Below are 144,179 nucleotides of genomic sequence, written 5' to 3'. Positions count from 1 at the left end.
GCACTTATAATTGGCTAATTTGTGACAAATTAATTATATGAGTGGGTGACTCATGGAGGTAGATGGTGGCTAAGGTTTGAAGGTAGAGATATAGTTTCTAACTTAGATCTACTTCTAGAAAAAATAGAAGGCTGCAATTGAAAGTAATGCAAGGTAAAGAAACTTAACTTAACTTCACTTAATATTCATTCAAGGCATTCATGCCCTAAATTAGAGCTGCACTTCACATATTTATAGAGACTAGTCCTAAATTGACTCAAACTAGAATTTACTTTAAGAGCTTATATTAAAGATAAATATAGCCTAGAAATAAACATAACTTAGCTAAATCAACATTCATTATTCTTTTTGAAATGTTTCTTCGTTTTGTCATAGATAGAGTCTAAATCTGGAGAAACCTAAATACAAAAGTTGTAGATCATAATATCGTCGATCTTCTCCAAGTGGTTTCATAATATTCGGACAACTACTAAATCTATAGAATATTTTCTTGAAACTACACCGAAGTTAACTGAACTAAACTTAGTTAATTAAATAAACTCTAACATATTTAGACTCTAACTAAACTACATAAGCAGAATAAATAAGATAACTAGACTCAATCTATCATGCTCAATATCTTTATAATGTGATCATATTTGATCTGGATCACATCATAATTTCATTTTAGTCTAAAAATAATAGACCAATATACCTTTCCACCCATACTAATTTCTCCTCCCCTCATCTTCATTCTCCCATTCTCTCCCTCATTTCTTCCCTCTCCATTCTCTCCCTCCCTGACGACACTACTGCCTATGACGACGATGGTGCATAAGCAAGAGGGGCTCTATTCATTGGCGGCATGCCCTTTGTGTCCACGCCGCTACGGATTAACTTGGAGAAAACAAGATATATAGTATCTGGACAACTGAATTTATATGTGGTTTAAAACCCACTAGTCTCTAAGCTTTCAAATGTTTTATAGAACTGTGATCAGTTTTATTCAAATAATGTCTATAGCATCCAAATAGACACAGGACAATAGTTCAAATAGCAACAAACACACATTGCTCACTTGCAGACAATAATAATATGAGGACATACTTGAGCCTAAAGGTCTAACACCAATATTACAACTATTAATCTCATCAACATCCCTTATTCAGCCATTAACCACTAATATGAAGGTCACCAAAGAGAATGCAGCCATAGATGCCTTTTGATTGATACTTCATTGGAAAAAAAAAGGAACAGTATTAGATTCAGGAATAGAGATGAAAGGATTTCTTTGATACTAGACAATCCAATTTGTCTCATTTATTAAATGCTACAAGTATATGGCTTCAAACTCCAAATTAGACAACATAAGAATCATACGACGTGACTCCAAACAGGAAAGTGATCAAACCACTCAGTCTCGGCCTATAGGATGGCTGCATCCATGCCGCCGTGGTTTGGCATGTGGACGTCCTCCACGAGCTTGGCCATTGCATCTAGGATGGCTATAGCTTGAGGTGATGGTTATGGCATGTGGCGCAACATCGCCTAGGGCCATCACTGCCCTCTGTGTTTGCGTCGTTGGGGTCGAGCACCTGGACGCTCTCCGCGGGCTTAGGAACGTGGATTCTCTCCTTGAGATCGGTCACTGCCTCCAGGACGTCTATGGCATGTGGCGCAACGTCACCGAGGACCGCCGCCTCCTCGTCCACGCCAATGGTGGAGTGGTTCAAGTTAAGAGGAGGAAGGAGGAGAGGGAGGCATAGTTCTCGATGATAGGATGGTTGGGTTTGCTGAAGGAGGAGAGTGGGGCTTAAAAAACTATAGGTTCACTAAGGGTATTTAAGTAATTTTATATTTTGTTTATTTTGTTGGCTAAATTGATGAGCTATTTAACTTATTAGGGGTATAATTGTTATTTGGCATTTTTCGCCTCAGTCGTTAGCAGTTTCATTTGCCCTAAAGTTTAGAGGGGGGACATTGTAACCAAAAAAACTTAGGGGGTCCTCATGAAAAGCGAGTATATTTGAGGCGGTGTAGACATAATTAACTCTAGATTTTATTGTAAAGATGAAAAGCATAGCTTGGATCTAAAAGAAGTTTTCTCCTATTTGAACACGATCATTTGTTCGAAAGGATTCTTCCTACGAAGTTTGATTTCCATAAGTGTTGAAAATTCGTTCAAAACGGTTTTATGGAAGGCTTTTCAATTTGACGTGATATGCACGACTTGATGATATGTATCAGTAAATAGCAAGAGGCCACTGATAAGCTCTGATATCAAATTGATGGGTTTTTGAACCAAAAGGTCGGCTACGGAACAATTCCTTTAAGATCTGTATTTATTGCAGAAAATAATCTGCGCAACCGTAGGAAAATATTCATCAAATATTCTCTTATAGTCAGAAAATTACAAAACTAAGTGTATTAGATTCATAACTTCCTAATCTACAACTTTTATATTTATTCCCTTTGTAGATTAGAACTACAACTGAGACAAAAATACTAAATAATGCGGGTGATAGTAGTGATGACTGGTGGAGTGGATGTTAGGATTATGGATGGGTATGGAGGTGAAGGTGGATGGTGGATATGATTAAGGGATTGATACGATCTCCCCTTAGGCTAAGGTTCGATCCCTTCCAATTATCTGATCTGGACTCAAGTTTCATGCGAATTGGATGTGGGGATCTCGAGATATCGTCCGATAAGTGGACAAACGTTAAAGTGGTCTGATCAGGATCCATGGATGGAGGCACGAGATCCTAGATGATGGTGGTTGGAGGCGGACCGGCGTTAGTGAGGTGGCATTGGTGAAAAGTGGTGGTGGAAGGGTTATGGTTGATGGAAGGGTTAGGGCAACTGTTGGATAGACTGGAAGAAGGGGAGGAGAGGGCCCGGCCCCTAAGGGTCTAGGGTGATTAGCCGGTCGAAGGAGGTTAGAAGTGGTGTCGCCGGGGATTGAGAGAACGAGAGCGAAGAAGACGAAGGAGGCAAGACAAAACTCAATTCTTCAATAATGACTCTCTAGTTGCCATCCACATCCCTTTAGAGGCTAACCAAATAATTCAAAATTAACCTTAAATAATACAATTTCGTCGACCGCGTTCGAACGCGCCTGTTTCCTACTTCTCTGGATTTGCAAACACGATGCAGGCGTTCACAGTGCATTCGAACGCGGTGTTAGAACGCATAATGCACACTCTCACAACCACGTTCACAATCGCGTTCGAATGCACTCCACCCACGTTCGAACGGGACTTACAGAAAACTTATTTTCTTGGAAATTAAACATTAAAGCAAGAAATAAAGACGCTCATAAAGTGTATCCATACTCGAGACGATATCGGTGAAGTCTGAATCGTATCAGGGATATGGATGAAGAGAACGAAGTGGTTGAGATCCCAAAGAAGAGGGGTGGCTTGATAGACGAGGGAGATTAGAAGTTAGGAGAAACCTTACTAATGGTAGAGGTAGAAGGATGGTGAAGAGGGGGGAGGAAGAGAGTCTAGAGAGAAGATAGGAGGCAAGAAATCAATAATCTAATAATATAATGAATTTAGCTGCCATCCATATATTTATAGAGGCTAGCTAATAAGTCCTAAAACAATAAGTAACCCTAATTCTAGAAAATTTCCGTCGATCACGTTTAAACGCGCTCGATCACGTTCGAATGTAGAAAAGACGTTCTCTGTATGTGCGATCGCGATGCAAGGCGTTTGCAAGGGCGTTTGAATGCGACCCCACCTACGTTCGAACGCGACTTACAAGAATTTTATTTTAATAAAAATAAATAACTAATACAATAAGAAAAGATCTTAACTAAATGTATTAGCAATCTAATGTGGGAAAGATGTTCAAACGAGATTTTCTAGAAATCCCACCATGTCCAACATGGGATAAGCATTTAGATGAGACTTTTCGTAAAGCCCATTGTGTCCAACACGGGATAGAAGTTTGAACAAGATTTACCGGAGAGTTCAATGTGGCCTACGTATAAAAGGCATTTAAATAGATGGCTAAAGTGTTCAAACATTGGAAATCCATTCGAATGAGTTTTTGGACTATAATGTGGAACTACAACCCATTCAAACAATTTTCTTAAGTTTACTCTTATTGGTTCAAATTAAGTTTTTCTAGAGGCTATATTTCTAGCGATATAAAAGGGCAACTTGGAAAGGTAGGAGCACTTCTAATGATTACATTGAGGTACACTAGGAGAAGAGAGAGATGCTAGAAATTTGAAGATATTGGAGTCATGTCATGCTCATTTAGTCCACGAATGAAGAAGATACTTGCGATTGCCTCAAAGATCGTTAAGTCTAAGCAACGATCTTTAGGGTCAACAAGGTTGAAGACCAAGCACAAGAAACAATATATTGAAGGGAGACTAGAAATGTACTATTGTGACAATTACGGGTAATAGCAATCGATTTATAGGTGCTCTTGTAATTACTAAATCCATATTGCTTGGTTTTACGTCATCTTTTTTCACCATTGTATTAAAATAGTTTTTTTTTCATATTTAATTTGTGTTGTTTGTGAGTGTTTCATTCTAATCTTTTAATTCGTAAATGGTCTCATTAGTAGTATTTTTCGCGTAGTAAATATTTAGTCTTTTCAATATAAGCAATGGAAGTAGATGAAACATATAAATTAGAGTTTGTTCTTCTTGTCTAAACAAAAATTAAAATTAATATGGTTAAAATGGTACATTACGGGTGGATATACTACATAGAAGAAATTGCCAGTATGGGTTTTCAAATTCCTTAACAAAACACAAACATGTAGACATTGAATAAGTGGACAAACAATTATTAGAGTGAGAATAGGTTGTTACATTGTAAGTTTTATGGTAGAGTTCTAGAAAATTAATAACACCGTAAGGTCCCACTAATTTATAGAAGAAGACTATAAACAACGTAGTTGCGCTGGGGGATGAGCGGTACCAAACGGCGATAACGACGATGATGAAAAGAGGAAGCAAAGATGATGAAGAAAGGTGAAAAAAAAATAAATCCCTAGACACACGTATGTATCTAATCTCTAGGCAATGATATTTCTCGTTCGCTTAAGTAAAAGTCGGAAGAAATATTAAAAATGAAAGTAGAGATGAACGCCAAGATTTTAACGTGGAAAAACCCAATACGGGAAAAAAACCACGGATCTAAACTCGGATCAAAACCAATCACTATAATAGTAACAGTTACAAGACTAACTCACAAAACACCCCGTCGATCCAAACGACTTTGTTTCTCTCAGTCTTGATCGCTAGAACTTACGATTCACTGCTTCTTGTGATTGAAGTCCAATCTCAGTAGCCCTCGAGATTGATCTTTCGTCTAGATCACCCTTAAGACGAAAGATTAAATTATTGTAGATGAGTGGAACCTTGTTGGTAGAAGAACCGATGTAGCTTCAAGAAGTCTCCTTCAATAATATTTCTTCCACCACCCTAGAGTTAGGGTTTCATAATCCTTATATATGATATTCAAGATAGAGCCAAATCCGAGTCTTATCCGTACTCATGATCTTCAAGATAGAGCCAACTCCGAGTCTTATTCGTACTCATGTTCTTCAAAATAGAGCCAAATCCGAATCTTATCCGTACTCATGATCTTCAAGATAGAGCCAAATCTGAATCTTATCCGTACTTATGATCTTCAAGATAGAGCCAAATCTGAATCTTATCCGTACTCATGAAAGTCCAATAATTTTAAACTTTGTTGGTGCGTTCGAACGGGCTCGAGTGCGTTCGAACGCGACAGCTTGAATTCTTCAAGTTGCGTTCGAATGCGTTTGTGAACACGACTCTCTGTCTGTGTGAACGCAGTGCCCGCGTTCGAACGCGTTTGTGAACGCAGCTCTCTGTCTGTGTGAACGCAGATTTCACGTTCGAACTCGTTTGTGAACGCACCGCGTTCGAACTCGTTTGTGAACGCATCGCGTTCGAACTCGTTTGTGAACGCAGCTCTCTGTCTGTGTGAACGCAGTGCCCGCGTTCGAACGCGTTTGTGAACGCGGCTCTCTGTCTGTGTGAACGCAGATTTCGCGTTCGAACTCGTTTGTGAACGCACCGCGTTCGAACGCGTTTGTGAACGCGGTGTGAACTCAACAGCTTTTCTCCAATAACCTTACAATTCTTTAGACCAGAGATATTCTAGACTTATGTAAAGCTCATATACATGTAAAAAATACACTTAGAATATTTTGTACACAATTGCCAACAAATAAAAACCTAACAATCTCCCCCTTTGGCAATTTATGACAAAACACCTAGGTTACAAGATATTACAAAGACTTCAAATTGAGCAATCAACAAGTCTAGATTATTTTGCACATCAAGCCCTGCAAATAAACATATACCAATCCAAGATCAAGTGAAAATAACTTGAAATGAATAAACAATCTAAACACAAGTTATCAATGTAGCATAAATTCAAAAGTACTTAAGCAGTTCACAGTTACTTCAAGCAAAGTTCAAAAGTACTTAAGACTCTCATAAACTCCCCCTATGCTCATACTCCCCCTACACACCTAGACACCTAGACACTAACTTAGACACTAAGACACTCTCCCTCTTTTTGACACAAATGCCAAAGACTAGGAACTCGGAGGAAACTGATGATGAAGAATCGTCAACACAGAGTCGAGGTAGGTGAAGAAGGCGGCCTTGGTTTCTTGGTAACTGTAGCTTTTTTAGGCATTCTAGAGAAGGAAAAAAGTCGCAAGATTCAACATATGCCCAAAGAATACAAAAAAAATCCAAAAATTCTAGAAACCATGAAGACCCTAAGTGAAATCCATCTTCCACTTAAAAATGCAAGTTATCACGTTCAATCGCACAAAAAACATCAAGATATTAACTTTAACATGATCAAAACTTGAAACTACACGAAATCAATCAAGATCAATAGACTTTGGAGATGCACTTCTAGAAATTCAAAATACATTCAAGACATAGAATATGACAATAAAATGAAATAAATCATACACAGATCAATCAAGTCATCAAAAGCATATTATAATCAATTCTAATGCATCACTCAAAATTAAATTAATCTTGATTGATCATAACGATACGGATATGCAAGATGAGCATAGATAACATGAGCCAATCTTCTTAAATAAACTTTCCTATATAAACAATGATGCAACACAGTAGTCAAACCGACTTAGTATTGAAATTTTGCACTTTTCGACTTATTCTCCATAACATAACAGGAATTTTTCCTGTATTTTTTTTAAAAAAAAAAAATAGGTGCAATGATGGCTTTCACACATGAGTAGGTAGCCCTTTTCTTGCAGTACAAATCAAATAAAGTGCAAGAAGAAATTCACATCTATCATTTTTTTTTGAATTTGCATATAATGTACTGAGTCAAACTGGACTCGAAATAAGACGGCTTTCACACTAACTCATTGTAGCCCTTTTCATTGATCTTTTATAAAAATATATTTGATAACTAAGTATGAGGTCAAATTGTGCAAATCAAAGTTAATAGTGAGCTATTTAAAAAAATATTCATGATATCATGCTCACACAAGAATATATACGTTATGAGGCATTAAAAATTTATTATTATAGAAGTCGAGGGAGTGACAAAATCAAAATTGATACAATATACTACAAGATGACAAGATTGACTATAATAACTCATAATCAAGAGAAAAGTCATATTTTTATGTCAAGAGTATATTATTGAATCTAGGAGTGCATCAATTTTTTTTTTATAACAAAAACTCTCGACAAATCTAAAACTGAAACCAAAGAAAATTTCAGAATAAAATAAAACCTAAAAAAAATGAAACAAAATAATAAGAAACTCGCAAACTAAAACACAAATCAATCCAAAGCACAAATCCCTAAATAAGTGCGAAGATACTGAAATCTCTGTAAATCAAAAGGTTTTGTAACAAATCACCCAACTGTTTCTCCATCTCAACATGTTCTATTGCTATTGTTTTGTCTTGTTACATTTCAGATTATGTGAAGTTCTAACAATATAGCAATTATTAGATGTTCTAGATCCAAAACATATAACATTACCATCATGATCTAGAATAGTACAATCATTTTTAGAGAATTCTACCTCATAGCCTTCATCACAAAATTGAATGATGCTTAATAAATTTGCTTTCAAGCCATTAACATAAAGAACATTTTCGAGACTAGGAATCCCTGGAGTACTTACCTTTCCTTTACCTATTACCTTGGATGAGTTACCATCTCCGAATGTCACAACTCCCCCTTCATGTTTTTCGAGATTAGAAAATAAAGACTTGTCACCCGACATATGTCTTGAACAGCTACTATCTAAATACCACAATTCAGAATTTAAGGCTTTCAAGGCAGTATGCACAACATAACATTTCAAATCAGATTTCTTGATCCATATGGCCTTTGTTTTCATCCCATAAATAAAAGCACTTCTAGGTTTTTGTAAAAATTTGCAATGTGGTCGAATATGCCCTAGAATGCCGCAATGATAGCATGTCGGAACAAACCTTTTTCTACTCACCTTATGTCGAGGAGAGTGATTAGAGTTTACCTCTGGTACCGTCGAAGATTCACCAGTTTGTATATTCAAGTTCTGTTTAGAAGGGTTCATCCACGATTGCTTTGTAAATGCGGTTGATGGCTTCAGGTATTCTTCCTTTTGTATACCTGCAGAAACAAATACAGTTTTATCATTATTTGAATTACCAGTGTATCCAACACCATACCTGTCTTTTGTAGAGATCTGAGCTTTTAGAATTTCGTCAAGTTTGTTCTTCCCTTTCAGAAATGTAACTTCCTTATGCAATCGCTCTAGTTCAATTTCATCAGCCTTCATTTTATTTTTTGCATTGTCAAGTTGTTCACAAAGGTCTTTGACACGTTCAAGCTCCAATTTGTACTTCTCCTCAAATTGAATTCTTTCTGGTTCAATTTCCTTGAGTCGTTGAAGTAGTCTAAGATTGCTTTTCTTGAGTTTAAACGACTCTAGGTATAAGTCATTATATGCCTTTTGGATTTCAGATTCATCTTCCTCAACAGGTAACATATCCTGATCATCTGTACTATCAGTATCAATAATAGAGTCAGTATAAAATAGAGAAGAGGTAAAAGCTACAAAGTTTTCTTCGTCCTTTTCAGAATCATCAATATATTCATCCGAGTCATCCCAAGTAACTTTCATAACTTTGCCCTTCCTCTTAAGACGATTAGGACATTCTTGTGCGATGTGTCCAAAACCAGAACATTCAAAACATTGAACTTTATTCTCAAAATTCTTATTTTTCTGTTTGACATTGTTGTTGGTACCACCTGTATTTGAACTCATAGTATTCTTCCTTTTTACAAAGGCTTTGCTTTTCTCAAGTTTTTCAGCATTTAACTTGTTTGGCTTCCGAAAGAATTTATTGAACTTTTTGACAAACATAGTCAACATCTCAACATCTAAATCACCTTCATCATCCGATTCCTCTAAATTTTGTTCAACTGTAGATAGGGCCATCCCTTTGGATTTCCTCGGTTTTGAAAGACTGGACTCAAATGTTTGTAGATTTCCTACCAATTGTTCAACTTTCATTGAATCGATATCCTTACTTTCCTCAATAGCTGTAACTTTTGCCTGAAACCTTTCCTGAAAACATCTGTTTTCAGGAAGTTTCTCTCCTAAGTTGAAACTAGAGTTGACTATATCACTCAGCTTTGCATAGAACTCATCAAATGTCTCATTCTCCTCCATACGTAGGGTTTCAAAACTAGTAGTCAACCTCTGAAGTTTCGAAAGTTTTACAGCCATGGTTCCTTCATGAGTTGTTTCTAAAATCATCCAGGCTTGTTTTGCTATTTCACAAGTAGATATTCTTCTAAATTCTTCCGAGGAAACACAACTAAAAATTGTATTTATTGCTTTGCTATTCCAGCCAACTTTTTCATAATCTGTTTTATCCCATGACTCAATCGGTTTCTCAACTAACTCATCATTCACCATGTACATTGGAGGACTCCAACCGTTCATAATGGCCATCCAAACTCTCTCATCTATAGATTTCAAATAAGCTCTCATCCTAGCTTTCCAATATCCATAATTTGATCCATTTAGAATAGGAGGTCTAATAGATGATTGTCCATCTCTATGAAAATCCATGCCTATCTGATCTCTCTCAAAGAGTGAGAGAACCTGCTCTGATACCAATTGAAAAAAAAATAAATCCCTAGACACACGTATGTATCTAATCTCTAGGCAATGATATTTTTCGTTCGCTTAAATAAAAGTCGGAAGAAATATTAAAAACGAAAGTAGAGATGAACGCCAAGATTTTAACGTGGAAAAACCCAAAACGGGAAAAAAACCACGGATCCAAACTCGGATCAAAACCAATCACTATAATAGTAGCAGTTACAAGACTAACTCACAAAACACCCCGTCGATCCAAACGACTTTGTTTCTCTCAGTCTTGATCGCTAGAACTCACGATTCACTGCTTCTTGTGATTGAAGTCCAATCTCAGTAGCCTTCGAGATTGATCTTTCGTCTAGATCACCCTTAAGACGAAAGATTAAATTATTGTAGATGAGTGGAACCTTGTTGGTAGAAGAACCGATGTAGCTTCAAGAAGTCTCCTTCAATAATATTTCTTCCACCACCCTAGAGTTAGGGTTTCATAATCCTTATATATGATATTCAAGATAGAGCCAAATCCGAGTCTTATCCGTACTCATGATCTTCAAGATAGAGCCAACTCCGAGTCTTATCCGTACTCATGTTCTTCAAGATAGAGCCAAATCCGAATCTTATCCGTACTCATGATCTTCAAGATAGAGCCAAATCTGAATCTTATCCGTACTTATGATCTTCAAGATAGAGCCAAATCTGAATCTTATCCGTACTCATGAAAGTCCAATATTTTTAAACTTTGTTGGTGCGTTCGAACGGGCTCGAGTGCGTTCGAACGCGACAGCTTGAATTCTTCAGGTTGCGTTCGAATGCGTTTGTGAACACGGCTCTCTGTCTGTGTGAACGCAGTGCCCGCGTTCGAACGCGTTTGTGAACGCGGCTCTCTGTCTGTGTGAACGCAGATTTCGCGTTCGAACTCGTTTGTGAACGCACCGTGTTTGAACTCGTTTGTGAACGCAGCTCTCTATCTGTGTGAACGCAGTGCCCACGTTCGAACGCGTTTGTGAACGTGGCTCTCTGTCTGTGTGAATGCAGATTTCGCGTTCAAACTCGTTTGTGAACGCACCGCGTTCGAACGCGTTTGTGAACGCGGTGTGAACTCAACAGCTTTTCTCCAATAACCTTACAATTCTTTAGACCAGAGATATTCTAGACTTGTGTAAAGCTCATATACATGTAAAAAATACATTTAGAATATTTTGTACACAATTGCCAACAAATAAAAACCTAACAAAAGGCAACGACGGGAGGAGGAGGTGGTGAAAGGACGAAGCAACAACGACAGGGAGAGGTGGCGATGACGAGAGAGGGAGACGCTGGCTATGGAAGAAGGCAATAGGGACGCACACTGGTAATGAAAAGGCTCTGTGAGATTTGGGAACGATAAAGGCATGTAGGCTTTTTTGTTTGGGGCGCACACAGGGCACTTTATATTAAAGTGCACTCCCTTTTTCTAGTTAAAGAATGTTTATCTAAAAACTTAAAAAATATTTTTATCAAATAAAGGATTTGATCACCGAATAAGATTTAAGTAGATAAATTGGACTTTGATTGGTTGATATTCTCATCCAAATTTTATTTTATTTTCGTAAAAATGCATTGTCTCTTACTTAAAGGGTGTATACTTAAATAACTTAAAAAGGGCACATATATAGGAATAGGAAATGAGATATTTAATAGGTATGACCTTATTTGATTTTAGTGGGTTAATATTCTAACCAAATATTTATAAATGTACACTCACTCCACTACTTAAAGGTTGCATTTAATTAAATTAAATGAGTATATATATCAACGCTAAGAAAAGAGTAGAAACAATCAATGAGGATTTCATGCGCTGTTTTAGTTTTGGTGGGTTAATATTCTCACCATTTTTCATAAATTTACATTTTTTTTAATTAAATGATGTATAATTAAATAATTTAAAAGAGTATATATATCAAATATAATTGCTATTATGTAAGAACAAATAGTGACATTTATAAATCATCACTAAAAATATATAATTGCTGCAATATAAGAACAAATAATAACATTTGTAAATTATTACTAAAAAATATAAAAATTTGTTACTAAAATAAATGTAATAGCAATATTTCCTTATACGTCCCTATTTTATTTACTTATGAAGACTATTATGTGTAAATATAGTAGTAGAGTAAAAAAGAGCTACAAACTTAAAATTTGCTATTGTATAATTTTTACACTAGTAAATATTTTAATTTGCTACTAAAAATTTGTTGCTAAATATAATAATTATTGTAGAGATACAAAATATAATAGTTTAAAGAGATAAAATTCCTAAATTGATTAGGTTTAGAGATATGGAAGGTTAAATCCCAAATCAAACTAAAATTAAAAGTCAAAGTAAGAAAATTAAATAGCACTGAGATGGCATATGCAGGATAGTAAATAAAAGTTCTAATTAAAAAAAGTATTTGAGGATTCCTTTCGCGGCTTGTCCTCCAATGAATCAAGGATATTCTTAACCTCTATTTAAAGAGATGAAAACTAGAGATTAGATTACCAATTAAAAAAGAAGACACAAGAAATTCTACTCTCATCTTAGATGAGTTCTCTAGCTTCCACATAGAGTTTATATTCCATCTTTGAGTGATGAGACTTTTACAATTCTCCAATTGATTTGGCTATAGCTAAGGATGTTTTAGTAGCACTAGAAGGAACTAAAATGTTCATCGACATCAAACACATTGACACACACACACACTTTAGAAGATTGATTCGTCACTTGAGTGCTAACTAGAGGCAATCTTTTCGCAAGAGTAGTTAATTAGATAAATCATATTCAAGTGGTTACTTAAGAACTAGGGCATTGGAGTACGGAGAATGTTTTTTGGATGCATTATCGTGAGTTGTCGATATGAGCATATTTTATGGATGCATTATTGTGATAATGCATGACATATATATAACATGTTGCTAATACATTTAGTTAGGATCTTTTCTTATTGTATTAATTGTTTATTTTTATTAAAATAAATTTTTTATAAATCACATTCGAATGGAGGTAGAGTCGAGTTCGAATGCCCTTGCGAACGCCTGCATTAGGTTCGCAAATACAGATAATGCGTAATGCGCGTTCGAACGCCTACATCGTGTTTGCACATACAGAGAACGTCTTTTGTGCGTTCGAATGCGATTGGGCGCATTCGAACGCGATCGGCAGGAATCCTCTAAAATTAGGGTTACTTATTATTTTAGGACTTGTTGGCTAGCCTCTATAAATATGTGGATGGCAGCCAACTTCTTTATGTTATTGGATTATTGATTTCTTGCCTCCTATCTTCTCTCTACACTCTCTGCCTCCTCCTTTTTCACAATCCTTCCACCTCTACTGTTGACAAGGTTTCTCCTAACTTCTAATCTCCCTCGACTGTCGAGCCACCCCTTTTCTTTGGGATCTCAACCACTTCGTTCCCTTCGTCTATATCCCTTATTCACATCTACTATCCATCTTCATCTCTATACCCATCCATAACCCTAACATCCACTCCACCCGTCACCACCACCTTCATCAATGATATTCCATATTTTCGTTCCAGTTGCAGTTTGAATCTATGAAGGGCGTAAATACGAAAGTTGTAGATCAGAAATTTTCTGACTATAATCCACTTAGTTTTGTAATTTTCTGACTATAGGGGATATCTGACTATAGGGGATATCTGACGAATATTTTTTCACGGTTGCGCGGACTACTTTCTCCTATAAATTCAGATTTTAAAGTAATTGTTTCGTAGCCGACCTTTTGGTAAAGAACCCATCAGTTGCATTCTTTTTTACACTACTTTTAGTATAGTTATTAGATAGGAATGGATATTGACCTAGCCTGAGGTTGGATTACTAGGTTATTGGTTTAATCAGTGGTTCACCCCATCGGATTGCTTATTTTTTAAAAAATATTTAAATAATATATAGATAGATTGAAATAATTCTAAAATTAATAAAAGATATCTAGAAATGTAGTATTATTGTATGTATATCCCTCAAAATATATGTTATTTTTATAGATATTCTTATTGTTATTTTCAAAATATAAAAATACTAACTAAGAGAAATACTTGAAAAATAAAAATAAGGATATTTTTATCTTTTTAAATTTTAAATTATTCAAATTTTAATGGTAATTTACTCCAAGCGGTGTTCAAGCAAAAAATAAAGATTTAAAAAAAAAGATTTGCTTCCAAATTTTTATATTTCAAGAGATATACATGTAAATATAAACTTTAGATATGCATACAAGCAAATAAGGAACTTTTTAAGAGTATATCTACAAGAAATTAAATATTTTCAAAATTTAAGGACTAAAAATACCATTATGATATAGAAAACAAAAATTAAATATTAAAAATAATTATGTAAGTTTGCAAAAATAGTTGACCAGTTTGCCATAAATTAGTCAGGTTGCGTGGGTCACTAGTTTAACCACCAGGTTAATCGGTTTTTACCGAATCTATTGCTTATCCGGCCTAATAATAATACCAAACCGATTTAGTGGTCGGCTCGTTGGTTCACTAGTCCAACCACCCGGTTCTATTTGATTCCAATAATTATGGCTTTCAAACAATAGAGATGAAAACTTGTAGGGCTTTATACTCGCTACCTTTTGGTTGAAATATTTTTAGGTTAGCAGATGATCTCGATTTGGTGAAGGAGTTGGCATGGATTACTTTTACTTCTTTTATTTATCTTATTATTATAAAATAAATTAAATAAATTGTAGCCCCTACGTGGGCATATGTATCTAAGGTGTAATTTCGGATTCTTTTTGCTTATATTATTTCTAAAAATGTTATATTTTTCTCTTATATATTGTGTTATAATATTAACTAATAGTTAATGTGGAAACTATGTGGATTTTATCAACATTAGGGGTTATTTAGTAGCGGTTGTTCCATCATTAATAAAAAAATGTTAAAATACAAAAATGCCCTCTTGAATACAGCATATAAAGGATATAATAATATTTCTCTTTCTTTATACCCTAAAAAAATAAGGGTATAAAATTTCATGATAGCTGATAAATGGAAAATGTGATGACAAACTAATGAAAGAGAACTTTGAGAGATCTCTAAATAGTTTAGAAGGTTTATATTCCCAAAAAAGAAAAGCACAGGTCGCTATTCAATAGTTTACATGGTCAAAGTTGAATATATATATTTTTTTTTCGTGAAGCAAAAGAAGGTACCACGTAAACGTTTTCGTTATGCTGTTGTACACAACTGCGCGTACAGCATTGAAGACATTAGATGTCTTGCTTTTGCAAGTATATATAACGACAGTGATATTATGTATGTATTTGTTGTTTAATATATGAAAATAACCGCGTTTTGCTTAATTTGCTAATTCTTTTAAGATCTATGTGGCAACGTTTTCTAATCATATATGACCGGGTGGCTGGTGCTACTTCATATAGCTAGGCTTGGTGACGTAGGTGTGGACCGAGTGGATGTAAATCTAACTGAAAGAGGGAGTTTCTTGGGAATGGATTAGAAGGAATTAAACGGGATTGAAATTTTAGCGTATTTAATATTTCAAAGCCTGAGTAATTTATTTCATTGCAAGCATCTTTACGTATAAATTGCTGCCCTGCTACATAGAAGACCGGGCTATATATTGGCTGACAGAATGCATATCGCAAATTAAATATTGATCAAGTCTATCCTCCAAGCACTATATAAACGCACCTTATCCTAACGAGTTCAATATCGCCAAAAAAGAAATAATCCTTCTACTCTTAATACAGTTGGAGCATCGATCATGGCTTCTTGGCTTTATTTCTTTTCTCTTTTCCTTGTTATTTGCACGTTATTTGCAGGTCCAGTAGTCTCCGGTGGCAGCTATGACGAAGCCATGAAAGCGAGGCATGAGCAATGGATGGCTCAATATAAGCGAGTCTACACCAATGCGGAGGAGAAGCAACGTCGTTTCCAGGTGTTTAAGAGGAACGTTGAATACATAGAGTCCTCAAATAATAAACCTGGACAGAGCTACAATCTTACTGTAAACCAGTTTGCGGACTTAACCAATGAGGAATTCATGGTCACTCATGGCGGACTAAAGGTCACAAATGCTTCCAGGCAATCGACGCCGTTTATGTACGCAAACTTTTCTGCACCACCTAGGGTAGATTGGAGGCTCAGAGGTGCAGTGACAGAAGTTAAGGACCAAGGATCATGTGGTAAGGCAAGTTGCCGAATAATTTCTTTTCTTTTATTTTTTTCCCCCAGTACTTCAGAGCTAGCAAACTGATTTATATATAGCATTGGTTTCCCCTTTTAATATGTACTGCTGGTTTCTTATGTGCTGATCCTTACTCATTACAAATTCTTTGTTCCTTTCTTGTTTCAGAAATGTTCCTCAATTCATCTTTTTCTTCGTTTTTATTTGAGAAATATCATTAATTGTTATTCTTTTCCTTCAACGTACGTGCACTAGTTACTCAGTGCATTTCCTCCTCTTAGTTAAAAACTATATATACAGTAGTCTCAGATATATTTGTTATAATATATATCACGTTTTAACTTTGTTGACCTTCTTGTAAATTAAATCATGCATGCCATAGAAGAAAGTTTATTGGTTAATTAGTATTTGATTCTATATCTCGTGCTAATGCTAAATGTTGCTTTTCTATAAAATATATATAGGATCTTCTTGGGCATTTTCTGCAGTAGCAGCGATTGAAGGAATATTTAAAATCAGGAGAGGAAATCTAATCTCTTTGTCAGAGAAAGAACTATTGGATTGCGACTTCTTTGATTTTGGATGTAATGGTGGCTTAATGAACAATGCATTCAAGTTCGTCATACTAAACAGAGGTATCGATTCTGAAACAAACTATCCATATCAAGGATATCAAAGCAATTGCAACGTGAGGAACCTATTGCTGAATCACGTAGCGACCATTAGACGCTATGAAGAGGTGCCTCGCAATAGTGAACCGGCACTCATGAGAGCTGTTGCAAGACAACCAGTGTCAGTTGGAATAGATGTCGGTGGTTATGATTTCCAATTCTACCATTCTGGTGTCTTCAGAGGTAGTTGTGGGACTAGAGTAAATCATGGAGTTACAGTTGTTGGTTATGGGATAGATAGCAAACGAACAAAGTACTGGATAGTGAAGAACACTTGGGGCAAAAGATGGGGCGACAATGGCTACATTTTGATGCAAAAGGACATAGCTGCACCTGAAGGGTTGTGTGGAATTGCAATGCTGGCTTCATATCCCACGTTGTGAGAAGAATATGTGTACCAAATACTTGATCCCCATATGTGGTGTGCGAGTTCAACTGGTGTGATCTTGAAGAGTGAAAGTGTGAAAAATAAATTATGCGAGGGTGAGTGATTTGGAATATATTATATATGTCAATAATGGTTCTTGAAAGGAATAGCTCTGCAAGCACTATAATATCAAATGAATAAAGAAATTATGATTTGTTTGTTTTATTTGTTGAAATTGATATAACACTTATGGATATACTGAAAAAATCCCAGACACACGTATGTATCTAAACAGTAGGCAATAATATCGCTCGTTCGCTTAAGTAAAAGATCGAAGAAATATTAAGAACGAAAGCAGAGATGAACGCCAAGATTTTAACGTGGAAAAACCCAAAACGGGAAAAAAACCACGGATCCAAACTCGAATCAAAACAAATCACTATGATAGTAGCAGTTACAAAACTGACTCACAAAACAACTCGTCGATCCAAACGACTTTGTTCTCTCAGTCTTGATCGCTAGAACCCACGATTCACTACTTCTTGTGATTGAAGTCCAATCTCAGTAGCCCTCGAGATTGATCTTTCGTCTAGATAGCCCTTAAGACGAAAGATAAAGATTTGTAGATGCGAAGGACCTTGTTTTGTTGAAAAAATGATGTAGTCTCCAAAAAGTCTTCTTGAATAATCTTCTTCAACCACCCTAGAGTTAGGGTTTCACAATCCTTATATATGATCTTCAAGATAGAGCCAAATCTGAGTCTTATCCGTACTCACGAAAATCCAATAAATTACAAACTTCATAGGTGCGTTCAAACGCGGCCCGAGTGCATTCGAACGACCTGACTTAATCTCAGGTGCGTTCGAACGGGCCCAGGTGCGTTCGAACGCAACAGCTTGAATTCTTCAGGTTGCATTCGAACGCGTTTGTGAACGCTGCTCTCGGTCTGTGTGAACGCAGTACCCATGTTCGAACGCGTTTGTGAACGCGGCTCTCTGTCTGTGTGAACGTAGTGCCCGCGTTCGAACGCGCTTGTGAACGCGGCTCTCTGTCTATATGAACGCAGTGCCCGCGTTCGAACGCGCTTCTAAATGCGGTTCTCTGTCTATGTGAACGCAGTGCCCGCGTTCGAACGCGCTTGTAAACGCGACTCTATGTCTGTGTGAACGCAGTTTTCGCGTTCGAACGCGTTTGTGAACGCGGTGTGAATGCGACGGCTTTTCTCCAATGATCTTGCAATTCTTCACACCAGAGATATTCTAGACTTGTGAAAAACTCATATACATGAAAAAATACACTTAGAATATTTTGTACATAATTACCAACAAATAAAAACCTAACGATCTCCCCCTTTGGCAATTTGTGATAAAACACCTAGGTTACAAGTTATTACAAAGACTTCAAACTGAGCAATCAGCAAGTCTAGAATATTTTGCACATCAATCCCTGCAAAGAAACATATACCAATCCAAGATCAAGTGAAAATAACTTGAAATAAAAAAAATCAAAACACAAGTTATCACAAGAGCAAAAATTTAAACAGACAAAAATTAAACACACGTTATCACAATTACTTCAAGTTAAGTTTAAATGCCAACGACACTAAGACAAAGCAAGGTTTCAAACATTAAGTAAACTCCACTAAACTCCCCCTATGCCCATACTCCCCCTACACACCTAGACACCTAAACACTAAGACACTCTCCCCCTTTTTGGCACAAATGCCAAAGACTAAGAACTCGGAGGAAACTGACGATGAAGAATCGTCAACACGGAATCAAGTACAGTTCCCTGACGGACTTACTGAGTACGTAAATCATTCACCGCTGAATGGAGATCCTACACTTGAATACTAAGCTGATCGAAACGGTTCGAGTACTGTGGTAACCCCCCCTCAGTGGGAGATGAGTCATCGGTAGAGCTATCATCAGAACTGTCGAGGTGCGATGACCGACCAGCGACGGAAGAGGATGGTTTGAGAGGAGACGACTAGTCGTGAGCTTGACTCCGCTTCAGAGTTATCCGATCCAATGGTTTCTGCGAAGTAAGAGAAGGTTCTGAAGCATCTACTCGCACCCCACTCTGAGTGCACAAATTTGTAAGAAAAATGCCAAAAGGTAATCCCTCACGAGGTGCTTCTTTCTGTGCAGCTGAGAGAATCGAATCATAGATCACTGCAGCTAAGTCAATAGAGACTCTCGATAACATGGCATGAAGAAGGAACGCACGATCTAGACTAATGCTGGAATGTCGAGTCTTGGGGATAACATTGTACAGACAAAAGAGGTGAAGCATGCGAGCCACAGATGTCAGCTTTGCATGCGGCATCATGTTACCTTTCCAACGTTCCCCTTTGATCAGGACAGTACCGGCATATTCATTGACATCAGGAAGTGGAGCAGACATTGGATACTGGAACTCACCATCAGGAAGACGAAGTTCAGCACGAATAACATCGGAATCCAGGTATATAGATACACCACGAACAATAGAACGTATACAGTGATCGAAAATCTTGGCATTACTAAAGAATTCCCGAACAACTTCCACATAAGCAGTCCCGCTCATCCGACACACTGATAACCACCCTCGTTCAGTAAAGATCTGTTCAATCCCCAATTCAGAAAAATCAGATATAACCATGGGTCTTTCACAAATAACAAGACGGGTGCCAAAATTATGTTTGTAGCGACCCACAACCGTTGTTGAAGAAAACTTGGGAGCCGAGGATGGCGACGAAGGCGGCCTTGGTTTCTTGGTCACTATCGTTTTTTTAGGCATTCTTGAAAAGAAAACACGTTTCAATATTCAATACATGCCGAAAGCAACCAAAAAATAGCAAGAATTCCAAAAAAAAATGGTAGAAACCATGAAGCCCCAAAAGGAAAAACATCTTTCACTTAAAAAAGGCTAAGATATCACGTTCAATCTCACAAGAACCATCAAGAGTTTAACATTAACGTGATCAAAAGTTGAGAACGCACAAAATCACTCAAGATCAAGCATGTTTATTGAATAAAAAATTAGGAAAATAATGGATGATCATACCTTGCAAATGTGAGGAGAAACTCAAAAATTTGGTTGAAGGACACTAGATCCGGAGGAGATCTACCCAGAAAAAGGATTTGTAGTGAAAAATTCGATTAAAAACACCAAGATCTTGAGGATTTAAGAAGGGGAAAATGAAGGGTTTTTAGGGTTTTGAAAATGGAAGATGAAACCCTTAGGTTCGGACGCAATATTTAAAGAACCCACGAGTGCGTTCGAACGCACCAATCCGCGCGTTCGAACGCGCCGCATTCGAACTCAAGAATCCGCGTTCGAACGCCCTTTTTTTATTTTTTTTATTTTTTTATTTTTTAAAAACTAAAACAAATCAAAAATCTTTTTGGAGATGCACTTCTAGAATTTCAAAATATATTAAAAATATAGAATATGACAATCAAAAGAAATAAGTCATACACAGATCAATCAAATCATCAAAAGCATATTATAATCGATTCGAATACATCACTCAAAATTAAATTAATCTTGATTGATCATAACGATATGCATATGCAAGATGAGCATAGATAACATGAACCAATCTTCTTAAACAAACTTTCCTATATAAACAATGATGCAACATAGTAGTCAAACCGACTTAGTATTGAAATTTTGCATTTTTCGACTTATTCTCCATAACATGACAGGAATTTTTCCTGTAATTTTTTTTTTTACTGAAAGATATAGGTGCAATGATGGCTTTCATACATGAGTAGGTAGCCCTTTTCTTATAGTACAAATCAAACAATGTGCAAAAAGAAATTCACATATGGCATTTTTTTTTAAAATTTGCAAATAATGTACTGAGTCAAACTGGACTCTAAACAAGACGGCTTTCACACTAACTCATTGTAGCCCTTTTCATTGATCTTTTATGAACAAATTTTTGATGACTAAGCATGAGGTCAAACTGTGCAAATCAAAGTTAATAGTGAGCTATTTAAAAAAATAATTTATGATATCATGCTCACTCAAGAATACACATACGTTATGAGTGCATTAAATTTGGTTTCATTAGAATAGAAGTCGAGGGAGTGACAAAATCAAAATTGATACAATATACTACAAGATGACAAGATTGACTATAATAACTCATAATCAAGAGAAAAATCATATTTTTATGTCAAGAGTATATTATTGAATCTAGGAGTGCATCAATTTTATTTTATGACAAAAACTCTCGACAAATCTGAAACTAAAACCAAAGAAAATTTCAGAGTAAAAGAAAACCTAAAAAAAACGAAACGAAAGAAACTCGCAAACTAAAAAGAACTCAAATCCCAATAAAATCAGTCCTAAGCACAAATCCCTAAAGAAGTACGAAGATACTCAAATCTCTGTAAATCCAAAGGTTTTGTAAACAAATCACATAATTGTTTCTCTGTCTCAACATGTTCTAGTGCTATTGTTTTGTCTTCAACTAACTCGCGTATAAAATGATGTCGGATATCAATATATTTTGTATGCGAGTGTTGAACAGGATTTTTCGATATATTAATAGCACTTATGTTGTCACAATAAAGCACCATAGTATCTTGTTCAATGCCATAATCCTTGATCATCTGTTTCATCCATAGTAACTGAGAACAACAACTCTCTGCTGCAATATACTCGGCCTCCGCAGTAGATAAAGATATCGAGTTTTGTTTCTTGCTGTGCCAAGCAACCAGATTGTTTCCAACATAAAAACATCCAGCTGAAATACTTTTTCTATCATCACATGAACCTGCCCAATCAAAATCCGTGTATCCCGATATGATAGCGCCCGAGTCATAAGTAAACTAGATACCTAAATTAACTGTGTCACTGACATATTTTATGATACGTTTCACAGCAAACAAATGTGACTCCTTAGGTTCAGACTGAAACCTAGCACACACACCGACACTAAATGCAATGTCAGGTCTACTAGCAGTTAAGTACAAAAGGCTACCAATCATGCTCCTATACACTATCTGATCAACACTTTTTCCTGACATATCCTTACTTAGTTTGGTAGTTGTACTCATAGGAGTTCTAGCATGTTTTGCATTTTCTAAACCAAATTTAGTCACAAGATCCTTAGCATACTTGTTTTGAGCGATAAAAATCCCTCTCTCTAATTGAGTAATTTGAAGCCCTAAAAAGAACTTCAACTCACCCATCATGCTCGTCTCAAAATGACTGTGTATGAGATCTGCAAACTCCTTAGCTGATAATTGACTCGTCGCCCCGAAAACAATGTCATCCACATATATTTGTGCCACAACTAAACTCTTGTTTTCACGTCTAATGAACAATGTCTTGTCCACTCCTCCTCGAGTGAACCCCGCATCCACTAAAAAGATGGTCAACTTCTCATACCAAGCTCTCGGAGCTTGTTTTAGCCCGTAAAGAGCCTTTTTCAATTTAAAAACATGAGAAGGAAATTTTTGATCTTCGAAACCCTTAGGTTGTTCCACATAAACATCTTCATTCAGGATACCATTCAAGAAAGCACTTTTAACATTCATTTGAAACAATTTAAATTTTAAATGACAAGCAATGGCAAGCAGTATACGAATAGACTCTAATCTAGCAACAGGAGCAAATGTCTCATCAAAATCTATACCCTTAACCTGAGTGTATCCCTGTGCTACTAGTCTGGCTTTATTTCGAACTATATTGCCATGTTCATCACTTTTATTCTTGTAAATCCATTTTGTTCCAATGATGTTCACATTCTTAGGTCTAGGAACTAAATACCAAACATCATTCCTAGAAAATTGCTCTAATTCCTCATGCATAGCATTAACCCAAGAATCATCTAACAATGCTTCCTTCACATTTTTAGGTTCAAAAGAAGATGTATAACAAGTAAATGACCTCACTTTAGATTTGTCGTCTTGTCTTAATTGGTTCATTCACGTCTCCGATCACTTGTGACAGTGGATGATTTGATTTCACTCTAGCAGATGGTTCCAGTACGTTGCAATCATTTTTGTTCATTTCAACTTTGTCCTCGTCCTGATTCTCAATTTCCAGATCAAGCTCCTTTCCTATTTCTTCGTAATATGTATCTGCAGAAACAAAAATAGAAGTAGCTTTAGTTAAGTCAGTCGAGGATTCATCTATCATAACATTAGCAGATTCCATAACAGTAGAAGTGTCAAGATTAAATACTCTGTAGGCTCTACTATTATTCGAGTACCCCAAGAAGATGCCTTCGCTACTTCTAGTGTCAAATTTAGTCAAATATTCTCGATCACGCAAGATATAACATTTACTACCAAAAACTCGAAAATACTTAACACTAGGTTTCTTACCTTTCCAGATTTCATAAGCAGTCATATTTGTACTTGGTCTTAGATAAACACGATTTATCACATGTACCACTGTATTGACCGCCTCTGCCCAAAACCTTTGAGTAACCTTTTTAGCGTGAAGCATAAACCTAGCCATTTCCTGCACAACTCGGTTTTTTCTTTCAACAATTCCATTCTGTTGTGGAGTTATAGGAGCTGAAAACTCATGTTGAATACCAAGAGAATCGCAAAATATAGAAAAATTTTTATTTTCAAATTCTCTACCATGATCAAAACGAATCCTAACAAGGGTTGTAGATTTTTCATTCTGCAATTTTAAGCATAGTGATTTAAAAACATCAAAGGTTTCAGACTTCTCACGTAGAAAGGCAACCCAGGTATATCTGGAATAATCATCGACCATTAAGAATATATAGCATTTACCTCCAAGACTTTCCGTTTTTGTTGGACCCATCAAGTCCATGTGAACTAATTATAGCACACGGTCAGTAGTAGCTGCATTTACCTTCTTGTGTGAGATACGAATTTGTTTTCCAATTTGACACGAACCGCACACTCTTTTTGACATTTCTTTCATCTTAGGTATTCCTCTTACCACTTCATGTTTGGACAGAGTAAATAATTCCTTGTGATTCACATGTCCAAGACGTTGATGCCAAAGATCTGCAATGTCGAAAGAGGCAGTGTTACATTTCAGTTTATGTGAAGTTTTAACGACATAGCAATTATCAGATGTTCTAGATCCATAACATATAATATTACCATCATGATCTAGAATAGTACAATCATTTTTGGAGAATTTTACCTCAAAATCTTCATCACAAAATTGACTGATACTCAGTAGATTTGCTTTCAAGCCCTTAACATAAAGAATATTTTTGAGACTAGGAATCCTTGGAGTACTTACCTTTCTTTTACCTATTACCTTTGATGAATTACCATCTCCAAATGTCACAACTCCCCCTTCATGTTTTTTAAGATTAGAAAATAACGACTTGTCACCCGACATATGTCTTGAATAGCCACTGTCTAAATACCACAAATCAGAATTTAAAGCTTTTAAGGCTGTATGCACAACATAACATTTCAAATCACTTTTCTTGACCCATATGGCCTTTGTTTCATCCCATAAATGAAAGCAGTTCTAGGTTTTTGCAAAAATTTGCAATGAGGTCGAATATGCCCTAAAATGCCGCAATGATAGCATGTCGAAACAAACCCTTTTCTACTCACCTTTTGTCGAGGAGTGTGACTAAAGTTTACCTTTGGTGTCGTTAAAGATTCACCAGTTTGTAGATTCAACTTCAATTTTGAAGGATTCATCCAGGATTGCCTTGAAAATGCGATTGATGGCTTCAGGTATTCTTCCTTTTGTATACCTACAAAAACAAAATTAATTTTATTATTATTTGAATTACCAGTATATCCAACACCATACTTGTCTTTTCCAGATATCTGAGCTTATAGAATCTCGTCCAGTTTGTTCTTCTCTTTTAGAAATGTAACTTCCTTATGCAATCGCTCTAGTTCAATTTCATCAGCCTTCATTTTATTTTTCGCATTGTCAAGTTGTTCAGAAAGGTCTTTGACACGTTCAAGCTCCAATTTGTACTTCTCCTCAAATTGAATTCTTTCTGGTTCAATTTCCTTGAGTCGTTGAAGTAGTCTAAGATTGCTTTTCTTGAGTTTAAACGACTCCAGGTACAAGTCATTATATGCATTTTGAATTTCAGATTCATCTTCCTCAGCTGGTAGCATATCAAGATCATCTGTACTATCAGTATCATCAACAGAGTCAGTATTAAGTAGAGAAGAGGCAAAGGCTACAAAGTTTTCTTCGTCTTTTTCAGAATTTTCATTAGATTCATCTGAATCATCCCAAGTAACTTTCATAGCTTTACCCTTTCTCTTAAGACGATTAGGGCATTCTTGTGCGATGTGTCCAAAACCAGAACATTCATAACATTGAACTTTATTCTCAAAATTCTTATTTTTCTGTTTGACATTATTGTTGCTACCACCTGTATTCGAACTCACAGTATTCTTCTTCTTCACAAAAGTTTTGCTTTTTTCAAATTTTTCAGCATTCAACTTGTTTGGCTTCCGAAAGAATTTATTGAACTTTTTGACAAACATAGCCAACATCTCAACATCTAAATCACCTTCATCTTCAGACTCCTCTAAATTTTGTTCAACAGTGGATAGAGCCATCCCTTTGAACTTCCTTGGTTTTGAAAGATTGGACTCAAATGTTTGTAGATTTCCTACCAATTGTTCAACTTTCATAGAGTCGATGTCCTTACTTTCCTCAATAGTTGTAACTTTCGCCTGAAACCTTTCTGGAAGAGACCTAAGGATCTTACGGACAATTCTGTTTTCAGGTATTTTCTCTCCTAGATTAAAACTGGAGTTGACTATATCACTCAGCTTTGCATAGAACTCATCAAATGTCTCATTCTCCTCCATACGTAGGGTTTCAAAACTAGTAGTCAACCTCTGAAGTTTCGAAAGTTTTACAGCCACAGTTCCTTCATGAGTTATTTCTAAGATCGTCCAGGCTTCCTTTGTTATTTCACAAGTAGAAATTCTTCTAAATTCTTCCGAGGAAACACAACTAAAAATTGCATTTATTGCTTTACTATTCCAGCCAACTTTTTCATAATCTGTCTTATCCCATGACTCAATTGGTTTCTCAACAAACTCATCATTCACCATGTACATTGGTGGACTCCAATTTTTCACAATGGCCATCCATACTCGCTCATCTATAGACTTCAAATAAGCTCTCATCCTAGCTTTCCAATATCCATAATTTGATCCATCTAGAATAGGAGGTCTAATAGATGATGGTCCATCTCTATGAAAATCCATGCCTATCTGATCTCTCTCAAAGGGTGAGGGAACCTGCTCTGATACCAATTGAAAAAATCCCAGACACACGTATGTATCTAAACACTAGGCAATAATATCGCTCGTTCGCTTAACTAAAAGATCGAATAAATATTAAGAATGAAAGCAGAGATGAACACCAAGATTTTAACGTGGAAAAACCCAAAACGGAAAAAAAACCACGGATCCAAACTCGGATCAAAACCAATCACTATGATAGTAGCAGTTACAAGACTGACTCACAAAACAACTCGTCGATCCAAACGACTTTGTTCTCTCAGTCTTGATCGCTAGAACCCACGATTCACTACTTCTTATGATTGAAGTCCAATCTCAGTAGCCCTCAAGATTGATCTTTCGTCTAGATAGTCCTTAAGACGAAAGATAAAGATTTATAGATGCGAAGGACCTTGTTTTGTTGAAGAAACGATGTAGCCTCCAAAAAGTCTTCTTGAATAATCTTCTTTAACCACCCTAGAGTTAGGGTTTCACAATCCTTATATATGATCTTCAAGATAGAGCCAAATCTGAGTCTTATCCGTACTCACGAAAATCCAATAAATTGCAAACTTCATAGGTGCGTTCGAACGCAGCCCGGGTGCGTTCAAACGGCCTGACTTAATCTCAAGTGCGTTCAAACGGGCCCAAGTGCGTTCGAACACGACAGCTTGAATTCTTCAGGTTGCGTTCGAACGCATTTGTGAACGCTGCTCTCGGTCTGTGTGAATGCAGTACCCGCGTTCGAACGCGTTTGTAAACGCGGCTCTTTGTCTATGTGAACGCAGTGCCCACGTTCGAACGTGCTTGTGAACGCGGCTCTTTATCTGTGTGAACGCAGTGCCTGCGTTCGAACGTGCCTGTGAACACGACTCTCTGTCTGTGTGAACGCAGTTTTCGCGTTCGAACGCGTTTGTGAACGCGACGACTTTTCTCCAATGATCTTGCAAACTAGATAGATTTTATTGTAAAAACCAAAAGCATAGCTTGGATTTAAAAGATGCTCTTCTAGTCGAATGGGATCATTCTGTTTGAATGGATTCTTCCTGCGAAGTCTAATTTTCACGAGTGTTCTTAGCAATAGCAAACCATTCAAATGAATTCGTCCTGCAAAGTCTAATTTTCACAAGTGTTCTTAGAAACAGCAAACTTTTGCTTCGCGTGATTCTTTCCAAACCAACAAGAAATGTGCAACATTTAATCCAAAGAAAAAGTCCAAATGAAAAGTATGAAATCCAAAAGGAACAAACCAATCTTGAGGAAATAAAAATCATTCTTTAAATCTTGATTAAATTAGGGTTACTCGAGGAATCCAAAAGATTCAAGGGCACGAGATGGTGGAGAGCAAAGAGGAGAGATGGTGGAGAGCAAAGAGGAGAAGATAAAAGAAAAAGGGAATGAGAAAGAGGGAATGAGAGAAATGAACCATTTCAAACAGTTTTGAAATCCTCACCCATAAGTTGTTCAAAAGAGATCTAGCCTTTTGGAATGGCTTAAGTGAAACTAATGGGAGGGAGGAAGAAAGAAATCTCGTTCGTACAGCTAGAGTTCGTTGGAGTGGACTATGGCCGTTCAAACAAAATTATCAGTGGCACATCTATCCATTTGAACAACAATAACCCATTCAAATGGAAATTTTGACAAAACACAATTTTTAGCACAGTTTTCATCATTTAAGGAATCACATAAAGTAAATCTTCTTCTAATTTCATACACAAAACTGAAACATGACAAATTTGATCAAAGATATGCAACAAGAAATTCAAAGAAACTTCCATTCAAACCAAAGATAGGAAGTTTTCACCGATGTGAATTTTATCTCTAGACCTAATCGAGTTAAGAATTTTGTCTCTCCTACAAATTTTTATACTGCATATGTAGATAATTTCTAGCAATTTTGTCATGCCAAAGTCCTTTAATTTCTTTAAAGACACGAATAGATGTTTGAAATTGATAACATCATAAAATCTCACCTGTTTATAGCGCTCCATCTTTAACCAATATTTAGCACTGATCTTTAGCTTCTTGTCTTTATTATCCAATGTCTGACCTAGATCTTGTTTGCATAAAGATGGCACAAACCTTCACTTACCACAAAATAAAATTATTTTTCATGAGACCATCCACTCTTCTCATAAGCTCTATTTTTTAATGCACTAATTGCCTACTACTAGAATTCCACTCAAGCGCAAACACAGTCCTATCTATATTTCTAACTCTTCCTAGAATTCATTCACTTACCAAAAATGATCCCATGTATTTTCTGAACCAAGTTTAAGTCAACTTCAAGAGTGGAGTTGCAATTGCAAAATATGATGTTTTCTTTTTATTAAAATCTACTTCAACAGAACCAACACTTAATTAATGAGATTTTGAAAAAGGTTTGTTGTTTAATTCCCTTCACAAATTTTGAAATATCATAACTTTGTATTATTATTTAAAATACTTTTATAATATGAAAATTGATTTTGAAATTATTGAGCTCTTTTAAAATGTTTCTTACATTTGATATTAAAGGAATATTCATGAACTTTCTTATGGATAGTTTCTTAAGGTTAAGTTATTGATACGAATCGGATCACATCAAAGAGAGATTAGGCTCAATAGATTGAGTTTAATTATCTTATTTGGTTATTTGGTATCAAAGTTTATCAATTTGATATCAGAGCTCAATCAATAGCTCGAGTGACGATCGATGCTTGACCAAGGACCATCGAGGTATACATCACCATCAAAGGAGACCTTGTTGCCCACACCGACAGCTAGGAATCCCAAAACGGTTGTCAGCCATCACCAATCACCACCCCAACCATTGATTGAGGGCATTGAAGCTTTGAAAAATATCGAGGATCCGATACCTCGATGACCCGATCCTATGGTCATGGCTGCCCATCAAGTTTCTTACCAATCTAAAGGACAACCTCCTCAGCCCATAAGCAATGTGCCAAAGCTTAAACAGATCAGCCCTTGCGTGAGGCCTAGACTAGACTTGAGCCTATATTGGATTGTGGGTAAGTTAAATCTTAGCCTTTGACTAATTGGTCGAGCACAAATCAACGCGCTACATTGTGTTACACTTGGTCGAGCCATGGCCTCCTCCACAAGTCTTGTGCTCTTGGACTCAGCTCGGATGTTGGTGGGAACGATTCAGCAAATACGAAAGGTTTGAAATTCACCATGGACACCTTGAGGACAAGGTGATCGGAAGCGTGGTGGATTGATATGAACCGGATCACATCAAAGGGAGATTAGGCTCAATGGATTGAGTCTAATTATCTTATTTGGTTATTTGGTATCAAAGCTTATCAATTACATATCTAGGCCACTAAAACACATTTTCCTCACAAAGTTAGAATGCCAAATATGTTAATGACTTCATAAAAACTATTAAGGTTGAAATTTAAAAACCCTATGAAAATAAGTCTCTCACGTCTATCACAAAATAATTTTGTGAAAAAATAAGTATAAAACACAATCACATGACACATAAATTTTCGTGTAGAAAACCTCTAGCAACCAAGCATTAAACTCACAAGTCCTCTCCATGTATCAAAATTAATGCACTTTAATCATAAGTACAAGATGTACTGACAATCTGTCTCTCATTGTTCGACACCATGGTTAATGATTGGAGTTCTTCCTCCTTAGATTGCGCGATAAAGTTCTTCTCTAGTTCGTCGACTCTATTAAAATCCATAGGGTTTAAATGCTCACATCTTAGTACTCCCTCGAGATACTAATGTAGATGAATAGATATAAAACCTTCAAATTTTCATGTAACGCCCCAATTTAGATTTAAAAAGAAAAAAAAATCCCGTGACATACCTACCCCACCTCTATTAATCCCCTTCCCCCCCCCCCCCCCCCCCCCCCCCCCCCCGCACCACTTCTCCACCTCACTACCCCTCTCTCTTAGGTTGTCAACGCCGGAGCCGACGAAGCCTCAGACTGAGAGCCGTCGAGCCTGCCTCCGACCAACCCCCCCTCCCCCCCCCCCCCCTTCGGTAAGCCTCCTACCCCCCGCCATTAATTTCGGTAGCTAATTTTCCCCTCCTACTCGTGATCAACCTCGGCGGCCGACGACCCTGCGTCCGGCCGCCAGTCCAAGGGCTCCGGTGGACGGAGAGATACCCCCTAGGATGGCTTTGGGCCCTTGGTGAAGGGACGGAGGATGGACTCCCCATGGCCACCGGCCATGGAGCGCAGTCGTCACCGTCGGGTCCTCCTCCTCCTATTTTTTCCCTTTTCCCCTTTCACTTACCCGTCAGTCTCGTGGCTGTGCCGCCGGCCTTGTGCTGCGCCGCCGGCCTCGTGCTGCGCCGCCCGCAGCCCCGCAACCCCATGGACCTCCTCTCTCCGCCTCAATCTCCTTCCCTCGGGAGAAGATGGTATGGGAGGGTGTGGGGTTAAACAAACCCCCACCCATCCCCGTCTACAGCCCACTAAGCTAGTTTTGGTGGGCTACAGATCGCAGCCCACCGGCTCAATTTTGGTGGGCTACAGACCACAGCCCCCAGCTCGATTGTGGTGGGCTGCAGTTGGACTGCAGCCCATAGCAAGCCTTGGTAGGCTATGGTTGGACCCCAGCCCACCTCTTGCAACCTTGCACCAAGGCCCTCTTGCCTATTTGGTTGGGTTTGAGCCTAACCCATTACTTCTAGCCTAGCCCATTTGGGGCCATTTGGACTCTATAACTCTGTTTATCTTTTTCCACTTGATTTAATTAGCCTGACCCCCTATAATGATAATTTAGTATCATGTGAATTTTAGAATAACATAAGACTCGTCCTAGGAGACCCCCGATTCATGTTTATGCCTAAACATAAATTCTCTAATAAAGATAATTAATTTTATTAGTTCGCTAATCTTACATATGGTGTTACTTTCGTGAATTGATAGGATTTACATCGCGTGAGGAGAATTTTGAGATTCCGGAGGAGCAAGCTAGCTGACGAGATTTAGTATACTGTGGAGATCCCTCAGGCGAGTAGAGTTATAGAAAATCTAGAATAATGTAGTTACAGTCATTATACCTGTCATGACACTGTAGGAAGTGTCGATATTAATATATGCATTTAGTATACCATGTTATGTCTTTACATATGTAGTTATTGATAATTTGCTCATCATGATATTATGAGAATGTTAATGTAGCATAAACATTAGTGTGATGATGCCCTAGATGTATATCTGTTGTGAATATAGAATATAACGATCATGATGACTATGACATGCTTTATACACTCATAGACACTGCACCACTTCCACATATCATTAGTAGTCGGATTTTGATTAGGTAGTACCCTTACTCACTCAGTCCAGAGTTAAGGATAGAGTGTATTTTATATGACTATACTATTAGCGGCCTACACATAAGGTCGGGAGCCTGTGTGGCATTCAGAAAGTTATACTGCATAGTCAGAACTAGATTATGATGATAGAAGAACATGATTGTAAGGCGGGAATATAATTTTAGCGGTACCCAACGACGCAGGGTTAGGGCGTATGTTAATGAGCCGAGGGCTCCCGATTCTGCGGTGATGATTTAGAGAGTAAGAAATGGGCTTACGACCGGGGTCCTTAATCTGATGGCCACAAACAACTGGTCACTTGTAGTGTCGCCATACACGTGTAGGTGGCATTACCGCTAGATGTGTATATATCCCCCTCGATGTATGAGATGATGGATGGTTATGTGATGGATGATTGTTTCTTGAGAGTATTAATCCTGTGTGGTGAATAGCTCGATGAGCGATAATAAGTATGATTAATGCTTTGGTAGGCATAAGATGACTAAATTACTCTTTTATTGCTATACATAACATGTAAACACTATGATTGAGATGTGTACGAATAAGAGATTGTATCAAGCTTTATATCTGTGTGGACTTATCTTGATACGTTAGGAACTAGTATGTTCCAGGATAGTGACTGATAATCTTTATCGATTGTATTGATGTGATAACTCATGTTAAGCCATCTCAACAAGTATATTATTATTGCTAGCATGTATAGGCATACAATGTATATACACATGCGATGTCATTATTTTAGATGGTATAGATCCTACTCGTTGGGTTGTAAGCTCACCACCTCTTGATGGCATTATTTCAGAGCTAGGGGACGTAAGTGCGGGTAGCGAGGAGTAGTTGCCTTTCTTTTCAGTATGTCTTTTAGTTGTATTAAGCCCCTACGAGGGCGTTATGATTGATGATGTATTTTGGACTTTAGCATTGTATTTTGGATGTATATTTGGAAGGCTTGTTGTGGCCTATGGAACTTGTATTCGGACTCTTATGGTTGAGTTTAATTATGGTAAATTTGTGCTATTGTGTGCCTTGTGAAATCATTGTATTGACAGATCATGTGATGCACCGCGTAGAGGGATTTACCCATGCGGTTTACATGTGTATTTGGAGGTTTAGGTGTTTCATTTCATGATATAGTTCCAAAAATGAAGTAGATATTGGACCACCGCCACCCCAACACCCATCCTCCCAAAACTCTCAGGGTTTATATGGAAGACATCTTCAAAACTATTTGAAAAATCTAGGCAAATCCTAATATGAACTACACGACCTCTTAGGTGAAGACTTAATAGTAAATAATTATTGGTAAATAGTAAATAACACAAACACACGAGATTTACATAGAAAATCCCCAAATAGGATAAAAACTATAAATCTTTTTCCCTAGGATCAAATCAACCGCTAATAAAATTGTAAATACAAGAACTACTTATATCTTACTCAATGAATCCAACAACTATATATGAAGATCTCTTGTTTGCTCAATCTTGTGATGAATTGCTTCACCTAGTTGATTGGACTGATCTCTTTGACCCTTGAAATCGAATGAGCTTGTCTTAGTAACCCTCGAGACGATAAATTATATCAACGAACTATGATGAAAGGATAAAGAAGTATCCTTAAGCACTCAAATATTTTATCTTCTTTGATCAATAAAGAACTCTCAACAAAAATTTAGCTAGGGCTTGAGTTTTCATTCTTCAATCAAGTCACCCTCTTCTAGGGTTTAAGAATTTATATAGGTCTACAAATGGATGGGAAAACCAATTTAACTCAATTTCATACGTGCTTTTTGTAGGGTCGCTCGAACGCCTTTTGGGCATTCAAGCAACCTTTAATAATTTTGGCTCTCCAGACCAAGCCATTCAAGCACCTACAAGGGATGTTCAAACATTTTTAAGTCTTCTGCACTTGGGCATACACGTACAGACACTAAAGCCCATGACTGTTATAGAGCAGATGAGTCTGAATGCCCTTGGGGCTAGTTCGAACGCCTAAGAAGATCGACTATTCTTGGGCTCACATGTTCGAATGCCCATGGGGCCATTTGAATGCCTAAGATGCAAATGTTCTCAATTATATGCATACGTTTGAAATTCCAATGGGACCATTCGAATGGCTTAAGTAGGATTTTGTCCTTGTGTAGGTGCGTTTGAATGCCTCCATGGCTGTTCAAACGCCAGCTTGAAACCTTGATTAAAATCAACTCTATATCATGCTCATTATACAATCTATTAACACAATTAACATATGGTTTTGTTCACTTAATTGCTGACAAAATAATGTTACAATCTCTCCCCTTTGGTAATTGAGCAATGAAAACCTATAATCTTAATATAAGTGTCTAAATTACAACCATCTATAGAGCATGATATAAAATATTTAAAAATATTTTAATAAACCTACACCTATCACATCAAAAACTCGATACCACATGAAGCATATGTGGGTAAAAGAAAAAAATCAGAAAATAATGGAAGCGATGTGTTGGTAGGAGATCACGGTAGCAGATCTACTCCTAGAACAGATGGATATTGGTGGATGGTGCAAAAGGTAGAACTGGCAACCTCCAATGCTTCGCTCCTCACTGGTTGAGAGTTGATAAAAAAAGATCACCTTAGTTGCCTTTTGTTGCTTGATCGGAGAGATGAGAAAGGTATGCTCTTGCAAAGAGAGTGTATGCGTAGGGTACTCATAGTGCTTCGTTGGAGAAGAGATGTGTGGAGGATGAGAGAGCTTGGCATTGGACTTGTTGAAGCAAGCCATGGTTGAAGGAAGCCATTGCTGCCTTTGGAGAGAAGATAGAGAGGAAAGAGAGAGAAAGAGGGAAAGTACAACTCAAAAAGGGTATGATGTGCAGTCATCTCAAGGATAAAATGGTAATCTTGGTTATCAATAAATAATTTTTAAAAAGTTGTATGGAATAAGATGAAAGAGAATGTTGAATTAGTATAATAAAATAAGATAAGATATTGTTAATTACTATACTAGAATAAGGAGGCTAATTCTAGAATAAGGAGGCTTATTCTAGAATAAGCCAATTCCTATTCCACAAGTGAATGGGGGCTTAGGATTCAAGGACTTATAGGTCTGCAAAATAGATGAAAAAACTAATTTAATACTGTCTCGCACTTATGTTTTTCGTAGGGTCATACGAACGCCTTTAATAACTTGGGCTTTTAGGACTAGGTAGTTCAAACAACTTAGAAAGTCTTTTGTGCTTGGGCATATATGTTGGAATGTCCATGTGGGCCGTTCGAATGCCTAGAGCCCACAACTGCTCTCTGGTTGATGCATTTGAATGCCTTTGGGGGTCGTTCAAATGCCTAAGAAGGCCAACTGTTCTCAGGCTCATATGTTTGAACACCTGTGGAGCCATTCAAACTCCTAATATGCACAACTGCTCTTGGTCATATGCGTTCGAACATCTATAGGGTCATTCGAATGTCTTATGTAGGCTTCTGTCCTCGTGTTGGTGCATTCGAACACCCCCAAGGCCATTTAAACACTAGCTTGAAATTTTGATTGAAATCAATTTTATATCATGCTCTTAACACAATCTATTAATTTAATTAATACAAGATTTTGTTCACTTAATTGCCAATAAAATAATGATACAATATTTTACGATTTCATTCAAGTTTCTAGATTTCTCAATCAATTTTCAAAAGATAACCTATGATTAGATCTAAAGCCCCTTAAATACCTCTGCCATAAAAAGTCAAAACTTCTCTAAAACAATTCTCAAAATAATATATATATATATTAGTGTCCTCATGTTCGAATGCCCCATGAGTTTGAATGCACTATACAAAATAGGCCTTTCTCTCAAATGGTTCTAACACCATCTTTACACTTTTTTTACTTGACAAACACATTCTCAGTGGTAACAATCCTTTGTCTTGCACTTCTCTTTTTGCCAAAGGTATTCTTAGTAGCTAGAAAACCGTTTCTACACTTTTTTCCGCGGAAGAATTTGACCATCCCCAATCCACTTGTGCTATTGCTCAAACAAGTAACTACATAACCAAATTTATTTTCGTCATTGCCGATTACAAAAACCTTAGAAAGATATGTACTTGGATAGTAATTTAGTTTAAAATGATTTTGTCACAACTCGATTAATATTTAAGTATTGGTAGTTTATCGAATTGGAATGACAACTGAAAGAGACCAGATCGTGATTTCAATACAATTGTGATATCATTAACAAATAGGAGATCCAATGGTAGATTGATTTCTGTATTTCCTAATATTTAATAACAACGCTCGTTTTATTTCTTGTCCAGTAGTATATCCACTTGTATCCACAACTCACTGGTAAGACTTTTTGACCAAATTAGTCCTTTCTCAAACTATTTCTTTTATCGAAATGGGCCACTCCATATATTTAATACCAAAATGATCTCCTCACCTATAGCTGTTTAACGCTAACGGTTTCCTTATATAAAATACTATATTTATCTTTTATCTACTAAACTGCTGATAAATTAAACAAGATCCGCTTTAAAACCATGACTAGATCAGTGTATTATATGTAAGAAGAAAATGATGAACTTATTATTAATATTTAGCGACTTGGGTGATATATTTCGGTTAAAAAAAATTGAAAAAATAATATTTAGTAAAAAAAAGTCTATAATTCATCATAGATGCAAATCATGGCTAAAAGGAACTCTGGTAGAGCTGTGGCAGCTAAATCAAACGTCTATTACAATTTAATCATATAAATCAAACTGTGAAATGAAAACGACAGAAACACTATACAAATAATAAATGAATGTCTAGTTATATATATATATAGGAGCGTGCACAACACACTTAGTTTAATGAAAAAGAAAGACGATAGATACTGACATTATGATGATGCACCAAATGAAGTTAGTGTTCGTCCAATATTTTCATAATAATTTTTGGATGGCAAAAAGTAGTAGAGCCATAAAGATGACGAAAGTAGTTGCTGATGCTGAGGTCTGCATTCTACCAAATCTTTTGGATTCTTAGTAGTAAAACATTTTTCTGTTGTTATTTTATTCTCATTTTTACTAAGTGATCTTTGGAGCTAATTAATATAGTTACATTTTTGGAACCGATATATCCAGATCAAAAGCGAACTGTGTAACTATGAAGAGCAATCACAACAACTCTTTGTTAATAAAAGAGTTTTTAATTTTTATTTATTTGTTTTTTGGCATGTATAACTTTGATTTTTCTTTTCTTTTTTTTGTCCATCTGAATGTCTTATTTGCATGCATGTAATTTATAATACTTTCTAGAAATTTCGAGAAAGCTAAAGCAGTTAGAATTTCAACAATTAATTATTTAACTAACAGAAAGATCACTGCCCTTAGCTGAGAGGTACATATGCCGCTAAGATGTATTTTTATTTATTTAAGAAATAACTGGCGATGCTCAGTGATGAGATTAAAGAGGACAATATGTAAAGAAGTAAGGTAGAAATTACAGAATGAGAAAAAGAAATAAATAATTATAGGCATAGCTTCATAAGACTAGCCAGCTTAAGGAGAAAGCCATAGTAACTATGGGCATAACTTCATAAGAGGCAAAAGTTTTGAGGGGTATTCGTAAAAGTTGACCCAAGATATATTAAACTTATGTTCTTAGTTATAGATCTCACGCAATATCATTTTCAAACGCTGAAATAGACTCACATGTTATATTTTGATGTCCATTTTAATTAAGTAGATGTTAAAATACATTGTTGCCTCTCTTAACGAAAAGAAGAAAAAAAATATGTATCTTAATTTATTTTAATTAACTTTATTTTAATTATCTTGAAATATATGAATCGAATAATCCCCGTATATATTTCGTTGGTAGGTATTTATAGCCAATACGGTAAAGTTGACCCAAGATATCACTCCCATTGCTTTATGCATCATGTTAATAAGATAAGGATTGGCCTTCTCCCATATATATATATTGCAAACCTTCTCTCATATATTGTACCCAGATTAATATTGTTTCCTTCTCATGATATATAAAGATCTACAACACCCTATATGATGAGGTTTGAGGTACATTATCGGTGTAGGAATTAATATTTTCTTACATTATTATACAGGTAACACCTCATCCAGTGTTGTGACCCTTGCTAATTATAAAAATGAATAGATTAATTGATAGCTTAACACAAAGTCTACGCATGACCTCCTTGGCCAAGCAAAGTACCATCACCGAGTACCACCTATCTCAGTGGGACAGAGATTAGATGTGATTTACTGGATATATACCTACCTTTTTTTTTTATCGTTTCTTGCCTGTATAATGGCACTTAGTTTTGAGACTCCAGTTAGAATCAAGATGTCCTTATAATGACTCACCCAATCTTTGTAACTTGAGAATTTGCACCGAGTAACTTGGTGTACTTTTCGTAATACTTGTGGCAATTTTATATCGGATTGAAGTAACTATCTTAGCAAACTTTTATGACAATTTCATAGTGTTTGTGTGCTGCACACTATGCAAATATAGGGGTTTTGACTTTAATAACCCTATCAGAACGGATGTTGATCGTATCATATAGCTTATGTAATGATTTTCATTAGTTTATATCTTTAAGATAGTGTATCATCTCACAGCCATCTATTTCAAATTGAAAATGACATCGTAAATATATATGTGTGTAAATTTTAAATTACTTTCTATGGTTATACTAGACTACCATCTAACCTTTCATTTGAATCAGTTTACTCCAATATTGCCTAAATTAATATAAAACTATATTATATTTTTCATTCAAACATGACAGAAAAATGAACCAATTGAAAGAAAATTCTTGGAGAGATTTTCCAACAGGAATGGATATGAAAATGTTATAATTACCTTTCTCCTTCCATTAAGTTTACTCACCACTCTTTCACCCTATGACTCCCCCTCAAATGCATAGAATTAAATATCTCAATCATCTTAAAATTATGGGTAGAAAATTTATAGTTCCTCAAATAATGAGATAATTAGTATCACTCGAGTACTAATGATAGTACTAATGATAATTTTATGGCTTTATTAGTGATTGTTTACTTTTTTTACATCAGTTTATACTAAGGGAACCATGTAATATTATCACATGGACTTAATTTATAATTAGTTTCCAAACTGCTAATAATTTTGGGAGGTGCAACTGATTTTATGCATTATCACATGGAGTTAATTTATAATTAGTTTCCAAACTCCTAATAATTTTGGGAGGTACAATTAATGTCAAGTTTATATATAGGAGACGAGTGGACTATTTCGTTTGTTTATTCTTATATTATTAGCTTCCAAACTCCTAGTTAATAATGTGAAGAAAAAAAAAAAGAAAATGCTCCTCATTCTTCTATCTTTAATTAACTTAAAAAAAAAAAGAAGATCACAAGATCAACAGCGTTCACACTCAACCTCTCTCCCTAAAGAAACTAAGATAAGATCAACATTCGCTCTTCTTATTGCTATAAATGGACCCTCTTGGCGTGTGGCTTCCACACTTCCCTAGCCCTTCTCTCTCCCTTCTAAATACTCCCCACAGATAGCAGCCATGTCCTTCCGCCTCACCTCTCAAATCCACGTATCAAACTCTCCGTCTCCAACCCAACCCCACCAAGTCCAAATCACCATCCCACGCGACCATGAACAACCCAAAGAAGCTGACATCCAAGAGATCGACTACTCCGGCCGAGCCCAGTGGCTGCGCGCCGCCGTTCTCGGCGCGAACGACGGACTCGTCTCCGTCTCTTCACTCATGATCGGCATCGGCGCCGTCAACCAATCCGCGAAGGCGATGCTCGTGTCCGGCCTGGCCGGCCTTGTGGCGGGCGCCTGCAGCATGGCCATCGGAGAGTTCGTCTCCGTCTACGCGCAGTACGACATCGAGGTGGCGCAGATGAAGCGAGAGAAAGAGAGGGAAGTTGGGGAAGGGAACGAGACGAGTGAGGAGGAGAGAGAAAGGCTCCCGAGTCCGGCGCAAGCGGCAGGTGCGTCGGCCCTGGCGTTCGCGGTAGGGGCAATTCTGCCTCTCCTGGCCGGCGGATTTATTAGGCCGTGGGGGGTCAGAGTCGGGGTGGTCTGCGCGGTGACAAGCTTGGCGTTGGCTGGTTTCGGAGCGACCGGTGCGGTGCTCGGCGGGGCGAAGATCTGCCGGTCAATGATTAGGGTTTTGCTGGGGGGTTGGGCTGCCATGGCCATAAGTTATGGAGTGCTGAGGTTGTTTGACCTAGCTTTTGGATATCAGGCAGCTATATAGCTAATTACAAGTCTTAATATATATATATGCTTTATATGCGTAGATTCTACTAGAGAATCTGAAAGTACTGTTTGCGATGGCTAAAGCCATCTCTTAAGCGATCTATATATTACGTAAAAGTGTGCCTTTTGGAAACCACTGATCCATTTGATGGATTGGACCGAGCTGAGTTGTTTATATATATATATATATATATCCTTGCAGAGCTAGCTTCTATATGGAAATACAAAGAAGTCTCTGCAACTCTGAATAAAAAAAATAATACAAATTTGCGAACTTAATTGCACCCTTGTATCCTTTGTGCTACACGTTAAACTCAGGATAATAATAACTAGGCGTTGAACTTTAATATAAATTTTGTAAGTTTTCCATGATAATGAGGAAGCATTTAGTAATTGCCTAGTTTGTTAATTTCCAGTATATGAATACATTTATTTTGAGAGTTTGCTAAGGGTAGCTTACAGAATTAAGAATTTGAAAAATTAATACAGATCAATTTGGCTCCTCCTCTTTAGATTGATTTTGTTAAACTCTAGCGCCATTGTATTAAAAGACAAAAAGAATACTAAATTCATCTATGTGAGTTGCATTCTACTAGTAAGACTTTGAGGTAGTTTCATATTGCTAGAGAGAGATCCATGTAACTAGCAATTTCGGTAAAACTCTTTTTGGTTCCATCTTAGCAAAAAGATCTCTAGGTTTGAGTTGTTTTAACTTCCAACTGTTCTAACTTTACCATAGAAATTACTTCTTTGACTTGATCAAAATTAATCATAGTGAGCAACTCGTTTGTCATAATAGTAGGCATATCTCAGAAGATTATAGATATATCAACTATCACTATCAAAAAGATAGGTAAAAGTACATTAAAATGAGGTTGATTTCGATTCAAGATCCAAAAGGGTAAAGATGGTTTATCAGTGAATTCCCCACGCTACTAGTATGAAGAAGTCGCTTAGTCTAAACTCTTTTATTTAATATTGCTATGAACACATAATCAGAAAGCCAATAAACCAACAGATTAGTCTTCAAAAATATTTAACAACTGAATAGAGGTTCTTCACAAGGTAGGCATTTGAAGAGGCACCTCTCAATTATGACTTTCTTTGATCTGGCCACACTCCAGTGACTCTCTTTCTAGTTATTTTATATGATGATTGACCACTTCAAAGTCATGTCCTCATCTTCCTGCTTCAATTCCAAAGTCCAGAATCAAGTTTGACCAAATTGGATATGTAGAATTGTTATCGTAATGTTTTAATAAAGTTTTATTTGTTTGACAGTCCCAAAGTCTTATTTATTTATATACCGTTCTGAAGTTGATATTTAGATGTGTACTATTTAAAACATATATTATTTACATAGATAGCAATCAATTACTTTTCAAATTATGTCTCAATAATTTAGTAGAAAAATATAAACATATTTTAAACTAAGAAAATTTATGAAACTATTACAATCACCCTCGGGGTGGTTGTAATCGCAACAAAGGACCAGTTCAAGGAGATCTAAAATAGAAAATTTGGAGGGCAAGTCCGACCAATCTAACCTTCCAAAAAGCATAACTCTGGTAGTTTGTTTGTTTGGAAGTCAGAAATCCAACACAATTGGAATCAAGATGATGGGAAGTGTAGATTAGACGTTATAATGAAAATATTGACCAAGAGTCAGCAGGTGGCGAGATGGATGTGGAAGGTGAAATAATGGCTAGGGTTAGTTTTGAAAGTGGATATGGTAAGCGGTAGCAGGGATAAATCATAAAACTAGACGAAGATGAGAAGTGGACCTACTCTTAAAAACGAGATTAACTTAATACAATGACTAAATTGCAAAAGCAAATATTTCTAATTAGACTAAGGGGTTTCGACCCCAATCAAGATAGCTCAAGACAACAGCCTGAGTTATGTTAGAAAACTACATAGAATAAAAATAGTTTTATTTTCTTTTGTCTAAATTTATAAAATTTTAACAATTAGCTAACTCTAAGGGCTATCCATATTTTTAAAATAAAAGTTTTAAAGCGTATACATGTAAAAGTTATGTGTTTTCTAAAAGGTATTCATGTAAATATCAAATTTAGAGGGGCATATAAATAAATATGAGAGTTTTAAAGGTTATGCATGCAAAATAAATAAATAAAAAAATAAAAAAACCATTTAGTTAGAAGATGGAAGAGCAAGGATTTTCTAGTTGGCCAGATTGTGCTAGGAAGGAGCAAAATTTGCCTAACATATTAACATTCTTTAAACTTAATTACAGTTTGAGCCGACTGGACTGGGACTAAAGTATCATATCATACCAATAAGAAACTAAGTTTTTTGGAAAATACTTGGGTTCTTTTGTTTATAGAAAACGTGATCCTCTCAATGTGATATAAAAGCTCCTCAAGAAAGTATCCCACCCAAGTCAATCAACAACTTAATTGGCTTCTCTATAAACATAAGTAACTTCACATATTTAAAAGCATGAAGTAAGTATATGGATAGAATCAGATTCTTAGCTGACGGTCAATATTCCAAATTAGCTATAGACATCATTGTAGATGTCAAGTTTTGCATCAAGTTTATAGAATTGTTTTATAAACGTGTATTGCCACGAAATTGCCATGGAAAAATTGCTATTTTTTATGATTGTTAGATTGCAAATTTGTAAACAAAAACACATGTAATTGAGTTGTCGAAATCATCGATTTCATGTTCATATTACAAGGTACATATAACTTAAGGATGATATTTAAAGCAAACTTCATTCCAGGTGCAGCCTAGAACTATAATCGAAAGCAATTTGAACGGACCAAAGACCATACAAACGCCAACACGAAAGCTTGGTATTCACTGGAGGTTGTGAGCAATGGAACCTCCGGTGACTTAACTCACTGTTTCACAGTGGATAACCTCCAGCTGATCTAAAAGAACCCTTGAAAATACTTCTTTTTGGAGGACATCAACTGAGGTTAATCTATTGCAAGAGTAAAGTTAATTGTTGGGGCCGCTAGTGAGCAAGGACGTCTTGAACGAATAGCCGTGTTTTTTTTTTTTTTTTTTCTCCTTGCAGCAAAAGAGGGTTTTCCATATAAAAATTACCGTGTTAGCGTGTGTTTTGAGTATGATGATATATAATGATCTAGTTTCTTTTTTTCTTTTTTGCTTTAGATCATGATTTGTGATAGATCTATAGGTATGCTTGCTTACCAAGTGTTAGATATACTTCTACATTGTGATAAATATCATATTTGAAAAAAAATTTAGACAAGTATATATATATATATATATATATATATATATATAAACCCTAAGTAATGATTCTAACCCTTTTACTTAAATAAATATGCAAAATAAATATCAAAGTGTAAAATACGGATCTAAACTCGAATCAAAATCAACCACTAAATTTGTAGTAGTTACAAGATTGATTTACAAAATAACCCATCGATCTCCTCGACTTTATTTCACTCAATTTTGTTCATTAGAACTCATAATTAACCGTTTCCCATAATTGATTTATAATTCTTTGTGCATCTATATTGACACCTCTTAAATTATTGCCCATTTTAATGAACACCCTTAATGGTTTCATTATGTACCATTCAATCGGTTAGACAAGATGCTTCTAGTATTCAATCATATAGTATATATACTATATACTAAAGTACCCTTTTGTGAACGGAAATAAAGTTAGTTCAACTTTGCCCATCCCACGTGATCATGAACAAACCAAAAAAGGAGCAATGATGGGAAGGAAGGAGTCATAGGTGTGGTCGGAGGAGTAAGAATCGTGGCACGACGGGTTTGGTAAGATAGTGTCATTATATTATAAGAAAAAAAATGCTAAATTAATATGTGAGTTGCAATATACTAGAATGACTTTCAGGTTTTGGTGACCCAAGCTTGTCAGCACCCGTCTAGGACTAGACCCAAGATGAAATAAGGACGGCTCCGGATGCATTTGGGCTAGGCGCGCATGACTTGAGCTCTCAATTGTTTGGCCCTTCAAGGGTTAATAGGACTTAGTCCAAGGATTGGTGAATACCAAATGATAAAAGAGATAACCTCGCGAAGTGTTGGAGCTAGATTTAGCTTAGGTATGGATGGAGATAGGGCTCTGACACAAGGCTGCTGTATGATGAAGATAGGATGTGCTCGAACACGCTCGGACACTAGATTGCTCTAGTGGTGGAGCTAGGATGTGCTTGGTTGTTGGTGGCTAGGGATGGTTTAGGTGTAACTATAACTATGAATAAGATCTAGTAAGTTCGAACGTGCAATTTGTGTTCTCTATATGTGCGAACATATGTAGATATTCAAACGAGACCTCCCTGCGTTTGAATGCAATAGCCAAAATTCTTATGTTTTGAAGAAAACTAAAAAAGTAAAACAAAAAATAGGTCCATAGGTCGTATCCATGTATGAGATGACTCAGTATGGTCCGATCACATCAAAAACTCAACAATAATAACCTGCATACTTATAACATCATAATTTGCCAAGTAATGAGAGTACAAATAATAAAGTTATGATATGCTTAAGCCCAATCATGCGAAATTTTCCAATCTCAATAAATATCATATTTCTCATTCTGAGATTATGCTTGTGGATTCACATCAACTAAAAGTTACCTCGAGATAGTGTTAGAGGTTTCTTTTCTCATAGATGATCTTGTTACAGTTATTATGAGCTATGTGATAAACACACCATCTTTTGCTTTAACCATTGAAAGATGTCAGTCATATTAAAAAGATTTTTAGTATATTCTAGGACGTTCCTTAACCTCACCAGAGACACCTAAATAGAATATCATATGATTAGGAATAGATCTGTATTCTAAACTTTAAGGTAGACTTGAGTCATCATAGGAAGATGTATGAAGAATATCTAGTCCGAGACTATTCTCAAAATCTTACCTATTCATATCTTAGGTTCTGTTTGATGCACAAAGTATCAAGTTACATGAAGTACCACAATGCATGAAGTATAACATTGCTTGAGCTATAAAACTGCTCAAAGAATAATATAGCATGAGAATTTATATTATACAAAGATAACATTATAGCATAATAATATGTACATCTTCTCGACAAATACTAGATGAATAAGAAAACATGAGCAAATCCAACTACCTAAGGTCCAAATGGAATAATAGCTCAATTCAATAATCCAAATACTAGTAAAATTTCACTAGGGTGTTTCTAGGTGGGCTCTGCTCGCTAAGGCGATACTTCGATGATTAGATCCGAAAATGCACAGTCTGACAAGGGGAAAAGAAGAAGAAACTAAGGAAGGCGAAGAGGATGATGGTGGCAAGAGAAGGGGAGTAAGGCTAGGATTTTATAGAGAAATAATTTCTAAAGTTACCAAAGACATAGCAAAATATCAATGAGCTTCATCGCAATCGTGGAGCAAGATGGTTGAGGAAAGAAGAGAAGAGGAAGGGGAAGGCACACTCACGAGCTTAATTAATTTTTTTCTAAATCTGATTTTTACATTGAAAGTTGTCTGCTCAAAGAAGGGAGAGGGGACGGAGGACAAGAGAGAGAGAGAGAAAAAAAAAGGACCTGAGATTCTCGAGATAGGAGATTGGTGGAGCATGTTGGGTCAACTAGAAGCATCTCTTTGAAAACCATGGGTTTCATGCAATCACATGTTATGTTTGCCTCTCCCTGTCCTTAGTAGTGACTATTGATAGTTCCTTCCGCCATAAAAGTCAGTAGTGGCTGTTGATAGTTCCTTCCGCTATAAAAGCTAGAATCTGTAAGATTATGCTGAGCAGAAGAAGATGAAAACAAAGCTCTTCTCTCTCAAAGATCTTTTGTTTCTTCTTTTTCGTTTTTGAAGGGCATAAAATGCCCTATTAAGTAGGTTGAGGAAGGGACTAAACGCAGGAGGGAAGGACAAGGAAAGACCACCTAAAAGAATACTTAAGTTGGCTGGCTGCCTTTTGTAGCGCGTGTACTCTGATTCTCTTCTGCGGATCTACAACTCTCTTTACTGAGCAAGACTCCATCTATATCCCTAAAAGTAATTTCTTTTTTCTATTATATTCTTATCGATGTTGATTACCAGGTGTCCGCATCGGTGGTCTTCGCTGCAGCAGTCTCTGCATGTCATGTAATCCATTGTGGTCAAAGCTTTTGGACGCCTAATCCTTTGCATCTATGGCACCATCTGGATTGTGTTGTATCATTCTCTTTGAAGTTGTTACAATGTACTCTTTTTGTTGAGCTGTTGATGTTTACAGAGTTGGGCTTATTCATGGGTCATTGTCGAATCTCTCCATGTCTGTATCAAACTTTTAAGGTACGAGCTATCCCTACCAACAACAAAAATAAGAAGATAGAATCTTTCCAGACAGCCCACATTGATGAACTATTTGTTATGTAAATGCCTAACTTTTCTTTGTATTCTATTCTCCTAGACTCCCACGATATTCCCAGCAATCTGTTCCAATGATTCTCCAATCAAGTATTCTTTAATAATTCTCCTTTTCAAATGAACATTGTTATGTTAAGAAAAGGAAAGAAAAGAACTGAGAACGAATGCTCCCCCGTCAACAGAACAAGAAATCAAAAACAGAGAATCTCTAAAAAATTCAATGCAACTTTCCCCAACAAATCCAAAGCAGAGAAACCTTTTTTTCCGGACAAGCCTAGTAATAAATCGAACTATTATATGTAAACCACATCTAAACAGTAAGCCAAGAAGCTAATTATAATGTGCCAGACAGGTTTAACGATGGTACAAAGGTATCCATTGACAAAACAAGACTCTAAACATCCCAATCTAGCTATTTTCTTTGCACTACATCTCATTAACCTAACAATTAACAAAGACAACATACCACCTACGAACACTTCGACATCGACAGGAAACCAAAAGAACATCTAGAAGCACTTTCTGTGAACTATGGATGGCCCAGATTCATCATATTCTGCTTTCGATATCCACATCTGGATGCAACACAGATGAATTAGGAGCCAAATATTAAAGTGCATATAGGCATACAAGTACAAGAATTAAGTACGAAATTAATTCAACAGGCTTTTGTCAGAAAAAAAAAGAATTAAGTAATACCTGCTGGAATGTGCTCAGAGAAGCAAGGATAGATCCTCCAATCCAGACACTGTACTTCCTCTCAGGCGGGGCCACCACCTTAATTTTCATGCTGCTTGGTGCAAGGGCGGTGATTTCCTTGCTCATGCGATCCGCAATCCCAGGAAACATTGTGGACCCACCACTTAGCACAATGTTGCCATATAAGTCTCTCCTAATGTCTACGTCACACTTCATGATAGAGTTGTAGGTTGTCTCATGGATACCAGCAGCTTCCATCCCAATGAGAGAAGGTTGGAAGAGAACCTCCGGACATCTAAAGCGCTCGGCACCTATTGTAATAACTTGTCCATCAGGTAGCTCGTAGCTCTTCTCCACTGCTGAGTTACTCTTTGCAGTCTCAAGCTCTTGCTCAAAGTCAAGGGCCACATAAGCAAGTTTTTCCTTTATGTCACGAACAATTTCTCGTTCGGCTGTAGTGGTAAAAGAGTATCCCCTCTCGGTCAAGATCTTCATGAGACAATCAGTCAAATCTCGGCCAGCAAGGTCAAGACGTAAGATAGCATGTGGAAGCGCATAACCTTCATAAATTGGGACTGTATGGCTAACTCCATCACCAGAATCCAACACAATACCTGAAAGAATGTTTGAGTTGAGTAAATTGGCATCCCAAACAAAAAGAAGTTGACTCTTCCTTTCAAACAAAAGTGAACCATTGTCCTTCAAGAATTCACATCACAATAAACTAAAGGTGCTACAAATAATAGCGGAGACAATAAAATATGACGAAACTAATCACATATATGCGCAAAGTAGAAGGAAAAGAAAAAGTAAAGGAAGACATTACTTATTCATCAGGTCTAAAAATATTCCAATTGCTAAGGGGCTGTTTGGGTAAGGAATATTTTCTATAGGAAGTTTGATATGGTTCGATTACGCTGAGCTTATTTGGAGGCTTAGAAGACATTGGGGTCAGAGCCCGAGGCATAAACTAGGAATTCCAATTAAAACCCTAGCTTTTCTACTTTTCTTTTGCTTAAATAAACTATAATTCATATTAGACCTTGGAGTCTAACTAATTGCTACTTGGCCCTATTAGTCTAATATGTCATTGGATTCAAACTCAGTCAAGCAAGGCCGACATTTCCTTTGTGGGTTGCCACCTATAAATTATATAGTGTGCACCTGTGTCTAAGCATTAGATCCTCATTTCAACATCAGATCTCTCACACTAGCTATGGTCACTTTTTCATCATATCTGGCATTCGACTATTGTTAAGTCGATATCTTAAGATCCAACAGACCAAATCTTATAATCTTGGATTCATTGGAAAGAACTCTTTCATAACGACAACATATCCAAAGCTCAAGAAGTTCCAACATATAGATCCCCCAGAATCGTTCTTACAAGGTTCGCCCTAGAATCTTCCAATGACCGTCGTGGATTAGACAAACCGTTTCCCCCATCGGATAGATCAGAGTGCCTATCAAAGTTCTAAATGCAGGAATTAAAAGTTGAAATTAAAGGACCCTATCTAAAAATTTTCTTTGGATTGATTTATTTTATCTTGTTTGGATAGTTTAAAAAATTTTGGAGGAAAACATTAGATAGAGAAAGATAAGAGGAAAAAGAGGAGGTAGAGGTGGTGGAGGGAGGAGAAAGAGGGTCTAGTAGTGGTGGTGGTGGGTTGAGTAGGTGAAGAATGCAGTAGTGAGTAGAGGAGGAGGCGAAGGTGGTAGTGGTAGGGTGGGTCGAAGAGGTGGTGGTGATGGAAGGAGAAAGAAGTGGAGGTGCAGAAGATGGTGGTCATGGAATGGGTCGAGGAGAGGAGGCAATGATGATGGTGGGAGGAGAAGAGTGGTGATAGGGAGGGACAAGTAAGAGAGAGAGTGAGAGAGAGAATATGAAAAAAAAAGAGATGAAAATTGATTTTTCTTTCCTTAGGAAAGGGTGTTTCCTAAGGAAAATATTCCTTCAAAATTTTCATCCAAACACCCACTTAGGAAAATCTTCCTATCCTTCTAAAATTCCCTAAGGAAAGCTAAATTAGGCTATCCCAACAGGCCCTAAGTTTTTTCTTTAACAAACCACATGTAGATCTTACACTATAGTGAAGATTGACAGTTCCTCTGCTACTATCTCTACAGAAAAGGAAAGCAGAATCAATGCTCAAGGATATCTAGAACAGAAACATTTCCCTATAAATTTTATAACTATTGGATATAAAAGATAGAGATTGCCAGTAAGACTGGTCTACAACAGTGTATAGAAATGATCGCAGCTAGTTGTATTACCTATCAGAGTACTTAAAAGAATAGCAATAGACTCTAATCTAATTCATAGTATAAGTTAGAACTACAGACATTGTTATATTCTTAAAAGAGAAGTGCAAATACCTGTGGTACGTCCACTGGCATAAAGAGAAAGGACAGCTTGAATTGCAACATACATAGCAGGGACATTGAAAGTCTCAAACATAATCTGTGTCATCTTTTCCCTGTTAGCCTTCGGGTTTAGAGGGGCTTCAGTGAGAAGAACTGGGTGTTCCTCGGGAGCAACACGGAGCTCATTGTAGAAGGTGTGATGCCAGATCTTCTCCATGTCATCCCAATTACTAACAATGCCATGCTCAATAGGATATTTCAAAGTAAGAATACCTCTTTTGGATTGTGCCTCATCACCAACATAGGCATCTTTCTGGCCCATACCAACCATGACACCAGTATGACGTGGCCGACCAACAATACTTGGAAATACAGCTCTTGGTGCATCATCCCCAGCAAACCCAGCCTATTTTAGAGCATTCAAGATTTAATGGTTAGATTTAAGAAGTGAAGAATTATCTGATTAGTTGTATATAATCTCTCACCTTCACCATCCCTGTACCATTATCACAGACAAGGGGCTGAATGTCATCAATGTCCGCCATTCTTTATCCTGAAGATTTTAGAATAGAACTATTGGAACAAAGCAAACAACCCTTGAGAAAAAAAAAAAAACAAGTTCCATGAGGATGGGGATGCCCCAAAATACTAGCAAGCAACACTATCAACAACAAAGAAATTAAGAATTGAAAATTACTAACAAAACCTGGAAATATCTGTTCTTTTCTTTTGATTTACTAGAATAATTATTCCCATTTTTCATTCAGGTGATTTAAGCGGCCACTTGGTGTGAAAATAACTGTGGGTTTTCCTCACCATCTCATATCACCAAATGGCCTAGCCTTTTAACGGGGATACAGCAGAAATCCTATACAATTGAGCCTTGCTAGGATTTCCTGTTACTCTATTTCCACTATATCTATTAGCATGGGTTAATGTATCCCTTAGGTAATGCAACTTACCCCTCCACTGTAACAACTTCCCAACAATTCATCAAAAAACAAATTCCCAAAAAGACAAATTAAATGAATTAATTTACATCAAACTAATTCTCAAAATAAAAATTTCCACTTACTCGTCTAGTTTGACAACCATACGTAAACTTTTCTGCTATAGAGCATTTTTCACCAAATGGTCTAATATTTGTTTAGGAGGACGATCTGATCATCCTTCCAAGTGAATATAATGATAATCTCATTCATTTCCACTCTATTCTATATCCTGGCTATTCAAATCGCTTTGCAGATCCATTTTCCTACTCCATTTAGATATCATAAGATTACTTAAACATATCCTCAAACTAAACAGCTCCTAAAACACTAGTAAAGAGTAAATTTTCCGATTCGGTAATTCATCAAACAAAAATTTTGCGCTTGAATACACGCCCGAGGCCTCCTGCTGGACTCGGTTAAACACCGGAACAACATCACCAACAGTCCGAACCCTAATTTAGCACATCAAATATGACGCTCCCTATCACGTATGCAGCATATCATATGCTATCTATGCATCAAAAAGAGAAGCATCTTCATCTAGATTTCGGAGTTGTGATCAAAAAGCAAGATGCAATGATGAAAGCAATCAGATCCGCCAACAAAGGGCACGAGATAGACAGAGAGAGAGACTTGTAGAAGTGTGAGAGAAGACAACCTTTCTGCTTCGGAGATGGCGATCGCGGAGAAGACGAGGGAATGTTGCGTTTCGGAGAGAGGAACGAGGAATGTATTGGGGTTATAAGTAGCAGGCAGTGGGGAAGTGCAAGGAAAAGGACGGCGGCCCCAGGGTCGGCGGAAATTTAAGCCAGAATGGAGGTTTGAGTAACGCACATGAGCTGTCAGAACTCTTCTTTGTTTTTTTATTTAGAGAAGTAATGTTTGAATAGGTGGATGTCGTCGATAATATGAATTATTTTTTATAAAAAAATTGGAAAATTTTATTTCGCCCATTCGTTTTTACCTTACTTTTACTTCGACCGTTATTATTTTTACTGTCCAAATTGACCTGCTTTTTCTTATAATTTCAGTTTCAGTTAAACCCGACAGATTATTAGCACATTTTTAATATTATTGGGATTATAAGTAGCAGAAAAAAGAAATAACCCTGTACTACTCTTCATCATTTTTTTACATCGTCTTCATCTTGTACTTCATATACTACTCATATTCATTATTATTCTTCTATTTTTTTTTTGTTGCTCCTTTTTTTTTCTATCTTTTTATTATTCTTTTGTTTTTCATAAACAAGTCTTTATAATTAATTTTTAATTAATAAAATAAAAGATTAATTAGAGATAATTGTGAGATAATTAAGATTAGTTAAATAATAAAAATATGACTCTATATGATTATTATTTATTTCTATATAAAGTATAATGGTAAAATATTACAAACCGGCTTGATCTAATCCGTAACGGTTCTGAACTAGATTGAGGATATGACTTTCGAAGAAAGCTACAGATGATCTAGCCGTTGGATCTTCCTGAATCTTAAATATGTTGTAGCTCTTGAAAAGAACTTTCCAATGAATCTAAAATCTTAAAATTTGGATAACTAGATCAAGAGATATTAATCGAACAGTGGCCGAAGGTCGAGTGAACTCTAACTTAATAGCCCTTCAATGGTTAGATAAGTGATAGGTTAATTCCTCGGAGTGAAGGGGGAGAAGTTGTTGTAGAAGAGAAGGATTAGGAGTTAGAAGAAGCCGACTAAAGACTTGGGTGGTGAAAGGAAAGAGATGGAAGAGGGCACCAATAGCTAGAGCAAGAAGAGAAAGAGATAAATACATAATGCCAATTTCAACTATCGGATAAACTCCAATTAGAGTATCCTCCACATATTTATAGGGGCTCATATTAGGAACCCGTCAACTAAGTTAAAAACCCTAACAACCCAACAATTTTCATCGTAGTGCATTCGAATGGGGAATTACTCTCTGTCGTTGTGAACGTGTGCAAGCGTTCGAACAACCGCATTTGAATGACCCGATTCCGTTCAAACGCACAGTTTGCGTTCTCTATTTTTGTGAACGCATGCAGGCGTTTGCATGGCCCGTTCGAACACGATCCTTGCATTTGAACACCCCACGACAAAAAAAAATTTATTTCTTCAATAAATAGGCTCATCCCAATAAACCCAACATCGTGAGTGGGAGCCATTATACACCAAATTGTATTATAAAATATGTAAATTTTGAAGTGTATAGAAAGTGTATAGAAAGTATATAGAAAGTGTATAGAAAGTGTATAGAAAAAACAAAAGAAGTTGTTAAAAATAAGAAAGTTTATTATATTTAGGAAAGTAGTTAATATATTTTCTTTTTTTTCTTTTTCTTCTGTTTCTTCTTCTTCTTAATCTACCACTTTCTTTTTCTACTTCTATCCCTTAATTATTCTCTCTTTTTTCTATATAAGTCTATCTAATCACTTTTTAATCAATAAAATAAAAAGTTAATTAGAGATAGTGATGATATAATTATGATAAAGTAAGAACTAATCCTAATTATCTTACTAGTACCTTTTATTAATCTCTCACGTTATTAATTTAAAAAGTGATTATAAAGACTTATATAAAATAAAAACAAGAGAATAATTAAGTCATAGAAAAAAAAGAAGCAATAATATAAAAGAAATTAATCAGAGATAGTGATGAGACACTTTATTCTTAATTTTTTCTATACAAATCTCTATAATTATTCTTTAATAAATTAAGAGATTTTTTAGAGATGGTGATGAGATAATTAGTGTTAGTTAAATAACAAAAAACATGACTCTACATGATTATTATAATAGTGAAGTATGTAAATTCTGCAATATAAAAAAAAGCAAGTGTTGTTAAAAATCATTGAAAGTTGTTATTATATTTACAAAAGTTGTTAATATATTTTTTCTTTTTTTCTTTTTTTCTTTCTACTTATTATTATTATTATTATTATTATTATTATTATTATTATTATTATTATTATTATTATTATTATTATTATATCCCTTAATCATTCTCACCAATATTTCTGAATTAGTGTCTTACTCTATTAATTAAGAAGCAATTAGAAAGACATGTATAGAGAAAAATATAATGATTAAGAGATAAAAAAGAAAAGGCAACAATAAAGGAGAAGAAGAAAAGGGCACACATCATACAGTTTTTGTACTTAAACTATAAAATTCCAGTTTAGCACAATTTCAAAAAATATATTTAGAAGATAATCATCTAATATTCAAATATTATAAAACCAATAGGATAAAATCAATGACATCACAATGTAGAACTTTTTCATTCAAACTTTCTTAGTATTAGAAATCTATCTACAGCGAAACGAATAATTTCTAGTTTAAGTACGAAATTTTAATTATAATTCATAATTTTATTTAAGTAGATATCTTAATTTATTTATAATATAGATTAAATTCTAAAGAAACTATGAACACAAAAGTAGTAGATCATAATGTCACCATTTTTATCCATTTAGATTAATAATTTTTGGACATCAAATAATTATCTTCTAAATATTTTTCCAAAACTAAGCTAAGTTGAAATTTTATAGTTTAAGTATGAAAACTATGTGACCGTACCCTTTTCTAGATGTTACATTTGGAAAGCCTAGAGTTGCATTGACTTAAGGGCGGGCACGTGTGGGGCATGTGCGCCCCTTCCCATTTTTCTTCCCTCTCTGCCTTTCTTTCTTCTATTCTTTCCTTCTTTCTTTTTCTTTCTTCCTTCTCTCTGCTAGCTCACTCTCCCTCTTTCTTCTTTCTGCCACATCGAAGTGCCGCTGGAGCCGTCGACCCCATGGATTGAATTACCGAAGCTGCGTCTCTTATCACGTAAATTTAATTTTAAAATATGTTAGCGTTTGAGTTTTTCTCCTTCAAAACTTTCTCCTCTTGGAATCCGGCCAGTCAGTAGCTTCATGTCTTGCTATGTCGGTCCAGTGAGCTCCCCTTCTTTGTGAGGATGTCCTCGATGGCAGTGGTCCGAGTGTATCTGTATTAATTGCTCCTATCGGAGAATTAATACATATAAATGTAGGAAAATGATATTAAGCAAGTTGCATTTTTTTATGAAGCTTATTAATTAAATATTGTCTATGCGATCTTCCGTAAATTTGATAATAGTGAATTGGACGATAATTTGAGGAGAATATTTTTATTACGTTTAATAACGCGTTAGGCATTGGTACAGTTGTGCTAGCTCTACCTGATTAATAAAGGTAGGAATTATGAGATGGACCTACCCAAATCTATAGTGCACATCAATAAAATTATTTAACTAATTAGTGATAAGAATACTGTTCTCATGCTTTTCATTTACTTTTTTTATCGAGATGGACTCCAGACTCTATGAGGATGATGTCATGGCGTACTTACAGCTAGTATTAGGAAACCAGTTTAGACAAGTGAAACTTTTATAATTTAGGAGAAGTGTAGAGAAGGAAATATCGTACTTTATAAAATAATCACATTCATATTATACATATGTATACGTTTTCCTTACCATTATTATTGTACGTCATGCATGGTAATTAGTTTTTGGGATTCGGTATGACTTCACATATCATGATGTCTACGCATATTTATTGGGCATGATCATGTGTTTAGCATGCAAAACATGATAATGATGGGTGTTACGTTATGCTTGCTGTGTTGGATTATATCATGCTATTTGCACACATGGACAACTATAAAGAGAGCAACTACTGCATCGCAACGGTACCCGACACCTCCCCAGCCAAAGTTAGGGGCGAGGGATATTCTTATACTTATATATATTAAGGCACACATCTGAGGTCTTAGTCTATTGATCACAAATAATAATACAATCGTTTCGTCGAGCGATGGACGATTTACTATTGATCGATGAGAGTCATATCCTTTTAAGATATTTAGAAAGAGAAAGAGAAGGATAGAATGACATAGACCTAGTAGTATCTGATGACGAAGGGTGAAGGCGTCCATGAGCAATGGCTCATGATTTTCATACGATGGTGCAATGATGTGGAGTTGAGAGCTCAGGTGATAGTATCGATGTGCTATACTAATCTGGGTGATAGGCTTATGACTAAAGTCCTTAGTTTGCGGTAGCGAAGAATCGGTCATGTTGTTCGTTGGGTGATGGGCAGGCGACTCTACTATTAGAGTCTAATTCTTATTCTTATTCTTAGTTTATTCATGTAAATTAAGCTAAATGGTTTGTAGCTCCTGTGTGAGTTTTATCTTATTTTGGTTATGGATATGTATTTTGAGATTGTTGTGGCATTGGTGTTATGAGCTTTTTGTCTGTATTATTTGTAGAAATGTGGGCTTTTCGCTTATATATTGTGTTGAAACACTAACTAGTAAGTCACGTGATAATCATATGGTTTCTACCCACGTAAGGGGCACATATTTGGTGGCAGGTGTTACAGCAAGGCTAGAGCTAACTAGATTTTGGATGGTGATAAAAACACAATTTTTTCAAACTACTACTTTGATTAAGTACAAGAATAATCGCATTATTTCCTTGATTGACAATAATGGTGTTATGATTAATTTGTGGAATGATTTTGCGGGGTGTTTTTTGGGAATATTTGGACCATTGGTACCATAGGGGGGCCTAACAGGACCTAGCATCATTTGCTTTCTCTTAAGCCGAATCGCAATGATGATCTCACCAAACCTTTTACCTTGGAAGAAACTAGGATTACTTTGTGGTCTGTGGTTGGGAATAAGGCCTAGTTAGACAGTTACCATGTTGAGTTTTATCGCAATTACTAGAATATTGTCAAGGTATATGAGGCTTTCCTCCACTTCTAGAGCAATGCTCAACTAAGCTCGAAATAGGGAAGCACCCATATTGCCCATATTCCTAAGGCTCCTAATCTTGTTACTATTAATGACTCCAAACCTTTATCCTTGTGTAAAGTCTTGTATAGACTATTGGCTAAACTCATGGTTAACCATATGAAACCTCTCCTTTCCAACTTGGTGAGCCTTGAGCAATCAGCCTTTGTGGCGAGTAGATCCACTACTAATAATACTATTTTGGCTCAAGAGATTGCACACTCTATTTAGAGGGGTAAGATAGAGGACCCCTTTATGATTATTAAGATTGGTACGAAAAAAGCCTATGATAGGCTTAGCCGGGAAGCTATCCTAGAGGTTATGTCGATTATGGGTTTTTCGCAAAATTGGATTCACCTTATTAAAGCTTGTATTGAGTCCCTGACTTGTGGTTTTCTAATAAATGGAGTTGTTACCCCCTTGGATTACAGGTAATTGTGGAATTCGACAAGGGGACCCTCTTTCCCTTTACCTCTTCATCTTATGTGCTCAAGTTCTTACTAGATTACTTAATGGTGTTATGAATTCTGATATGCTTGATGGTTTTTTGTATCTCACAATACTAAAATTTGCCATTTAATATTTGATGATGATATTCTCATTGTAACTATAGCTAATACTATAAACTGTGATGTAATTAATAGCATTTTTTATAAGTATTATTTGCTAGCCAATCGGAAAGCTAATAGGAGGAAATCTGCTTTCTATCTCCCTTCGTGGGCTAATGCTAATCTTGGGCAATCCTTGGATAAGTCTCTTAATATGCATCTTGGGTCCTACCCCTTTAATTATCTTGGGATTTGATTCAACCTACTAAGCCTAGAATTAGAAATTTTGTTAGCTTAGTGGCTAGAGCTAAAACTAAGTTGGCTGGCTAAAAGCTTGCTACTTTGTCATAAGCTGGTAGACTTACCCTTCTCAAGTCATATGGGCTAGTTAGTACAGATATCCCAATCTTTATTTTGGATAAGATTGATAAAATTTCCAAGTCTTTTCTTTGGGGCAAGGGCACTTCTAATAAAGGGTTACACCTTATTGGGTAGAATAAGATCAGGCGCCCCTCTTTGAAGGTGACCTTGGGGTTTGTGACCTCCGTTAATTACGTATTAGCTTTTAGGCCCTAAAGCCTAAGAGCTTTTCGAGCATGTGGATAAAAGTTAGGTTTAGCTCATGGTGTACAAGTATAATAATTGTAAACCGTGGTATAAAATTCGTGCTAAAGGTAAGAAGTCCTCTATCTTTAGGTGCCTTGCTGAGTCCATTAACACTATTAAGAAGGGCCTCCTAAAATCAATTGGCGATGGTCAGACTACTAGTGTGATGCAAGATCCGTGGGTGTCTAGTATCCCCTTTGCTCACAAGCCTAAGTTTGTCAATATGGCCATCTCCTTGAAGAGGAAAAAAGTGACTTGGCTAGTTGCTAGCAATAGATAGAATAATGAGCGAGTTATGAGATGTTTTGGGCTTATTCTAGGTAGCGCTATTTGTGCTATTCACCTTCCTCATTTTGCTGCCAAGGATACTTAGCTTTGGTCCCCCCATCTGAGGGGCCATGCTACTTCTACCTCTATTGCTAAATTCCTAAAGGACGAGAGTACTATGCCTATGGCTACTTAGGATGGCTTGCCTATACTTTGGGGGCTACCAGTTCCTCCTAAAATCAAGATTTTCCTTTGAAAGGTTACATGGAACCAACTGCCCACTAATGTCAGACTCCACAACCTTAGCTTTGCCCCTATGAATAAGTGCCCTATATACTTAGACCATGAGGAAACCGTTGAGCACCTCTTAGTTAAGTGTAAAGGTGTTGTTGAACTATGGGGTGTCATGGAACAACAACTTGATGCTAAATTCTTTTACAGAAATAGCTAGTGTACTGGTGACTAGATAAAGGAGAGAGGGGGTCAGACTAAAGATGAACTCACCCTCATTAGATGCATCATTGCACATGGGCTTTGGTTCCTATGGAAGAGATGCAACAATTTGGTTTTCCAATCAAAACCCCCACCAAATAAGTTCTTTATCAAGTCGTTGCAATGGCAATTGAGTCCTTCCAAGTTTAAACTAAACTTGGGAAAGACCTTACTATTAGAAGGTGTGCAATGAAATGGATCCCTGATAACAAGGTGATCAAACTGAATGTTGACGGGGCTTTTTGTCCCAATGATGGCTCATCTAGGTACAGCTTCACTTTTAGGGATCAGATGAGAACCTACTAGCTGGTGCTATGATAGGATCCTCAACTGAGCCATTCCTTGCTGGGATTCAAACTCTTCAGGCTGCGTTGGTTCAAGCAAAGCAGCATAGCATAGCCTCTTTCTCCATTGAATCTAATTCTCAAATGAAGATTAATATCCTACAAAATAGAACTCTATACCCATGAAAATGACGTCCTATATTCTTAGACATTTTCTCGGCAATCAAATATTTTAATATTTCTTTTTTCTCCCACTGGTATAGGGAGGCTAATCTTGTTGCACATGAATTAGCTACCCTTGGAAGAACTCAAATATTTTCTTCAATTTGGGTCGATACGACCCCGATACTCTAGGTTTGGCTAGTGTATTTGCTAGGGATGCTCTAGGTATTACTATGAATACCTAAAGCGTTTTTGTGTCCTTTTTGAGGTAATGAAGTTACTTATTTTAACAAAAAAAAGACTTGTATAGAAAAAAAAAAGAAGATCAATATATAGAAGAAAAATAGCAGGAAGAGGAGAAACAACAACAAAAGATAGGAAGACGAAGAAGAAGAACTAGTAGCAGCATAAAAAGAAAAGGAAGAAGAAGATGAAGAAGAAGAATTTGGTACAAATCATTTTCCTCTTATATTATCCCATTAGCATTTAATAAGTACTAAATAACAGAAGCGCAAACTTAGAAGAAATAAAGGAAAAAAAAGTCTTATCTACAATGGAAACTTAACATAGTCTTAATTTACCAAAATGATAACCAAGTGGTTTTTTAATGCAAAAAAACTCAAGATTAAATAAGAAATAATCGCAAAAATAAGTTAACATCTTAATATCATTAATGATCACTCAAACTACAACTGAAGCAACAAAAAGAAGAAGAAGAAGAAAAGGGGCCTAACAAATAAGCAACAAATATCACATGAAAAAGAGAAAAGAAATGCATGGGAATAAACTCAAACTACTTCTTATCCACAACTCTAAGTCTTTAGGGTTATTTTCACTGAAAACCAACTTGGTTTTCAATTTGGCAGCCTAGGATCATTTTCTGTTTTCTTTGCACTTGATGTTTTTTTCTTACTTTTCTTCCAACTTTACCCTTTTGGTCATTTAGTACCTCATTAAATATTGATGGGACACTATAAGAGAGAGAGAATGACCCGTACTCATCTTCTACTTCATATGCTGCTGATAATTATTATTATTTTTCTTCCTCTTCTTATTTTTCTTCTTCTTCTTCTTGTTATTATATTTGCGAAAGTTGTTATCATATTTATAAAAATTATTATTCTATTTATGAAAATTGTTATTATATTTGCAAAAGTTGTCAATGTAAGTTATTATTATATTTGTAAAAGTTGTTATTTAATTTGTGAAAGTTGTTATTATATTTGAGAAAGTTGTCAATGTAAGTTATTATTATATTTGTAAAAGTTGTTATTATATTTGTAAAAGTTGTTATTATATTTGCAAAAGTTGTTATCATATTTGCAAAAGTTTTTATTATATTTACGAAAGTTGTTATTATATTTATAAAAGTTGTTAATATGTTTTTTTTTCTTCTTATTTTCTGTTATTGCTTCTTCTTCTTAATCTACTTACCATTAAAGTTATTAAAAGACAACAAAATATGTATAGAAGAAAAAAAGAAAATTGTTAAAAGACAACGAAATATAAATTTTCACTACTATTGCTGATTAATTTCTTACTTTATTAATTAAAGAGCGACTAGAGAGATTTATATAGAAAAGAAAAAAATAATTAAGGCATAGATAAAAAAGAAGAAGAAAGAATAAGAAGACTTATATAGAAAAGAAAAAAATAATTAAGGCATAGATAAAAAAGAAGAAGAAAGAATAAGAAGACTTATATAGAAAGTGTATAGAAAAAATAATGAAAGTTGTTATTATATTTGCGAAAGTTGTTATTACATTTACGAAAGTTGTTAATATGTTTGTGAAAATTGTTATTACATTTATGAAAGTTGTTAATATGTTTCTTCTTCTTCTTCTTATTTTCTATTGTTGCTCTTTCTTTTTAATTTATTTCATTACTGAAGTTAAAAGACAACAAAATATGTATAGAAAAAAAATATGAAAGAAATATAAATTCTCACTACTATCTCTTACTTTATTAATTAACCAAAAGCATAAATTCTCACCACTATCTCTAATTAATAAAGTAAGAGATTAATTAGAGATAATGGTAACAATTTATATTTCATTGTCTTTTAACAACTTTCATTTTTTTTTTCTATACACATTTCATTATCTTTTAACTTCAGTAATGAAATAGATTAAAAAGAAAGAGCAACAATAGAAAATAATAAGAAGAAAAAACATATTAATAACTTTTGTAAATGTAATAACTAATTTTGCAGATATAATAACAACTTTCATTATTTTCTTCTATACGCTTTCTATACAAGTCTTTCTTCTTCTTTCTTCTTCTTCTTCTATGCCTTAATTATTATTATTTTTTCTATACAAGTCTCTCTAATTGCTCTTTACTTAATAAAGTAAGAGATTAATCAAAGATAGTGGTGAAAATTTGTATTTCGTTGTCTTTTAACAACTTTCATTTCTTTTCTTCTATACACATTTCGTCGTCTTTTAACAACTTCAACGATAAAATAGATTAAAAAAAAGCAATAACAAAATAATAATAATAATAAGAAATATATTAATAACTTCGTAAATATAATAACAACTCTTGCCAATATAATAACAACTTTTGCAAATATAATAGTAACTTTCGTTGTTTTTTCTATACATGTTTTTATTAATTATTCTTTTTTCTATACATGTCTCTATAATCACTTTTTAATTAATAAAGTAAGAGATTAATTAGACATAGTAGTGAGAATTTATATTTTATTATCTTTTAACAAATCTTTTTTTTTTCTATACACATTTTATTGTCTTTTAACAATTTTAGTAGTAAAGTAGATTAAGAAGTTGCAATAACAAAAAATAAAAAGAAGAAGAAACATATTAACAACTTTCATAAATATAATAACAATTTTTGCAAATATAATAACAACTTTCATAAATATAATAACAATTTTTGCAAATATAATAACAACTTTCATTGTATTTTATATACGCTTTCTATACAAGTCTCTATTAATCATTATCTTTTTTTTTCTATACAAGTCTCTATAATCGCTCTTTAATTAATAAAATAAGAGATTAATTAGAGATAGTGATGTAAATTTACATTTCATTGTCTTTTAACAACTTTTATTTTTTTAATATACATTTTGTTGTCTTTTAACAACTTCAATGGTGAAGTAAAAAGAGCGAATAAAGACTTGTATAAGAAGAAGATTAAAGATTAGAGAGCAATGAGAGATTTGTATAAAAAAAAAGAATTAAGGGATAAAAAATGAGCAGTAGAAGAAGAAGATGATGATAAATAATAATAATAATAATAATAATTACCAGCAACATATGAAGTAGAAGATGCAGAAGATAAGAAATAGATGAGTATGGATCATTTCTCTCTCTCTTATAGTGTCCTGTCAATATTTAATGAGGTATAAATAATAGAAAAGGCAAAGTTAGAGAAAAAAGTAAGAAAAAAGTCTCAAATATAAGAGAAACCTAAAATGACCTTGTTTTGCCAAATCGAAAACCAAATAAATTTTCGGTGCAAATAACCCAAGTCTTCGTTCACTTGTGAAATTGAGTTTTCTTAAAACAAGTCTCCTTTTACTAGTATAATAACTAAATAATTACTTAGACTTATAGTAATTCTTGTCTCTCTTTCCTCCCACTTTATTCCCCCAAATTATTTTAGTTTAATAATATACATCCAATCACCTCTCTAATGAAATCAAATTGGCATCAAAATCCATCATTGTGAAGCTTCTCGAAACAATACTCTCTTCTCTCTCTCTCTTCCCTCAAAAGTCAGCCAAGTATGTGAAATCTCCCACCACCAATCTCTCTCCTCCTTCAACCAAATCTCACCACACTTCTCCTCTGACAAGACTTGGTGTTGTTACTACGACGTGAGACTTGTGTTGAACTAGAATATTAGGAACTTGGAATGATGTAATCTTTTGAACCTACTTTGTATTAGTTAGAATGTTAAGAGCTTTACTTTTGTTGTAACAAACTCATTAGCATATTAATGTCAGCTAGTAAATAAATTTTCTCAGATTTGTGCATTATTCTTGTGGAACTTTGTTATTCCCTACAAACAATTAAGATTCGTGTTATTATTGTAAGAAATTTCTAGTAAGAATGTTAAGAATGGTTGACATCTATAAAAATATGTTCTCCAGCAAAGTAGTTGTTAAGATATGCAAGGAAACATATCCACACTATAAGGAAACATGCCATAGGAAAATACGTTTGCACTACAGGGAAATATATCCACATTAAACGAAAATATATCTACACTGTGGGAAATATATCCACATTAAACGAAAATATATCTACACTGTGGGAAATATTGCCGACACTATGAGAAAATATATATGTAATACAATGTTATGAACTAGTTTAGTTCGATTCAAAACAGTTCTAGACTCGATTATGCTCGTAACTTTCACAGGGATTAGCGAACAATCGAATTGATGGATCTTTCTAAATTTTGGATATGTTGTCGCTCTTGAAAAAAGCTTTCTAATGAATTCAAGATTATAAGATTTGGATGGTTAGATCTTGAAATATCAACCGTACAATGATCAAAAGTCAATTAAACTCTAGCTTGATAGCCCTTCAATGGCTAGATAGATGCTAAGTTAAATTCCTAGTGTGAAGGAGGAGAAGTTGTTATAAAAGAGGAGGATTAGGAGTTAGAGGAAGCCGACCAAAGACTTGGGCGGTGGAAGGGAGGAGGTGAGAGAGGGCGACAATGGCTAAAGATAATTGAGAAGGAGATAAAGACACAATGCCAATTTTAATTATTAGATAAACTCCAATTAGGATTTTCTCCACATATTTATAAAGGCTTACCCTAGGGACCCATCAACTAAGTTAAAAAATCCTAACAAACCAGCAACTTTCGTCGTGGTGCATTCGAACGCGGAATTACAATTCTCTGTCATTGTGAACGTGTGCGGGCGTTTGAATGATCGCGTTCGAACGGCCCAATTCCATTCGAAGGCACAATTTACGTTTTCTATTTTTTGGACACATGCAGGCATTCGCATACCTATTCGAACGCCGTCCCTACATTCGAATGCCCCCCCGGCAAAAAATCTTTTTGTCTTCTAATAAAACTCAACTAGATAAATAGGCTCATCCTAATAAACCCAATGTCGCTAGTGGAGCCAATATGGACCGAGTCGTATCACTCCACCATGCTTTCGTTCACCTTGTCCTCAAGGTGTCAGCTCGGGATAGCAGTTCATGAAGTTGGCTTCAGGCATCCAAGTTGCCTTGGCCACTATGCGTCCTCGCCACTCCACCAAAATCTCAGTCACCTACTCATCCTAGACTCGAGTGCATCGTTTGGCTAGGATCCAAACTAGAATAAGAGTATTCGGTTCTGCTTTTGACTCGTCAGCTTCAGCCATTGTTGGCTCAGGTGGAATAGCTCCAATCGGCTCAGTTGGGGGAACTCGAGTCTTAAGACTTGAGACGTGAAAAACTATGTGTATCCACACCACCTCAGGTAAGTCTAGGCGGTACGCCACTAGCCCAATCCTCTCTATCACCTGGTACAGTCCATAAAACTTTGGAGCTAATTTTTTATTAGGAAATGGGTCTAATTGAGCTTTACTGATATGGTTGGAGCTTGATGTAGACCTAGTCCCCAATTAAGAAGGACCTCTTGGTGCCGCTGGTCATAGACTTGCTTTATCTGGTTTTGAGTAGCCACTAGGTCCATCTTGAGTCTCCTCAACACCTCATCATGATCTCGCAAAATTGCATATATCTCAGTTTGTATAGCTCGGGTCGATGGCAAGTATGTATGCAAGGTCGGACGTGGCTAACCATAGATGACCTCGAACGGGATCATGCCAATGGCCGAGTGAAAGGCCGTGTTGTATGACCACTCAACCCATGGCAAATAAGATAGCCACTACTGCGGTCGCTCATCGATAAAGCACCGCAAGTACCACTCTAAGCAATGGTTTAGCATTTCAAATTGGCCATCCATTTGAGGATGATAGGTTGAATTCATATGAAAGATAGTCAATTGGAGAGCAAAGAATTCCTGCCAAAATTCATTCATAAATATAGGATCATATCTGAAACAATTGATTTTGACATAACATGCATTTTGGCCACGTCGGACATAAACGTCCGTGACCTTCTTTGCTATCTAAGAATGCGCCAAGGTTAAAAAATGTGCATACTTGCTAAGGCGATCTACCATCACCAAGATCACAAAATGTCCTCTAGCCTTGGGTAGACCATTAATGAAATCCATGGCGATATCCTACCAAACCTTCATTGGAATCAAGAGTGGTTGTAGCAATCTAGCAGGTTTTGCCGACTCCATCTTCGCCCTTTGACACACCTTATAAGCCTTGACGTAGGCTTGTACATCCTTCTTCATTCTAGCCTATGTGCAACTCTAACTCAGCTGTTTATAGGTGCGTAACACCCCTTCATGCCTAGCCATGGGGGAGTTATGGAAGTGGCGCATCAGCTCCAAGCACAAGTGGTGGTCAGCTGGAACAATGATCTTGCCTTTGTCCACCAAGAGCCCGTCCTTCACCACTACTCCTTGCACACAGCTGGGATCTGTAGCAAGGTCATCCAACATTCTTATGGTATTTAGATCGTTTTTGTAGGCCTCCCGTAGCTGCTAGAAAAAAAGGAAAAATCGGCACCGAAATCGTCACCAACTCGGCTAGATTTGGGCACCTAGATAAGGTATTGGCGGAATTATAGTTCTTTGTCGTTGCGAACATGTGCAGATGTTCGAACGGCCTGATTCCATTTGAATGCACAATTTGTGTTCTCTGTTTTTGTGAACACATGCATGCGTTCACATACCTGTTCGAACGCGGTCCCTATGTTCGAACGCCCCCCGCCAAAAAATCATTTTATTTCTTCTAACAAAACTCGACTAGATAAATATGCTCATCCCAATAAACCAAATATCGTGAGTAGAGACAATATGGATCGAGTCGTATCATATAGGAAATATTGTCCGAAATATAAGGAAATTTTTGCACTGCTTATGTAAGTATGTAATACAATTAGCCTGCTTTTATAAGTTTATTGTAAATTAATGTTAAACATTCTTTACTACACAAAATCATTGTGTATTGTTGCTAGAAAAGGATTTTACTAACGTAATGAGGGAAATATATATTATGTATGTAGTCTGCAATTTTATTAATAAAAATTACCATAAGTACATATTTATTCAATATTACTACTTCTTTGGTATTTTGATCTTTTGATTTAATAAGGTAGTTCGGTTCTTTGATTTAAAATCTCTCCGATTCTTAATACAATTTTACTATTTTTTATTATTTTAATATTAATTTTATACTATATCATTATAATTATTAGTCCTTATGCTAGTATACAACTAAACTCTAGAATAGCTTATACTAGTATTACCTATCTTCTAATATTAGCCTTATTTCACAAGTGAAGAGATCATAAAAGAAGAAACCCAGATTACAAAACCTATTATCCAATAGAAGAAAGAAAACAAAATAGAACATTTTGGTTAGAAATAATCGAACCAAGATCCTAGAGTTCGATAAACAGCAAAATGGAAGGCAACAATAGCAAAGCTCATAAAGTAAATGGAAGAATTTTCCATTAAAGAGAAGATAACCCTCACAATGCAGGACTACGAACATTGACATCGCCCACTACGAACAAGAGCCTCGATAACTGAGGTTAGCTCCGATAATGCATGACGCAACCTGCCACATTGTGGCCGGCCTTGTGCTTAAGTTAAGCCCCGTAAGTGAGAAGTTTTCTCACCTGAGCGTATCATGCCCACCCAACTGCCAGGCCACCCAATCCGACCGGACCAGCTGGGCCTAGCTGGGCCCGCAACTGTCGCCACGGGTGGCAAAGCTCTTTCTTATTTATTTATTTATTTAGATATTTCTTTCTTAATTAATGCAAATAGACTATCTACACATTAATTATTTTAATAATAATATATATTCAACAATTTTATTATTAATTATAATTAGTATAATTAATAATTAATTATGTTGCAAGCTATTACATATAAATTTAGGTAATACTTATATTTATTTATTTATATTTCTATTATATTAATAAATAGATTTGTAAATTATACTCATTAGATTTATAGATGTATACTAATATTTTTATGATATACATTATAAGCAATTCTAATAATTTATTATATATTATTATTTTGTAACAAATAAAATATTAGGCTTATTTATTTATTTATTTATTATTTTATAAAGTAAAAACTACATAGTCCCTAATTAATTAAGATAGAGTGAGAACCACAATTTAGTTATAATTAGATTTTTATCTATATTTATATATTTATTTATAATTATAATTATATATATATATATATATTTAGCCTTTTATTTTATTTCATTTTATAATGTCATACTTAGACTATTTTTTTTATCTAAAAGGGCAACCCTTTTATTCTTATTTTGGCGGACTTGAAAGATACGTGTTTTGTATCTATCTTCTGATTAGACTGTAAGTAGTCTTATCCCCTAGACACTATTTTCAAATTAGAATATATTATATAATTATATATATGTATATTTTGGCCTCTAGTATGATTATATGACCTTATCTAAAGATGATTTTAGTTGAGCATATTTTGTCATGCATTTGATTAGACTGGTCTGAGTGAGTATATTGGTGATATATAAAGATAATTAGACATGACTATATTATTATGAGTTTATGCTGAGATATCTCCAAAGGAAATATGATGTAACAATGTAGTCTCTAACCATTTATCGATCACATGCTTACTCATACTACAAATTAACCGGACTAATAGAATATGTACAATATTCACCTCTAATTATTTCTAAATCATCTACATACTTATGCCCGAGATCAACCTAATGAATGAATGATAAAAATATATTCAATTATAATTATCTTTATATAAAATCATATACTTATGCAGGAGGTCAAAATAGAGTGCAAACATATAAATATCTAATATATCCTAATTTGAAAAGGCGTTGAGGGGATAAGACTACTGATAAGAAGACATAATACACATATCTCTCATATTTGTCAACCACGCGTCAAATCCTCGCTAATAGGGTCCATGAGATCTCAAATAATGGGTTCAAAATTTGAAAATATTTAAATAGTATAAAGTTAGCCATGTATCCAACTAAAACCTATTGGTGTAAATTATATTCGTTTATTAGGTTTAGAATTACTTTTTTAAATTTTTATTAAATAATTAAAATATATATTATATATATATACTATGAATATTTTATTAATATAAAATGCTAGTTAGGAAATTAGGAAAATGATAGTTGTTCTCCCTTTTTTTTCATATAAAAAGATGAAAGGCTAATTACAAATAAAAAAAATAAGTGGAGACAAAATCTAGTTATAGTTACCTTTTGTGATTCTACTCTTACTTAACAGATCCCTAATTATATGTAAAATAATAATAATTCGATCATATAAAAAAATTATCAAAGTTTTATATTCATTTTTATACAAAATAATATTTAACAATAAGGTGCTCGAAATACTTTGTGTGTATATATATGTATATATAAACATGAATATAAATATATATTGGTTTGATTATCACTAATAAGATTATACGTATTAACCTAATATAAGCCAGTTGTAGATATATAGCAATTACAATTAATCAACATTATGCTTATCATACTTTGCTAATAATTGTGTTTGTGAGTACATATTATTTAAAAGAGAGAAAAACTATCGATTATAGTGCTGGGCTCGGCCAGCACTATAAGCTACAGTGATGGGCATGCAGAGAGGTGGAGGTGGAACCGAGGAGGAAATAAAAGGAGAAAAAGAAAGGGATAAAGAAGAAGAAGATGATGATGAAGAAGAAGAAGAGAAGAGAGAAAAGAAGGGAAGGAAGAGGGCAAAATTCGAGCCAATAGGGAGGGGTTGCCGCTGGCCAGCCGACGGCTCAGTTCCAGTGAACCCAGCCAAAGAGCCGTAGAGAGAGAGAGAGGGAGAGAAAGGAAAGAGAAGAAGACAAAGGGTAAGGAGGGAGGAGGTTCAACGGCATTGGTTGCTCGGTGGGGGTGACGGTGGCATTCCAAGTATGCCGGCGGTTCGAGAGATAAAGAGAGAGAGATAGAGAGGTTGATGGGGAGGAGAAAACAAGAGAGAGGTTGGGGGGGTTGTGGCGGCCATAGGCCTCGCCACACCCAGTTGGCCTGACCTGGTTTGTCGAGCCAGCGGCTGAGGGTGTGTGTTGCCCTCAGCGCGCTTGCCGCTATGGCTGGCCATGTTATGTCATGTATAATTCTTTTTTGAAATTTTCCCTTTAAAATTTTTAATTTAATTATATTTATATATTATTATTGTTATTATTTTATTATCATATATTACTATCATAATTATTTTATTTGTATTACTATTCTTTATTTATTTATTTTTATTATCATTTTATTTTATATTTTGGTTTAGGTTATTACAGCTAGTACCGAATTGCTCTTCAAGGAGCAGACATCATCTTAGGTGTCCAATAGTTCTAGAATATAGGACTGGTAGCTTTTTATTTCAGATGCATGCATATTGCATTTTAGGGAGATCGCTGCTTACATTTTAGGGAGATGGACGAGACTCGAGGGCACAAGGACGAAGACGAACCCCACCTTGAAATCTATGGTGGGGCTGCCATGATCACTAGGGGCAAGCCCGAAGGTGGTGAACATGATGGAGGTCTCACGCAAGGCCAAGATAGATGCGGTCACATGGGAGCATGGGTTGGATTAATGCCAAGTCGATCTAATCAACTTGGTTATATATTTACATCCAAATTTTCTTGGTGTTTTAGTCCTTAAGAGAGGACCTGTGGAAGGAGTAGTTGTGATTTAGTTTGAGTTTGGGAAGGTGGAACCTGACCTCATTAGACTAATGCAAATGGCTTGGCTCAACAGACCAAATACGAGCGTGAAGGGATCGAAACTGTTTACTGCACCGAGTTGAAGTTGCCGAGTTTAAGACTGTGATGTGGTGGACTGGACCTAGGCTGAGTTTGAAAGTAATGAGGTTGACCCAACTCAAGAAAAGGCAACTAGAAAAGAGTCGAACCAAACAAAGACATGACCCAACCGAACTAAAATGAGTGAAGGAAGCCAAATAAGCAGCAGCGGCTCAAGTAGACAAAATGGCATTCATGATTTGGGAACCGCAAGGAAGGGTGACTCACAATTGGCACAGCCCGGCGATATAAGGAGTTTTTCTTCCTCCTGGGGGTAGTGGGAGGGCAGCCACAACTCTGGCAACCGAGTATTTTTTCCAACATGCATCTATTCAAAGTTGGTGCCTAGAAGTGGAAAAAATGCTCTACTATTAATTGAGGAATTGTGAGGAGACATGGAACTCAAGTGGTAATTCAAAATTGACTTTCGATAAAAGGCTCTCAAAGCCAATGATCCCTAAGGAAGATCATGCAATAGGAAGTGTCAAAGTGATGGCTGCAATAGGGACTGAATGCTTGTCCTTGTTTGGTTTGCAAACCACACCACATGGAAGGTCAGCAATTCAAGCTGGGATCAGCATTCAGTCACCCATGCACGAATCATCTTGAAGCTGAGTAGCCAAGAACCAATTGCTAGTAGGCTAGATATATCGTTTTGTGTTGGCATTTGTGGTAGCTATCAGTCTTGTCGTAAAGAATCTCACTTGACGTTAGTGATTCGAATTATCATATATGTAAATAGAATATCAGACTTTAGAATTTAGTATACGTCAGATACTAGTTCTTCTATAATTGGTTATTCATATGCAGATCGGGCCAATTCTTCAGACGACATCAAAGTATCTCTAGTGGGTTTTTTTATGTTGAAAATAATTTAGTTTTTTGACATAATAAAAGCAGAATGTAATATCATTATCTACAACTAAGGTAGAGTGTATAGTCTTAGGTAGTTGCTATACACAATTGTTATGAATGAAATAGATGGTCAAAGATTACGAGATTGACTAAGGAACTATGATACTATTTTGTGACAACATGAGTGCCATTAACATCTCTAGAATAAAATATATTGACATTAGGCATCATTTTATCCATGAAGTGGTAGAAGAAAAGAATTTTTTTTTTGAAAGAGAATGTAGAGGAAAAAGTTACTTTAGAATATTTCAGTAATAATCTCCTTTCTGTACTTTAGACATTGTCTATAGGGGTTTGCATATTTCAGTAATTTCTTTTTACATTTTTTTTCTTTTTTTAAAAAATAAAATATAAAATTATATGGTGTGTTTTTGGTTTTCTAAAAGATCTTGTTTCTTGTGGATTATACTCTTTTAATTTGTGACATTGAACAATTGTTGGATTAATGTTCGACAAGATGTCTCTTATACATTATTTATCTATAATTGACTTCATATAAATTGTATTTTTTTATTAGATATTTAGATCTACTCATATTTATTCTTTGATTTAAACATAATAGACACGAGTTATTTTGGACGGGCATATATTTTGTACTCTCTTCATCCTCTAGTTTAGGTTTTTTAAAAAGCACTATATTGTCTGGTTTATTAGTGTAGATCAATAAAAAGGGCTACTGTGAAATCCGTCTTGTTTAAACATTGTCCAGTTTTGATATTCTCTTAAAAACTTGATTGTTCATTTGAGTGGGAGAATTAGCCTATATCATTTTTTAAACAAAAAAAGGCTACACTTATGAAGAGTGAAAGCCGCTACTGATTTAAAAAAAGAATTAATTAATCCTAGAATTTTAAGGAGTATTTTTAATCTTGACTTACTTTGAGTTGACTTATACATTCATTTGTTTAGATCTTCGTTTCAAATGTGGATTAATCTTCCATTTGGCTCTCATTAATTTATTGAATTATTATCTGTTTCATAGTCTCTAAATGAATTTGTGTGATATTTTAAAATAATAATATAAATAAAAAAAATAAAAAAATTTGGATGCCAGATGGGTGGTCATAACTAGTTAGGCGTTCGAGCACCTAGAGTTTTTTGTGCCGAACTTTTTTTCACAAAAAAAATTTAGCTTTTTCTTTCAAGGCCTTTTCACTCTTTTTTTTGTCCACCATTCTCTTACCGATCTTGCAATTGGTTCTTGCAAATCTTAGTCGAATTATTACTTGGATTTCCCTTGAAGGTAAGATCTTTGAAGGTAAGACCTCCTCCCTTTCTCTTTGGATTGCATTTTTTTTGGGGGGTGTTTTTCAGGAGTTTGATTTATCTTACCTTTAATGATAATTCCCCAAATATTCCTTTTAAGGGTTGATTTTCAATGCATATTACTACATCTTAGGCTTGATTGTCTTTGATTTGTTGCATGTTAAGAGTTAGACCCTCTTTCATGTTTTTGGGATTTTCTTTTTGGATTTTTGGTTCATATTTTTGAGACATTTTTCTTATATGATCTAGTTATCACTCAGGGGTGCTGCCAAGTTGCCCATGACAAGTTAGGAACATAGTTCTAGATTGTAACTTGATGATAGGAAAATTTAGAAGAGTCAATTTTGTTCACACCTATAAGGAAGGGAACAGCAGCAAATTACGGTGCTAAGAAAGGTAGGTCAATGAGTCATAGTATGGTTTGGAGAGAACCCAACCCATTACCGGATGAGCTGAGATCCATTGTTAATCGGGATAGCTCAAGAGGTGGCAAATGGGTTAGGTTTTAAGCATGTTCGAATTAGGTTAGATTTAGATTAGGTTAGCTTCACCCTAACATAAACACGACTAAATTATTAAACGGGTTACATTTGGTAGAAATGAATACGACCCATTTATTAAATATATAACACGATATGATTCATGTACCTCGTTTGATAAATGGGTCTGATTAATACGACACAACCTGTATAACTCAATTAATAAATGAGTCAAATTAACATGACATGAATATTTAATTATTTATTGTTTTACTTTATATAACAATTGAGTTTTACAAATTTACCCCTATATAAATAATATATTATATAATAATCTCTTTTCAACTCAAAATTTACACAATATAAAAGCAATAATTCTAAGTATTAAGCTATTAACCATATATTCAATCCTAACACAAATACATTCAATCTATTATACAATAGACTCTTAGTTATACAAGCAATTAACCCACAAATCCATTCGTATAATAGACTCTTAGTTAAACAAGCAATTAACCCACAAATCTATTCTTTTAATTACATCAGTATCAACAACCAACAACATTAGCTAAACTTGAGTCACAATATTGGCGATGAACTTCGGATCATACTCCTTGATAGCGGGGATCATACAAGCCATTAACCAACAAATCCATTCTTTGAATTACAACGGTAACAACAACCACCATTAGCTAAACTTTAGTCCCAATATCGGCAATGAACTTCCACTCATCCATGGAGAGATCATACTCCTCGATAGTGGAGATCGAAGATAGAGATGGTGAGATCGGATGGTGGGAGGGTAGGAGATTTAGGTGTAGGAGTAGGAGAGGTAAATTGAGCGAGGCAAGGCCGCAAGAGAGAGGACCGAAGGAGATCGAACCTTGGGATTTCAAAGAGTGTGAGAAGGTGGGAGGCCCGTCGAAGACCTAAGGAGGGTAAGGCGTTGGAGGCGAGATGCCATAGGAGGAGATTGGGCCTTGGGATATTCCACTATTTCAAGTGCCAGATCACTGGAATCTAATCGACAGATCACTGGAATCTAATAGACAGATCTATCGGCTGGTGTAATTGTATTCCTTTCTAGGTATTGGCCTTTCAAGACTCATATTTGTTTTACTTATTATGCAGCTGTAGTCAGCCATGCGAAGGCTTGATTCTAGAGCTTTGCTCTCTTTTGTATGAAAGTTTGTTCTTGATACATGGCTTAAATTATGGTTCATAGGATTCTTACCATATGAACCATATTTCCCCTGACATTTCAGTTTGATGATTGATTTTCAACACACACACAAAAAGAAAAAAGAAATTGCTATTGCAATTTCGGGATCCCTATAATCTAAAGAGTAGAGAATTCTATGAAATCCGAGGAGTTGAGAATTCTCTTAAGGAATAATTTTTGAGATCTTTATCTGAGATCGAGTCTAATTTGGTGCGAATTGTTCGTATTAACTGCAATTTTATGGAAAGCAATTGCTAACAACTAGATATTAACAGAGTTCATCCATCCAATTGCATCTCAATTTGTTTGATTAAATGCTGATAAGTGTGAAGCTAACCAAGTAACATTAGGAAGACAGCCAGCCAATAAACAACAAATTTCCTAATCAACCGTAGCACTAAGCATGCATTGGTTTTTAAGATAAAAAAGATTAGGTTTCTAAAATAAACCCCAAAAATAGTATGATAGGTTTCTCATCATAGATCAATCTTAGCACTAGAAAAACAGAAACAGTAATAAAAGATAAATTAAAGGAACAAAAAAAATTTCATATAAATGATATCAAACGAATAATCAATAAATTATTCTAACTAGAATTTAAACCCCCCCCCCCCATGATGAACTTGGGTTAGGATGGATAATGCTGTGCTTAAGCCCCATTAGACTAACCTCAAAGAGGAAGAGAGAAGAAGTGGTCTACCTTCTTACCCCCTTTCTCTCAGCCAGTCGGAAGAGGCGAAAGCGAAGAAGAATTAATCTCCGAGCAAAACAACACCTCCGATGCCATCAGAATTAGGCAAAGGGGCATCTGCCACATTGCTCGGTGGCGTTTGAACATGTAATCATGCACCAAAAATTTTAAAAACATAATAAAAGGAAAGAGTAAAACAAAGAAAACAACATTTAAATTGAATAAAACAAGTATTATATCGCGGATGGATGTGCACCCAAGAGAGATGGACACACCTTCCCAAGGGGGCAGATAGTATTAGGTTTTTAGTGGAAGTCATATTATATACTACAAATTGGAGTATTCTAGAATAACACGTCTGCGGAGATGATTGGTAGCAGCACCTAATCGTTAGAGGCCACACATGCTGTATCTGCTGTTTGGGCGATTCGATTCCCCGTTTTCCGGATTGGAACGAAAGATAAGAACGGAATACCAACAACTCTTTTCTTCTCGAACTCCGAGGTCATCGAGTTGAGCTCCAATAATAAATAATATTATTAAAAAAATTAATTGGCGGTTTACTGGTTTAGCTTAACAGGTCGACAATATAATTAATGGTTTGACAGTGCAGTTCACTTAGAGAAACAGTTTAGCAACACGACAATTTAGAATAGGTCTTGATAGCGTTTAATTTGAAGCAATTATATTCAACAACACCATGTCTTAGAGCTTAATTTATGCAGTTTATTATATTAACTAAAATTTTTATTATATTGAATAAGATAGTTTATTTTATAAGTCTGAAATCTAGGCTAGATTATGGTTGGCATTTTATCCCACCTATATCTTACTTTTAAATTCATAAATGATAAAAAAAAAAATTAGCAACCGAATTGAAATGCAATTTACCTGAGGTATTGTTTTCATTTTGCACCTACAATATTTGTTTATAACTTTTAAATTTTTTTACGTAATTGCCCTTGAAAATTTTCAAATTATTTTGCCTCTATATTCTTCAAGATATCATAACTGAGACCCAAATCATGGTGCATTTGAGAAAAATACCATAATTGTTATTTTTTTTATCAGCGATTAGTACTAAAAAACTCGTTAATTTTTATATTGGCAAATATGGGCTCATCTATTTCTGAATTATATTTTTGGGCATCGTTTTACTCATAATACCTAATTTATTATTTCCTTAATCCAACCCAACCCAACCATACCATTTAATGAAATCTCTATCTACCCAAAACCCCATTCTTCTTCCTTTGATTTTTTTTTCTCTCATCACTATCAAACCCAATTTCTCTTTTACGGATTAAATCTTTCTTTCTCCTTTTTCTCTCTTTTCTTCTTTCTTAACATTGTTATTCCTTTCTCACACATCAAACCATAATATATACATTCAACTCTTTCTTATTCAATCATTATTCACTTCTTCTCTTCTCTTATTTACCATTTTTTACCATTTTTATTTGATCCTATGGCCTCTCGACAATGGCGCAAGACAAATCTTTTAATATTTTCAAGTAATTAGGATTATGATTAGTATAAACTATTTATTTTTCTCTACAATTTTAGAGTTATTGCATCATTATCATATATGAGTAAAAATATGGCTAGGAACATACTGTTTTTATAACGGAGGGTAAAAAATATACATTTTTGGTGTAATTGATTTTCCTTAAAAAAATATATTTTTTTAGTGTAATTGGAGTTGGCCAATTTAGAAACCCAATATATAACTAATTTTCCTAAAAATTACAATTTTATTTATCATGAATTCTTGTAGCACAGTACTTCTAAACATTTATGATCATATATACTTTTCTAAAGTAACTACTTTAAGGACACTTATATCAAATAACTCAAAATCTCTATTAGAAAATTGATTAACGAGATCTAGTCTGGCATGTGTCAAATTAAACTAATTCAAGAATAAGAGTGCAAATAAGTCTAAAATGTGTATCGAAACGTATTAAATACTTTCCTATCTAGTGATAAATATATAAATGATACCAACAATATAGTAACTTTTTTATGGTTGTTAGAATTTGATAAGTACATCTATTCATGCATGCACATATTGTAAGTGATCATCTTTCTAATTAGCACAAATAGATGTACAACCGAAGTAAAGTTGATGTAAAAGGGAACTAGAAAATAGTTTGAGATTTTTATAAATCACACCCTACATTTTGCTTATTTTGTGATTCGCATCCCGTCTTTGGGGATTTTATAACGCGACCCCTCATTTTTTCCATAATGTTCATTTAACACCCCCAACGTTACTTTAGCTAATTGACATTAACCATGTTATATTGTTTATGTGACTCTAGTTTAAAGATTACTAAAATACCCTTAAAAAGTTCTGAGCTAACCTAAATCCCCATAAAATCCTTTTCTCCAAACTAAACCCTAACCCCACAAAATCTAAATCCTCTTATCTATAACTAAACCCTACCTCATAAAATTATAATATCAAAACCCACAACCTACAAGAATCCCCCAAAATCCCTACCACGTACAAGCCTTAGAAGCTTTCCCCAACTTTACCTATTTTTCTTCATCTCTCTAGCTCAAACCCTTTTTTTTTCATCTTTCCTCAAATTTTCTTCAACTCCCTCCCGATCTTTAAGGTTGCAAGCAACAAAATCGGCTTAGCGTTTGGGAAGTTCTAAAATCTCTATGGCTTGGAGTCTGGAAGCTCTAAGATTGGCTTAGCATTTATGTGATATTCTCCATGGTTTGAGAAAAAGTAATTAAGTATGGATGTTTATGTTATGAATAAAATTAGAGATAAGTATAAAGGTAATTTAGGAATGTTATAAATTACATAGTGGATTATAACAGAACATTCTCTTTCTAGTATCATTCAGTTTGATTATGGTTAGGTTAAATTAACTCAGGATGTTAAATGAACATTATATGAAAAAGGAGGGGTCGTATTATAAAATCCCCAAAGACGGGTGCGAATCATAAAATAGGTAAAATGTAGGGTGTGATTTATAAAAATCCCAAATAATTTCTACTAAAAATATCCCATAATAATGATGAGTGTATGTATTTTATTTATTTTCCATCTTATTATATCTAAGTTATATCACCCTACATGGACTGACAAGGTTGTGACATATTTGTCTTACAATATAAAAATTATTTACAACAACGTTTGTAGTGTTAGTGTGTTAAATAAATACATATATGGTTTTAAAACTTATTGTTATAAAAAATAGCTGTCGAGATTGATTATGATGGATTGGCGCGTAAACGAGGGAGTAGCAAGAAATTATAAAACTATATCTTGTAACTTGTGTGTAATTGTAATATTTATGGTATAACATACTCGGTGATAATTTATTGTTATTAGAATTAAGTTGTGTTATTGTGTAGTTATGTTGTTATAATTTATTATTTTATATAGTGTGATTATTTTAGTGATAATTTATGCTGTAACATACTCAGTGATAATTTAGTATTTTATTTTTAGAAAATAAAATGGTTTTGGGCTACGGGGGACTCCTTTAATAGTTTTGGGCCTTTAGTAAAGGGACGGGTGGACCTCCATGACCGCCGGCCATGGACTATGCCTCGCCGCCCCGTCGGCCATCCCGGCCATGGGGCGAGCTGCTCTCGCTCCCCCGTAGGCAGGGAGGACGGATAGCGACTCCACCGCGGGCTAGAGCTACGCCCTGCCACCATCGAGCCGAGCCCTCCTCCTCCTCTTTCCCCTCCCCTTCCCTCTAGCTAACCACCTACCTCGGGTGATAGACGCAAGCCGCCATCCTCGAGGGTGGGCGATTGGCGATGTGGGCCATCAGTAACATTGGGACCTCTTTTCCCTCCTCTGTCTCCTTCCCTTGAAAGGAGATGGTGAGGGAGGATGGGGGTTAAATAAACCCCCACCCATCCCTTGGTAGGCTACAGTTTAGACCGCAGCCCATGAGGCTACTGGGCTGCGGTTTGGACCGCAACCCATGATCTATACCCCCCTTGCCCTATTAGGCTAAGCTCAAGCCCAATCAAACACACCATCTATGCACCAGCCTAGGCACAATGGGGTTATTTGGACCCTATAAGCCCTATTTTTTCTATCATCACATTGTTAATTAGCTAATAGCTCTCTTAAAGACAAATTCTTATTACCTAAATAGTGTGAATTTTATGATGACATGGAACTCACCCTAGGGAACCCTTGACTCATTTAATGTACCTAAATCTAAATTCTCTAATAAGATAAGTATTTCTATTAATTCGCTAACCTTACGTATAGCACACTATGTGAAGAGGATTTTGCGATTCCAGAGGAGCGGGCTAGTTGAGAGGAATTAGAGTACTATGGAGACCCCCAAACGAGTAGAGTTTATATGAGTTTAGAATAATGTAGCTGCTGCTATTATACTTTTCCTGATATTATAAGAATGATCGTATTAGTGCATGCATTTAGTATAACTATTATGTATCCCAGTATGTGTAGATGTTGATAGTATACTTTTCATGATATTGTAGGAATGTTAATATTAACACATGCATTTAGTGTATCATGATGTATCTTGGCATGTGCAGTTGTTGATAGTATACTCTTCATAATGTTATGGGAATGTAAATGTTATCACATGTATTAGTGTAATTATGATCTACATGTATCCTAGTATGAGACACTCTTGCATAAATATCTGTAGTGAATATAGAATGTAATGATCATGATGACTATGATATGACTTATACATCCACAGACACTGCACTACTTCCACCTATCATAGTAGTCATGTTATGACTAGGCAGTGCCCTCTACTTGCTCAGTCCGGATTTAAGGGTAGAGTGTGTCATGTATGACTTATGCTATTAGCAGCCCACACCTGGGATTATGATGATAGTAAGAACATGATTGTGAGGTAGAGATATATCTCTAGCGGTACCCGATGATGCAGGATTATGGCTTCCATTGATGAGCTGAGGGCTCTTGACTATTCTGCTGAGGACGGTGATGATTTAGAGATAGTGAAATATGGGCCTACGACAGGGGTCCTTAGTCTGATGGCCACAAACAATCGGTCACATATAGCGTCACCATTCATGTTTGGGTGACATTACTGCTAGATGTGTATATATCCCTCCTCGATATATGAGATGATGGATGGTTATGTGATGGATAACTTTTAGAGAATATCTAAATTATGTGATAAATAGCTCGATGAGCTATGATAAATCATGATTAATGTCTTAGTGAGTATATAAGAAAAATTACTCTTTTTATTTTTAAGTATAACATGTAAATGCTACGATTGAGATTTGTATGAATAAGAAATTATATCAAACTTTATACTTGTATAGACTTATATTGATATGATTAAGAGTTGGCATGTTCTAGGATAGTGTCGTGTAGTCTATATCGGTTGCATTGATTTAGTAAATCATTGTAAATTATTTAAATAAACTTATCATATTGTTAGCAACTATAGGTATGCATTGGATTTCATTGTTATAGATTATTTGGATTCTACTCGCTAGGCTGTGTGCTCACCACCTCTTGGTGGAATCATTTCAGAGTTAGGGGAAGTAGGTGTGGGTAGCAAGAAGTAGCTGCCTTTACTTCATTTAGAGTTATTTATATTAGTTGTATTGAGCTCTTACAAGGGTGTTATGATTGGAGTTGTATTTTAGATATGTATCTTTGAAGGCTTGTTGTGGTTTGTGAAACTTGTATTTGGACTCATATTTGCTTGAGATTATTTATGGTATGAATCTATATTTCTATATGCCTTATGGAAACATATTACTGACAGGTTATTTGATGCGCTATGTGGGGGAATTTACCCACGCGGTATACACGTGTATTTGAAGGTTTGAGTGTTTCATTTAATGCCCCTCAGCAATTCCAGATAATTGCCTTCATCATGCAAAATAGCATAAGTAAAAAGAGGGTATGAGCACCGCTCATTGGATCTTGCCTCTCTTCGAGGTATGTGATAGCTTCTCGTCTATTGCCCTACTTGTTGGCATCACCATCTTCTGCTGGGACAGCATGCTTGATTTGCTCTTCTTATACGCTACAAAGGTGAGTTGAGTCTTGTTTTGGTCTATCTCCATGTCCATTTGCTCTCTCTCACCGCTTTGAGTAAGGATCGTTTTTAGTTCTACAACCATCTTTCCATGGTTCGCATCAAGTTTGTCCTTGGCGCGTCTATTCGGTGCTGAGCTAGCATGCGCTAGCCCCTCCCTTAGAACGTCTTTAGGTAAAATGCCTTGGTCGGCCCAACTTGGGTCCTTCCTTTGCTGGTTCGCACATATGTAGAGCGTGGCTCCTGGTCCGACCTGATCCTAGACGCACTTGGACCCCGTTTATGGCCACTAAGTTCGGTTCCACTTCAATCAGAGCTATTCTATTGTTATTTTGAGCACATATATCCTATGTATTACCCTCTTCATGCTTTGGGTCATGTCCATCATCCTTGTCAGCTTGACTTTCACTTTTTTGGCAAGTTTGTAGGTTAACGTTCTAGTGCGAAATATCCGATGGTGAGATTTTTGCTAGGCTCGAGACCGAGGGTGAATCCTACATTTTTGCCTTCCCTTTGTTAGCTGTGGTGGATGTACCTATCCTCATTTTAGGGTTTGCATGGGGTTGGGATTCGTGACTTAGGGGATTGGGTGAAATGTCACTGTCTACATTGGGTGTAGTGGGCCCTCCCCTACTGCTATTGGTTGGTTTTGCTGGTTTAGTACTTCTTCTAGGAATAGAAGTCTCTTGAGATGGTTTCTCTCCCTCCTACCTTGGACATTGATTGTGGGCCATCCTTGTAACTGCTGATCCATCAAAGTGTTCTCTTTGTTTACCCGTTGGACCATTCATTGGCCTGTGAGTCATCTCTCCTCTACGAATGGATTCTTGTTTGCTAGGTTATGTACCATCCATGTCTCTTCATCAGTCTCTTTCTGCTTTGCGGATTTCTCCTACTCTGCCTCCTTGTCTTGTTCCCTCTCCTTGTAGTGCTCCGCTATGTGGCTTGCTCACCCGCATATGAAGCAGTATAATGGGATATTCTCATACACTACTATTTGGTCCAAGTTTTCCATCTTTGGCCCTAGTCTTCAATGGTTTTGGTATGCTCACCTCCACACATACTTGGGCAAACCTGCTCCATGTGTGGTCAAGAGTAGTTTCGTCCACCCACAACAGTTTCCTAAAATATGCAGCAACTGGAATCAAAGCCTCCAGCTCCTAATATTCTTCCGATAGATTGTATAGTTGGATCCGAATGGGTGGCGGTGGTGAAGGCATCCATAGGTGGCTGGAAGTTATTTTGCCACGGTATTAAGTTGAGCACCATTCCTTGCACAGTCCATAGGCCTTTGTCAAGCACATATTGCAAGTCTATTTCTCTCTCGAACCAAAAGACAAAGAATCCATCTTCCATGTCTGAGACGGAGAAGCCATCAATCCTGCACCAGAGTTTGGCTAGGATAAACTTTAGCATAGTCAATGGGATACCATTGCTAAGGAATCGCCTGAATAGGGTGAGTCTCCATCTTTCTCTATTAACACCTCTAGTTCAATGATGATGCAAGGGCCTTTAGCTTTGCCAATATTGCTTTTGGGATTCATCCTTCATCCCTGTGTGCCAGTGGGGTGCTGGTTGCGAGCAGCCACATTCACCTAGGCTTTTGTTTGTTTGGGCCTTTAGCTTTGCCAATATTACTTCTAGGATTCATTCCTGTGTGTCGGTGGGGTGTTGGTGGCTACCAGCATTCACCCAGGTTTTCTCCTCTGGTTGTCTATCCTTTGTTGATTTGGATGATGAAACTCGCCGGAAGGATACATCCTCTCCTCCTACTGGAGCCGATGGTGTCCGTCCCATTTTTCCTTGCCAGAAGGTTTTTGTTGGGGGAAGATTTTGATACCCATAATCTGTATGTTTAATGGAAAGACAAGGACCCAACTGAAAACACATAAGGTAGGATCTTCTCAACGTGAATTCACAGGAAAAAGGGTGTAAATTGGAATAAACACCTCGATAATTCTCGAATATGTTGCTCCGCACTGAACCTTTTCTTCTGATTGTAATAAGATCAAAGAAAAGGTATTTTATCTTTCAACATCCTGAGTCCGAGCTCCGAAGGAAACCATCTTTTAGACGTCAGGATATCAAGCAATTTCACGTTTTTTGTTCTTTTCTGTCAAACATAGTACTACGCAGCTTGTAATATGAATGAGATCCTGAATGGCTCATAAAAGCTGGAACTCCTAAACATGAACTTAATTAAGAATCTACTTAACAGTAAAATTATAGGAAATTCTTTAGCAGCAGTGGGTAATCAAATTTGGGGCACCTAAATCAAAATGCCAAGAATATCAGAAATAGGAACAACTTAGGCTACAAAGAATTTGCAGCCAACCTTTCGAGTTCCCTTTTCAGTTTGCAATTGTTGTCCGAAATGTTTGTGACGATTCAAATGTTACCAGCTGAACTGAGCGAATGGAGGAAAAAGGCTAAGCATCTCTACAGGGTAAGTTGAATCTGTAACAGCTCATAGAAAAATCCTAAATATTATAGTCATAGGCCAAGCATTTCTTGAATTTATCTTTGATCGGAACGAGTTACAAGATTAGTCAGTCTCTGTATATCTATGATAGAGAAGAGTGTCACACTGAAAATAATGTCCACCCATGGGAAAGAGATAAAAGCAAGTGCCCATCATTTCCTCTTTCATTGCATTTGACAACTTTTAAAAATATCGCACATGAATGAATGAAAAAAAAAAATTCAGAACAAGTTTAAAGCACAAACTGTAAATACTCACACTATACATTACTGTATCTTGTAATGATTAAGTAAACTAAAAGGCGAGATGTACAGAAATAGGCAGAACATGAAAGAAATGTAGGAACCTATCTTATATAATGCTATTATGCTCAAAATTGCTCTATTGGTGAAGTTTCCAGATTTGAAAGCTTGGTTGAGGATAAATTCACAAGTCATGTTTTCTCTTCTAACAAGCTATTCCAACGTTTCTTGAGGATCTCACATGCCTTTGAACATGGAAGAGCGACTATCTTGAGGTTTTTATCGACAGGGATCTCGATAACCAAGCCCAATCTCAGCAGTGTATCCATAGCCGAGTTGATAGGCATTTCAATCTGCAGAAAATAAAACTTGAGACTCAATCCTACTTTGTCCATCACATAACTAAGAAAAGTTTCACTTCTACCTTCTCTTTAAACTTATTATACATAAACTGCTCGCATGCCATCGTGATGCTTTTACGACATGACACCTGCAGAATAAACAATAAATCCATAATTTTTTTGGAGCGACATAAAAATGTATATCCTGGACCTAGTTATACTTCCTCCCCCACAGGAGATAAAAAGATTACAAGCCAGGCTCATTTGGAAAAGAACTAATAACATCTTTCTATATTACATAGAAATAACTCTTAAGTTGCTGGGACACAAAAGTGTGATTACCAAATTAAGTGTTACATGTTGGCATGATCAAATAACCATGGTATTCTCTTCTCAGTGTCTATAAAGAAGTGTCAGGCTTTTATCCATATGACATATAAATAACTCTTAAGTTGCTGGAACAAAAAAGTTTGACTACCAAATAGAGTGTTACATGTCAGCATGATCAAATAACCATGGGATTCTCTTCTCAATGTCTACAAAGTGTCAGGCTTTTATACTAATACTGATTTACCTGTTAAAAACTGAAAAATGAGAAGTACAATTAAAAATATTTGACACAAACGCCTAGCGTGTGTGCCACTGTTCTTCTTCCCACTCTACAATTGAACTATTACGCTAGGTAGCAACTCCTCAATCATCACATCATCTCCGGCAGATCCACCGGATCATGTGATCAAGCCAACTAAACTCTTGTTCTTCTCCTCACTCTACAATCAAACTATTGCACTAGGTTGCGACTCCTCAATCATCGGATCATCTCTGGACTCCGGCAAATCCATCGAATCATAACTGAGTCAACCTGTACTCAATCCCTTTAAAAGCACTAACAACCCTTTCACTTTTTCCTCTCTTTCCAATCCGAGGCTAACACTAGCAATACTCAACAATCTCTCCATTTACATGTGAAATAAACATCAATGGCTCCCCCTTGAATCCATGTACAACTCTTAAATAACCCTTATGGCCAATTTATCTTCCAGTTATCCACCAGTCTCAAGAGTCCATCTCTTTAATCCATCAACTGCTCTTGATGTGTCATTGTGAACCCACTCGTTCAAGTCCATATATCATTGTTTTAAACCAGGATTCTTGCTCCATCAGACATAACTAAGCTTTTACACACCAATCCCGTGTGCTGAGCCTAACCCAGGGTCTTTAGCTTCAGCAGTCGCATCACACCACGACTATTGTGTTACCATAACTCTTCTAGAAGAGCCCGCATATCGATTAGAGCCATCAAATTGGTTACACCAAACTGCTTTAGAGAGTAAACTGGGATCGCAGAACCATCAGGTAGGATATCACTTGTTGGGAGATAGGAGAGTCTTAGTTTGAGTGAAACAAAGTTTTATATAAACTTTAGAATCTAACTCGACTCAAAACCTTTTGGTACAAGCTAAAGAATCTATATAAACCTTTCCACTTTTTTCTCTCTTTCTAATATGGGACTAAACTCTCAAATATGATACCCAATATCTACCTCCCCTTTAAATTAATTTCATTTTAGTTGCTTAGAATAGCCATAGGTTTGCTTTTGTGATTTGTCCTTGTTGGAAAATTTTGAACAGGTCCAGGAAGCTTTGCTTTATAAAGTTTGTGTCGTTGGTACCTTTCATTGCTACCCTAGTGGTCGTTTGTTCATGTTGGACATCCCTATAGCCACCGACCATGGAGAAGTTGTACAGCTGTCGTTGCCCACCTTAGCCGATGAATCAAATACCTCATTTTTGTTCCTTTCAACTTCCTCTGCCTTTGGGAACTTGTCCTAGATTGCTTTCACCCTTGATTTTGTTTTTAGCTTTCTCCTCTCTCAAGTGAAGTTCCTTTTTTAACTCCATTTTCAACTTCGGTAGTGTCTCTGCGAAGAAGAAAATAGGTAGTAGGTTGGGAAAGCCCAACCCACACTAGTGGCTCTTAGGTTGAGGGACAATCATAGGTCAACTTGGAGTTGGGCCATTAGGCCCAACCTGAGTTCTAGCCTTGGTGGGTTGCAGGTGAACCACAGGCCCAGCTTAGCTTTGGGCCCAAGTACTTGGATTTGGTGGGCTGTGGGCTACCTGCACAATAACAAAGCTACTATTTGACCTATACAGCAAGCCCAAATGAGTTGGTTGATTTGTAGTTTATTTTTTGTTCTTTCAGCCTATTATTTAGCTTTGACCATAATAACTTGAGGCATTTAACTATTAATGTTTCCAAAGTTGTAATTTATCTGTTTATAATAACTGCCATAAGTCACCATTAATCAGCATAGCTGTTAACAAGAGTATATTTCGTATATATTAGTTTTCAACTTCCTTAGATGGTGATTATTAAGATCTCATCTGCTTAAATAATTAATGTAAGAACCTCAATTAGTCCCACCCAAACTCAAAGCATGTAGCATAGATCATATCTAATTAACTAGTCCTACTGTCCTAGGTCTGTTTCTTTCTTATGCTTTGATTTCTTCCTAACTTTGTGGATCTGTTGCTATAAGAGGATCTATAATGCATGAGCCAGATAATTACAGTTTGTTTGCTTCAGTCAGATACAGTTCAGACAAGTGAATTCTTTGTAGTCTAAGGATAGTATAAACATAGTGTGATGATCTAGCATCATGATATTATAGATATCTGGGAAGTACGGACACACTAAAACGATTGTTACGGCCATGTCTAACACATTAGGGACACATATCAAGTATGTCTGGGACACGTGTCGAACATGTTGAGTATTGACAATAAATAAAAATAAAAAATAATTTCAGATGTGCTGGGATACTCCAGGAGACATCTAGGACACGCCCAAGTTGTGATCCCATATCTCTTCTATTCGTTGTGGCTACAATCCGTTCGATGACGTGCAGAGCGATCTCCCTCAATGATGACTACTCTTCCCCAGTGATCTCTTCCTCGGCAATGATTTCCATTAATGATGACCTCTTTTCCCATATCTCTTCTATCCGTTTCCTATTTTTTCTAAGATTTGTTGTACCCTAGAGGCAGAGTGTATATGTATATATATAATACCTATATATTATTGGTTTATGTTTGAAATCGTTAATCTACAGAGGACAATCAGGTAAGTTGTATGCCGGGTGTGAGCAAGCATAATTACTGCCTCATATGACGATCAAACACTTGATGATCTTGAAAAAGATAATTGTGAGATAAGTTTTATATTTCTAGCGATATCTGATAACACAGAGTTAGGTATCTTTTTCAAACTAAGTGCTCCCAATCTAGCATAGGATGCTATGATTAGTGAGATGAGCAAGGGTTTATGACTAAGTTCCTTAGACTGATGATTATAAATAACTGATCATATGCAGTATTGTCACGTATGCACGGGCAACATTATAATTAGATATTCATCACTCCTCATTGTGTGATACTTTAGGATAGCATGTGATATTATTTTTTGTGATGCTCTAAGAGAGCATGTGATGTTAATATTTTGTTTGTATCATATTTTTTTTCAAGATTTGTTGTACCCTAGAGGCAGAGTGTATATAAAATACTTATATATTCTTAGTCTACGTCCGAGATCATTAGTCTATAGAGGACAATCAAATAAGTTATATGCCGGGTGTGACCAAGCGTAATTACTACCCCATATGAAGGACAAACCCTGATGATCTTGAAAAATATGATTGTGAGATATGTTTCATATTTCTAACGATACTCAATGGCATAGGATTATGGTATTTTTTCCAAGCAAAGGGCTCGTAATACGGTACAAGATGTGATGTTTAGTGAGATAAGCAATGGCTTATGACTAGGGTCGTTAGACTAATGACCATACATAACCAATCATTTGTAGCATCGTTAGGCATGTACGGATAGCGTTATCACCAGATATTTATTACTCCTCGCTGTATGATGCTTTAGGAGAGCATGTGAAATTTGTGTGATGATCTAAGAGAGCATGCGATATTAATTATAGCTAGCTACGTGAGAGCGTGATGTGATAATCTTGAGGTTGTGAGATAGCATATTATTCTGGCCGGGTTTGATCATTGCTATGATACCAATGTGAGGCATGATTTACTTTCAATTCTTAAATTATGTGGACTATTGTTATTATTTTTATAAGCATGTTGTACTAAGTGTTACTATTAGACTATGATATATTTTTATTGCATTATGTGATTATCTTTAGATCGTAGATGTGTATACTTCTTGGGCTTTATACTCACTACGTTTTAGTAGAATATGTTTTCAGATCAATAGATGATACTGGAGGCCATGGAGGAGCAGACTAGGATTAGATTTCAATTTAGTTTCCTTTTATTATATATGATTGTATTAGTTATGTTGCCCCTACACAAGGGTATTTTCCACTATTTATTATGTTATGGACATATATGCAGAAGGCTTGTTGCAGTCAAGGATGGTCGTGCCGGTCGGCACGCCCCGTGCTGACCGGCACTTGCCGTGCCAGTAGAGGCACAAAACTTGGCATGGGGTGTGCCAGTGGCACACCCCCGTGCCGAGCCGTGCCGGTCTGGCACGGCCACGTGCCGTCCGGCACAGCCTTGTGCCGGTCATGTAGAACCCTTTTTTTTTAACTTTTTCTTATTTCCATCAATTAACTTTTATCATTGGTCATTTTTAAAATGACAACTTATTTGTCATTTTTTAAAATTGGAATGACAATTCATTTGCTAAACCTAGACAACCACAAAGCTGAATTTATCAAAGATAAAAAAAGAAAGAGACCATCTCAAGCTCAATATGATTATAGTCAAATGAGAGAAGGACTTGAGTCTATAGGTAACAGGACATCAGGAGATGTGCGCCCACAGGATGATATGAGTTCATCATCATTACTATCATATCAATCACACCCACCAGAGCCACAACACCCTTATTATACTTCATATCCACAATCTGCATATGCTAATGGTGTGCCTATGCCTGTGCCGGTCGTTCCTGTGTATATTCAATATTCATATTATATCATCGAAAAATTATAAAATTCTTATTTCTATGAAGACTATGTGAGACGTTATAACGAGCAATATTATCAGTGGATAAGTTTTGAAAAATATCGACAGTATTTAACGAAACATTCTCATGTTATTCTTGTGCTAGCAAATGAAGTCATTGATCCTCCTCGTCATTCTACATTCAACTAGATATTAGTTTTAATTATTGAATTATTATCAATTATATATTGAATGTTATTATGAGTTCAATTATATTATGGAGTATTCAATCATATTATGGAGTGTTTAATCACTAATATTAATTTTAATAAATGTATTCAATCATATTATGTGTTGAATAATATTTATATTCAACTGTTGTTTTATCTTTAATAAAATAGGTTATTTACAAAAATAATTTAAAGATTAAACATTGTAATGTAGATTTTAAATTTTAATACATATATTTGGACAAGAAAAATCAAAGATTGACATCCCAAAGACCCAAAAACATCTCTAAATATCCTAAAAAATTTATTAAAAATATTATATGGGGCGTGCCACTGGCACGGGGCGGGGGGGGGGGGGGGGGGGGGGGGGGGGCGTGCCGATAATGGCTCACTGGTACTTGCAGTATGTGGTACTTTTAAATTTACTTTGCTTAGTTTATTTTTTTGGCTTCTTATTTCAGATACTATACACAAATATTGATTAACAAACCACATGAATACCACGTGGGTACTCCCTATATGAGGAGCATGCGTATTTGATGGTGTGTGTTTCAAATTATAGTTTGAAGCACATGACATCAAAGTAAACAAAGAAAGAAAGAAAATATTAGACTATTCAATGAGCTAGAAAGTGATGTGATCAACCAAAGTAGGTAGTTCTTCTTCAAGAGGCACATAATGGTGAGTGTATGATGAACCTGGATTTTACTATACAGCAGCAATTCCCTTAAATTACTCGCTCATAACAGAAGGCACAGTATACAAGCAAGAGGTAGTCACAGATATTTGAACTGAGGAATTTTTGGGCATAGACAAGGCTAGATTGATTTCAAAGGATAAGAAAGCTTAGTCATTTGGGCATTAGGAAATATGTGCAATTAGCAGCCACCATTGCCACATGTCAAGTTCAGTGAGGAAGCTAATCTTATAATGGGAAGACAAAGGAATAAATGTTAGGAAATCATTAAAAACCATGGCCAACTAGGCACCCACATAATGCAAAATCAACTTTGACTGCAGGAAGAGAATATTAGCTAAGCAATGGCAAAATGTTGAATTTTCTGAGTATCAAGAAAACCTTGCATCTGACAAAAAAAAAACTATATGTAATAAACTAATGAAGTAGCAAGTGATGAAAGTTATTCAAGAGAGATACAGGGATAAACCTTGGAGCATTTCAATGCGAGGCAAGAAGGAGACACTAGACCAAAAGCAATGAAATACACAGATAAAAAGCGTAAAAGCCTTAAGAATTAAGACGTATGTCAATTCAGTACCACTGTGGGTGTTCATTATGAGTGCTTATGAAATTTGTCGTCTTGAATGTCTCCTGACTGACTTGTCCTTGTAAGTTTCCTAAATAACAACCTCTAGCGCAATGGATAGAGAAATTCTTTATGTTCATTTACAAATATAGAAGCTAAAATGATGCAAAAGAAAGTTGTTTAAGTTACAGATGCACTAAAATAAGATTAACACTGAATATGTGGGCTGCCCAAAAGAATGAGACTAGATTTACAAGAACTCAGATTGTTTGGCACTAGCATATGGAAGCTATTTAAAAATGTCTCATAAATAAAGTACCTGATACTTTCCCGGACAGAGTAAAAGTGCATATACCAAAAGTGCTTCCTTGTACTGTACAAAAGTAATGACATTAAGGACAAAAAATGAAAAGAGCTATGTTAAACCTGGATCTCCTAAATAATTATAAAGAACATTAATTATGAGATTTTCTTACTTTTTGCTGCTCAGAAGCATCAAGAAGAAAGTGAACTGAACCAAAACCACTTGCTAAAGTTTTCTCGTAAAGAGTCTTATTGACCAGAAGCTGTACCAAAGTATTTGCAATGAGAAAAATGTTGAACACTGAAATTGGAATATATGATTATTACAACGCCACTATCCAATAATGAAATATTTATGTATGTGAAGCTACAAAAGAGCCCAAGGATTTCTACAGTTTTGTTACAGAAGGGGCAATTATCATTCTTTCTCATTATAAAATGTATAAATAATCTGCCCCTATGGTGATAACACAAACATAAAATGATCTGATCACTCTTTACATAACTACTAGCATGCCACAGCTCAATGGAACCACTCAAACTAAGCACAAGATGCCTATTTGAGTCCACAATAGCATGACAAAGTCAGCAGATGGAAGTACAGATAGTCAATATAGAGGCTGGATATAAAGTGTCTCAATCAAAAATAGTCATGAAGAACAACATTCTTCACATCCATTTGGCACAAGAGCAATGAAGAAATGAAGCCACCGCAAGAAAAGTATAAGCAGTAGTCATCTTAGCAACTAGAGAAAATATCTCATTATAAGCAATGCCATACTCCTTGTAGTTCCCATAGTAACAAGGTGAGCTTTTTTTCAATCAATAGAACCATTAGGCATATTGTAAACTCACTTATAGCTAATGGGTTTAATACCAATTCATAGGGAACAACTTCCACATATGAGTACATTGAAAATGTTGACACTCCTTAAACATAATAGAGCACACTGAAGATGAAATGCAACATCTTGATAAGAACTAAGCTCACGATCTCCATAAAGATAATACCCAAAAGTCATGAAACTCAAAACAATAGCATGTAACATCAACATAGCCATATCTAAGAGGATCACAATAATCACACTAGGATCAATGAGGACTGACAACTAAGTGCTAAGAGGATGAAAAGAGAGAAATATTAGGATACCTGATAGTCAAACAGTAGGCTCCTTAAGAGATTAGGAAGCAAGAGCAAGCAAAGATTCAAGTGAAAGTTGCGGAGAATATGGATGGTTAAGAAAAGTGGGATCCTAATTCTCTATATACGATGAGCCAAAAAATCATAGCATCAATAACCTTTATACTCAGAATTGTGCCCAAAAAGGACACATCGTATAAACTCATTGAACAACTTCTCAAACTCATGAGTGGCACACCCCCCCAAGCTGTGCCTATTGGCATGAGTATTGTCGACACATGTCAATGTGGAACCCATTTTTTCAAAAAACATTCTATTTTCATCAATTATTTTTGATATTATTCTTATGCCGGCAAATGAAGTCTTCAATCCTCCCCGTCATTCTACATTCAACTAAATAGTATTTTTAATTATTAAATTATTATTAATTAATATTATGTTTAATTATATTATGAAATATTCAATCATATTATGTATTAAATAATATTTATATACTATATCTGTAATAAAATAGGTTATTTACAAAAATAATCTAAAGATAAAAGACTGTAATATAGGTTTTAATACATATATTCAAATCAAAAACTAAATATTGATGTGCTAAAGACCCAAAAATGTTTTTTAAAATAAAAAATGGCTCATGCTGCGGCACTTGTTTGCCGTGCCACAAGAGGGGGAGATAAAAAAGATGAGGGAAACTACTCACCTTTCACCTTTCGCCGTTTGCTGCTCATCGTTGACCTCGCCATTGCCGTCGCCGACCTTGTCTCTTATCGCTTGCACCCATGCCCTAACCTGAGGAAGAAAGGGAGGAACCGCAACTTAAGTTTTCATTTAACCCGATCTGACCCACTACTCCTTTCTTCCTCCTCGGGTTAGGGCATGGGTGAGAGCGATGAGAACTCGATGGGCGGCGAGTTTGAGCAACGATGACGAGCAACAAAGCTACTAGGATAGGGTGTCATGCAATACCCCTCCTGCCATATGCCAATACACCACGACACGATAAACGCCAACTAGCACATCTCATACCAATTGGAACAACCATCGTAGCTTTAAATATCATAAAATTTTTATTAAAATTATGTTAAAGGCATGTTGGTGGCACATAGGGGCATACCACTAGCATGTAGGGGCATGCCACTGGCACACCATTGGCACAGCACGAGTATCATTGGAGCAAAGTAGATACACCCAAAAACATGAATGTAACTATAATATGGCTTAAAAAAGAAAAGAACCTCATGAAAAGAGCGATCTTACAGAATCGAGAAGGCAGTAAAGCTTCTGTTCAAAAGGAACGAGAATCACATGAATTGAGAGACTAGTATCTAAGATGTATCGATGTTTCTATCAATCACACCATTTTTTTCATCTGCGTAGAGACAAGAGTGCTCTAAATATATGCCATGAAATGAAAGATGGGATGTATAGCAGCTCAGGTGTACTCTAGATAGACCTAAAAATATTAATGCACTTGTAATATATATACAAACATGGCTGTGCCAGTGGCGTACTGGCATGTGGCACGAGGGGTGCTGCATGGTACCCCTTCTAACAATGATCAGCTTGTTATTGCTGCTCATCGTCGCTTGCCCATCGCTCACGCCCAGTTTGAGGAAGAAGTTGCTGCTTGTGTTGGGATGCTCTATCTCGAGGAGGAAAAAGGAGAGGGCAAGGTTGAGTTGGGTTGAATAATAACTTAAGTTATCCCCTTTTTCCTCCTTGAGCTAGGACATCCCAACGCGAGTTGCATCTTCCTCCTTGAACTAGGACATCCTAATGTGAGCTGCATCTTCTTGCTCGAGCTAGAGCACGTGAGCGACCGGGAGGCATCAATGAGCTCAACGGCAAACGACAACAGTTAGTGGCAACAACAACCTCAATGGTGAGCGACAAAGGGCAAAAGCGAGTAGTCTCCCTCCTTTTGCTTTCCCCCTCTCTTGCGACACAACGGCAAGTGCTATGACATGTGCTATGCCAACCAGTGGTCGGCTTACAATGGTATCTTTTTCTGATTTATATTCTTTCCTTTAATTTCTTGACACTTTCAGAAAAAATTGCAAGAATTACAAATAATCATTTGGCAAATCTACTATTGAAGCTTGAACCAAGTTTCTAAACTTGCAAGTGTTGATAGTTGATACATTCAGCAAATGGAGAATCATTAATGTCACTACTGATTACAAGTAAGTCAATAAGAAGAACATAATCTACTCACCTGGTACCTGTCCCAAGTCTGTTTGTAGCCCAACACCACCCGAAAAACATATATTACAAGTGCACTAACAGCAACCACATCAAGAAAAAGAGCTGACCTGCAGAGTCATGGATGTAGTAACATCATGAGTTATCTTGATAGATAACATATAAACCTAATTACACCAACAGTATATGAGCTTTAATAGAAAAAGAAGACAATATTTAGAACTTACATGAAATTGAAAAGTGCTAGCTATAGGGAATCACACTTTCGAAGTTCACATAGCTCATTTTTCTAATCTTTAGTAAAACTAAAAACACTACTACTAGATAATCCATCTAGCACTGGAGGACAAAGAAGGGCCTGCCTCATGATGTAGATTGGCCTGGCTGGGACATAACATGCTGCTAGGCAATAATAGCAGGGTATGATAGAACAACATTTGGCTGATAACTTATGTTTTAGCAAAAAGACTAGGAAAGAGGGAACATAGAGAGAGAGAGAGAGAGAGGTTTCCATACTGGAATGAAGGATACACTGCCACTCCTAGGCCATGGTGGTAATCCAAGAGCTGGTAATATAACATGTTTCACTCCTTAGAGAGAAGTAGATTTAAGTATTTAACCAAACAGATAAAGGACTTTCCGCAGCTTTGACCGACATAAATTCACCAGGTTTCATTGGTTTGTTTCATTTCCTTAGCCACAGAATATATACAATCAAACTAACAATATATGATTTTGCTGTGCAGTAATTGCACTGGCATGTTTTAGACTAACCAGTGAATTAGAATTCAGACAACATTGATAGAACACAATGGCGTATGTACCAGCGAGGGAGATATCGACATTTGAATATTTGATGATCCTCCCTTTAGGGATCTAGTTCTAATTGAGAGTTTATGTCATTTAATTTATGGGTGTTTTTGTAATTTTCTGTTGTCTAGGGTGTCTTTTGTTTATTATCATTGTAAGATCTATATATAGACTTATTGTGTTTTCTTTTAAGGTTAATAAAGATTTTTAATTGCTCTCTTTAGTGAAATTGGTGAAAAATCATTTTTAAGGGTGAAGATGTGAAACCCCATTCCTCTTCTATCTTCTTGCTTTCTCTTCCACCTTCTCACCAACATGTTTTGACCATGGCTATTCAATAACTATATTCATATCTATGGCCGTTCAAATATGTGTATGTTTGAACACGAGAATAAGAAGATTAGAATTCTTCCCTCGCAGTCTAAAAATGGCAATACCATCTAGCCTGAAAGTAGAGTCAGCTTGATTAGCGCTAGAAGTGTTGAAAATGAGATGAATAAAGGAACTCAAATTCTGATTCTTGTTGCTCGAGCAATCTCGAACAAGTCTAATGAATTGCTCCTTTTTGAGATCACTCTCATGATTGAGCAATTCTCTTATGTTTTCCTTAAGGATCTCTCGGATAAATTACCACCAATACGGGATATTCAGCATGCTATTAATTTTGTCCTGGATACATATCTTCCTAACTTGCCTCATTACCGATTTAATCCAACTGAACATGCTGAACTTAAATGGCAAGGTGATGAATTATTGATAAAAGTCTTTTTTAGGGAAAGACTAAGTTTTTGCACGGTTCCCAGATTCAATAATGTTTCATCTCCATCATCATCACTACCAGACTGAGTCACACTATTATCATCATCACTATTATTATCTCTAGTCTTATTTCTTATCAATTTTATCTAAGCCTTTCAAATGATCAACTGATCAATTGATTAATAATGATTGATGAAAATAGAAATATTTTTTTAAAAGGGTTCCACATGGCACAATGAACGGCACATGGCCGTGATGGACGGCATGGCTTAGCATGGCACTTACTGTGCCAGTAGTGGCACGACAAGTGCCGACCGGCATAGCCACCCATGGACTCAAGTACTACGACCCTTTATGGAGCAAATTTTGGTTGTATACTTTGATAACATCCTTATTTACAGTCGATCTCAGAAGCAACACATAGGCCATCTTCATCAAGTCTGCATTCTTTTGATGAAAAATTGACTATATGCAAACCCTATGAAATGTATATTTCTGATAAACAAAATTGTTTTCTTGGGCTTCATTGTTTCATTTGAAGAGGTCTCTGCCAATCCTAAGAAGGTCAAAGCTATTAATGAATAGCCTGAGCTTCGTACCATAAGAGATGTAAGGAGTTTTCACAAGCTCACTACCTTCTATCATCGGTTTATTATTGAATTTAGCACCATCATGGTTCATTATAGAGTTTTTCAAGCTCGCTAACTTCTTGAATTTGAGTAGTCAAAAAGTGCTACCAAAACTTTCACTAAAATCAAGAGAAAAATGATGGTCATGTGACTCGCCAATTTTTCTAAAGTTTTTGAGGTTGCATGTGATGTATCAGGAATTGGTATAATAGGTAGAGTTTTGAGCCAAGAGTCATCCAATTGCCAACATAGTGAAAAATTGAATAAAACCAGGCAGCAGATACATCACTTATGATATAGAATTCTATGCAGTGGATCAATATCTTCGCTACTAGAAGCATTACTTGCTCCCACAAAAATTTGTTATTTTCTTTAACCATGAGGCTCTTTGTTACACAACTCCCAAAAGATGCTCAACACCAGACACAGTATGTAACACCCCAAATAAATAAAAAAAAATCCCTCTGACTGACGCACGTGCCGAGCATGTGCGTCAGCCCTGCCACTCTGCCCGCGTCCTCTCTTCTCTTTCTTCTTCCCTTTCCCCTACCGTGCACGCTACCCTCCCCCCACCTCAATTAACCTCCACCTTCCCCTCCCCGACCGCGTCATTTCCTCCACCTCGCTATCTCTCTCCCTCTCTCGTGGTTGCCGACGCCGGAGCCGACAGCCTCGGAGCCGCCGAAGCCCCGGACCGAGAGCCTTCGAGCTTGCCGACCAACCCCCCCTTCCCTAAGCCCTCCTACCCCCTGCCATTAAATTCTGTAGTGTAACGCCCCTCCCTCGCCGTCATCGGAGTCCACGGCGAGCCACCAATCTAAGAAGCTCCAGTGGAGGGAGAGAAGCCCTCTCTCGGCCATGGAGCGCTGCCCGTCGCCGTCGGCCCTCCTCCTCCCCTTTTTCTTCTCCTTTCCCCTCTTTCCTTTTTTCTTTTCCCCCCTACTTACCTGATGACCTTGTGCCGCGCCGCCAGCCTCGTGCTGTGCCGCCGGCCCCGTGCCGTGCCATCGGCACCGTGTGCCTTGTGCCGCGCCGCTAGCGTCGCAGCCCCTCGGGCTTTCCACTTTCCCTGTTGTCTCCCTCCTTCGAAAGAGATGGGGTTGGGAGATGGGTGTTGGTGGGCTGCAGGCCGCAGCCCACCTGGACTGGTTTCGGGTGGGCTGCAGGCCGCAACCCACCTGGCCTTGGATCCGGGTGGGCTGCAGGCTACAGCCCACTAACCCAAATGTTGGGTGGGCTGCAGTCTGCAGCCCATTAATCCAACCTTGGTGGGTTATGGTTGGGCCCCCAGCCCACCAAGGCCCTCTTGCTTATTGGGTGGGGTTTGAGCTCACCTATTGCCTCTAGCCTAGCCCATTTGGGGTCATTTTGGACCCTATAACCCTGTTTATCTTTTTCACCTGATTTAATTAGTCCGATCCCTCGTAATGACAATTTAGTATCATGTGAATTTTTAGGATAACATAAGACTCGCTCTAAGAGATCCTTGACTTATGTATTTGCCAAACATAAATGCGCTAATAAGATAATTAATTCTACTTGTTCGCTAATCTTACGACTTACTTGCATGAATTAATAGGATTGACATCGCGTGAGGGGGATTTTGGGATTTTGAAGGAGCCGGCTAACTGACGAGATTTATCATACTGTGGAGACCCCCCAGGCGAGTAGAGTTATACAAATCTAAAATAATATAATTACAGTCATTATACATGTCATGACACTGTAGGAAATGTCGGTATAAATGCATGCATTTAGTACACCATGTTATATCTTTACATATGTAGTTATTGATAACTTGCTCATCATAATATTATGAGAATGTTATAGCATAAGCATTAGTGTGATAATGCTCTACATGTATCCTGTATGGTATACCCTTGCATAGATGTACATTTGTTGTGAATATAGAATGTAACGATCATGATGACTATGACATGCTTTATACACTTATGGACACTGCACCACTTCCACCTATCATTAGTAGTCGAATTCTGACTAGACAGTACCCTTACTCACTAAGCCCAGATTTAAGGGTAGAGTGTATCTTATATGACTATACTATTAGCGGCCTACACCTGAGTTCGGAAGCCTGTGTGGCATTCAGGTAGTTATACTGCATAGTCAGGACTAGATTATGATGATAGAAGAATATGATTGTGAGGCGGGGATATAACTCTAGCGGTACCCGACGACGCAGGGTTAGGGCGTCTGTTGATGAGCCGAGGGCTCCCGATTCTCCCGCTGAGGGCGGTGATGATTTAGAGAGTGAAATATAGGCTTACGACTGGGGTCCTTAGTCTGATGGCCACAGATAACCAGTCACATGTAGTGTCGCCATACACGTGTAGGTGACATTACGGCTAGATGTGTATATATCCCCTCTCGATGTATGAGATGATGGATGATTATATGATGGATGATTATTTCTTGAGAGTATTTACCCTGTGTGGTGAATAGCTCGGTGAGCGATGATAAGTATGATTAATGCTTTGGTAGGCACGAGATGACTAAACTGCTATATTATTGTTATGCATAACATGTAAACCCTATGATTGAGATGTGTACAAATAAGAGATTGCATCAAGCTTTATATCTGTGTGGACTTATCGTGATACGTTTAGGAACTAGCATATTCCAGGATGGTGACTGGTAATTTTTATCAATTGGATTGATTTAGTAACTCATGGTAAGTCATTTCAACAAGCATATTGTTATTGTTAGCAAATATAGGCATACATTGGATATACACATATGATTTCATTATTTTAGATTGTATGGATCCTACTCGCTGAGCTGTAAGCTCACCACCTCGTGGTGGCATTATTTCAGAGCTAGAGGATGCAAGCGCGGGTAGCGAGGAGTAGCTGCTTTTCTTTTTCAAAATGTATGTTAGTTGTATTAAGCCCCTGCGAGGGCGTTATGATGATGTTGTATTTTGAACTTTAGCATTGTATTTTGGATGTATATTTGGAAAGCTTGTTGTGGCCTGTGGAACTTGTATCCGGTCTATTATAGTTGAGTTTATTTATGGTGAAATTGTGCTATTGTGTGCCTTGTGAAATCTTTGTACTGACAGGTCATGTGATGCACCGTGTGGGGAGGGATTTACCCACGCGGTTTACACGTGTATTTGAAGGTTTGGGTGTTTCACAGTAGGTGGGTTGAATTTCTCCAAGATTATACACACACTTGTTCCACAAATCTAGAGATGAGAACATAGTCGTCGACACACTTTTGACTAAGGTTCCAAAACTCGGTATCGGTATCGGGATCGGGATCAGCCATCTGAAAAAACGATACATATCGATTGTACCGACTGTATCAGCCGCTCGTATTAGATCGGACTATGTTTTAATCATAGAAATTCTAAATATTATTTAAAAATACAGGAAATTTTCTAAAAATTTAAAAAAATGATAAAAAATAATAAAAAAATAATAATTATTTACATAAAAAGTCTAAAAACTAAAACTTACATTAACTTATTCAAAACTTTGATGAATACTAAGTTGGTTCTTCCTTCTCTTTCCCCTTCTCTCTTTTCCTCGTTCTCTATTACTACAAAGGCAAATTTATTATTTTTTAATTTTCTTTCCTTTCTTCTCACTACCTTATCCCTCTTTTATTGCCACAAGGCAAATTTTATTTTTTTATTTCTTCTCTCTCTCTCTCAATCTCTCTTTCTCTATCTTACTGTCATAAGGTAAATTTTTTTCTCTAATTTACTTTTCATTTCTTCTCTTTTCCTTTTCTTTCCCTCTCAATCTCTTCCTCTCTCTCTCTCTGTTACTCGCTCTCAATCTCTTCCTCTCTCTCACTCTCCACTCTCTCTCGTCTGTCTATCTCTCCCTATTACTGTAACAGATTTTATACTATAGTAACAGAGATTGAAGGAGAAAGAGACTAACAGAGAAAGAGATTGAATAAAAGAGAGGAAGAAGAAGAGGGAGACGCTAGAAGGAGAGAGTAGAGAGAAATGAGAGAGATGCGGCACCGGTGAGAGAAGAAATGAAAAATATTAGAGAGAGATGGAGTGAGAGAAGAGAAAGAGAACCCATGTCGGATGGGATCAGCTGATGTGGCTGATCCCGACCCAATATGGATCGGGTATCGACCAATCCGATCGACACCTAGCCGAAACCAATCACTACCATGGATCAAGATCGGCTATGGCCTATCCTGATCCGATCAAAATACTTTTGACACCTTTCGATTTGTGAAAATCTATTTTGATAAAATCATTAGGTTGTACGGGCTTCCAAAAACTGTTATGTTAGATAGGGATGTGAAGTTCACCAGCTACTTTTGAAAAACCATATGGCATAAGATGAGAACCAAGTTTCAGCATTCAACTGCTTTCCACTCTCAAACTAACGAGCAAATTTAAGTAGTCAATAGGAGTCTTGTCGGCGAGAATCTAAGAGAGTAGAATAAAAAACTGTCAACTGCTGAATTCTTTTTAATAATTTTGTTAGTAGGTTGATAGGTCTTAAGTCCAACTGAGGTAGTGTATGTTTATAAGCCTAAACAACCTATAGATCTCATTCTGATGGTCTATTGTCATAGGTTGTCCGAATCTGCATTTGCATTTGCATAATATATTTATGATTTGCATAAAGAAATCAATAACTGAATAACTCAAAATAATGTCAATTATAAAATGAGCTAATCTAAAAAGGAGATTCAAGGAATTTAATGTTGGAGACTATGTGATGGTCCAGATACATTCGAAACGGTTGCCTCCTAGAAACGTCAAAAAGTTGCATGCATGGAATGCCAAACCTTTTTAGATTCTCAAGAAAATTAATGATAATGCTTATGATTTAGATTTACTAAATGATTTTAGTATCAATTCTACTTTTAATATTGAGGATCTATAGCTTATAAAGGTCCAAATTTTACTCTACATAATCCAATAGCTAGTAAGCCTATCGATGAGCCTATTTTATGAGAGACATTCCTTATCTCCACTTGCTAACATTCCACCTAACATAACAGACGAAATTGATAAAATTTTCGATGATGATATTATCTCAACCAAAGAAGGTAGAACCTAACAGTATCTGATACGTTGGAAAAGACAAACTACATCTAATGATATGTGGCTTGATCAAAATGATTTAAAGAGACACCATCCTAATATCCAAGAGTAGTATGAGAGCAACAGGGGGCATATTCGACGGAGTGGAGTTCTCTCCCACCTAAGGAGAATGATGTAGACATCACTGATAGGACACAATGGCATGTGTACCAACGTAGAAGACACATACATATGATGATCCCCCCACCCCACCCCACTTAAGGGATTTGATTTATGCCATTTTATTTTTATGTGACATCTATGAGTGTTTTTATATTTTTCTTTTATTTAGGGTATCTTTTGCTTATTCTTATTATAAAGGTCTATATATAAATTGGTTGTGCTTTCTTTTGAGGTTATGAAGAATTTTGATAGCTCTTTTCAATGAAATTAGTGTGAAACCATTTTTAAGGGTAAAATCCAATTCCTCTTCTATCTTCTTGCTTTCTCTACCATCTTCTCTCCACCACGTTTTACATGACAACGCTTCAAGAGAGCGCTTCTCATCATCACAACCAAAGCCATCTGATAAACTTCCTCAGAGAGCCCTCTCTTTTCCACTTTCTTTTGACGACCTTCAAGAATGCTCCATGGAATTTCAGCAAATGGCTTTGGTAGCAATAGCAAGAGCCAAGAGGCACACTTCTTAGGTACATTTGTTCCAGTCTTATCTCAGCGATGACATCTAGTCTCTTCTTTAGCTAAGAGGCTCCTCATTTCCTCGACAAGGATGAGATGAAGTTACCAATCGCATCATTTCCATTCTCGAAGAACAAGACTTTAAGTAGCAATTTTGGGATCTAAATCGCTCACTTGGAGAAAGGACACATATCAGCCATATTGGTCATACCAACCGTATCAATTGTCTCGGTATCAAGTTATTTTATTATATAAAATTTTAAAAAAATTGTTATAAAATGTAGGAAAATTCTAAAAATGACATGAAAAATAAGAAAAATCACCCATGCCTATCTCTCTCTCTATATATCGTAGTAAAGGTAGGGCTGCTACAACAACAAGGATAAATGGAGAGAGATGGGAGGCGAGGAGGGTAGGGAGAGAGAGGAAGAGGTGAAAAAAAGCCCTTGCCAAAGAAGAGAGAAAAAAACACCTTTGCCGGAGAACCCATCACTAGAGGCCTATCTCTTGGAAATTACTTATTGCTCGCCGTCATCAGATTGAGGGATGGATGCATCAAGAGAAAGAAAGAGATGAGCATGAGAGAGAAGCGAGAAAGTTATTATATATTAATTGGGTTTTGAACCTGAGTTGGATTTGACCCATTAATACTAGTATGTTTTGCCTCGTTTCAATTGAAATGGGTCTTAAACTACTCAATTTCGGCTCAATATGCTGATTCCAGCCGAGCATAGATCAAGACTAGGCATGGCCAATCATGTAGTTTTCATCTTTATAGAATCGGTTTTTATGGTTTCTTTCTTATAAAAGATATCATTGTACTTTTGCTTCATTTTAAGAATTACACCTTGTGTTTTATATTTACAAAGTGATTCCTCCTTATAGCTTGAAGTTGAAGGGAATAATTTTTTAAAGCTGGAAAACATGGACTTTATGCAATGTCAAGCCATAAGGATTTCTTTTATAGATGTGAAGGAGAATTACCATGCTAGTCGGCATGCCCTGTGCTGATGGTGGCACACACTTAGCACAGCTCTACACTGAGGCGTGCTGACCACCATGCCGAGCCAGCACAACAAGTTTGCTGACTGATGATGGGTCACATGATGTGTTGGAGACTCCAATAAGCCAATAAAACCTCCAATAACCCAATAGCTCATTAAAGGAATAAGTGTTAGTGATGATGCTCCAATAACCCATTAATGGTTAGTTTTTTGTCTCATTATTTGTCACTTTGGCAGCCCACACTTTACCAAATTTGGGATGAAAGTGATAGAAAGGTGAGAGAAAGTGAAAGAGAAGAGAAAAAAGGAGAAAGAGGAAATTAAAGAAAAATTTAAGTTTTCTTCTTAATATCATGTCATACCAGAATTATAAAATTTATGTTTGTATGAAGATTATGTGAAACATTACAATAAATAATAATACTAATAGATGATTTTTAAAGATTATCGACAATATTCAACATTTTTGTGTTATTCTTGTACCGACAAATGAAGTCTTTGATCCTTCCTATTATTCTACATAGGACCAGGTATTCATTTTAATTATTAAATTATTGCTAATTAACAAATGTGTTCAATTATATTATGTGTAAATATATTTCTACTAGTTTATTACTATATCCTTAATAAAATAGGTCATTTACAAAATTAATCAATAGATAAAAGATTAATTTAGGCTTTAACACATATATTCAAATAAAAGATATCTCTAGATACTATAAAGATGTACTAGAGATGTATTAAAGGTGTCTCAATGGTGTGACGTCCTAGGGTTGGCATGGCAATCCATATATAAAACCATAGGGACCACTTAATAAAGTTGCAAATCACATGGATCCCTTTCATAGAAATGAAACCTTAGAACCTGATTTATAAGGTCAAAAACCACATAGATTGATTTAGTTATTTTTCCCTAAAATTGGTCAAAATGACAAGTTGGCAACTAACTCATGCCATCCAACCCTCACTCCCTCCTATTTCAACTGAACTTTATTTTCCACATAGCACATGGACTTTTATACTTCATAAAATCATGTATACATGTACTTCTTTCAACTTAAAATTCACAAGATTATAATAACATTGTCTTTTAACTTACTATGAAAAGTTGAATTATGAATCTCATGGTAGCACATCAGCACTGTATGACTGATAGTCATGCACGTTGGGGTGCGCTTCCATTTACTACATTATTATTTGGCAAAAGAAATGAATATATTGAAATTATCAAACTAAGCAGCTTACTAATCGTGTCAAATTGGAGTATAGGTGGAAAAAATCTAAAATTCTTCTCATTGGTATTCATTAGAAACATCTGTAATAAATGCTTTGCAAAGTTAAAAGAACAGAGTAAAAATGAAATCAAAAGGCACCTAGATATGATAATTTCATTGTTCGAGAAACTTCTGACCGAAAACAGTGACAGTCCATACCAAAACGTCAAACTATACTAATTTACAAATGCTAAATGGAAGTTGAAAGTCAAAACTAAAACCATACTGATACTTACGGAGAGGAGGCTATGCTCAGAAATTTGTAATTAACCAAATAAGCAGACAACCCTATGATGGTAGCAGCATCCAACCGCACCTGCGACAAGTATTATTGACAAAGTACAAGACTGTCAGATGATTGTGTCTAGATATACTACTATCCTTTGGCCATTTACAGAACAAATTCAACATAAAGTATAAAAAAATATCACTTGGTCCTATCAAAATGATCAATAACCATCTATTAGCATTCTGTGAAGAGAGAACAACCACAGCTATTACTTTGTTGGATGAAATATTATAGCAGTGCATTTAAACATACAACACAAAGTAAAAAAAAACATAACATTAGAAAGAATTGTTGATTCTTCTGAATTCTGAGGTACTAAATGTCCTAGGTGTTCCTTTCTCTAACATTCATGGCTTATATAGAGCATAGGCTAGAAGAATGACTTTGGTATTTTCTCTGGCTTTTGTTTTATCATTCCTCATGGGTTACCTCGCCCACAAATCCTCTAGAGAAGTTTTTCTTGTCCCGTCTCATATTACAAAGTCATTTTGAAAAGTCAAACTCTTCTCACTAAGCATACTGCAAAATTTATTAAGAGAGGCAAACTCTTCTCACTATAATGTTTCAGAAACCTCATGATATTATACAAGTGACGAGTACTTTGCTCCTTCCACAGCAGCACCTATGTAACCAGACAAGATTAAAGCTCCAATGTTAACTAGTGCTCAAGGATATGATCCAATCACTAAACTGATTAACCAAAAGTGATAAATTCAACAAGGATAAAACAACAAGCTATCTTTTAGTCTCAATGATTTGGACAGTGTTGCCTAATAAGATCCACAAGGGTAAGAATTGTATATACCACAGAATTTCCAATAAAGTGGTATCATAATTAAAGATAATAATTTGATTAATGAGTGCAGTACACAGTCAACTAGGATAGTCAATCTGAAGATTAAGAAGATTGGAAGAAGGGCAATTTTGTGTTGTGAATGCTTGTATGGATCAACTAAGCCTCATAAGGTGCTGATATCAAAAGCCAAACAGACAGCAACATGAGTAATAAAAACCGAGTCACTAAATAGAGCTAGATGGTAAGATGGTAAAACAGTTAGGTAATTGTTGTCAAGGAATGATGAGCAAGGTCAGCTCATCAAAAGACAAGAAACAATGTATGATGGAATTCAAATTTTGGTCATGCAGAAGGTATGCAAGATAAGTTGTCCCTAGAAGGAAATTGATGAAGTATCACTGAAGAGAGAGCAAGCATCTGCTACTAGGAAAACTTCATTTAAGGCATCTTCTTTTACCTCATTCATTTCTAGTTTCCAACCACCAACTAACTACCTAACTACCGTTAACTGTTATAAAGGAGTTCAAACCTCAGGAAGATGGTAAACATTTTTGCATACAAAGATTAGTTAAAACTTAAAAGTTACCATAAGATTAAGAGAAGATGGAATGTTTTGAGTTATTGGCCAAACTCTGCGATTAAACTGCTGACTCATCATAATAATGTGAATGTTGCATAAGAGGCGAGGACAACATCCATAGGTGAATAATGTCAATTATCTTTCCCCTTGCATACTAACTAGTATTATGATTCAAACATTCCTTACATCTTCATTGTTCACATCACAAAAACACAATGATTTGTAACCCTATTGTTGTAAATATCCTAGGGACCTAGTCTGGAGAAAGTTTCATATGCCAAACTACTTTTCTGAATTAATTTGGACCTATTACACAAACTCAAGTGATTGTCTAAAGGAAACAGACTCCATTTATTAGCTATATCAATACATGTTCTCAAATTCATACAATTTTACAGTTTAAAGAACAGAAATCTTAATGTTACTGAATCTGGCTTAACCGTTAACTGAAACTAAAATATTAAATAAGTGTAATTATGTAGTAATTATATCTACTCGATGCTACAAAGGTTAATGTAGTTGCCACATACTCATTTTTGTAGGTTCTAGTACTATTAGTTGTTTTATGAGGAAATCCTTTCTTTGATTCATATGCTTTAACACCAACTTAAGGAATTATATTTTTCCCCTCTATAAGTCTGATATCAATAGATCAACAAATTAAACAACACTATGGAAAAAGAGAAAATTTCAATAAATAAAGTCAATAAAATCAAGAGTACTCTAAAAGAAAATTACTGTATCAAGGATCCGAAAGGACAACTTCTTGTGAGGAAAAACAACCTGCACATGAAAAGATTTTTTACTGTTATAAAATTTTTCCAAGTAACAGATCTGAAGGCGACAGTAAACAAGTATACCACAAATCTAAACTGTTCTTATAACTGTTTAATCCAGGGTCTCATTTAATTACGGGAAGATCAGGAATAGGTATCCGCTCATATATCTTTAACTGCAATGGCAACATATCTATTTTCTCTCTAGCTTTACTCTGACTTGCTTCATCAGTATAAAGAAGTATCAGTTCTTGAAAAGCTGGCTCCTGACAAAGAACAAAAGGCAAGTAAACTACCCACACCAATAAAAACAACTCAAAGGTCAAATGGAAGAGCCATGAAAGTGAATCTCATTATATATCTTCATTTACAATATCGTAAAGAAAATTCAGAAAAACTACAGATTGAACGAGAGATGATTACATTTATGGAAATTGTAAGTTGCAAAATTTGTATTCCCTCTAAGTGGTTTGTTGTCCATATCTAACTGATTGTCCGACAACATTACTAGACATTCAAACTCTTATGAAAAGTAGAAGAATACTTACTGTTTAAGGTAAAAAAACTAAAAAATCTCATATCCCTTGAGTATAGTATATGAAACTGAAGGGCTCAATGCTTGAGGATCAGGGAACAAGGAATCCATGTTTCCTTGATTTATCTTTTAATAATCAGAATGAAGTAAACAAACTGAGGAACTTATGATCATATCAACAGTTTGAGATTTTTATTGCATTCTACATATAGCCCTGCACTTCAACCTTTAAGACATCTTATATGAATTCCTGGAAGAAAGGATTGTTAAGGTATTATGGTCATTCTGTTTATGACGACTGCATCAAGCAATTTACACAGTAAGATATAGATAGTACTTCATTAAAAGTTTCAAGATCCTCCAAGGGACTGTTGGAGAGATGGAACGGAGGACCAAAGCATAGAGGCTTGGGCAAGAAAATCCCTTGCATTGTTGCCCATGAAGAAGATGGACCCGGAGGCTTGCAGTTCAGGTAAAGACTTCCAGAAGTGGAGAGAGCATGACTCGTGGTCGTCTAGGGAAAAGCAGTGCATTTGCAATGTGGAGGATTTATGTGCACATGGGATGAGGTGATGCACAATTTAGCTGGCCTAACTATTTGGGCTTAAGAGTTTCTGGTGAGCTATGTTGTTTCAATTTTCATGAGGACTTTGAAAGAGAGTACATGAGATGTTTACTCTTAAGTTTGAAGGAGATAAATCTACCAATTAGATGTTTTCCATATAAATCTTGTATTTCCCTTATTGTTTTTATCTCTTTTACAGTATGGTACTATATGGTCCCAACATGTAAAATCCAGCTGTGCACAAGTGGTATTACGGTCAGGTTCCATGGATCTTATGCTGATAGTGAATTAGTGACACATGGGAAGATGCTGACAGAAGAAAAGATGTCAACTAAGTTAGGTAATGTTAGGGAGGTAATTAAACCTAACTAGGATGATACGAACCGGATCAGTTCGGGATCATATCAATAAAGATATTGAACTCGATGGATCAAATCTACTTATATTTTAATTAATTCATGTTTATTTTTTATGTAAGTTTTTTAAAATAAGTCTAGTTAAGTTATATAAGTCTTTAAGGCAGGTTTAATTAAATCATGTAAACCTTTAAGATAAGTTCAATTAAGTTATGTAAACCTTTAAGACAAATCCTAGTTTGAGTCGTGTAAGCCTTTAGGACTAGTCCTAATAGGACGCATTATAACTGGCATCTATATATAGGAGAGGTCAGTCTCTGTTTAATCATCCGAGCATACATGGAATTCGAGTATCGAAAGATTACTTTAGCCTTAAGTTTATTTTAAGAGTAAAAATAAAATACTCTAGGAGTAAGTAAATTAAATGTAGTCGTTTATTTTCTTAGAAGTAGATATAACTTAGAATTCTAATTCTATCTTCAAACCCTAGCCACCATTACCTCCACGAGTCACCCACTCATACGGTCAACCTCCACCACTTCACAGCCGACCAACACCCTCCAACGACCGCCACAACATTGAATTACCTATTCTGCCCAACTTCAACTCTTCTCCACTATTTCATTCATAACTTTTTACCCCTCTCCCTCAAAATCGTTTCATTCCAAAACCATTAAATCCATAACACGCAAGGCAACATCCAATAAAAATTTCAAAATTTCCTACAAATGGATCGACCCCAATCTGGTTCGTATAGTGGTATCAGACCATACGTTCATAACAATGGTATACCCTTGTTGCGAATCGACTCTAATCAATTCATGCAATTTGGTATCAGAGCCATCATTTCTCGACAGATGGTGAATATGCAAGACAAAGCAAATCTGAAGATCACTACAATAAAGGAATAAGATCTCATCTCCATCCCTATAGAAGCTTCCTCGGTGCCACCACCAAACCATGGCCAAGACAGCTCCTCCGACCACAATGGAGCTCCTGCCTAGACGTTGTTCTCCCATCCGCAATGGAATATGATGCCCAAACCCTAGTTTTTCGCCAACACTATTTCATGAGCTTCCAGCCCAAACCACTACTGCCTACCTCTTCCTTAGGTCCTCCACACCCGAGCCATGGGCTAAACTATATGTTTGTGACTAGGATTTGGCCTAAGCTGCCTGCAGCTAGGGCAAATTATGATTCGAACAAGTGGGCCTTAGAGTAGAACCCACCATGAGGCCCACTTCCATGTGGCAAACGATACTCATATGGAGATCAATGACATGTAGTTTGAGAGCAATAGAAGGTTTGGAAATCATCATGGACACCTTAAGAGCAAGGTGATAGGAAGCGTGCTAGATTGATGCAAACCGGATCAGGTTGGATCACACCAATAGAGGACATTGGATTTGATAGATCAAGTCTATTTATCTGTCAATTAATTCATATTTATCTCTTATGTAAGCTCTTAAGGCAAATCTAATTAAGTCATATAAACCCTTAATGTAAGTGTAGTTAAATTATGTAAACATTTACAGTAAGTCTAATTAAATCATATAAGCCTTTAAGGCAAATCCTAGTTTGAGTCATGTAAGCCTTTAGGGCTTGTCTTAGTAGGGCTGTATCCGACCTCTATATATAGGAGAGGTTGGTCTCCTTTGTTTAAACATCTAAGCATCGAAAAATTATTTTATCCTTAAATTTATCTTAGGAGTAAGAGTAAAATAATCTAGGTATAGAAGTAACTTAATCGTAGTCATTTATTTTCCTAGAAGTAAATCTAACTTCGAAATCTAATTCTACCTCTAAATCATAACCACAATCACCTCCACGAGTCACCCACTCATACGACCGACCTCCACCACTTCACGGCTATTCACCACCCTCTGACAACCGCTGCAACGTCGAATTAATTGTTCTGCCTAATTTCAACCCTTTTCCACTATTTCATTCATAACATTTTACCCCGATCTCAATCACTTTATTCTAAAGACGTTAGATCCATGATTTGTGAGGCCACCTTTAGAAAAAATATTAGATTTTTTCTATGAATAGTTCGGCCTATATCTAGTTAGTAACAATGGTATCAGAGAAAACCCTTGTTGCAGACTCTAATCAGTTTATAACAATTTCTTCATTTTACTAAACCAAGGTTCATTCCCTGCTCCCATTTAAATAACGGCTACTCCTATTTATAGAAGTGAAGACATAGTGGTTCGGATCCAAATCACTCTACTAGGTTACATATGCAAACTATCTGCTTTAATTAAAATTTAAAGACAATAGGCAAAAATCAACCAATTAGACTAGGCTCGACTCAACCTAGCTAACTCAACTCTCATAGTTGGATCGTATCATACCACTTGTTATGAATCCGTTCTCAAAAGGTAGTTTGCATGGGGTTGCAAGAATGCAATCTGCACAATCAGTGGTGAATATTCGCCAAATATTCGTCCAAAGTCAAAAAAACTACAAAACCATATGTGTTCATACTACAACTTCCCGATTTACTTCTTTTTTTATTCACACCCTTCTTATATTCGGACCGTATCTAGATCTAAAAACAGCTATATTTTGATGGTGTTGTTAGAGGTAGGTGGAGATGATTTCGGGTTAGAGGGCTAAAGGTAGAGTTCCAGGTTTCTAATAGTGGTAAGGATGTGGTGGAGATAAGGTTCATGGATGAGGGTAGGGAAGAAGGTTTAGGATGAGAGAGGGTAGTGGAAGAGGGCAGTGAGGCTAGGGAATGTGATGGAAGTGGCGGTGGTGGCATACGGCTTGATTTGTGGCTTGCGGCTTAGTGGAGATGATGGAGATGGTGACCAAAATGTGGACAACTCAAGGTATTGGTTGTACTTGATAAGGAGAGAAGGGGGACAAGGTGGTTGGTCCTAGGGAAGAAGGGAGGTTCGACAAGGGAGGCAACCGCAAGTATTTCGCTGCATGTGTGACCCCCTCCCCTCTCCCTCTTCAGTACACAACGAGGCAGCTGCAAGTATTTCGCCAAATCTAAATCTAATTTAGATTTAGATTTTTCTCTATAAATTAAACCCTAAATTCTCTCTCTTCTTTACCCTAGACTCCTTTTCCTTTGTCTTCTCCTTCTTCTCCTTCGTCTTCTTTCTTGCCGTCGAAGTCACAATGTGGGTTCGAACCATCGGAGCATCGTCAGAGTAATAGGGGACCATCATGCTAATTGAGCCGGCCGGCGGCTTCGGGTCGTTGCCGCTTGTGTGCCATAGCCTTGCGTTGTCGGCCTCGTGTTGCAGGCACGCTTCCCTAGAGTCTTCGCTGCTCGATGTGTGGTAGAAGACGATTCCATGGCCACCGGCCATGGAGTCGAGCTGTCGACCGTCATCTACGGCTTTTCCACCTCTCATAGTCTACTGAGTCACGAGGGTGTCAGGCAGCTTAGGGTGCGGCCAACGGACCGTCGTCGATAGGGGTTACCGACGGACTCTCTCTGTCTCTCTCTTTTTCTATCTTCTCTCCTTCGCGTCGAGTGTGGGGAGGGATTTGGTTGGGCTCGGGTGGCAATACAACCCAGTCCACTGTTTTAGATGGGCCTTGGCCTAGCTCAATCAAATTGGTGTGGACTACGGGCAAGCAGTAGCCCAGTCCAATCCAATAGGTTTAATTTAACCCATTTAAACTTTTTTTAAAGTTTTAAATCTTAGAACTAATGATATTAGTTAATTTAAAATTTAATTGTCGTTTATTATTAAAGGTGGTTATTTTTGACACATGAACTAGAGATTATAGATTTCAATTATTTTACCTAGACTCAGGTGAGTGGGTTCACTTATATATTTATTTATATTATATTTCGTACCTTTATTAGACCATGTAATTTGTTGTGTGCAAATTTATTTATTTATTTTTCTTTATGTGCAAATTTAATTATTACATTTTCTGTGTACATTTAATTATTATACTTAGTGCATCGCCATACCTTATGCAAATTACAATTTTATTAGGGAAAAATAAAACTAATATTGGTATGACTTAGAAATCAGTCCTAGTATAGATCGCTTGCGGCTTTCCATGATGACTCAAGTCTAACTGGAAATCCAGAGGAAAGTCCTATTTCAAATCACTAGAGTGACCTTCTTAGGTGACTCTAGTGAAGTTAGAGAACAATCCCATGATAGATCAAAAATTTTTTAAGATGACTCTAACCTCTTTCAACTGTTAGTGAAATAGACAGGGTGTGTTTATTACATAGTGATACCTCTAGATAACTCTAACCGGATCAGCTATGAGGAAAAAATCCAACTATCATCTCGAAATGACTTCTAGTTGATGTGGATCCACAGGGTATAGATCCACTGAGACAAATGACATCATTATTTTGTAGAGAGATATTAATATCTTGAAACTTAGCAAGGCTATAAATTAATATTGTAGTTATTTTAAGAGCATACTTATTAGAAATTATTATTGTTGAACTTAGGTTTTATTTAACACTATAAAATTTTAGAATTAATTAGTTTTATAGTAAATTTTACTCACTGAGTTATAGTTGTTAGCTCATGGATTTCTTTTTCTCTCTTCTATTATTTCAGGTATGATGATCAGTGTGGCGACTAAGCAAGATACATTGGGACCCTACCTCTACTTAGGACCTACCTGTTTACCTTTCTGTTCTTTTAGTCTTATGTTTTCGATTAATTGTTAATTTAATTTCGTTTAGAGACAATAATAATGACATTATTTTATTTTCATTGTAATTAGTTTAAATCAAATAAGCAGATTCTCTTCTTTTATTTATTTTTGTCATTGTACATTTAGGAAGTATTAGTAAGGTTTCGCGTATCTCAAGCATATTGAGGTGCATAGCCGATCATGATTCCGATTTCGGGTCGTAACAGGAGATTAGGAAAATTATCAAATCTCAATTCATTCTTAATCTAGGTTGCATTCCATATTATATATTAGAGGCTAACTGGTTAACTCAAACCACATAATTAACCAAGGCCATCAAGTCCAACATTTAACCAAATCGACAAAAACAAGCTGACATTAAATTAGATATTGAATTAAATAACTAATTAGATAAGTGGCTATAAGTCATAACCTAATATTCACGAGGTGGTCTAGTCTTAGATCATATCACTCCAACATGTTTCCGCTAACTTTATGTTCACGAGGGAACATAAAGGTCATCATGTGAAAAATTCCACATATTAGGTAGAGAAGCATGACATGTTCTTTGTATGGGTGAAGCTACATTTCAAGCTAGAAAATTCCCCATGAATGTAGAGTTACGTGGCTCAGCCATTCGGTGAATTTTTAGAGAACTCTCTTCGGAGTTTGTGGGAACTCATAAAGAGAGCACATGAGATGTTTTACTTTAGTCGTGAAGGAGAAGGATCTAGGTTTTTTGTCATCCTTATTCCTTTTCATCCCTTTCACTGCATGTTCTAGACATGTGAAATCCTACTAAACATAAAACCCTATAAAAGATATTGCTATTTTGAAAATATCTTTCATATAGTGCCTATTGGACAAATCCAGTGGCGTCAATAATTGGTCCTATTAATTATCAGCCTGAAACCAATGAGTTTTGGCCGTTTAGGCCAAAATAGGCCAAAACATACATAGTATTAAGGTATAAATGGGTCAAATTTGACCCAAATCCAAAACCCAATTAATAAGTTTCTCTCACCTCTCACACGCTTAAAACCCTCCCGACTCTCACTCTCTCTCGATGCTTTGTTACCTCTCAATATGACAACGACGAGCAACGATGAGCGACAAGTAATTTTTTGACAAGAGGCCTCCAGTGACGTGAGGTGTTTCTCTTTTTCTCTTCTTTGGTTATTTTTTCCTTTCTTTCTTTTATCTCTTTGCCTCTTTTTCCCTCTCACCTCCCCTCCTCCCCTTCCATCTCCCTTTCTCTCTCCATCTCTCCTCGCTGCTGTAGCAGAGCTATTTTTGCTGCTGCTATAGTAGCCAAGAAAGAGAGGGAGAGAGAGGTGTGTGTAAGAGAAAGAGAGAGTGTGAAGGAGAGCGCGAGTGTAAAGGAGACCGCGAGGGTGAGGGAGAGGAGAGCCACTATGAGAGAGTGAGAGTGAGAGAGAGGAGAGAGGGAGGGAATGGAAGAGTGTCTGGGAGAAAGAAATGAGAGATTAAGGGAGACACGGTAGATGGGAAGTAGGAGATGAATTTTTTATGTCAAAAAGAGAGAAAGAAATGAGAGATTAAGGGAGACACGGTAGATGGGAAGTAGGAGATGAATTTTTTATGTCAAAAAGAGAGAAGAGAGAGTGGGGGAGATGGAGATAGATGAAAAGCAAGAGTAGTATTTTTTTTATTTTATATGGAAGTAATTTATATTTATCTATTAGTAATTTCTAGATTTTAGACTTTTATATATTATAATATAATCTTTAGAATTTTTACGCAATTAAAAGATAGTTTAATACTAAAATACAAAACTGTAGGTCGAAACGCGCAATTTTCCAAGGTTCAAAGTATTGGAATAGGGATCTGGATCGATCATTCAAAACAACGATACTTATCGATCATATTGATTTATACTTTAAAATAATTTATAAAATCTAGAAAATTTCTAAAAATTTAAAAAATAATAATAATAAGATATAAACATAAATTTTTCATATATAAAATCTAAAAAAATTAAAAAATAAATATTATTTTCTCAATCTCTATCTTTCTCTTTCTACCACTCACTCTCTTCCTCTTATACAAATAAATACTCACTTACTAACTCTCTCTTATCGAACTCTCTCCCACTCTCTTGCAGTCTCTTTTTTTATTAATTTTCTCTCCTACTAACTCTCTCTTATTAACTCTCTCACTATCTCTCTCTCTCACTCTCTCACCAACTCCCTTGTCACTCAAATTAACTCTCTCGCTCTCCTTCTCCCTCACCAACTCCCTTCTCTCAATCTCTTCCTTACTGTCTCTCTCTCCTCTCTCTTTCTCCTACAAACTCTCCCTCTTCCTCACCGACTCCCTTCTCTCTCGGTCTCTCCCTCTGCCATTCCCTCCTCTCTCTCAGTCTTTCCCTTTACAGTTCTTCTCTGGTGATGCTTCATCAACAAGCTCCGATGAGCTCTCTTTATCTCTCTCTCCTCTCTCTCTTTCTTCTTACTCCCCTCCCTCTCTCTCTCTTTCTTTCTCTCTCCCGATTTCGGTCAATTCAACCGATACAGCCGATCCCGACCTAAAACAGATCGAGTATCAGCTAGATCGGCCAATAGCAGGCTGAAACTAGTCCCACTCAGGATTAGCCAAAACTTGGAACCATAGTTTTGTCAAGTGGCCAATCCCGAACATGGTTTATAACCTTTTTGTTAATTATCATTTGTAGGTTGTAGTTTTATGTGTTTCACAAGAACATAATGATGCTCAAATGTTATTTGTGCATAAAAGTTTATACAATATGGTTCCACACATATCATTTAATACATTTATACATATATTACCTTATTTTTATGGTTCCAATGACCGGTTTCGGCCTAATATTGGTCGGATCGACTGATATCCGATTCGTTTCAGGTCCGTATCGGCTGAAACTGACCGAAATCGGGAGAGAGAAAAGGAGTAAGAAAAAAAAGAGAAATAGGAGAGTGAGACAGATAAAAAAGCTCGTGAGTGAGAGAAAAAGAGAAAATGCCTCGTCGAAGAAGCATTACTAGAGAAGAATCAGAGAGGGAGAGAACAAGAGAGTTAGTGGGAGAAAGAGAGAGGAGAGAGAATCGGAGAGGGAGAGATTGAGAGAAGAGAATCAGCGAGGGAGAAAGAGAGAGAGTGTTAATGAGAGAGAGGGGAGTCGGTAAGGGAGAGGGAGTGGTAGAGTAAGAGAGAGATTTAGTGGGAGAGTTAATAAGACAGAATTAGTGAAAGGGAAGGAGAGTTAGTGGGAGAGAATTAATACGAGAGAGAGTGCAAGAGATTTTGATAAGAATGGGTTAGTGGCGGAGAGAATAAGAATTTCTTTTATTTGTATGAGAGGTAGAGAGTTAGTGGTAAAAAGAGATAAAATTTAAGAAAATAATATTTATTTTTTGATTTTTAGGTTTATATGTGAATAATTTATATTTATATCTTATTGTTATTATTTTTTAATTTTAGAATTTTTTTGTATTTTAAAAATTATTTTAATATACAAACTGATACAGACGGCCAATACCGCCATTACGAACGAAACGTATTATTTTTTTGGACAGCCGATTGCAATCCCGATTTCGATACTTAGAACCTTATTACGAACCAAACTATACATACAATATTTTATTAATTAACCAAAACTTACATAACGTATAGATGATATCATATATAAAAGTTTTAATATATTAAATTTCTAAACCACATATATATGCCCTTGTACCACCTTTGCGCTATGTGGCTAGGTGAAAGCCCATATGCCATAGGCACTATGCGCAACATTAGAGGGGCTAGTTGAGAACATTTTATTGTAAGCTCAAATTTACCAGTCATTGTTCAAATGAGGACTTCAGAATTTCAAAAACCTTGCAAATGAAGAACCTCTGGTTGAACAACAAGAAAACTGGATAATGGATACCTTGGGCAAGAATTCATCAATAAGGTCACATATATGTAACTGCTTTGGTTGGAAGCACGGAAAAAAAAGTCATTATTAACCCTAATAGATGGTAATTTCTACCCATATAGATGTATTAGATAAAAAAGGAAGGGACAATTATCTTTATAGTTAGAAAAGATAAGGCTTTACAATAGCTGGGGTCAAGGATTGTCGTGCCATAGGCACCGCCCTTGCCGATCAATCGTTAGCACAGCACGATGTGCTGCTACACATGCCTACCATGCCACAATGAGAATGGACACATTTACCTTCCACTATTATTTCCTCGCTCCTCCCATCTCCGCCACCTCCTATTCTGCCCCCTTCTATTCTGCCTCAACCTCTACCTCCACCTCCACTTTTCTTCTGTGTCTGCTCCTCCCAAAACCAGCCGAAACACTAGAATGAGAGAAGAATTAAGCTACAATCTGCCAAAGCGGATCGTAACTTATTTCTCACGATCAATCTTGTGAGTAAATGAAGATCTTCTTCAAAGAAAGAAGATCTTAGCTTATTCTCATTGGGGTCTCATGATCTTCTTTAAAGAAAGCAGATCCTAACTTATTCTCATGTCAACCATGAGATTAGAATGAGGAGTCAATTAGGATCGCCTTCTTCCTCCCATAAGAAGCACTAAAAGGTTGATTTATAGGTTGCAGATGGACCACCCCTTGCCACATGTCGGCACCCGGCAACAATCCTTGGCTAAGGTTACTAGCTATTAGGAGGACCTCCTATATGAAAACAGTGATTAGTGATAGCTTTTAATCCAAAAAGTCTTATCTGTATTTCTAAGATAGAAAAAAGAAAGCTTATTTGGTTGTTATTGCACTAATGGATTGCTTCATTGTTCATCTAATAAAGCAAAACTACTGAAAGAAATGCACATCAAAACTCCAGCTTAAAAGGAAAAGTACCTGAAGAGTTGATTGTTGAAATAAAATGGTGAAAGAAGCTTTTAATATTTCCACGAGATTGTTGCCACACGATTCTCTTGTTGCAGGTTCCCATATGTTAGCAAGAGTTATCCTAGGTAGGAAATTCGGCCTACAAAAATATGGTTTAACAATCGAAGAGAATGACAAGTTATAGATGAATCATGTTATGCATGTAAAAGCTCATTGCAGAATAAATTACATTACTTGCAAGCACACAAAAAAGGCCTAAATATGCTTTCAAATGTATTTCTATTGTTAAAAAAAATGACAATAATATGGAGAAAATCCATTCTATCATGTGAGATATCTGATAATTTGAATACTTCAATAAAGGCATTTTTCTAACAAGAAACTGGTTACTTAGGCCTTGTTTGATTTGAAGTTAAGCCCGAACTTAATTGGCTAGTCTCATTTCTTAGTCTTAATTTAAGTACATTGAATTAAGTTAAGAAAATATAATATTTGGTTGTAAAATAGGCTAAAGTGTAACTACTACGTAATATGAAAAGGTATTAATTTCAGAGGAAAATAAACAATATTTATTATTATTTATCAATAAAAATATTATTGATTTTGCTGATAAAATTTAATATTATTATTTTATCAATAATAAAAGTTTTAAATTATTGCTTTGCATGACATGTACTCAATTTTCCTTAAAAATAATTATTTTTCCCTTTTTCAAGTCATATGAAGGTAATAATTACCCTATTTCAAATCTTATTTCATTTATCTCTAATTTCCCTCCAAATTTTTTTTAAAACTTACTAAATCTACAGATATTGAACATCATAATCCTAATGAAACAAATGAGGAGGATGTATATTCTTCCTTATCTAGTCGTGCAATTCCTTCAAATCAAGTAATATCTGAATTCTTGTATACATATTTGTAACAAATCGTTATATTTTATTTTAATTGGCTAATAACACATTGTACTACAATTTCGTCTATAAAAAAGGAAGAGTTTTCAACATAACAACTCAAGGAAAGTAAGTCATTATGTAAACTTTCTCTCATATGTACGACATTGCATATATGTTATCTATGATTCTTATTTTATTCATGAGTGTGGTAAATGTCAATTTTTTTATAGGGTGGAAAATAAGTTCAATTGTTATTTATTAGAAAATCTCATCGTCTAGTAGTAAAAAAAAATTTATTTAGCAAGGAACCAGATACGATCATAGGTGGAGAAATGTTAGGACCAAAGTTCGAAAAATCAAAATCGGGATCGGCCTTTTGAGAAAATGATATGTATCAACTGGATCGGCCATATTGGTCGCCTGGATCAGATCGGACTTTTTAATTACATAAACTTCTAATTATTATTTAAAATTATTGGAAACTTCTAAAAATTTAGAAAAAGGTTACCAAAAATAAGAGAAATAAAGAAAAAAATTATGGTGCAATAAAAATAAGAAGAAAAGATTAGAAAGAGAGTGGAGAAAAACTAAACTAAAGAAAGAAAAACCATAATGCAATGAAGAAGAAGATGAAGAAAAAAATAGAAGAAAAAAGAAGAGAGTGAAAGAAATGAAAAAAACTGAGAGAAATAAAGATATAAATTAAAAAATTATATACCGAAGTTTACCGAAGTTAGATCTACGTCGCCAAAGTTCGTTAGAACTAGATTTCTCTGTAAGAGAAACAATAGTTATATAGTAAGGAGAGAAAAAGAGAAAGAAAGAGAGAAAGAGATAGGGAGAGAGGGTGAGGGGAAAGAGTGAAAGAGAAAAAGAGAGAGAGTTCGGATTGAGCCTAGATCAAAATCGGATCCAAATCGGGAGGTCTATGTTGAAGCAGCAATTGTGGCCAATGAGAACTTAATTCGCACTATAGGAACTTCAAAAAAAATGGGTGATGATGTAGGATAAACAACTGCTTGGCCATCATATCTAGTATATGGTAGTTACTTGTTTTACATATCCTTTAATTGAATAAGTTTTTTTATCTACAAATTTGCAACTAATTATATGTCATATTTTTCCTATAAATTAAACAAACGGGTAAATGAAGTAGAGTAATGTCGTAGATCTCAAGCTTTTGGTTTTCTATTATGTATTAAATATATATATATATATATATATCTTCTTTGTGAAGACAATATTGTTATATTTCTATTTAAAGTGAATTGCAATCATGAAATATTAACTAGTTAAGAGGATATATTTTTTCTATATTGGACATATACGTCTTCTTTTGATAGTTAATTTCTCATTCCTTTGAATATTATGTTGATCTAGCAAGTTATTTGATGTATTATTTGTTCATCCTACTAATATCTTTATTTTTAGAATTTAAAAAAGTTTCAAATATTGTTCTAGAGTATCTATACGCTGGCCAAGCAACATATGCTGATATTTCTATATGTCGGCACATAAACCTTCTACGACATATAAACATGATGTGAAAAATATTTTTGCTAACATTTAATAAACATCGCACAAGCAATATTTGTCAGTGTATCTAAATGTTAAAATAAAAACCTTTTGTAGAATATAAATCTATTGATTAAAGTTATGCTTCTAACTTTTTGTAAATGCTAGTACATATATTTTGCCTGGCGTGTATCTAAATGCCAACACAACTTTTTCTTCTAGCATTTATAAATGTTGGCTATCCAATTTAAACTAATTTAATTAATTGACAGTAAAATTATTAACTGGCGTTTATAATTGTTGGCTAAATTATTTTTGTCGGCGACCATTTCTGCTGGCTAACATAATTATTGTGGCATTTAAACTGCCAGAACATGTTTTACCGCCGATGTGTATAAGCACTAAGAAAGAGCTTTTGCCTAGCATTGACAATTAAACGCTGGCAAAAACCTGTACGGTTCAGGGTTTACATGGCATTTGCATATACACCGATAAAACTTTCATTCTTGCATTTAAATAGTTTGTTGACAGCATATAAAAACTCTAGCAAAAATCTATCTTGTCGTAGTGACTAGATTGATCAATGTCTTGTTGCAATTGCATGATAGGAAAAAATATTAAAATTAACTTGGAAAGGGCCACCTTGAATATAAAAGTGAAAACCACCTTGACGTGGGCATTCAAGAAAATTTTTACTCATCGTGGCTTCACAAAGTGAAGAAAACGAAGTAGAAAGGATAAAAACTTTTGAAAATATATATATATGTATTACATGAAGCATGTTTTAAAAAAATTAAAAGAAAGGGTTACCTTACCTTATAAATGTGAAAGTCACTATTATATATCTAAATTATTTTCATGCATATGTTATGTGTTGGCTTGATTTCTAAATTGATCATATATATTAACATATTAGTACATGATATGATCTTTTTTGAATTTAATACTTAAATCATGCATAATATGAACGTATTTGATCTCCGGATGCTTCGATTGATTTTGACGTCTCTAATCAGAGTTTAATATGCTTCTATTTGACTAAAACATCTTTGATTAAATTTGGAAAATATGAAATTGACGAAATTGGAAAGTTTGAAAAATCATGTAATGGATTTTAATTAATCATTGACTTATGTGTTAAGGTTTAGAGTTTATTGGATATCTTTTTGATAGTTTTGCTTGGGAGAGTCCGTTGAATATATTTTACACTCAGCTTTGCATATGTTTAAACTGAACACTATGGCTTTAGAAAATCAATCTGAGGAATTGATTGTTTTATCATTTTGTCGAATTGATTTTGCCTTACACAATTGCGTGTCATGGGTATGTTTTTGTATTTGATCTTCACAGGAATATTTTAGATCTAAAATAAGAAGAATGTCTTGATCATATGAAAATTGTATTGGGTTGAAAAATTGTTTAGGAAGTGTTTTGTCATAAAATTGCCAAGGGAGAAATTGTTAGTGCAATTGCATGTAATGGTAAGTTCATGGACATAAAACATTTTGAAAAATAATATAAATTATAAAAATAATGTATCATCAAGTCACACTTATAAGAAGTGAATGTGTGAAGAGAATTAAAAACATAAGAATTCAATTAAAAAAAACTCAATTTCAGTCTTTGCTACAGTAAAATCACGCATTGCTATTGTGCGGGGCACACCATCGCATAGTTTGCACAAAAATCACTTTGAAACTTAAGTTCGGTGAACAAGCTGAGAACTTAAGAAAAATTCTATATCACTTTCAAACTTGGATTTTTCTTGTGAGATTAACAAATTTATAAATTTCTTTCACAATATTGTTAGTACTAATCACTTCTCTCTTGATGACAATTTAAATTTGATGCTTCGTCAATTATTTATTACAATGAATTAGCAGTTCACTAAACAAATGAATTAGTATAAATATACTCTTAGACCTAAAGTGTTGTCTCCTAAAATTTCAAATGTGGCTTGTTGTTGTACACTTGTACAAATATTTTATTTGATTCTTGGGCCTCTCTTCCAATTACGTAGTGTCCATGACCATGACAATATTTATTATTTAGTTATTTCCTAAACTACTATCCAATGAAGGCCATGCTGGTGGCACGTGCCGTGCCGTGCCGTGACGTGCCACCATCAGCACAGCATAAGGTGTGCCAATGGCACGTGCCGTGTCGTGCCACCATTGGCATGACACAAGGCATGCCAATGGCACACGTTTAACATATTTTTAATAAAAACTTTGGGATAGAGAGGTTAAGTTTAAATATATGTATTAAAACCTATATTGTAGTATTTTATCTTAAAATTATTTATGTAAATGACCTATTTTATTAAAGATAAAGTAATGGTCAAATATAAATATTATTCAATACATAACACATAATATAATTGAATATAATCATTAAAACTAATTTTAATGATTGAGCACTCCATAATATGATTGAATACTTCTTAATATAACTAAACACATAATAACATTCAACACATAATATTAACTAATAATAATTCAATAATTAAAACTAATATCTAGTTAAACTTAAAATGACCAAAAAGATCAAAGACTTTATTTGATAATGATTTGATGAAAATAGGAAAAAAAAAATTTTAAAAAAAAAAGACTCCACATTGGCACGAGAGTGTGCTACTAGCACACTTTGTGCTAGGTGCCATGCCATCACCGACACGGTCATCCTTGCTATTACCTTTGTTTTGTCATGTGTACTTAGAAAAGGATCAAAGGAGGTCACCCAACTCTCATTCAAAAATGTTCTCCGTAGGTACTATCTAGCAATATTGTTGTCATGTCTTTAATGACTGAGTGAGACCCAAGCATTATCTTACTATCTTAAGAGGATATTGTTATTCTTTCTTTTTCTCTTCCACAACTCATACTTCTGAAAGATTAAATAAAGTACTACAGGCAAAACAGGAAAAGAGAGTCAATACAAGAATGATAACAACAGAGAGTATGTCAGCACTAACCTCAAATAAGCTTCCAAATAATTCTTCTCCGTATCATGAGTAACTGATGCTTCAGGTAATGAAGGAACCAATCCAGTCCATGTTAGCAATTTCCTTATAAGTCGACCTCGGGGTCCAACAGGTGACAGAAGTCCTTCATAAAGAGAGACTGCCTTTTGTGCAGCAATCCAAATAGGAAGGTCTTTCTCTGCTACTTGATCAGACCCAAGCGGACCCTCAGAAGTCCTCTCTTTGTAGTACAATGAACTCTCTGGAAAATATTGCTCTTTAAGCCAACGCTTCATCTTCTCGATCCAGATTTGCAAATCTGGCACCCCAGTTGAGCTTTTTAATGCCTGACATGAACTAAATAATTATGTCTGATTAGCTGAACATGACCAAACACCATCTTAGATTAATCAGATAATGGATACACTGAACATGATAGGTATCACATGTTCAGCTACTGCACCACTTTCACCATGTAAATGACAAAACTATGCAGACAATATTAAGCTTCAGCTCAGACTTAGAAAATAACAACTAAAGAATATGATATGCTATGTATGGAATTGATGGATGCAACACCACTCAACTAGGAAGACTATGAGAAAAGAAAAGGAAATTTTCAAGGAACATTTAAGAGTTTGACTAGAATTGAACTATAAAAGAAACTTAAATTAAATGAACAAAGAGCACACAAAAGTCAAAAGGGCATAGACCCGTCTGGGTTTGGTGTGGGACTCCAAGGAGTATTAAAGACAAGGTGGGAGAAATATAAGGCAATCCTTGCAGCCTTGTAGGTAGTTTAGCCACACTTATAGTTATAGGTAATGAGGTGTTGCCCCACTATTATAAGCAGAGAGGAGAGCGCAAAGAGAAGAGAAGAAAGGAAAAGAAAAGACAAAGAAAGAGCTATGACCTCCCATTGTTTGTCTTGATTTTATTTTTAAGTTAAATTTGATCTTTCTCTATGTTTTGATGGTGTCTAAGATAACTTCTCAATTTATTTTTCTTTGGTTTCGAGAAGTCATTTATTTTCATTTTCAAATCCATATCAGTATCAGTACGGACTGTCATGCTCAAGTAAAATTTTCTACATTACTCTCAAGGAATTTGGTTCTCTCAATAGGATGGCCATGCCACAAGGAAGGCCCATGCTAACCACTGGCTATGCCGCAAGAGAGGGAGAGAAAAAGAGGGAGACTGCTCACCTTCACTCTTTGACCTCATCGTCACTACTCGCCGCAAACCCAAATTCTCAACTTAAGTTTTTATTCAACCCGACCTAACCAAACCCACTCTAGCCCTTCTTCCTCCTTGAGCTAGGGCATCCGCATTGGATGCAATCAACACCTTGATCAGCAAGCTCAAGCATGCGAATGATGGGCAACAATGAGGTTGGCGGCGACAAAAAGCTCGACGGTGGTTGATGGCGAATAGATTGCTGCTAGAAGGGGTGTCATGCTGCACTCCTCCTGCCATGTGCCAATTCGTGCCGGTCAGCACGACCATCGTTGTCTCTCACAAGGTTTATAGTTTAAGGTACTATATGCATCGACTTGCAAAACCAATGCCATCAAGGTACGGCATGAGAATAATTTTTTATTGCAATATTAATGGTTGTCAATTTTGTTTATCAACAAAATTCGCTCACTTCCTTTTGGTTGCTGAGAATTGAGAATATCGAAGAGATATGAAAGGTAAAGATAAGATCAAGAAGTTATGAGATTCCCTGTTTCTTAGAATCTTAATTGTTTCTAGTTAATTACATGTCAAGGAAAACACATTTGTTTCATATTAGATTAAGTAATTATCATTATTTAGAAATTATGGAACTTAATAATGGAAAGATTTGGTAAAAAGATTATTTATTCCTTAAACCAGTTATAATCCTCTTTCTATTCGAACTAGTCGAATCCAAAACACACTATTCACAGGCACGACAAGATTTATACTATGCTTAACATGAGAATTAAATTGAGTATTTATCCCTAAAAGAGTTAAAATTTATCCAAAGTAAAAATATTGTCCTTCACCCCTTCATTTTCTATTTAAAGGTGACCAACAGGAAGAGATAAAGATAATTGATAAACTTTTTATGCGAACCAAACTCAATTTAAAGAGTTCGGCCTCATTTACTTTAGAAATAAGATCAATTCTAGAATAGGTATTTATTTTTGTTATTCCCAAAATGAGGTCTTTATTATAGGAATAACTATTCTTATATTCACTTGTATTTTAGATATAATCAGAGATGGTGAATTGAAAAATAAATGAGGTAAATATACTTATTGATAGGTGTTGATTGTGTAATTTAAAGTGAAGGTATCACAATGGTCTTATTACATTCTAAGAATAAATATTTGAAGGTGCATTTATTTGTTAACTATGCATTTATGCATTTCTCTCTTTTAAACAGATTTGGAGGTCGTTGACAATCCAGTTCCAAATGTTGTACAAATAGACATGCAGATACTATATAAATGAAAATAAGAATTACGTATTTATCTCTTTTAAGCAAATTTGAAGGTATGATAATCCAACTAATACATATTTGATTCATAAAGAGAAGTGTGAATGAAGACTGAAAATAATTTTTTGTCATTGTCTTCTCAATTTATTACACTAGACTAAAAATATTTTTAGTTTTGTTACTCCACAGATTGGTTTGTTTGATTGGAGCTGGGCTATTATATGCAAGTTGAAAAGGATAAGGAAAGTCTTGGTTTAGTATACCAATTCATTTTGTATTCATTTTTTAAAGTGTTTGGAGAAAACAATTTGAGATGTTTGTATTGAATTCTATTTAAATTTTCAAACTATTTAATGCAATTGTCATTTTTTTTATGAATTAGTAACAATGTAAATCAAAATGGTGAATTATTGTAATGTAATACAGAAACAAATAGGTAGTATAATAGCATTGTTTGCTGGCTTAGACTCTTTTACTTGTCTTATGTTTGTGAGCTTACCAGGCAATTTGCGGGCTTAATCATGAAGAACTCACAAATTGTGTTCCATTTGCGGGCTTAATTGCAGATATTGTGTTCTGCTTGTGGGCTTAATAGTCAAGCATTGTGTTCTATTTGCGGGCTTAATTGCAAGAACTGTGTTATGTTTGCAGGCTTAATCGTAAGACCATTTAAGCGCTTAATAGTTAAGCATTGTGTTCTATTTGCGGGCTTAATCGCAAGCATTGTGATCCGTTTGCAGATTTACTAATCAAGCATTGTGTTCCATTTATAGGCTTGATTGCAAGAACTGTGTTCCATTTGCAAGCTTAATCACAAGAACTGTGTTCCATTTGCGGGCTTAATCGTAAGCATTGTGATCCGTTTACGAGCTTAATAGTCAAGTATTGTGTTCCATTTGCGGGCTTAATCGCAAAAACTATATTCTATTTGCAAGCTTAATCGCAAGAACTATATTCTATTTGCGGGCTTAATCGCAAGAATTGTATTCAATTTGTGGGATTAATCGCAAGCATTGTATTTCGTTTGCGGACTTAATAGTCAAGCAATTGTGTTTTGTTTACAAGTTTAATCGCAAGAAGTATATTCAGTTTGCGAGCTTAATCGTAAACATTGTAATCCATTTGCGGGCTTAATAGTCAAGCATTGTGTTCCATTTGCAGGCTTAATCGTAAGACGTGTTCAATTTGCGAACATGATTTGCGGGTATAATAGTCGAGCATCAATCTGTTTGCGGACGATTTGTGGGCTTAATAGTGGAGCATTGATCCATTTGCGAGCTTAATCCCTCCTAGTGTTTTGCAGACTTGATTTGCAAGCTTAATAGTCAAGCATTGATCCGTTTGCGAGCTTAATCTCTCCTAGTGTATTCAGTCTGCGGACTTAATTTGCAACCTTAATAGCCAAGCATTGTTCCATTTGCAAGCTTAATCGCAAGATTTGTGTTTAGTTTGCGGGCTTAATAGTCAATAGCTGTGTTCCATATGCGAACTTACAACAAGGTCATTGCGAGGTTAAAGCTGCATGCACGCACTCTTTACTACATAATGCAGAGATAAGGCTGGTCAGCGCTTAAATAAGATGCAAGGCAGCAAATCTATTGAAATATTCACTTAAGTCAGAAAATTGCTATTATAGACACCATATAAGCATGCAAATAATTTAAAAATTACATTTAAGCCCACAAATGGCTATTATAGATACCACACAATATTCATAAATTATAATAATGTCTACCATCATTACATGAAAAGGATAATTTTGTCCATTAAATTTACATCTTATCCATTTCTCTCCAAAACCAATATTCTTTTTACTTTTTCACATCACATGATAAATAATAAATATACTCTTAACCTAGTTCAAAACCAAACACCAAATTACCTTAAATTAGTTTAAGGTACCCAAATCAAAACTAAGAAATGAGACTAACTAACCGGATTTGGGGCTTAGTCTCAAACCAAACAGGGCCTTACTGCCTTACTTTAAAAGCGACTAAATTCACACTCAATCATAAACTACTAGGTTTTGTGGAAAGATCTGAAAACTTTCTCATAAAATTTCTGGCATAACAATGTCCTGTCTCCAAACTAATTGTGGTCAAATGTAGTAATCCTTTTACTCCATTCATTTATATTTCATGGCATCATATAAAATTATAAATCCTCCATGAACAAAAGCATTAATAAAAATAAATTGAATAAGTAGTGAAAGGTAATCAAACCTATGCTATTCAAAAGTTCAAACTAAGCCTAAACATGAACTTTTTCTTTGGAAGCAAGTATGAACATTAATTTGCAACCTTGGAACACCAGAGAGCATGCGTTTTCCTGTTACATTAAGATAAAACAAGCTATCTCATTGCGAGGAATTAGTCACACAAACAAATTTGCAATATAGATCATTGTATGCTGAGGTATTCCTTAAGCAATCTGGAGTTCTTCAACTACAGCATGGTTTGCATATACACAAACAGCTACAGACCAACCCTCAACAAAAGAGTACCTAATTCAATTGCAAATTGGCCTCCAACTCATCACTACTGATTTTGATGCAAAGTCTGCCAAATTTGATGCATAAAAGTAATGACCATCTAAAGGAAGAAGATGCTGAAAGCTGTGGATTGCTTTAGTAATGTTTGCGATAGCCAAAATATGTGAATAACAAACATCAAGCTACATGATGCATGAACATGACATCTACATTAGGCAACCCAGCAGAATAACATTAACTTTCTGAAGGAATATCACATTGAAGTGTCAAAAGAGATTTCTTCCAACTGACCTGATTAAGCCATTCACCAATATTCTTTAAAGGCTTAGAAAGACTAAAGAAGATACTCTGCAAGAGCTTTGACTGCAGATAATCAAGTTTTTCAACTATAAGCAAGCCCTTCTGTCTCTCAGTTGCATATCCACGCCTGTATTCGTTGAAATAATCAGATTCACCCAGAGATGATGAAATCATAATTGTTGGAAAGTGGAATTATTAAATTTTCCCATCTAAGTGAAATAGACATTGAGATAAAGCTCAGATGCATCACCTAAAAATTATTGCTTTGGACTCAGATGCCTTTTTCCAGTCAACATAAATTGGCAGTGTCAATAGATAGTCACTATTTAAGGCATAAGTCAACAGTAAATCCCGTTCTGATAGTTCTTCAAATTGAGCATCATGAAGAAGTTTCATGAAAGAACGCTGAAAACTAGTTGCAAAAGCAACTCTGCATAGTATCACAAATCATGAGCTAGTTATGAATAATTAGTCAACATCAATAAAGAATGCAATAGCAATAGCCAACTTATTTTGCGTAAGAATGAGATAGCATGAAAGGTTAGAAAAGGGTCACTAGCAGTTTAATAGCAACACATCTCAGAAGGGAAAAAACACCATCTCAAGAAAACAAACACATTTGACATCCTCGTTTATTAAAACCTTTGTGAAGATATAAGAAATTCAAAAAAAAAATTACAAAAGCATATGGGGAATACAAGAAAAACAGGAAAAGATGGAAAACTTCACATAGATTGATGAAAATATAGTATTAATAGTTGTTGTCATGTTGTAACATTTCGGAAATAGATATGTGTAGCATCTCTCAGACATTTGATTAAGTGATGGAGACAAGATAGTGGATCATATTTTAAGCTTCTCAGGTCAAGAGGCAAGAGAGACTGAGCAAAACAAAGTGAAACCCTGGATGGCACCTTTCCTTTATACAAAATCCTCTATAGGTCGGGTGTAGCATGTTTCTTCTTATTATCAAGGTTTACTTACTACATTGCACTGATCTAAAAGCCTCGGCATAATAAGTGATGTGGCCTAGGGACGAGGAAATATGCCGATACGGAAAAAGATAATGATCTACCTAGATCCACCGCCAAGGAGAAAAGATTGGCCTCTATGAATCTCTTCATCTACCTCCAAGTACCATTTTCATACTTGCATAGCTAAATAGATAAAGATATAAAATAACCCACCAAGGCGTAAGAGAAAGAAATTCAAATCCACATAAATTGTGGGGAACAAATGAAGCATAGAATCTACTACAAAATACAGACGAAAATATAATTTCTCAAATTTTTATCCTTTTCTTCGGAGATAAATGTGGAACCCTCCACGAATATATTATTTCTTAAATTTTCATCATTTCTCTTCCTTTCAGAATTCTCATCAGCCATGTATATACGGATGAGAAGATTACATCAAATCACAATTGATCTTATTCAGATTTTTTCTAATCTAAATATAACTAAATTATGACTCTTTTAACTTAAAAAGTAATTAGATCCTATCAAACTTACCTCAAAACAAACTAAAAATCAAATCTCCTAGATTTTAAGGAGTGTTGATAAAATTTGGCACTCTAAAATCAAATCTAATTTTTTAGATAAAAATACATTTAAAATAGAAAAAAATGAAAATCTAATTCTCATCATTGGGTCACCAATAGGCTGGGTATTCTATACATTTGGAACAAATCCATCCAAAAACTGACACTGATTTCATAAATTATCATTAAGCCATTTCAATTGATCCTGCCTATTTTGGTATAAGCTAAAAATTGTTGCGTTGTAGGCGCAACTAGGTATGCTACTAGAAACATTGGCATGCCTATTAATATGTATTTCAACATAATTTAGGTTCGAAGAAAGCTATCCATGTCTGCATTAGGGCTTTTAACCCTAGATAATATTGTAAGCAACGATAGTCGTGCCAATTGGCATGACGTGCCGACCAACACTGTCGGTATGGCATAACACCTGGCACGGAGTGTGCCGACCGGCACGAGCAGCACGAGTGTGTACCGATCCGACAAGGGTGTCTGCCGATCCGTGCCAATGTTGAGCCCATTTTTGTTTAACTTTTTTTCCCATCAATTAACTTTAATATTATTCGTGTGCTAGCAAATGAAGTCATTATCATCAATATGATTGAAAACTATCGACAGTATTTAATGCAATCAAGGTTTTCAGTTTCGGTCGATCTCGCCAGAAACAAGTGGGAATAGGTCGGATCTGACCACCACCTGCCCCTCTCTCTCTCTCTCTCTCTCTTTTTACTTCTTTCTCACCTCTTCCACCAGCGATCAAGTAGATCTCCGGTGACCTCGAGTGAGTTTTTTTTCAGTTTCTAGTTCCTCTTATTTCCTCTCTCTTTCTCTTCAAGCGGTGAAGCAACAGCAGGTGCTGCAATATTTATCAAGGTTCTAAATTTTGAATCAGTTCATACAATTTTTAAGTCTTTAGGCTTCATATGTGAGTAATTTCTATTTTCTTATTTTCTTGTCATTTTTTCTAAATTTTTAAAAACTTTCTACATTTTAAAATAATATTTAGAATTTTACATAATTAAAAAATATGTCTGATCCGATACGAGCCGATACATATCGTTTGTCCGAACTACTTATGCCGATCTCAAACCTGATACTGGAAGCCTTGAATACAATATTCTTATATTATTCTTATGCTGACAAATGAAGTCTTTAATCCTCCCTGTCATTCTAAGTTCCATTAGATATTAATTTTAATCAATATACAATATACGTATCGTTGGTTGTAGGATATCTATTTTGTTAAAGATATAGCAATAATCAAATAGAAATATGATTGAATACAAGCATTAATTGACACTCAATTTAGGCCCCAAAATTGTTTAAATTCCAAGTATAAGAATAGCTAGAGGATAGATCTACTAGGTTACACTTAAATGACCTACCACTTCTAAGTCTAGAAACTTACATAATTTGTGAAAAAAATTGTGGAAAACAATATCATCAAATAATCTCTAATTATACAGAAATTTTAACCCAAAATTGTAAAGTTCAAGTTCAAATTAATTCAAGTGGAATTAATCTAATATGTTCCTACACCAATTTTGACCCAATTTGAATAATTTTGACATATTAATCTCTAACTTTTTGAAATTTCCATAAATGTTGGTCGGCATGGGCACACTCAGATGTTTTTAGGTATTCGGTATGTTAATCTTTAAATTTTAGTTTAAATATATGGATTAAAGCCAATATTATGATGCTTTATCTTTAGATTATTTTTGTATATAATATATTTTATTAAAGATAAAGAAAGTTATATATAAATATTATCAACACATAATATAATTGGATACATTCATTAAAAGTAATATTAATGATTGAATACTCCATAATATAATTGAATAATCCATAATAAAATTAAACACATAATATTAATTGACAATAGTTCAATAATTAGAACTAATATCTAATTGAACGTAGAATTACGAGGAGGATCAAAAACTTCATTTGTTGACACAAGAATAACACAAGAATATTACATTAAATATTGTCGATATTCTTTAAAACTCATCTACTAATAGCATTGCTCATTGTAACGTCTCACATAATCTTCATACAAATAGTAATTTTATAATTCTCCTATGATATCATATAGATATTAAATATGTATAGGAATGACTGACACTAGCATAGACACAAGCACACCATAAGCATATATAGATTATACATATAAAATATGATAAGAGCGTTGCGGCTCTGGTGAGTGTGATTGATATAATAGAAATGATAATGAACTCATATCATCATATGGATGCACCTCTCGTGATATCCTGCTAATCCTGTAAAAATAATGTCTTTTTAAGAAGATTGTGTAATAAAGACGCGTGTCTCATCTCCATTATCACCACCACCAGACTAAGTCACATCATTATCACCATCATAATTATTATTTCTAGTCTCACCATCATAATTATTATTTTTAGTCTCACCATCATCAATTGTATCTAAGCCATCTAAATAATCAATTGACTAGTTAATTTAATAATGATTGATTAAAATAGGAAAAATCAAAAGAAAAAAGTTCCACATGGCACAATGACCGGCACACAGTTGTGCTGGACTGGCACTATTCAGCACAACACGAGGCATGTCGACTAGCACGACCATCTATGTTGGTCGGTACACCCATCCTGGGAAGAAAATAAATTTTAAAACCAAGTCAACTTGCTGGTTTTGGGGGTGATTTTAGATCAGATGGGGCCAAAAGAGATTAAAGTCCGGAATTTAAACCATGACAATATCATGATTCTCAAGAGTAAGTACTATCATACTAATTCAAGTACAGTTGGAATGTACAATATGATTATCTATATCCTCTCTAATTCTAGTGATAGTACCAAAACAGAGGGATATTTGAGTTGAAAAGAAGAAGCAATCTCCAAATTTATCTAACATAGACATTATGAAGGAACCAAATTGTTGACCATACTGAATTTTATTATTCAACAGTTACATAAGAATAATCCAACCTGGGATTGACATAATTTATCCTATTCTATACACAGTTTGTGATAAAGTTCAAGTATTGTAAGTTTGTAACCCTACTAAATAATATGCAGCAACCCTAACTTATAATTCAGTCTCATTCTTGTCGTTGTACTTCAAGTTTTCAGTTATTAACAAGTAATATCCACTATTATTAACAACTTTACTAATTTTAAAATAAATTATTTACCTATTATCTATTGTTGAAAGACAGGTACATATGCTTGCACACAATCTTATTTATAGGCAATAACAGTCTCATAGAGAACCATCAACTCCTATTACAAGAAAGAAACAGTTTATTTTAGAGTTAATTTGGGTGTTAGATTCCATATAGGACTTTTCTTTCCAACTCTAATGACATATGTTCTAAGCTGTCCATTCAAGTAAGGCAAGCAATAATAAGATTTCACAGTAGAAAATGTCAATGTAATGGTCTATGGAACAAAGATATACATACACATGCACCCAACAAACCTATTAGGAAAGTGCTACAGCTTCTGTGATAAGTATTATTTCTGACAAGTATGACTAGTCAAAATCCTGATTCAAGACTAATATTCACCACATCATCCTCCCAAACAATTAGCAGTAAATGCACACCAGTGATAATGGCTTTCTTATCTAATATGACAAATGGAGGACTCTAATGACAACATTCCCAACTAACCTCGACTCAGAAACAGGAACATTAGAATCTAACCAAGGAGATGATCCAAGAAGGCTTTTCAGATCCAAGCTATTCAGGAAGGCCATTGTCTTATCATCTTCAGCATTTTTGCAGCTATCCGTTGTATCCTTCCCTGAGAAATTAAAATCATCTAACACCATATGATTCACAGTCGATCCAGCTTCCTCCATATCAAATGAAGAGCGTTCAATAGTTTCTTTGTCTTCTTCGTGATGTGTAAGCAAGTAAAACTTACGCATCTCTTCAAGCAATACTTTGTGTTCAGCATGGAGAATAGCATCTAAGCACCTATATATTGAACAGGGATGATTTAAGCGGCAAGTTTCAAAATACAAAATCTACTATAGCCTGATGAGCAAATTGAAAGTAGCGAACTAGAAGTATTTAAGGCATTATAACACAAAAAGATGCCAAGAAAAACCTCCAAATCCGCAAAATAGAAATAAGCATTTAGAAACCTACAAGCTTGATTGTTGGTTACCTCCTTTCCTCGCAAAGTGCTGGAGCAAGTTTGCTCCATGCTTCTTTTCCTTTCATGTTTCTGTCAGACTTCTCTTCGAAGGAAAAGAGAGTAGTGAAAAGTGGGTCCATCACACAATAACAAGGTTGGCTATCTGATCCTTTTCTTCCAGCAATCCCTATCTAATTTAAGGTATTTGCTAGATTAGATTTTATCATGCCATCTCCTCTATCAACACACCTACCTCAATAAAGTGACTCCTCTATAGGTCACTTTTGAACATATGCCCAAACTACCTCAATTGATTTTCACACAAGCAAACCTCTATATGAACTACCTTTTTATGTCGAATTCACTAAACTCTTACTCTATCCGTTAGAATATAGAATATTAAAAATATAAAAATCACTGTTCTCTACTAGCTTAAGTTTTTGAAATAGTTGGTGAATCAATATAGTATTGGATAAAAGGTTCTACATTTGAATTTACTAGACTTATCTGTCGTTTAGAATATAAAAATTTCACCCATAAAATCAAGTCCATGACTTAGGTCCATCAAAATGCCTCAGCTTAAGAGTGAGGTTGAGTGTTAGAAACTTAGAATATAAAAAGACAAACTATCATTTTTTAATAGCTTATGCTCTTAAAGTACTTTGTGAGTAAACATAGTATTAGAACAGAGGCTCTGAATTCAAATCCCTCCAAGTCTATCCGTCATCTAATATGTCAAATCTCCGTTGAGTTAAGTTAAGTCCACTTCTTGGACATATCAAATTATCTCAAGTCCAAGAGTGAGAGAAAAGTACTAGAATGTAAGATATAAAAAATATCATTTTCTAATAGCTTAGGTTTCTAGAGTAGTTGGTGAGTCAATATAGTATTGGAGAAAAGACCCTAAATTGGAATCCCGTCAAGCCTTTTTGTTGTTTAAAAAAGCCTCCTCTAATTTAGGTCGAATCAATTTCTTGAGCATGTCTCAAGCCCAAGACTGAGAGGGAGTTTTAAAACACAAAAATAAAAAAAACCACCGTTTTCTAATTGCTTAAAGCTTTTAAGAGTAGTTGCTCAATGAATGCTATCTTTTCTTGTAATTCCAAGCATGGTTACTCTTATAGCCATAGTAATAAAATTTCTCTCTAATTTGGGGTACATGAAAAAGTCACTAGAAGAGCTTCTCTATTTACCTTTTGTGCCAAATTTATGTGAAATGTTCTCATCAGTTTCTGCTTTTTGTGGACGTATAGGTTCAATAAGACATACTTCTTCATCAACAACAATTCTTTCATGCCCTATATATCTAGACTTAACAAAATTGAATTCCATATATCTAGAGATAGATCTACTTAATCAATATTCCATAATCTTTAGACTCTTAAGAAGGTTCCAAACAACTTCCAATATCTTAGTCTTTTTGTGTTTAGACCCCTACATCATCACATTTTGTAATGACCCTGGTCTTATCTCCTTCTCAAAACCAAGGGCCTCTACTTTCCTTACCATGTCATGCCATCCCAGACTTATTCATTAGGCACATCATTAGAGAAACTCATCAGAAAAATTAGTCAGTCAATCAAAGCTACTTATTAGGCAGGAGTTTATACTTTTTAGGGGTTTCGTAGTTTTACATCTAAACTTAACTAACCTGTCCTATGATCAAGGTCTATTTGCAAACATAATGGCATGCGATATTCTAAAAAGGAAGAGATTTTACAGAACGCAATGATGCAGGGGACAACAAAAAAAACTATAAATGTAGGATTATTTGAAATTTTCCTGAAGTCTAAATTTTTCTCCATACTTCTATCTTCTTGTTCCACCCAATCTTAAATTTATCAATTAAAATGATAACTATCATCATCAATAAAATACACTATGAAATCTCATCATGAACATCCTTATTTAATCCGTTTATACCAATCCAAGAAAATAAGAATTTAAATATTCAATACTAAACCTTGATGCAACCCTATTGTTACAGGGCTGGGACTAGAGGGAAATTAAAAGATCTATGGAGGGAAAGAGAAGAAGAAGAGATAGATGCATGGCAAGGATAGAAACAATGAGGGGAAGGAATGACTGCACTACAGAAATTAAAAAAGGAAAGAGTGCTATGTGGCGGGGCTCAAGTCAGGTTTTCATGTCATAATTACGGTTTCTGCAGGAGCTGATTTCTAGACCATTATTGGGCTCAATTGAAAGAAAATAGGACATTCAATTAGAAAACTATAGAAGATCAATTAGGAAAATAACTGAAAATTCAATTGAATTACAACTCCTACCAACAAAAAGTTCTTTCCAACAGTGAAAGGCTGGTAACACTATTTCCTGGCCTATAGAATGCTACTAATCTAATGGCTAATCAAACAGCTGGAATAAGTTGACTTCAGGTAGGAAAGCTGACTCTCATTGACAGAAGAGTTGCATTCTAGATAAACCTCTATTGCAAGATTGTTAGATCTCATTGGATAAAACAAGCATACTCAATGATAGCGATATTCCACCTTCTTCCCAACTTGAAATTATGATGCCAGGGTTACTTACAAAACATAATGCATTGTTCTACAAATCCTTAAACTTGTCTACCATGAATCAGACAACCATCTTAAGAGAGGATGCATATGATTGGAAGTCAAAAATAGTGATAGAAGACTACAAGTGCCAAGTAGAATGTAACACAAGAATGACAATCTCGACGTTCTGCAATTAGCTTCTACAAAAGATTTAGCTACTGGGAAGGATCATATTAAATCTTTATATAGCATATCTACTGATATCAGATATAGCTACAATGACATAAGAGTTATAAAATAAGCTTTTCTATATAATTGAATACACACCCTCAAATTTGTGATCAAAAGTTCCATCCTTTTTCATTAAGGCTGGCACAGGAAATTCTGAAAAAAGCGAGATCTCTTGTTTCAATGCAATGCTAAAAAACCAATTTCCCTAAAAACTTATGTGGTGTTAGTTCACGCATAAGAACTATGCATGAACTACTCATTGATAAATAAACTCTCCCTTATATATATTTTACAATACTCGTAGCATGTATATTTTAGTCAAATCTTTTATAAAATAAATGATGTGATAAGTTATGCACAAAATTTTATTACAGGTGAAGAGGTATGATAAAGTTATGGACATTTCTAAGCAATATTTCTATTAGCAAAAATGACTAAAATATTCTCCTCTATCTATACCTAACCTCTTTCCACTTTCCTTTTCTTCCACCAATATGCAAAAACCTTATCTAACTTGCTTTTCTACATTCAAGCGCTCTCATCTCCTCCAAAAAGGGTCGATTTTGTGATTGCAGCACTAGCTTTGGTCTAAAATATTAGTGATCTATTAAAAATGACTAACAAAAATAATCCTCTTTGCATAACAAGTTGTAACTATTTATCTAACTTCTCCCATTCAATTTCACACTATTTTTATGAGGGAATTATAGTCATTTCATCTTAAAATGACCTTATTAACCATACTTATCACAATTTAATAATCAAACACAAATCCTTATATAAACTTATGAAAGGTAATTATTACAATTTTATCTAAATTTTGTAATCAAACAAAATGTGAGTAAAGTTATAACGATACCTGATTTGCATTTAAGAGTTCCAAGTAAAGTTATCGTTGGCAAACCTTGTACATTAACCAAACGAAGCCTTAAGCTTTTGCAATCATACTACTCTTTTCAACAGAACATACCTAGCAACACGGGCAAACTCCTCTGCATCTTCCTTGGAGTCAAACAAGGCAAGAATGACATCAAGAAGCTCCCCCTTGGACACAGATATATACTTCTCCCTCGGCACGTGTATCCCAGGTATCCTCCTCTCCTCCTTAGCCCGCGTCCCACCATTATGTCCAGCATCCTTCGTCTCCTTCTCTACCGCAACTACTCCTTCCTTCTCCGGAGAGGATTCCTTCTTGGCTTCGATCCTTAGAGGATCAAAAGACACTCTCTGTGATCCGAGGGAACAGCATACAGGAGGAGAAGAGCGGGAGCAAGTAGCGGTGGAGAGGGATGAGTTCTTGGCGGAGGAGTAGGAGGAATAGGATACTCCGAGAGCAGTGATAGATTTGACTGATATCATGGCTAGTTGAAGTGAGGGAATTTGAAGGAGATGGGTGAGACGGAGAGGGAAAGGGTCGAGGCTTCGAGCATACCGAAAGACGTTTTAGGGATTTGGAAAGGAGAAGTTATGCGCGCCACTCCTAGGATGGTTGTCAGGTGTGAGGGCCTGAGGGGGAACCAAATGGATTTGGAAATAGCGAACCAACGGCTAGCAAGCGTTTCCAAAGGTGAGCGGATCCTGTGGTTCCACGTCCTCCTTCTCCCTTCATCATGAGTCGTGCTGCTAGATTGCTTGATCTGATTGATAACCTGATAGGAATTGAAAGCTTTCAGAGATAAAAGTAAAAAAAACGTTTTCTGCGTGAGTGTGTATAAAGCATTGTCCGACACGTTTGATATAATAGTTTCTCTTAGTTTCATATTTTTATTAAAAAAATCACCTAATTTTACTATTTTCTGACTAATTTGCTATTGCCTTACTTTTTGAAAAAGAAATAGACAGCTCTAATTTTAATTTAATGCAGTATAGATAATTGATAAATGAACGTTACACATACCTGCTCATTGGATGTTAGACCATAAATTATTTTAGAGAAAAAACTCTTATTAATAGAGGAAAGAGTTGTGATCATTGTTTAACCTCTTTGTTCTCACTATTACTATTTAATTTCTAACTACTGTTGAAGCTCTTCATCCATTTTACTGCTATTTTAAAAACTTTATGCACTATAATTATTAAGTTCTTCTGATACGATTTGATCCATATTGGCTCCACGTGAGACATTGGGTACATGGGAATGAGCATATTTATCTAATTGAGTAAGTAGAATCAATAAAATCTATTTTTGCCAGGGTGCGTTCGAACGTCTACATCATGTTCACATCGACAGAGAATGGAATTGGCGCGGTCGAACGAAAACGGGTGCGTTCGAACACCACCGTTCGAACGTCTGCATCACGTTCGCATCGACAGAGAACGGAATTGGCGCGTTCGAACGTAATTGGATTCATTCGAGCACACCGCGACGAAAGTATGGGTTAAGTTAGGGATGTTAGGGTTGTTTGGGATGTTTTTATGTTAATTATGGAGTCCTTAGGGCGAGCCTCTATATACATGTGAAGGAAACCCTAATTGAGATTTTTTTTATCTGGACTGGAATTGGCTTTAGCCTCATCTCCTCCTTCTCTCTTGATTCTAGCTATTAGCACTCTCTCCCACCTTCCTTCTTTCATCGCCCAAGTTTTTGGTTGGTTTCTTCCTCTCTAACCTCTCTCTTCCACAACAACTTCTTCCCCTTCACACCAAGAACTAACCCTAGCATCCATCCAGCTATTGAAGGGCTATCAAACTAGGATCTAAGTTTTGAAACCATTGCGGATCGGATTAGGCCAGTTCGTAACAACTGGTATCAGAGCCAACCTTCCTCGGACCACTATGGCTACCACAAGATCCAAGGCGGCTAAGCTAGTCAGTGATCAAGGCGTGGAGACTGATCGCGTGGCTGTGTCAAGATCCCCATCCCCTCATAGTTCTCGAGGACGAACAGAAAGCCCACCTGATCTCGCGCAAACCCTAACACTTATGGCACAAACTTTGTTGGAGATCAAAGCCACCCTTACAAATAGAAATGAATACCTTCCAAAGCGTACACCTGAGCATTATCGAAGACATGAAGAACCCCCCTTACCTAGAAAGGGAAACCAACGAGGACCGATCTTGGAGGCACCTTGGAGACAACGCGACGAGCCGCATGAGCGCCGCGCCGACTTACCTCCCTTTCACCCAAGGGAAGCTATAGCCCTATACCCAGAGGAGGAGCCTTAGAATGAGTAGAAGGAACTTCCTCATCACCCAAGGGCCCAACATCAAGGGTCGCTTCATCGAGGACGTGAGAACGGGCACAACCAAATGCTACAACTTCACACCGTTCGAATTGATTTTCCTAAGTTCAGTGGTGGGGACCCGTTGGATTAGATTTATAGAGTGGAACAATTCTTCACATATCAAGAGACACCTAATCATCAAAAGGTGTTATTGGTCTCATTCCACCTTGAAGATGTAGCGGTGAGGTGGTATCAAGCAACACATCGAGCTCGTCCCTTCGCCACTTGGGAGGAGTTCGTCAATGCGCTTTGTGTACGTTTCGGACCATCGGACTATAAAGACTTCCAAGCCACTTTGACAAAGCTAACCCAAAATTCTTCGGTAAGAGCCTATCAAGAGGAGTTCGAAAGGATAAGCAATAGAGTCCATGGGTGGTCGGACTCGGCGCTTAAAAGTACTTTCATCTCCGGGCTTCGTCGTGATATCCAAGCGAAAGTCAAGGCTAACCATCCTACATCCTTACTATAGGCATTCTCAGCGACTCAAATGATGGAAGAAAAGATAAGGGAATTGAAGGCTACTCACCGCCCCAATTAGAGCATTGCGGACCCGCGTGTTAACACCAGACCGTCGGTTTTGGGAGTGGCATGTTCGGGGTGGGCTCGGCCAAACCTTAATTGGCAAAACCCTCCACGTACAGGCTCTAACTCTCAGGGACAGCCAAGGGTGACAGGGTGACGCCTCACACCAGTAGAGGTCGAAGATCGGCGTTCTAAGAGCATATGCTTCTATTGCGACGAGCGATTCACACCAGGCCACAAATGTGCCAAACAACCTGCATCCATCATGCTCATGGAAGAGATGATTGAGGAAGATCCTATTGAATATATTAAAGGGCAGCAAGTGGAAGAAATGAATCACATCGAGGAAGACAACTCGCTAGAAGTTCAAGCCGAACTCTCCCTCCATTCGCTTGCCGGTAAGTCGACTCTGTCGGGTCGAAGGTATGATTAAGAAAAAAAATGCACTAATTATTATTAACTCAGGAAGCACCCACAACTTTGTGGATCTACGGATGGTTAGGCGATTGGGTTTAGAATCGGAGCCTTCTAATGGCTTTGATGTGATCATCGAGGACGGCACCGTGTTGAGGACTGATGGAATATGCCGCAAGATACAGCTGCAAATTCAATGCCACACCTTCCGAATTGACTTCTACCCATTGGCTTTTTGAGGGACCGACATGGTGCTTGGGGTGCAATGGCTACGGAATCTTGGACAGTCACCTTCAATTTCACCACCATGGCGACGAAGTTTAGATACGAAGGCAACCCGATCCAATTAACAACTGCATCAAACAAGGAACCTTTTGGAGCCCTACAATCCCTAGAAGGGTTGCCGAAACCTAGGTGTCGCGGGTTCTTCATGCAACTCATCAAGGGGACCCAAAATATGGAGGACTCAACACCCTTACCTGCTAACTTAAAGGTTGTTTTGTAGGAATTTGAAGATGTGTTCCAGCAACCCCATTGACTGTCACCACTTAGAGCGCAAGACCATCGCATCGAGATCTTGCCAAGGGCGGGTCCAACCAATGTGAGGCCATACCGATACCTATTCATCCAAAAAGAGGCTATATCAAAGATGGTCCAGGAGATGTTATCTAGCAGGGTGATAAGGCCAAGTAGAAGCTCTTATTCTTCACTCGTCTTACTTGTGCATAAGAAGGATGAGTCATGGTGGTTCTGTGTGAACTATCGAGCTCTCAATTCCATCACCGTCAAGGATCGATATCCTATTCCGGTGATTGAAGAGTTGTTGGATGAACTAGCTGGTGCATGTTATTTTTTGAAGTTGGATTTGAGGGCTAGATACCATCAAATTAGAGTCAAACCATCCGACGTGCATAAGACGACATTTAGAACTCATGATGGACACTATAAGTTCTTGATCATACCTTTCAGTCTTACCAACGCCCCAGCCACTTTTTAGAGCTTGATGAATGATATATTAGGCCTCACCTAAGGCAATATGTGCTGATATTTTTTGATGATATATTAGTATACAGCCGGACATGGGAGGAACATTTGGACATCTTAGGACGGTTCTTGGACTATTTTAACAGCACGAGCTAAAAGCAAAGGACTCCAAATGTTCATGGGGGCAGTAAATGGTCGATTACTTGGGTCACATCATATCAAAAGATGAAGTGGAAGCAGACCCTAAGAAGATCCAAAGCATGGTGGATTGGCCATTGCCAAAGATTACCAAGGAACTACGCAGTTTCCTTGGTTTAACCGGTTACTATCGCCGGTTTGTAGCGAATTACGGCAAGGTGGCAGCTCCCCTCACGACGTTGCTATGAAAGGGGACATTTTCATGGACGGACAAAGCCAGGAAAGCATTTGAAACCTTAAAGAAGGCAATGGTTTCAGCCCCGGTCCTTGCCTTAGCAAATTTTACCAAACCATTCACCATTGAGTGCGATGCATCCGGAGTCGGTGTAGGGGCAGTTTTAATGTAAGAAGGAAGGCCTATAAATTTTACCAAACCGTTCACAGCTGCTATCAACCTATGAAAGAAAGATGCTTGCCATCATTCATGCTATCACCAAATGAAGGTCTTATCTCATTGGGCGGCGTTTCACAATTTGCACAGATCAAAAGAGTTTACCATATTTTCTTGGGCAGCGCATTCACACACCAACCCAACAAAGGTGGGTGTCTGAGCTATTCGGATATGACTACGAGATTGTAAACAAAAGGGGGACTGAAAACAGTGTCGCCGTTGCTTTATCCAGATGCCTAAACCCAACCAAGTTAGCAACCATTTCAGCACCGATTTTTTCCAGCAGCTATGGGAGGCCTACAAGAATAATCCGAAAGCCAAGAAGATGACGGACGACCTTGCTGAAGATCCTAATTGTAAACAAGGGGTGTTGGATAAACTCTTGTTAGATAAGGGAAAAATCATTGTTCCAGTTGACCATCAATTGCACTTGGAGTTAATACGCCACTTCCATGACTCTCCTATGGCTGGACATGAAGAGGTGTTACGCACCTACAAAAGGTTGAGTCAGAGTTGCATATGGGTTGGGATGAAGAAAGATGTGTAGGCCTATGTCAAGGCTTGTGAAGAGTGCCAAAGAACAAAGACGGAGTCGGCCAAACCTGCTGGATTGCTTCAACCGCTTCCCATTCCGACTAAGGTTTGGAAGGATGTCGCCATGGATTTCATTGATAGCCTACCCAAGGAACATTTTGTTATATTGGTGGTGGTTGATCGCCTCAGCAAGTATGCGCATTTTTTAGCCTTAGCGCATCATTACACGGCGAAAAGGGTGGCTGAGGTCTATGTGCGCGACGTGGCCAATATGCATAGTATGCCAAAATCAATTATTTCAGATCGTGATCCTATATTTATGAGTCAATTTTGGTAAGAATTCTTTGCACTCCAATGGACAACCTTTCGAATGAGTTCAGCGTATCATGCTTAAACGAACGAGCAATCCGAAGTGCTGAACCATTGCTTAGAGTAGTATTTGAGGTGTTTTGTGGGCGAGCGACCACGACGGTGGACACTTAGCGAACCAATGACAACGGAGGCCGAAGAGTCTGAATCCGAACCAAGTACCCCTACTCTACTTCGGATCCTAGCTCGCCGACGCACTCAAATTTAGGACGAGTGGATAACTGAGATTTTGGTGGAGTGGCAAGGACGCCCAGTGGAGGAGGCGACATGGATGCCTGAAGTTGACTTCATGGACAGTTATCTGGAGTTGACACCTTGAGGTCAAGGTGCGTGGAAGCGTGGTGCAGTGATACGATTCGATCCATATTGGCTCCACACGGGACTTTGGATTTACAAGAATGAGCCTATTTATCTAGTTGAGTAAATAGAATCAATAAAATCTATTTTTGCCCGGGTGCGTTCAAACGTAAAGACCGCTCGAACGGGACCGTTCGAACGCCTACATCACGTTTGCATCGATAAAGAACGGAATTGGCGCGTTCAAACGGAAATGGGCGCATTCGAATGCGACCGTTCGAACACATGCATCACATTCGCATCGACAGATAACGGAATTGACGCATTCAAACGCAATCGGGCGCGTTCGAACGCACTACGGTGAAAGTATGGGTTGATGTTAGGATTATTTAGGATATTTTTATATTAATTATGGAGTCCTTAAGGTGAGCCTTTATATATATGTGGAGGAAACCCTAATTGAGATTTTGTAATCTGGATTGGAATTGGCTTTAGCTTCATCTCCTTCTCTCTTGATTCTAGCCATTGGCGCTCTCTTCCACCTCCCTTCTTCTACCGCCCAAGTTTTTGGTTGGCCTCTTCTAGCCTCTAACGTCTCTCTTCCACAACTGATACATTACTATCTAAAGAGATACTATTCGAATTATAATCAACATCCTCAATAATTTTCATATTGAGTTATTTCTAATATTTGCAATAGGATTTTAAAAATAATAATACATATATTATGATTCTAACTAATATAGTAATAGATGGCAGGAGCAATAATGATACCTACTAAATTTTATCTTTCAATTATGAGATATACGTGTTCTCATTCCTTTCTACAATAATAAAATGCGAATTAGGATAGTATAATAATTAGAACAAAAATCTTTCATATAGAAATATTATAAATAAAAAATATCATCATAATATGTTATGATGGTTAACCATAAAAAGGATCAACATATAATAAACAAATAAACAAAAATCAAATCTAAGGCAGTACAAAGAATTAGTGAAACTTACTTTGGAGCAAAGCAAGCTCTCTGAGAGGATATGGTTGGTGGAGAAGACGGTACTCATTGGACGTGAGAATTATTGAAATGTCGTTGCAATAATTGTCATTGCTT

The 144,179-nt window shown here is 36.1% G+C and overlaps 4 protein-coding genes and 1 non-coding gene across 7 annotated transcripts; 2 read left to right on the top strand and 3 right to left on the bottom strand.

Moving 5' to 3' along the window:
* Positions 1 to 15,900: 15,900 nt before the first annotated feature.
* On the top strand, positions 15,901 to 17,511 carry LOC140771200 (senescence-specific cysteine protease SAG12-like). Its single transcript, XM_073112645.1, has 2 exons — positions 15,901 to 16,347; positions 16,814 to 17,511. The coding sequence occupies exons 1-2, from the start codon at positions 15,927 to 15,929 to the stop codon at positions 17,401 to 17,403; spliced, it is 1,011 nt and encodes a 336-aa protein (XP_072968746.1). The 5' UTR covers positions 15,901 to 15,926; the 3' UTR covers positions 17,404 to 17,511.
* Positions 17,512 to 39,451: 21,940 nt separating this feature from the next.
* Positions 39,452 to 40,156, top strand: LOC140769898 (vacuolar iron transporter homolog 2-like). The gene has a single exon (XM_073110786.1). It carries the CDS (start codon positions 39,452 to 39,454, stop codon positions 40,154 to 40,156), a length of 705 nt encoding a protein of 234 aa, XP_072966887.1.
* A 6,589-nt stretch (positions 40,157 to 46,745) lies between these two features.
* Positions 46,746 to 51,403, bottom strand: LOC140770302 (actin-101-like). Of its 2 annotated transcripts, none has more exons than XM_073111429.1 (5): positions 51,238 to 51,403; positions 50,073 to 50,183; positions 49,600 to 49,993; positions 47,224 to 47,837; positions 46,746 to 47,099 (listed from the first exon to the last, which is right to left on the bottom strand). In XM_073111429.1, the coding sequence occupies exons 2-5, from the start codon at positions 50,130 to 50,132 to the stop codon at positions 47,034 to 47,036; spliced, it is 1,134 nt and encodes a 377-aa protein (XP_072967530.1). In that variant the 5' UTR covers positions 50,133 to 50,183; positions 51,238 to 51,403; the 3' UTR covers positions 46,746 to 47,033. The 2 variants fall into 2 exon arrangements, with proteins under 2 accessions (XP_072967530.1, XP_072967529.1); XM_073111428.1 differs by having other exon boundaries at positions 46,747 to 47,099; positions 50,073 to 50,140; positions 51,238 to 51,402.
* Positions 51,404 to 74,222: 22,819 nt separating this feature from the next.
* LOC140771536 (small nucleolar RNA snoR77) lies at positions 74,223 to 74,394 on the bottom strand. The gene has a single exon (XR_012106190.1). It is a non-coding gene; the product is annotated as a small nucleolar RNA snoR77 (small nucleolar RNA).
* Positions 74,395 to 82,938: 8,544 nt separating this feature from the next.
* Positions 82,939 to 137,638, bottom strand: LOC140769926 (uncharacterized). 2 transcript variants are annotated; one of them, XM_073110831.1, is made up of 15 exons: positions 137,102 to 137,638; positions 133,166 to 133,218; positions 132,910 to 133,042; positions 127,962 to 128,141; positions 127,703 to 127,838; positions 122,466 to 122,800; positions 117,090 to 117,219; positions 106,282 to 106,410; positions 106,107 to 106,151; positions 103,940 to 104,019; positions 93,519 to 93,615; positions 90,330 to 90,419; positions 90,173 to 90,226; positions 83,467 to 83,532; positions 82,939 to 83,395 (listed from the first exon to the last, which is right to left on the bottom strand). In XM_073110831.1, the coding sequence occupies exons 1-15, from the start codon at positions 137,488 to 137,490 to the stop codon at positions 83,234 to 83,236; spliced, it is 2,079 nt and encodes a 692-aa protein (XP_072966932.1). In that variant the 5' UTR covers positions 137,491 to 137,638; the 3' UTR covers positions 82,939 to 83,233. The 2 variants fall into 2 exon arrangements, with proteins under 2 accessions (XP_072966932.1, XP_072966931.1); XM_073110830.1 differs by having other exon boundaries at positions 132,910 to 133,218; positions 137,102 to 137,637.
* Between the last annotated feature and the right edge of the window lie 6,541 nt (positions 137,639 to 144,179).

This window comes from Typha angustifolia, chromosome 11 (assembly GCF_048772165.1).
Source record: "Typha angustifolia cultivar Huaian chromosome 11, ASM4877216v1, whole genome shotgun sequence".
In the NCBI taxonomy this organism is placed as follows: Eukaryota; Viridiplantae; Streptophyta; class Magnoliopsida; order Poales; family Typhaceae; genus Typha; species Typha angustifolia.
This window is presented reverse-complemented; position numbering and strand designations above follow the sequence as displayed.

Bases quoted from the DNA above. Each gene is read 5' to 3' on its own strand.
- LOC140771200 (XM_073112645.1), top strand. From the start codon at position 15,927: ATGGCTTCTTGGCTTTATTTCTTTTCTCTTTTCCTTGTTATTTGCACG. The intron at 16,348-16,813 runs GTAAGGCAAGTT...AAATATATATAG, and splicing joins TAAGGACCAAGGATCATGTG to GATCTTCTTGGGCATTTTCT.
- LOC140769898 (XM_073110786.1), top strand. From the start codon at position 39,452: ATGTCCTTCCGCCTCACCTCTCAAATCCACGTATCAAACTCTCCGTCT.
- LOC140770302 (XM_073111429.1), bottom strand. From the start codon at position 50,132: ATGGCGGACATTGATGACATTCAGCCCCTTGTCTGTGATAATGGTACA. The intron at 49,994-50,072 runs GTGAGAGATTAT...GCTCTAAAATAG, and splicing joins ATGGTACAGGGATGGTGAAG to GCTGGGTTTGCTGGGGATGA. The intron at 47,838-49,599 runs GTATTTGCACTT...ACATTCTTTCAG, and splicing joins TGCCAGTGGACGTACCACAG to GTATTGTGTTGGATTCTGGT.
- LOC140769926 (XM_073110830.1), bottom strand. From the start codon at position 137,490: ATGATATCAGTCAAATCTATCACTGCTCTCGGAGTATCCTATTCCTCC. The intron at 128,142-132,909 runs GTTAGTTGGGAA...GATACTATGCAG, and splicing joins GTTCCTGTTTCTGAGTCGAG to AGTTGCTTTTGCAACTAGTT. The intron at 117,220-122,465 runs GTTAGTGCTGAC...ATATTTTTGTAG, and splicing joins TATTTGGAAGCTTATTTGAG to GCCGAATTTCCTACCTAGGA.